The sequence below is a fragment of the Lepidochelys kempii genome, chromosome 4 (genome assembly GCF_965140285.1).
Source record: "Lepidochelys kempii isolate rLepKem1 chromosome 4, rLepKem1.hap1, whole genome shotgun sequence".
NCBI lineage: Eukaryota > Metazoa > Chordata > Testudines > Cheloniidae > Lepidochelys > Lepidochelys kempii.
Genome location: NC_136383.1, coordinates 46,995,339 through 47,139,517, shown reverse-complemented (window position 1 = coordinate 47,139,517; position 144,179 = coordinate 46,995,339).

Genomic DNA, 144,179 nt, shown 5'->3' with positions numbered 1-144,179 from the left:
TAGCTTATGTATTTATAATGCTATGAACATACAGTGTGTTAATTATTATTATTAATAATTATTAAAATATGATGAAGCATAGGAAGACAGCAGTCCCTGTGTATATTACCACAATGCTGCTTATATTTTTTCTTTGTTCTTCTTTGTTATTATTAATATCTATCTTTTATATAGTGCTTTTCATTCACAGAGTTCAAAGCACTTTGCAGGGTATTGTAGCATTATCCCTATTTTACATACAGAGAAACTGAGGAAAAGAGAGTTGACGTGACTTGCCAAAGGTCACACAGCCATACAACAGTACAGCCAGGAATAGAACCTAGTTCTCCTGAATCCCACTCTAGTGCTGGATCCATCATGTCACACAGACTCCCTACAGTGGTCAATATGGCATAAAGAACTGAAGTAAGTAATACCACTTAAATGAAGCCAAATCACTATCTACAGAGTCATCAGAAAAGAGGAAAGAAGCCAGTTGTCATAAAACTAAAGGGAAGGGTAAACACCTTTCAGTATACAGTGCTATAAAATCCCTCCTGACCAGAGGCAAAACCCTTTCACCTGTAAAGGGTAAAGAAGCTAAGATAACCTTGCTGGCACCTGACCAAAATGACCAATGAGGAGACAAGCTACTTTCAAAGCTGGGGCAGGGAGGGGGGAAACAAAGAATCTGTCTGTCTGTGTGATGCTTTTGCCGGGAACAGATCAAGAATGCAGACTCAGAACTTCTGAAAAATTAGTAAGTAAACTAGCTAGAAATGCATTAGATTTCCTTTTGTTTAATGGCTGGTAAAATACACTGTGCTGAATGGAATGTATATTCCTGTTTTTGCGTCTTTTTGTAACTTAAGGTTTTGCCTAGAGGGATTCTCTACGTTTTGAATCTGATTACCCTGTGAGATATTTACCATCCTGATTGTACAGAGGTGGTTCTTTTACCTTTTCTTTAATTAAAATTCTTCTTTTAAGAACCTGATTGATTTTTCATTGTTCTTAAGATCCAAGGGTTTGGGTCTCCGTTCACCTGTACAAATTGGTGAGGATTTTTATCAAGCCTTCTGCAGGAAAGGGGATGTAGGGCTTGGGGGGATATTTTGGGGGAAGACATCTCCAAGTGGGCTCTTTCTCTGTTCTCTGTTGAACACGCTTGGTGATGGCAGCATAGGGTTCAAGGACAAGGCAAAGTTTGTACCTTGGGGAAGTTTTAACTTAAGCTGGTAAGAATAATCTTAGGGGGTCTTTCATGAAGGTCCCCACATCTGTGCCCTAGAGTTCAGAGTGGGGGAGGAACCTTGATACCAGTAGTGACTAGGAGTCTGTGAATTAGGAAAGAAAGACTGGTAGCTTTGGTTCAAACTTTGAGCCAATTGTGTGCGTGTGATCCTTGTTCTTCAAGTCATGCAAATACAAAACCAAGCCTCATCATTGTCACATATACACAGCTTTATGCCATCTTTTAGGGCTGGGCAAACTATTTATAGCAAATAATTTATTTGAGGAGTATTTCAGGTATTTTTGTTTTCCTGTAAATATTATTTGGATGAAAACATCACTTGTATGAATGTGCACAGAAAACAAATAGGCTGGAAAATGCCATTAAAGGAAATTAATGATAGTTATTTGATTTTTCCCCCCAGTATAATTGTCCAAGCTTTACTATTCTTCTAACTTCTACAAATCCAGTAGCAGAATATTATCCTTATTTAGGGTGGGTAATAACAATCATGTTTTTTCTTTCTGGCCTTTTCTCTTCTCAGTTCAGTACAGTATTTATTGACTCTAATTAACTTTGCACTAGAATGGAAAATCTAATGATGATCTTGAATAACATTTAACAATACCAAACACAAAAAATATTCTTATTTGCCTGCTGGATGGTTTTTACTACATTCTCACAGCTCTGGGGCAGAGAAACAAATATATTGTTTCTACAATCTCTAGGTGTATGCAAGAGTGCTGTGGGTGAAAATTCCGCCTGAAAAATAAGAGGGAAGAAGGATATAGGGCTTGTTTATACTTAGAACACTTCAGCAGCGCAGCTGCAGTGCTTCAGTGAAGACACTAACTATGTGAACTGGTGGACTTCTCCCCCGACGTAGGTAATCCACCTCCCCAAGAGGTGGTAGCTAGGTTGATGGGGAAATTCTTCTGAAGACCTAGCTCTGTCTACACTGGAGGTTAGGTCAGTTTAGCTTCAACGTCAGGGGTGTGGATTTTTCACACCCATGACTGAACTAGTTAAACTGACTTAATTTCCTATGTGTCTTCTGAAAATAAAAATGTGACTTAAAAAAACCCCAAAACATTAGGTATCTCTTTAAAATTTGCACACACACACACATATGGGGAGTCTGAGAAATACAAAGGCTATTTTCTTTAAGCATATGAACATTATACAATTATTATGCTTATTTGATATCAAAATTGTATGGTCTCTCAAAGTTTATTGGATGAGCTGCTAGGTTACTTAGACATTATCGTTATATAACCATGATGGTTTATAAGATAGTTTTATATTCCTTTCTTCTTCTTCGTTAAATAATTAAAATTAAAAGACTCTTCTTGAAATTGCACTTGCAACTTTCCTATTTGTTTTATGAACAATCTAAAAACCTTACATTTATCTAAGAGGCATTATATATAGATATTGCATATGCTATGGATAAATAGCAGTAAATAGATATTGAAGTCAATGGGACTATGTAGTACTCACTAAGGTGTTTTTTTTTTTTTTTGTCTAGGGTTTATATTACTCTTTTAACCCTAGAGAAGGCACCTGCAGATTGGGGAGATGGGGGGAAATGAATTGGAGAAACATTGTGTAAGAATTGCTGTTCCCCTGTTTTGTACCTGTCTTGTAGATAAGAGGAATACTTCATTATTACCTAGGGTTGATTACCTGGTGACACTTTTAAAAAATATACAAGAATTGCATTCATATAAGAAAGATTTTAAAAGGTATGGGATTAGGAACAAACATTCCCTATGGGTAAGCTATTCTAGAGTAGTCCACTATATGGTTGCCTGTACCTATGCTAAGCATTTGATACTAGCCAGTGTCAGAAGTGGGCTATTGGTCTGATATAGGATGGCATGTTCCTATATAAAAATATCAGCAAGTAAACATAGCACCCTACTTCCACTCAAACAGGTTCCAATTCTGCCTGCTATTTTTGTGTATTATGAAAAAATAACATTTTAGAGCTTTATTTTGCTTTCTTAAGAATCAACCAAAGGTATGATTTAACTCTTGACCCACCTCTGAAACACCCCTTAATAGCAATTTGTAGTATGATGAGTGTTAAGGAGAAAGTTATAGTGGTTCCACTTTGCCATGGTTACGGTGATTAACATCAGATGAGATGTCACAGTGGAGCTGCAAGGTGTCTAACCATAATCAGGAAACACTTAGCAGGTCACTTAAATGTCAAAAAATCTTAATTCTGTCTATTTACAGAATTAGTTCTGAACAAAAAAAAATTGCAAGCATCTCCATATGGGGTTATGAGGAGTTTCTGATGGAGAAAAACGAAGTCATTATAACTTCTAACTGTAAAAAGATGAGAGGAGTAGGTGTTTTTCTCCTTCCTCATTTTGATAGATCTCAGTAGAATCACATCATTTATAGGCTAAAGTATACTTCCCATATGAACTGAAAGACCCAGCAACGTGGGGAGACCTAGACAGAATTAGACCAGAGAAGTCTGAGTTAAAATTACAGCAGCAGCTACAGCAGGAAGTGTTGGTAAATGTAAGTCCTGCTATCACTCTACTGCCCACATACCATTGCATCCACAAGCCACACTCCAAATTGTGATATAGTCAAGGCGAGCGGGGAGTGCTTCCACAGTGAGATAGAAAATTCCCCCAAAACACCCCTACCTGCAGTAGCAGAAGCCTTCAGACCCTCAGTCTCTGGACATCACAATCGACATTCACCCATACACTTATACTTCTTTGGACTATGCTCCCATCACATGCCCACCTTTCCACCCTTCTCCTTTCTATCAGTGCATGTAGAAATTTATAGCATTGGTTGGTTTGATGCTGCGATGGATTTGTCCAATTTATTTATTTTCAAGGGCTTCTTGAATTTTTGTATTCAAAAATTTTATTTGACCGAAAAATGTCCTTTTGTCACAAATGATCATTTCCATGACAATTTTCTATTTTTTCAAAATGTTCCAATTAAAAAAAATCCCAATATCCAAAAAAGATGTTAACTTCCCAGATATAGATGGGAGAAAAGTTACTACTAATGATAGTAGGGCCCAGTTATTCCTGGATATGATAGCCAACAGATTTGTTCACCAAATGGACACTGAATAAAAATGAGATGATGGTATTGTAGATGGGGGGAGGGATAGCTCACTGAGTTGAGCATTAGCCTGCTAAACCCAGGGTTTTGAGTTCAATCCTTGAGGGGGCCATTCTGTGTGACAGTTGTTTTGGGGTGAGGGATAGCTCAGTGGTTTGAGCATTGGCCTGCTAAACCCAGGGTTGTGAGTTCAATCCTTGAGGAGGCCATTTGGGATCTGGGGCAAAAATTGGGGATTGGTCCTGCTTTGAGCAAGGGGTTGGACTAGATGACCTCCTGAGGTCCCTTCCAACCCTGGTATTCTATGATTTGATCTTGGTAAGTGGTGAGTACAATACAGAAGTGCTAGTCATAGAAAACAAACTGGGATAGAATGATCATGAATTGATTCAGATTAATTAAAGGGAAAGATCATCAAAAACAGATAGGCAAACTAAGGTTTTAAATTTCAAAGGGGCAGATTTAATAAATTAAATGAGCTAGTTAGTAAAGTCAGCTGAAATGAAAATCTCTGGGACTTGAATGTGGAAGACATTTGGAATTTTTAAGTCAATGGTGGAAAAACTATCGGAATTTGCATCCCAAGGAAGGCAATTTTTTTTTTAATCTTAGGACTCCAGATAGGGAAAGGCTACAGACATAACTGGATGAATAATCACTTCAAAAGTGCTATTAGGAGTAATCAGAGATATTACAAGGAAGGAAAAAGGGATTGATCAGCAAAGAAATCTATGTCTTGAAGATCAGAAAGTGCAGGGATAAAGTTAAAATTGCCAAAAGTCAAGCTGTGTTAAATCTTACAAAGGAAATGAAAACAAATAGGACTCATCTAAATAAAAAGAGAAAAAGAAAAGAAGAAATGGTATTGATATATAGAAAGCATAGGGAACAAATTAAGATTAAACTAAGTTTGGTCCAAAATCTAAATGAATACTTTGCCTCAGTTCTCAATAAGATCAATAATGTAAAAGATGTGGGCAAAGGCAGGATGGCTAACAGGAATAAATGTATAGAAATGAAAATCACTTCATTCAAGGTGGAAGCTAAACTCTAAAAGCTTAAAGTGATCCAATAGGGGGCAAGGGAAGGGATAGACCAGATAATTTCCATCCCAGGATATTTAAGGAACTGGCACATAATATCGCAAGTCCATAAGCAAGGATTTTTAATAAATCTATCCATTTGTGGATAATACCATATGACTGGAGAATAGCAACAATTATACCCAGTTTTAAGAAAAGGGGAAAAAAGCGATACAGGAAACTAAAGACCCATTAGTGTGACCTCAATAATATGTAGGGCTTTAGAACAAATTTTGAGGGAAAGAATAATTAAAGACATGAAGGTAAACAGAGAATGGGATAAATTCAAGATGGATTTACCAAATATAGATCATGCCAGACTAAACTGATATCTTTCTTTGATAACATAACTAATTTTTTTGGACATGGGAAATGCTGTAGATGACAACAGGTTGTGCTGAAAGGACAATCATTGGGCTGGTGGAGTTAGTCAAGGATTTGTCTTGGGACTGATTTTATTAGTATTTTCATTAATGAACTTGGCACAAAAAGTAGAAATGTACTAATGAAATGATACAAAGTCGGGAGGCATCAGCAACACAGGGGAGGATCAGAATAGTATACAGGAAGAATCAGATGACCTTGAGAACTGGAGTAATACAAATGGAATGAAATGTAACAGTACAAGTGCAAAGTTATGATGTAGGGGCTAGTAACAACAATTCCTGCTATTAGCTGGGGGCTCATCTATCAGATATACCAGATGAGGAGAAAAACCTAGGTGTGTTAGCTGATCACAGGATAACTATGAACCACCAGTGTGATGTGGCCAGGCAAAAAAGAACAAGGCAAATGTGAACCAATGATGAAGTAAGGTATTTCCAGTAGGAAAAGAGAAGAATTAATGCCATTGTACAAGGCACTGGTAAAATCTATTCTGGAATACTGTGTACTGTTCTGGCCACCCATGTTCTAGAAACATGAATTCTTATTGGACCAGGGGCAGAAAAGGGTATAGCGATTTGGGAATCAGTCTGCACCAATCTGTGAATTCTGGTTGACGTGATGATATTATAAAGTTTTACTATGAAAACTCCCATCAAAATGGAATAGCTCTAAACAATAGACTGGGTTCCAACCAGGAGAACTAGTTTATCAGGGGAGAGGTCACCTCAGCAAAGAAACTTTCCTGGCAGAGGTTTTGGATCACTCATTGCAGCTGGCAAGGGGGTCACTTGACAAAGGAGGCTAAAAATTATAAAGGTGGAGGAGCTGATCTATCTGGGTTTTTGGCCATTTTCCTCCAGTTTAACAGGAGGAAAGGGCAAGCAAGGGAAGGAGACCCCATGAGGAAGAAGCCACTCATCATGCAACAGCCTGTGTGAGGCAAAGGAAACTGTCCCTGCCTGCTTTCCAGAGCGCAGTTGCCTTCCCCAAGGACACCCAAAGGAAAGGTGAGCTAGTAAGGGGCATTGTAGTTAAGACGTTTATTGTTTTCTAAATGATTGGCACTCTCTTGTGCATTATGTAATTAAGTAAAAGAACAATAATACGCAAAGTGTCTTGGTGTGTTACATGCTTCACAATGACCATGTGCCTCCTGAGAGAGTTAAATGGTAAAACAGATGGTTCACACCTGGGGTAGAGTTTTGGGAGATTTTATGTTTAAGCCACAGGAGAACCTGAAGAATCAGCACTGCACCCAGGAGCTATGAAGCTGGACAGTGGGCTTCAGCTCTGAGTGAGATTCTAGACAAAAGGTCCATGTCCAGCCCTCCTGAGTATGCCTAGGAACCCCAATACTAGGGCAGTGGTATCCGGAAGCTGGATCCCCTCACAGTACTCCAGTGGGTGGGCAGCCTGGGGCATTTGACTTGATCTGTGATAAAGGGCTTAGTAGGATGATTGAGGTAATGGAGAGCCTATTTTATGAAAGGAGACTAAGAGAGCTAAGTTTGTTTAGCATGGAAGCATGAAGACTGAGAGGAGATATGATTGGTCCCTATAAATATTTCAGAGGGTAAAGTCCAGGAAGGGAGAAGAGTGATTTAAGCTGAAGGAGTGTTTTGACACAAGAACAAACAGGCATAAAAGTGACCATGAGCAAATTTAGGCTGGAAATTTGAAAAAAAATAACCACCAGAAGTGGGAGGTTCTGGAACAGCCTTCTAATAGCAGTAGTGGAGGCAAACAACCTAACTAGTTTTAAGATGGAATGTAATAAGTTTATGAACAGAATTATTTGACAAGGTTGCCTGTGATAAAAAGTGACTGGACTCAATGACCCTGGAGGTCCCTTTTGTCCTATGCCCTATGTTCCTAAGAAAACATGGGTTTTTTACCTCTTTTTCTCCTTATTTCCTCCATCCTCGCAGTTTCTTCAGTGACAAATGGAAAAAAAAAAAAGAAGGGGAATAGAAATGGGTAAACAAGAACAATGGGGAGGGATGGAGGGAAAAAAGGCAAGAAAGGAGAAAATAACAACCCAAAACTGAAAACCAATTAAAAATGTGCTTTCAAACTTGATTTTTTTCCAGTTTTGTTTTTGTTAAAGGATCAGACACTTCTGATTTTTTTTTCATGACAAATGTCAAGAAACTGTAAATGTTCATAATTTTTGGAGACAGAAGCTACCCCCCCCTTTTTTTTACCAACTCTAGATTCACATTCTTCTTCTAGTGAAATCACTGATGTTGGCAATGTCTCCATTTGATTTGATTTGATTGCACTTTTCATTTCCTGATGCCAAGGATAAGGAATTGTATAAAGGTTAATCTGAGAGTGAAACAGCATCACCCTATAGGCACTGAGGCTATCACCAGCATTTTGAAAAAGTCATTCATATTTTAACAGTTTTCTCCTCTTTTTGTGGCGTTACTTTTCATTTGGTCACAGATTTCTTATAGCTTTTCCTACCTGCTTCTTGTCAGTCTTTTGGCTAAAATAAAGATGTAATTTAAATTCAATACCATGTATGCCTTCTCCCTAGGAACTATGTTTCTGATCCTGCTCCCATTGAACTCAATGGCAAAACTAGCACTGACGTGAGTGGTTCATGATTGAGCCCTCTGTTCCATATTGATATACAGAAGTATTGGAAGACATAATAGATCTTTTATCTCTGTCTCTACTTTGGCCCAGAAATCTAAATATTATGTCCAGCCATTTGTATCTATATTTAATTTCACTTTATAAATCAGATCTAATGCACATTTAGTCTGACATTTCTACTGATCAGCTGGCTTTAGGACCTTTAAGAGGTTTTTTACTAGTTGTACAGCCCCATGCCGCTGTGTTGTGATGTGAAAATGCATTATCTTAGCACAAAAATATGGTGCTTACAGGTATTCAAGTGTTGTATATAAGTCATGGGAGGTAATTGTTCCATCCTACTCAGCACTGGTGAGGCCTCAGCTGGAGTACCATATCCAATTCTGGGTGCCACTCTTTAGGAAAGATGTGGACAGATTGGAGAGAGTCCAGGGGAGAGTAACAAAAATAATGAAAGGTTTAGTCTTGTTTAGTCACATTTAATATTGAGAAAAGAAGACAGGTGTGACCTCAGTAGCATAGTTAAGGTGGGAATGGGGCAACAGCCGCTCTCCCACCGAGCAGAAGCGGAGCCTTTTAAATTTTTTTTGCACCTTTTTAATTTGTACTCACCCAGTGGCGGCGCTCCGCGTCTTCGGCGTCGGGTCAGGAGGTGCTCCGGGCCTTCAGCGGCACCCATTTGTACTCACCTGGAGGCGCTCTGGGTCTTCGGCATCAGGTCCTTTACTCGCTCCGGTCTTTGGCGGCATTTCAGCGGCGGGGGTCCTTCGGTGCCACCGAAGACTGGAGCGATTGAAAGACCTGATGCCGAAGTGCCGATGACGACCCAGAGCAAGTGAAGGACCCAATGCCAAAGACCTGGAGCACCGCCGGGTGAGTACAAGAGAGTGGCACCTTTTTTATCTCCGCTCCCCCTGTTTTCTCCACCTGGCTACGCCACTGTGTGACCTGATAATTGCCTCCAATATGTTATGGGCTGCTATAAAGAGGACTGTGATCAATTGTTCTCCATGTCCACTGAAGGTAGAACAAGAAATAATGTTAATCTGCAACAAGATTTAGGATATTAGGAAAAAGTTTGCTAACTATAAGGTTAGTTATGGTCTATAGTGGTATAGATTTACTTCGTCTAGGTTTATTTGGTTCTGGCTCAGTACAAGGGACAAAACTTGATGACTTCTCATGGTCCCTTCCAACCCTACACTTCTATGATTCTATATATAAAGGTAGAGTCCACTATACAGGTGCTAGAGGTAATCTTTTTTCTCATATTTGAAGCTTTGTGTTATATAGCATCAGATGATATAAGTATTTGTGGGACATTTTACAGTAGGTAGTATGCAGCCATTTTTGGATTTTTTACGACTGCTTTGTTTGCTCAATTAGATTAGAAATGTGTTAAACTACACAGAAAGAATTCAAATTGACAATAAAGTGTTTATTCTTACATTTGCAGATAATGTAACAGTATAACCTCCCTCAGGGGTTACTTTACAACCAGATTGCACTTCCTGAACTGTTAACTTATTATGAGGCTAGAGGAGCAAATTAACAAAGCTTATCACATGATTATCATTAAAGAGAAACTTGATGTCTCTTTTCTTGCTGATATCCACATTTGACACATTTTCTTCTCTTTGGGGGGTCTGTTTGCACAGTATCTGCATCTCCCATTAACACCAATGAGAGTTACATGCATGAACTGAGAGGAAAATAGTTTCCATTTGTCTTAATGCATTGCATCTTGATTTGGGAAAATAAAATACATTAAGAAAGAGTTAACTGGTTAGGAGCATATAAGAATCAACCAGACCCTTCACCTAAAATTCAGGGTCCTTGAACTGAATCTTCTGTGTAATTATTCTTCAGTGTTCCAAAGTTTCAATATTATATGAGTGGTCTATTTTCTATACCTTTATTGGCTTATGCCTTCTCCTAGTACTCAGAATGGTGGGTTTGGAGCCCATACCACATTATAGTAGCAACCATATGGGAAGCTTGGTCATCTCTTCTGAAAGTCCATGATAGTGAAATGCTATCCATATCCATAACATATACTAGAGAAATCTATTTTCATCAGCATAGCAGTCATGGATCATTTTCCTTGTGTAGATGGATACTGAACATGCATTTCTCCTATCACTTCAATAAAACAGGGGAGGTTTTGAAAAATGTTTAAAAAAATAGAAGTACTTCAATTGGTAAGTGTACTAAATAGTTTGAAATTTGTTACAGGCAGCTCCAATGTATCTGGCTCCACTCAACCATTATAAAGAACATGACTTAGATGGTGTCCTCACTCATGCAGTCTTGCATTTGCTTTTGAATGAGAAAAACTGAAAACCAAGTAAGTAGAACAGGGTCAGATATTTAATTCAATTTGTAAAGATCCTTTGTACTTGGAGGGGAAAAATCAAAACTTTAAGAACAGAGAGATTTTTACAGAATGTAAGATTCTAGTATTTACAAGTTTGTAGAAAACTGTTTGTTTTTAACAGAGATACCATATGGAGCAAACTTGTTTGTTCTTTATAAACACAGGATTAAAGGACATCAAAGCTAAACTGAGGAGTTAGGGGATGATGGTATATCCTATCAGGCACCCTGATGTGACATATACAACAAGTTTGTTTGTTTTAATTTTGTTTTATTTTTAACTGGCTTGTGCTTGAAGACTAGTACTGTAGTTGAAAACTTTTAGTGATTATTTTTTAAATGCACAATGTGGTGCTTGGAGGCTCAGGCAAATGTATAGGCCCTCATTTATCTTATCAGCTCTGGTGTAAAACACCACCAAATCACAATAGATTACTCCCACTTTGTTCAAGCATAAATTACTACGGTGAACAAGGCAACTGTGAACAGGGCTTGAAGTTTCTCAAGCTACAGAATGTAGTCATGTACCATATACAAACAAAGAAAAAACATTGGGAAAGTCTGGATCTTTTTTGTTGAGGATAACATGGATAGGAACTGATATTTCTGTGTGTTTTTATTTCTTTGAACTTTTCTTTATTTTTTTCTTGTAAAAGTTCTGGCAATTCTGATTTTCCTAGAACCTTTAAAATCTGTAATAGTTGCTGCTGCTGTTTATTTATTTTTTTCCCTAGCTGTACAATGTTAATGGCTTACAGGATAGGGATGGATGAAACATGAAAGATGTGGATGCTGGTTTCACAGGACTATCCAGAAGTTCACGTGCATGTTATCCAGATTTCCTTATGATTTACCATGGTATGGGAGTTCTGCTTAGGCATCACAGAACACTAAGTTATTTCTACTACTGGTCAGCACCATATGGAGCTTTTACAGATTTATCAACATCTTACTGTCAGATCCTTCTCCTGTTAAGTGTTCTATAGCAGAAGGAATTGGTTAAGAATATACTACCTCCCCAGGAAGAAGAAAAAAGGGAAAGACAAGAGAAAGCACACATTTTTTAGCATGAAACAGATTAAAGGGAGAGGCTGAGCTTTGGCCTTCCACCGTTGTTTCCCATGCTTTGAAAGGCTGCTGTAAAAGCATGAACATGTCTGGTGATCTGCCTCATCTCTCTAATAGAACTTGTAAACAGTTTTCCATGTTCATGGTTTTCCAAAACCATTTACTAAGTAATTAATTCAATGTGGCAATGGGTCTGATTCTGCTCGCAAGTCAATGGCAATCTTTCATTGATTTCAGTGGGAGTAGGACCAAACCCTGGATACGCAAACGGTAAGGTCAGTAATTGTTCAGCAACAGCTCACACAAATCTGAACTTTAACAAGTTTCATTGAAAAAAAAAGGATGTGTGGTTCTGTACCCTCTGGGACACATTTATTGTTAAAAAACTAGCAGATCACACAAGATCAGGGAATAGCATTGATTATACCATATGACCTTTGTTCCTGATGTCTGGGTGGGCAGGGTAGTAAAGATAATGCACAAAGTAACTAAGTATTAAAATTATTATTTTTATATATGTATAGGGTCCCAACCAAAATAAGGGACTCAGAATTTGGATCCAGCTGCATAAAAAATTCAAGAGATTTTCAGTAGGTGAGAAAGGAATACAGATGCTTACATCGTTCCATAAAGCTGTCAGCATTCCTCCAGTATGGCTCATTCAGCACACTAGTAATTTTTCATAAAGAGCCTGCATACCAATAACTAAACATTTGTTCTGTTAGGAAACAAATGTTCTTCATAATAAAGAGAATCTGTCTGGAGGCCATGGAGGAAGAAGGGGAGTAGGTTAATTCAGCCATCTTACTTTCAAATTGCCTGAAATATTTAAATTCCATACAATAGTTCTGCAATCACTTTAGTTACTGGAAGAATATAACGTAAAGTATATTGGAAATGTTAACTTCCTAATGCAAGGCTGACATGTAGGTAATAATTTAGGATTCTGACTGCAATTAATCTTTGTTCTCCAACCATGTTGTTTTTTGGATAATGCCAGAGGGAGAAGGGACTCATTCCCCCAGGATATGCATATAGCGGAGACCCCTCATATGCAGTTCTCCACTTTACAATGCAAAGAGCTTGAGTGTGCAATTTCAGGAGGGACATCATTTGCCTCTTGCACAATGCACTCACCCACCTTTCCTGGATCCTGCAGATCCTCACATGGAGTAAAAGAGAAGAGGGATCTTGGAACATGAACTGTGCCTCTTGACACTATACAGGGCATCTAAAAACATCTAATGAAGACTGAAGCTGCATTCTCCTTTGCTCTGCCGCACCCTCATAAAGGGTATAGAAGGGCTGTCCTGGAAAGCATTACTTAAGTGGTGCTGTGCTGCCTGGGTACTAAAGGGAAAACAGAGCTGGTATTGAGCTATAGGGTCTGTCTGTAGATGTCCCTAGGGGTTGCCCTTAGAACTGTGGGTTCCTCTTGCTCCCAACAAAATAATTGCCAGGAAAAATGTCTATGTTGCCCCTTCCCCTCCCCTTATGTTAGAGAATTTAATCATGTATACATCTTCCCTCCCCCACACACCTCACTTTGGAAAGCTATTTCAATTTTACAATGTCTTCTTTCCAGTTTTTCTTTTAAGGTAGGTCAGTTATTCATCAGAATTCCCCATCAGAAAATGTAGGGGGTTGTTCATTGTTGTTGTTGCTGTTTGTTTTTGTTTGTTTGTTTTTTCCTACCACAGGCAAACATTCAGTGAGAAAGAATAATGGGCTTCCATGACTCAACCTCACTTGATCACACTCCTCAATCTGCACGTACATTGTCTAGATGTAGCAGGCAGGCACCAACTGAGTTCCTCACAGGATTCCTTTGATAGCATCTGCAGCACGACATAAAGAATTCTGTCAAATTGGACAGGCTTAAATTGTTTAATATAACAGTAAAGGGCTTAAAATGGGATAAACATGGCACTGGGAAGCTGATCTATTCATAATTAACCATCACATAGACAATTACTTTTGAAGTATTATATAGCACATAGGAATAAAGTGTACTGGCCCATGCTTTGTTTTCTTAATGATTTTTCATAATTTGATTTATGGAATAGGCCTGTCAGAAGCAAAGCTGCCATCAAAATGTACTAGAACTTTAAATCCTTTAGTGCCTATGACAAGGACAATGTGTTTGACTTGATCCCATAGAATCAAACCTCTGCTATAAAATGTGTAGACGAGTCCTTGTGGCTCTAAAACAAAAATGTTCCAAATGCAAAATAAATTTAAACCCATGTATAATTGTCTACCTGAGTCTGCAAGCAATGAAATACACCAGATCTCTGGGTAAAGTGACTCCAAGGATTTAAATGATAGGTTTACTTTGAAATCTGATCTTGAAAAGCTCAATATAATTTTCAATTTTGTAATTCAGGAACAAGAGAGCTCTGGTGAGGGAATGTGCATCAGGGAGGCACAATCGTTTCCTCAGTGTGCATTTCTGGGCTGCTGCTGTAGGAGCGGAGTAAGTCAATTGTATCCCTATTACATGGAAAGAGTCACTGACTGTAATGGCTACTACTAAAGCAAGGATTTGGATTGTCTCTGGACACCTACTTTTGTTCTAACTAATCAATCCACACAGCACTCCTCCAAGGCAATTATGTAAGACTTATCCTCAAATTACAGAGATGGAAACTGAGGCAGAAAGCACCAGGTGTCAGTGATAGAACTAGGGCTAGAAATCAGAATCCCTGGAGTCCAGTTTTATGCTTAGTCTACTAGATCACACAGCTTTTTCAAATCCTCTGTACAGTCAACCTTCCTTCTCCCTTATGTGCAGTGAGAGGACACAAGATGAACTTATCTTTGAGCATGGTCTGGTCTTCCCATACTCTTTGGACCATTGTGTGCTCCCAAGGGTGAATAGAAGATGCAGTCCCTGAGTTGCCCCACGTTCAGGTACTGTAGTTGTTCTTGGTCATTCTGTGGAGTGCCCAACTGAAAGGAAGGCTGCTATTTAAATAATGGAGAATACCACAAAAATATCTTCTGATAATTTATTCCACAAATACTGGTGGTCTTGGTGAAAAAAATATTCTAACAACCATACATCTAACCAAATACCACAAAATATATATTCATTGAATAAAGTATTTAAGAAAAAATGACAATGTTCACCCAATAAATTGGCTAGGGGTGTTGTGAAATCTCCATCATTGGAGATTTTAGACAACACCTGGCAGGAATGGTCTAGATAATACTTAGTCCTGACATGAGTGCAGGGGACTGGACTAGATGACCTCTCGAGATCCCTTCGAGTCCTGTGATTCTACAATGAATGCGTATGTCAATATTGTTCAGCTGGCTTTATCCATCATTGTGGGATGTAGAGGGAAGTCTGAGTAAAGGAAACAATCCATTGTTTCCAAAGGTTCCTACAACAGGCATTTAGGAGCTTAAAATCTCTAAACTCAAGTCCCATCCAGCCTTGCCCACAAGATGAAGGTAAAGGGGAATATAGTTCTTTTCCACTGCCTAGAACCCCAACTGCCAAAAACCTAAATGCCCTCCTACGCTTCCCAAGTCTCCAAAAATATAAACCTTCTTAGATGCCAAAACCTCTAGGTTCTCTTGAGTCCTAACAACATCCTTATTGAACTCATGCTTTGCAAATACAAAAAAAACTTGTGTCAAACTGAAAATTTTGGCAGCATAAAATTAATAGTTTTTAAAGTAAAAATGAATAACCAAGATTATTGTATAGGTGGCATTAAACATTTTAATATTTAATGAAATAAAAAGTGTATTACAAATGAACTGATTTTCCTTCAGCATAGCCAAGATGGTATAGAATTCATACCAAAGTGACACTTAAAACACAAATCTTGCCACAGAACTTAGGTTCAGTTTGATCCAATGTGCCCAGGGCCTTGAGTGTGTTACTCAGCAGAGCAGCACATGTGTAATCTCATGAACAGAGGTTATATGGCCTCAGTTTCAAATATATAGCTGCATTACATAGTTGTGACCCCTTACTTATATACAAGATTTTCAAAGGATAGCATGCAATTTGAGAGTATGTAAAAAAGAAAAAAAAAAGAGTATTGCATATAATCTGCCAGAAAAAAAGTTAATGGGACCCCTGGTTAATGGCTATAAACTACATAGAAGGAATAGATTTGATCTCAGATGTGGGGAAGTAGCACAATACCTAAACAATTCCACAAAATGCAGTGGGATAATAATTCTGGGTGGAGACGATGCATACATTCCCTAAAAGAAAGAATGTTCCATTCCATGCAGGAATAAGAGAAAGAATGTAGTCTACTTGATTGAACGAGGGACTGGAATCTGGGAACATCTGAATTTTAACCCTAACTTTCTCTTTGCATCTGATATGTTAAATGGAGGTTCCAATGACACTTTGTCCATTTAACAGGCCAAAGCAAAATTCAAGGATGGCTTTCTAGTCCACAAAACCCATCACCCAAAGGACTATCTATGTTCAAGTCACTTCCCTTGAGTTCTCTGTTTCAAAAAGTTATAATGTTTGTTTCCCGGATTACTAACTAGCTAAAGACAATCTGTTTTTTGTTTGTTTGTCTGTTTTTGGTAGTAAATTAGCCACCACAGATAGGCAGAGTTAGGTCTGTAAGTATTACTTTCCTTATTTTACAAATAGGAAAACTGAGGAGTAAACATTAAGGCCCTGATCCTACAAAGTTTTACTTTAACTATGATTTTGGGTATGCAAAGAAAAACCCATAGCTAACTTGTGCCAGCTGACTCAGGCTTTCAGGTCTCAGACTGGGGGCTGTTTCACTGCGGTGTAGACTTCTGGGCTTGGGCTGCAGTCCAAGGTCTGGAACCCTCCTACCTCACAGGGTCCTATATACCAGGCTGCAGACTACACAGCAATGAAACAGCCCCACAGCCTGAACTTTGTGAGCCTGCGTCAGCTAGCACAGGCCAACCACAGGGTGTAGTTGCTGTGTAGACATACCATATGTGAATAGACCTATTACAATCAATGGGACTAATCATGTGTTTAAAGTTAAGCATGTGCATAAGCTTCTGCAGCCTCCAGTCTAATAGCTATAAAAGATTATGGCTCTAGCTGTTGAGTCTGCTGTTAAAAAGAAAATTGGCTTTGAAACCAAACAACAAGTTCCAGTAAAAAAAAATATTTTTATCTAGTTAATTTTCATTAGCAGGGGGAGAAGAGACTTGCCCTTTTACTATAGCAGATAGTATCCCACTGAGTACTTTTTTCATTTTTAATCTTAATTAAAATGCATCTATGCTTATTGAAAAACACTTTGAATGCCAGGAGACCTCCCTTCTTCACTATACACATTGGCTCTCTCAGCATGCTAACTGAAACCTGACAATCACTGATGGTTAACTTCAGATGAGGCAGCTGGCCAAGACTTTCTAAGAGAGAGTGTTTAGATACAATGATCATATTTGAAAGCAAAAGCCTAGACCAGTGGTTCCCAAACTTGTTCCACCGCTTGTGCAGGGAAAGCCCCTGGCGGGCCGGGCCGGTTTGTTTACATGCTATGTCCGCAGGTTCGGCCGATTGCGGCTCCCACTGGTTCACTGCTCCAGGCTAATGGGAGCTGCTGGAAGCGGTGGCCAGTACATCCCTTGGCCCGCACCGCTTCCAGCAGCTCCCATTGGCCTGGAGCAGCGAACCACGGCCAGTGGGAGCCGCGATCGGCCTAACCTGCAGACACAGCAGGTAAACAAACCGGCCCGGCCCGCCAGGCGCTTTCCCTGAACAAGCAGTGGAACAAGCCTGGCAACCACTGGCCTAGAGCATTGCTTTCACTGGGAGTGAAACTGTGGAAGTCTGTGAAGTTACTGCATCTAAGGAAACCTAATTTCTGGTGAATGAAGCCCCTAGTTACTGTACTTTTTCCTAATATTTCAAAACAGATCTTAAAAGTCCACTACCCCATTTTGCTCTGTAGAGAAGTCTAAGAGTTCATAAGGTTAGGAACACCTCTCACTGAGAATAGTATCAACTGTATTGTACTTGGAAATAAAGTTTAGTTAAAGTTAGTTAAACTGACATTTCTGAGTATAGTGGCTAGTATGACACAGTAAAAAGGGGCATCAGAAAAAAGAGTAGGAGACATGATAATTTCCTTTCTGTTTTACTACTGGACATCTAAGTTCTGAGTAAGCAATAACATATCATTCATATATCAAAGATTACAGGGTGACGGCTCAGAAGCATGTAGAGTGCAGGAAAGTTTTGAAAATATCTATTGGCTGAAAGTCCTTCTAAAGGATATGGGAAATATTTATACTCAGCAGCTTCCACGATTAGGCTCATAGTTTGGAATTTCATTTATGATTTCATTTAAAACACACTGTATTACATAAAAGGTTGTCAGGTAATGTAATTGTGCAGGCTCAGAGTTAGTTATAGACATTCCTACGACAAGCCCTAAACAAAGCACACTATATATATATCCTGAATATAATTTTATTGTAATTCTATACTTCATGCCTCTTTGTCAGATTAGGCATTTTAAAAATATTGCATTCTGTATATTTAATTTGAAGTCCTATTGTCAACTTAATTCTGATGGAGAATGGTGTGTCATTAGAAACTGATTAGCAATGTTCTCAAACATCACCTGGTTTCCTGACTAATTAAAAAAGCTTGGTTCTGACCTGCTTTTCAGTTGGTAAGAACAGCAGGGTGGCTTTAGAACAAAAAATAATGAACTTCAAACTATTGCATCTGATCAGTACAGGCTGCTAAAACCATGATTTTCAGAGTGAAATTAAACTAATACTATGCCTGTGTCTTTCTCATTAGAGAATATTTTCAACAATAAAGTAAACACTGGATTAAATCTGAATTTTTTTTTCTCCAGAATTTCCTTTGTCTATTTTTTCTTGTAGTTCTGCAATTGAGATGCCACTAATTTACAGAGAAGAGAAGGAAAATGAACATGCTTTAGTTTAAATGGGAAAAAAATGCACTTAAACAAAGGCTTCATTAACATTGTTTGGAGAGATTATCAGTTGACATATTATTTTCAAGTGTAGCCACACAGAATCATAGTGCCAAAATATTCTGGGGTCTCCCTCTCCTATCAAACCCTATTATAATTTCAGTGCATGACCCTATTAGATGTATAGGTTATGTTTTACTTTTCAGTTATGCCACGTAAATCAGGAGTGGCTTCACTTAAGTCAGTGGAGCTAAATCAGTGTCCAATTAGTGTGAGAAGTGAATCAGGTCCACAGTCTCTATTCTATTCATGTGAGATTCTATTCTGTATATTTTGTCCTTTGTTTAAGACCACAGAATTCATTCAGCCTGTGGTTTGTGAGTACATGCAATTCAGACTGATCAGTGAATCAGTACTGAGGGTATCACAGGTTAGAATGACTTGCTAGATTTCTAGTATATTTGCTTCCTTGGCTCCTGTTCATTTTTATCACTTAGGTGCACTGTTGGGACTTAGTGGAGGCACCGAATACAGCAGTGGCTCTCAAACCTCTGTACTGGTGACCCCTTTCACACAGCAAGCCTCTCAGTGTGACCCCCCCCCATAAATTAAACATACTTTTTTATATATTTAATACCATTATAAATGCTGGATGCAAAGCAGGATTCGGGGTGGAGGCTGACAGCTTGTGATCCCCCATGTAATAATCTTGCGACCCCCTGAGGGGTCCCAACCCCCAGTTTGAGAACCCCTGGAATACAGTTTTAATTAACGTTACTGAAGATTCCTTTATTCACATATGGAATTTCTTCTCCACTAAATGCTTTCTGACAGATATGGCAATTCCCTACAAAACCTGGACAAGCCTTATTTAATTAAGTTTAAATATTTTAGGAGTTCATTGTAATAAAATTCAAATGTTATACATTAATGTGAGATTGTATGTAACACCTCTAGGGTATTTGAAGGGGTGTCCACCCCATGCAAGGCCTGAAGAGGTTAAGGTGGCTAGGTGATCCAATTAATTGCCTAGGCTGCACCTGGAGGAGGAGCCAGGGAGTAATGAGGGTACATTAAGAGGAAGCTCAGCTGGACAGGAACAGGAGGGGCCTGTATAAAGCCCAGCAGCTGAGCACAGAAGGGGCCTGTAGAGATCAGAGAGGCTGTGGGGGATAAGAGAAAACAAGTTAGGAAGCAGCTCAGAGATATAGCAGTAAGGGACAGGACTGTGCAGACTTTGACTGATTGTTGCAGGGCCACTGGGCTGGAACCCAGTGCACTGGATAAGCATGAGTTTCCATACCAGCCACTGGTGATGTGGCACCATTAAGGGGCAGTGAAAGAGAAGGCTACCAGAGACAGTGGTCCTGAGAGATTTTGATGCATTTGATTTCCCCAGAAGGGGAAACCCATAGTGACCTGGCTGGAGGACCAAGCCATGAAGTGGAGCAGTTGAGTCTTGAGAATATCAGAGAGTGATAGAATGCAACTGCAAAATGGGGTGTCAGCCTAGCAGAGCTAATGCCCAACATTACCAGAAGGAAGTGCTCCAGGGATGGGTAGAGTGTCTTGTGACAGGGGAAGACATGGCTAATATGGGAAGTGTTCTGAGCTGTGTGTGTGTGTGTGTGTAACTGTAGAACAAAGCTAATACCTTGAGTCACATCTGACAGTGAACAGAAAACCAGAGGGACTGATGACAACACTATCTGGTATGCTAATACCACAAATCAGACAAAGCACCACAGACTTCAATGAGGCCTGGTCTACACTATGAGTTTATGTAGGATTTAGCAGCGTTAAATCCGAATTAACCCTGCCCCCGTCCACACAACAAAGCCATTTTTTCGACATAAAGGGCTCTTAAAACCGATTTCTGTACTCCTCCCCAATGAGGAGATTAGCGCTGAAATTTACATCACCGTTTCGAATTAGGGTTAGTGTGGACACAATTTGAAGGTACCGGCCTCCGGGAGCTATCCCACAGTGCACCATTGTGACCACTATGGACAGTACTCTGAACTCGAATGCACTGGCCAGGTGTAGAGGAAAAGCCCCTGGAACTTTTGAATCTGATTTCCTGTTTGGCCAGGTGAGCTCATCAGCACAGGTGACCATGCAGAGCTCATCTGTACAGGTGACCATGCACTCCCAGAATCTAAAAAGAGCTCCAGCATGGACCGAATGGGAGGTACTGGATCTGACCGCTGTATGGGGAGAGGAATCCGTGCTATCAGAACTACGTTCCAAAAGACAAAATGCCAAAACATTTCAAAAAATCTCAGATGCCATGAGGGATAGAGGCTACATCAGGGATGCAACACAGTGCCGCGTGAAACTTAAGGAGCTCAGACAAATGTACCAGAAAACCAAAGAATCAAACAGATGCTCCGGGACAGAGCCCCAGACATGCCGCTTCTACGCTGAGCTGCATGCAATTCTAGGGGGGGCGCCATCACTACCCCACCCCTGCCCGTGGACTCCGAGGATGGGATTCTCTCCGCCATGTCTGAGGATTTTTCAGATGGGGAAGATGAGGAGGAGGACGAGCTTGGGGATAGCACACAGCACACCGTTTTCCCCAACAGACAGGATCTTTTTATCACTCTGACTGAAATACCCTCCCAACCCAACGAAGCTGGAGAAGGGACCTCTGGAGAGTGTATCTTTTTAAATATAATACATGTTATAAAAGCAAGCATTTTTTAATGATTAAGTAGCCCTGAGGACTTGGGATGCATTTGTGGCCAGTACAGCTACTGGAAAAGTCTCTTAACGTGTTTGGGCGTGGAGCGGAAGTCTTCCAGGGACATCTCCATGAAGCTCTCCTGGAGGTACTCTAAAAGCCTTTGCAGAAGGTTTCTGGGGAGAGCAGCCTTATTCCGTCCTCCATGGTAGGACACTTTACCACGCCATGCTAGTAGCAAGTAATCGGGTATCATTGCATGACAAGCCTGGCAGCGTATGGTCCCGGTGTTTGCTGGCATTCAAGCAACATCCGTTCTTTATCTCTCTATGTTATCCTCAGGAGAGTGATATCGTTCATGGTAACCTGGTTGAAATAGGGGAATTTGATTACGGGGACATTCAGAGGTGGCCGTTCCGACTGGCCTGTTTGCCTGTGGCTGAAAAGAAATCCTCCCTGCAGTTAGCCACGTGGTGGGAGGGTGGGGGGCATTGGCGCTGAGCTGTTTGCGTTTGGCTAGCAGGGATCTTCCCTGATACCAGCTAGGCAGTGGGGGGATGGGAAAAGCGATCATCCCAGAGAACTGGATGGCGGGAGGGGGTTAGTTTGGTTTCTGCTGCTGCACGTTAACAGGAAAACTGCAGCAGTAAATGGCCAACTCAACGGGCTTTGCTTGGTGTGGGAAAGGAGGGGGCTGCTGTTATGAAGGTTGCAGAAGCCAAAAGACTATGGCTTTCCATGGCCACCTGCAAGCTGAATTCTGTTGCCTGGCCCTGCGTGTGTGATCTCTAACACCAAAGCCGCAGGCACTCAATATAAGATGCAAAATGTGACCTTGTACCAAAATCACTTGTGCTATGTAATGTGAATAGTGTTGTACACCGTGAAAGAGTATAGCCGTTGTTCTGTAAAATGTATCTTTTTAAATACTTCATTCCCTTTTTTTCTTCCAGCAGCTGCAAATGTTTCAAGCCTCCCTCCTCCATCCCAGAGGCTATCTCAGATAAGGTGGCAAAAAAACCACACGCGCGATGACATGTTCTCTGAGCTCATTTAGTCGTCCGGCACTGACAGAGCTGAGTGGAGGGACATAATAGCAGAGTACAGGACGGTGGCTGATGAACGTTATGAGAGGTGGCGGCAGAAAGATCAGAGGAGGCCTGAGGAAATGCTGGGGTTACTACGGGATCAAACGGACATGCTCCGGTGTCTGGTGGAGGTTCATGAATGGCAGCAGGATCACAGACTGCCGCTGCAGCCCCTGCTTAACCGCCCTCCCTCCTCCCCAAGTTCCATAGCCTCCTCACCCAGACGCCCAAGAACGCGAGGTGGGAGGCTACGGGCACCCAACCACTCCACCCCAGTGGACAGCCCAAGCAACAGAAGGCTGCCATTCAAGAAGTTTTGAAGTGACTTTTTCCTTTCCTCCTACTCTCCTCCCACACCCCACCCAGGCTACTTTGTGAGTTATCACCTTACTTTTATAATCAATTAATAAAGAATATGTGGTTTTTTTACATGATAGTGACTTTACTTCCTTTGCAAGCAAGCTGTGATCGAAGGGGGCAGGGTGGGTGGCTTACAGGGAATTAGAGTCAACCCAGGGGGCAGGTTTTCATCAAGGAGAAACAAACAGAAATGTCACACAGTACCCTGGCCAGTCATTAAACTGGTTTTCAAAGCTTCTCTGATGTGCACCGCTTGCTGCTGTGCTCTTCTAACCGCCCTGGTGTCTGGCTGCGCGTATTCAGCAGCTAGACAATTTGCATCAGCCTCCCCCCCCACCATAAACATCTCCCCCTTACTCGCACAGAGATTGTGGAGCACAAAACAAGCAGCAATAACAATGGGAATATTGGTTTCACTGAGGTCTGAGCGTGTCAGTAAACTGCACCAGTGACCCTTTAAATGTCCAAATGCACACTCTACCACGGTTCTGTACTTGCTCAGCCTATAGTTGAACAGCTCCTGGCTACTGTCCTGGGTGCCTGTGTACAGCTTCATGAGCCAGGGCATTAAGGGGTAGGCTGGGTCCCCAAGGATAACTATTGGCATTTCAACATCTCCAACAGTTATTTTCTGGTCTGGGAAGTAAATCCCTTCCTGCAGCCATTTAAACAGACCAGAGTTCCTGAAGATGTGAGCATCATGAACCTTTCCTGGCCATCCCACGTTGATCTTGGTGAAATGTCCCTTGTGATCCACCAGTGCTTGCAGCACCATTGAAAAGTACCCCTTGCGGTTTATGTACTGGCTGCCCTGGTGGTCCGGTCCCAAGATAGGGATATGCATTCCGTCTATGGCCCCACCACAGTTAGGGAATCCCATTGCAGCAAAGCCATCTAGTATGACCTGCACATTTCCCAGAGTCACTACCTTTGATAGCAGCAGCTCAGTGATTGCGTTGGCTACTTGCATCACAGCAACCCCCACAGTAGATTTGCCCACTCCAAATTGATTACCGACTGACTGGTAGCTGTCTGGCATTGGAAGCTTCCACAGATCTATTGCCACTCGCTTGTGAACTGTGAAGGCTGCTCTCATCTTGGTATTTTTGCACTTCAGGGCAGGGGAAAACAAGTCACAAAGTTCCATGAAAGTACCCTTACGCATGCAAAAGTTTCGGAGCCACTGGGAATCATCCCAGACCTGTAACACAATGCGGTCCCACCACTCTGTGCTTGTTTCCCGGGCCCAGATGAACCTGCCCCATTAACATCCATGATCTCCAAATTGCGGGGGAACGCTGTTTTAGAGAAAAGTATGTTCATGTCCTCATCACAGAGCTGCCGTTGCCTCCTTGCCTGGTTTTTCAGGTGGTGGCTCTTTATACACTGCACGATAATGTGTGAGGTGTTTACAATGGTCATAACTGCTGTGGTGAGCTGAATGGGCTCCATGCTTGCTGTGGTATGGTGTCTGCTCCTGCTTGGGCAATCCAGGGAAAAGGGTGTGAAACGATTGTTTGCCGTTGCTCTGGTGGAGGGAGGGGCGGCTGACAACATGGCTTACAAGGAATTAAAATCAACAAAGGGGATGGCTTTGCGAGAAACAGAATGGCCCCCTCAAGGATAGAACTCAAAACCTCAAGGTTAGAACTTAAAACTGGGTTTAGCAGGCCGTTGATTTCACGAAGGGAGGGAGGAGAAAATGAATACAAAACAAATCTGGTCTATTTCTTGTTTTGATCCACTTCATCTATCTTTATACATCTTGCTGGCAGGAGACTGTGCAGTACGACCGCTAGCCATCATCATCACCTGGGTGCTCGGCAGAAGACAGTGCAGTATGACTGCTGGCCATCGTCTTCTGCTGGCTGCAGATTAAAAGACAGTGAACTGCCAGTAGGACTGAATGGCCATAGACGAAACTTAAAAGGGAAATGACCTGGCTGAGTCACTCCCATGTTTTCCCAGGCACCCCTGAACTCATCGAGGTCGGTTAAAAGAGCACCCTGGATTACGTCGACGACAGCTACCAATCATACTGCACTGTCTGCTGCCAAAAGGCAATAAATTGTTCCTGTGTAGCGATGCAGACCGCATCTGCCAGCACCCAGGAGACATACGGTGACGGTTAGCTGAGCGGACGCCATGCTTGCCATAGTATGGCATCTGCACAGGTAACTCAAGAAAAAAGGCGCAAAACGATTGTCTGCCCTTGCTTTCATGGAGGCGGGGGCCTGATGATATGTACCCAGAACCACCCGCGACAATGTTTTAGCCCCCTCAGGCACTGAGATTTCTACCCAGAATTCAAATGGGTGGCAGAGACGGCGGGAATTGTGGGATAGCTATCCACAGTGCAACACTCCGGAAGTCGACAGTTGCCTCGGTACTGTGGACACACTCCATCGACTACATGCACTTAGAGCATTTGTGTGGGGAAACACACAATGAACTGTATAAAAATGCTTTCTACAAACCCGACTTCTATAAAGTCGACCTAATTTCGTAGTGTAGACAAGGCCTAAGAGGAGCTTTTGAGGGTTGTCCTGTGTAACCTCAAAGTACATTGCAGTATCCAATCTGAAAGTTGCAAAGGCATGAATAACTGTGGAAAGGTTCAGATGTTTTGGGAAGGGGAGTCAGGGGAACACACATGAGCACTTAAACAGATGCTAATGGAAGACTATATCTATATCCAAGTTACCTATTTTGGATGCTTTTTCCCTACATATAGTGTCAGTAAAATCAGTCTTGACTAGGTGTTTCAATATATGGCATACATCTAGACATCCAATATATTTAATGTGGCATAATTAGCTAGCTGTGAGATAACACAACTTATTCAGTCTTTTTACAAATTCTCACTTTAGAGTTATGACAAGTCAATAATGCTCATCTGTCATCAGGCATCTTTTCTGCTCTTTTTTTAATCTTGATGATACTTGACAATATCTGTCTTGCCTCATAAAAGTGAGTAAATGGCAAAGACACTTAAAGTGCATTACACTTAAAGTAATGGGAGACATGCATTTGACAGCTTGTGCCTGTGTGACCCTCTTCAGGGAAAATGTCTAGTCTTGCATAAATTACTTTTCGTAGAATTTGTTTTATTTGCTAGTACTTGGAAGTTCATATGTCAATATGAACAATGGCAAAACACGAAAAGTTGCTAGTATGATAAATGTGTCATATTAGTGATGTACCAAGCTACTTTAATCTGACATCATTAATCAGTGATGGACTCACCCCACCTATGACTGACTAGCTGTCTCCTCGCTAAGGCTGTAGCACCTGATGAAGTGCACCTTGCCCTTGTAAAGTCCAGCAAGAGCACAAATGAACTGGGGAGAGCTTAAAGGAGTAGTGAGATTCCTATAGCAGTTTCTGGGTTAGGGGAAACACTGAGCAGAGCCCAGGAAGGGCTGACTGTTTGAAGAGGAGATAGATCATCAGGAAGGAAGTCCAGATTGAGACTGGGGTAGAAACTCTGCTTGGATTTGTGTTACCTTGGACCTGGTGGCCTGGAAGGCATGGGCTTTTTCTCATGTGACTTAGCTGGAGGACCAAGTCACTTCTGCCACTAAGCAGTGTGGGAAGATTGGGTGACTCAACTTGTGTGAAGAGAAACTGAGGCACAAAGTGGTTAGCTTGTGGCCAGCCCAAGTAGACAGTACTGATACAATCACAAGCATACACTGTAAACTCTCAATGGCTGGATTAGTGGTTAATAAATATATTCATATTTTTCTAATCTGAAGGGGTCTCTAGGCCTCTCTCATATTAGATTCCCTCCCCCTCCCATCCCCTCTGATCTTTCACAATGGGACAGATTTTTCCAAGGATCTCAATATCCAACATATCTGGACTCTGCCTTTGCCTTCCATCTTCCTCTTCCCCCACCCCTCCCCATCCTCCACTTTTACCTCAGAGGATTATGTTATTGACCTGTTCCCTGGAAAGAAGTGTTGGCTAGCATTCCTTATCCAGCAGTCATTGGTATCATTTATACCACATCAATGCCCAGTGGCTCTGTCATAAATATAAAGAGAAGGCTAACCACCTTTAAATCCCTCCTGGCCAGAGGAAAAACCCTTTCACCTGTAAAAGGTTAAGAAGCTAAAGATAACCTCGCTGGCACCTGACCAAAATGACCAATGAGGAGACAAGATACTTTCAAAGCTGGAGGTGGGGGGAAACAAAGGGTTCTCTCTATCTGTGTGTTGCTTTTGCCGGGACCAGAGCAGGAATGCAGGTCAGAACTTCTGTAAAGAGTTAATAAGCAATCTAGTTAGATATGAGTTAGATTCTGTTTTGTTTAAATGACTGATAAAATAAGTTGTGCTGAATGGAATGTATATTCCTGTTTTTGTGTCTTTTTGTAACTTAAGGTTTTGCCTAGAGTGATTCTCTATGTTTTGAATCTGATTACCCTGTAAGGTATTTACCATCCTGATTGTACAGAGGTGATTCTTTTACTTTTTCTTTAATTAAAATTCTTCTTTTAAGAACCTGTTCTTTCATTGTTCTTAAGATCCAAGGGTTTGGGTCTCTGTTCACCTATGCAAATTCGTGAGGATTTTTATCAAGCCGTCCCCAGGAAAGGGGGTGTAGGCCTTGGGGGTATTTTGGGGGAAAAGATGTTTCCAAGTTGGCTCTTTCCCGGTTATATCAGTTAGATGCTTGGTAGTGGCAGCAATAAAGTCCAGGGACAAAAGGTAAAATAGTTTGTACCTTGGCGAAGTTTTAACCTAAACTGGTAAAAATAAGCTTAGGGGTTTTTTCGTGCTGGTCCCCACATCTGTACCCTAGAGTTCAGAGTGGGGAAGGAACCTTGACAGGCTCCCATCATTGCAGGCCTGTATTGTGCTATTCTCTGTACATAACCACACATACTATAGACACTGATCCTTACGCTGAAAACTAGGACCTGGTCTACACTATGGGGTGTGGTCGAATTTAGCCGTGTTAGGTCGATTTAAAAATGACTGCGTCCACACAACCAATCCCATTCCGTCGACCTAAAGATCTCTTAAAATCGACTTCTGTACTCCTCCCCGATGAGGGGAGTAGCGCTAAAATTAACCTTGCTGGGTTGAATTTGGGGTAGTGCAAACACAAATCGATGGTTTTGGCTTCCGAAAGCTATCCCAGAGTGCTCCATTGTGACCACTCTGGACAGCACTTTGAACTCTGATGCACTAGCCAGGTACACAGGAAAAACCCCAAGAACTTTTTAATTTCATTTCCTGTTTGGTCAGCATGGTGAACTCAGCAGCACCTGTGACCATGAAGTCCCAGAATTGCAAATGAGCTCCAGCATGGAGCAAACGGTAGACACTGGATCTGATTGCTGTATGGGGAGAAGCATCTGTGCAGGCCAAACTCCGATCAAAAAGAAGAAATGCTAACATACTTGCCAAAATCTCACAGGGCATGGTGGAGAGAGGCTACAACAGGGACACACAGCAGTGCTGCATGAAAGTTAAGGAGCTCAGGCAAGCCTACCAAAAGACAAAGGAGGCAAATGGTCACTCCGGGTCAGAGCCCCGTACATTTTGCTTCTATGATCAGCTGCATGGCATTCTAGGGGGGGACCCTACCACTATCCCACCACTGTCCGTGGACACCTGCAAGGGGGGAGTCTCGCGCAACAGGGAGGAGGATTTTGTTGATGAGGAAGAGGAGGAGGAGGAGAATACACAGCAGGCAAGCGGTGAATCCATTCTCCCCGGCAGCCAGGACCTTTTCATCACCCTGGAGCCAATATCCTCCCAAGGTGGGATCCCAGACCCTGAAGCTGGAGAAGGCACCTCTGGTGAGTGCACATGTGTAACTACAGTACAGGGTTTAAAAGCAATTGCGTTTAATGTTTGATTTGCCCTGAAGAATTGGGATGCATTCGCGGCCAGTACAGCTACTGGAAAAGTCTGTTCACATGTCTGGGGATGGAGCAGGAATCCTCTAGGGACATCTCCACGAAACTCTCCTGGAGGTATTCTGAAAGCCTTTGAAGAGGGTTTCTGGGGAGGGCAGCCTTTTTTCATCCTCCACAGTAGGACACTTTACCACACCAAGCCAGTAGCAAGTATTCTGGAATGATTGCAGCACAAAGCATGGCAACAAATGGTCCTGGGTTTTGGTCACATTCAAGCAACGTTTGGTCTATATCTTTCTGTGTTAGCCTCAGTAGAGTGATATTATTCATGGTCACCTGGTTGAAATAGGGGAATTTTTTAAGGGAACAGTAAAAGGACCCCATTCATGCTGGGCTGTTTGAGCTTGGCTAAAAGGGATTGTCATAAATATAAAGGGAAGGGTAAACCTCTTTAAAATCCCTCCTGGCCAGAGAAAAAAATCCTCTCACCTCTAAAGGGTTAAGAAGCTAAAGATAACCTCACTGGCACCTGACCAAAATGACCAATGAGGAGACAAGATACTTTCAAAAGCTGGGAGGAGGGAGAAAAACAAAGGGTCTGCGTCTGTCTATATGCTGTTTCTGCTGGGGATAGACCAGGAATGGAGTCTTAGAACTTGTAGTAAGTAATCTAGTTAGGTACGTGTTGGATTATGATTTCTTTAAATGGCTGAGAAAAGAATTGTTCTGAATAGAATAACTATTTCTGTCTGTGTATCTTTTTTGTAACTTAAGTTTTTGCCTAGAGGGATTCTCTATGTTTTGAATCTAATTACCCTGTAAGGTATCTACCATCCTGATTTTACAAAGGTGATTTCTTTACTTCTATTTACTTCTATTTCTATTAAAAGTCTTCTTGTAAGAAAACTGAATGCTTTTTCATTTTTCTCAGATCCAATGGTTTGGGTCTGTGGTCACCTATGCAAATTGGTGAGGCTTTTTATCCAACATTTCCCAGGAAAGGGCGGGGGGTGCAAGTGTTGGGAGGATTGTTCATTGTTCTTAAGATCCAAGGGTCTGGGTCTGTAGTCACCTAGGCAAATTGGTGAGGCTTTTTACCAAACCTTGTCCAGGAAGTGGGGTGCAAGGTTTTGGGAAGTATTTTGGGGGGAAAGACGTTCCAAACAGCTCTTCCCCAGTAACCAGTATTTGTTTGGTGGTGGTAGCGGCCAATCCAAGGAGAAAGGGTGGAATATTTTGTACCTTGGGGAAGTTTTGACCTAAGCTGGTAAAGATAAGCTTAGGAGGTTTTTCATGCAGGTCCCCACATCTGTACCCTAGCGTTCAGAGTGGGGAAGGAACCTTGACAGGGATCATCCCAGAGAATAGCCACCTGGCGGGAGGGAGGGGTGAAGGGATCATCCTGGAGAATAGCCACACGGAGGGGTGGGGAAGGTGTGTGCTTCACATCCACCCGAAAACCACAGCCCCTCCCTTTAAATGTGAAACCCAACCCATTGCTTGCTCTGGGAAAGGAGGGCGCTGAAGTTTGAAAACATTCCCACATGTTATGAAGGTGTACCCATGTACCAAAAGGCTTACCATGGCTGCCTGGAAACCAAATTCTGTTGCCCAGCCGTGTGTGTGTGATGTGTCACCATATGGGCAGATGCTCAATATAAAAGGCAAAATGTGACCTTGTACCTAAAGCACATGTGCTGTCTGCTGTGAATTGCTTCATTCACTGTGAAAGAGTCTCCCTTTTGTTTTCAGAAATATATGATCTTACATTTTACTCTCCCTTCCCCCCCCCCCATGCAAATGTTTCTATGCTCCCCCTAACATCTCTGTCCCTGAGGTTATCATAGATTAGAAGGTGAAAAAAAAGCACTCGCGATGACATGTTAGTCGAGCTCATGCAGTCCTCCCACACTGACAGGGCATAGCTTAATGCATGGAGGCATTCAGTGGCAGAGCCCAGGAAAGCATTAAGTGAGTGCGAAGAGCAGAGGCAGGACACGATGCTGACACTAATGGGGGAGCAAACGTTCATGATGAAGCGTCTGTTAGGGGAGCAAATGGACACGATGAAGTGACTGACGGAGCTTCAGGAAAGCCAGCAAGAGCACAGACCCCTGCTGCATCCACTGTATAACCACATTCCCTCCTCCCCAAGTTCCACATCCACCCAGACACCCAAGAACGCAGGGGCGGGGAGGCTCCGGGCACCTAGCCACTCCATTCCAGAGGATGGCAACAGAAGGCTGTCATTCAAACAGTTTGATCGTTAGTGTGACTACAATAAATAATGTGGCCTTGTCCTTCCCTCCTTCCCCACCCCACCCAGACTACCTTGTCTGTTATCTCTTTTTTAATTAGTAAAGAAAGAATGCATGGTTTCAAAACAATAGTTACTTTATTTTGAAGGGGGGAGAGTGGTTGGCTTACAGGAGATTAAAATCAACAAAGGGGGCGGGTTTGCATCAAGGAGAAACACACACACCACTGTCACACTGTAACCTGGCCAGTCATGAAATTGGTTTTCAAAGCCTCTCTGATACACAGCACACCTAGCTGTGCTCTTCTAATCGCCCTGGTGTCTGGCTGCTCAAAATTGGATGCCAGGCGATTTGCCTCCACTTCACACCCTGCCATAAATGTCTCCCCCTTACTCTCACAGAGATTGTGGAGCACACAGCAAGGAGCAATAACAATGGGAATGTTGGTTGTGCTGAGGTCTGACCTAGTCAGCAAAGCTTTTAAACGTCCAAAGGCACATTCTACCACCGTTCTGCACTTGCTCAGTTGAACTGCTCCTTATGACTGTCCAGGCTCCCTGTGTAAGGCTTCATGAGCCATGGGAGCAAGGGGTAGGCTGGGTCCCCAAGGATAACTATTGGCATTTCAACATCTCCAACAGTAATTTTCTGGTCTGGGAAGTAAGTCCCTTCTTGCAGCTGCTCGAACAGCCCAGAGGATCTAAAGATGCGAGCGTCATGCACCTTTCACAGCCATCCCATGTTGATGTTGGTGAAATATCCCTTGTGATCCACCAGTGCTTGCAGCACCATTGAGAAGTACCCCTTGCGGTTTATGTACTGGTTGGCAAGATGGGGATATGCATTCTGTCTATCGCCCCACCACAGTTAGAGACCCCCATTGCAGCAAAGCCATCCAGTATGACCTGCACATTTCCCAGGGTCACTACCCTTGATAAAAGAACATCAATGATTGCACTGGCTACTTGGATCACAGCAACCCCCACAGTAGACTTGCCCAGTCAGGCGTTGCAAGCTTCCACAGGGCTATCGCCACTCGCTTCTCAACTGTCTGTCCTTAAATCAACTGAAAGTGAACATGCTGACTTTGCAGTACTCCCAGAAATTACTGATCTGGGAGCAGAGGACCAGCCATGCTGGGCCATTGCCATCTAGTTTTTAAAAAATATATTTCACTTCATTGAAGTCATTTTCCTGCTTGTTTTTTGACTGTACAATTCTATAATCTTTACTGATTTGGAAAAACTTTCTTGGGGGTTTGTGTATCATGCTGACATATAAAACTGTTTTTTGGTGGTTAACCAAGTAATATAAGTGAAAATCCAGGTATATAGCTTTGCTATGCTAAGTGCCACAAACATTTGTGAAGCTATATAAATGACTGGTAAGTAATAGTAAGCCTTCTTCCTGGTATACATTTTTGTAGTAATTGCCAGAATATGGAAATAATGCTTTCCTTACTGCTGAGGAAGTAAAAAGGTGAAGTTATTGCAACAGTCTGGATTCTAAAATACAGAAATGACTTGCAATACAGAATAATTAAAATTGACATGACCTTTGTAATACTCGTATGATGGGTGCTTACTGATATTATCTTGCAGTGATCTCATGACAGATTAGGGGAAATCCACAGTTAGAAGTCTTAGCCAATCGTAAGAAGAAAAGATTAAAAACAAATCCTCTAGACACATTCACATAGAACAGTACCTATGGGGAACTTTTTTCAAAAATGCTCAGCATTGACCAAACTCTTCCTTCCCTTCTCCCCATCACATGTAGTCACATAAATGCCGTCCCAGTTTAGTTCAAAACTTGCATCTTCAGTATTGAATAACAATCCCCTATAAAAAAGAAGCTTGCTAAAGAAAACCCAAGTTCTTTTTTCCCTTTCATATCTAGCCCAATACAAGCACTTGCTATATGGGATGTCCTGTAAAATCAGTTCAATCCTGGCTCCAGACTTCAGACGGTCACATGGCATATGTAAAATGAATTAATTGATTCTAGTACAGTTCTTGGAGTCTATCAGACTACCCTCTTAAGTGTCCCAGTGCACACACACCAAGGAACTGATGAATGTTGAAACTACAGCACATAAGGGGACGGTTGAGGAATTTTAGTAAGGCAATGTGGAGGAACTTTTGCGGTGCAGCGTTTCTTAAGTTGTATGACTGCTCTTAGAGTGGAGGAATTCCTCTAATACTGTTACCTAGAAGCATTACAGTGCAGAAGAGGGGAAAGCATTACACACAGGTGTGGGCTCATGGCTACAGTGTAAACAGATTTGGTAGAGTTCTGATGGAGCAAGAATTAGCCATCAAGCTGAAGTCATTAAATATCTACATGAAAATCAAACAGATTATTTTGGGCCTTTTTCATGGAACTTTAATAAATGTCCTTTAATAATTTTAAAAAATTGGGAACTTATTATTTTGTTCTCCTTTCACTAGATGTCTTTCAACATTTCTCCCACAGTGACAGGTAAACTTTGCTGCTGTCTGAAGTTAGGGATTAGAGAACCAGTTTCTGAAGCTTTAAAAGCTACTTTACTAGTTCAAGGCCAGTTCAGACAAAAACTCGGAACTACTGAATCTAGCATGGTGCAGAAACAACATACTAATGTACTAGTAGCCCTAACATTACGGGTTTACAATATAAACACAAGCTTTTCCCTACTTGTCACCTTTCTGGCATTTATTTTTACTGAGACTGAGCTTATTTAACTTTTAAAAAATTCATTATTAGATTTTAACACACCTCCAGAAAACTCACTCATCGTAACACTTTATAGCACACATACACCACTGTTATATAGTGTAGAGAAGAGCCCCAATATATTAGCACTTTCTAGCTCCCTAAATTTATTATATGAAGGTTATTTTTGCTACGTTAGGTGTGAAAGCACTGCATCCATAAACAATTTCCAGCTAATTTGAATGAAGGGGGCATAATCTTATTTAATACTTTGTAAAATTGATTCAAAAATAAAAACCCACTTTGAAACAGCAAGAAAAGATAAATAAAGTGCAGAGACTTTCTGTATGTTAGTGTCCCCAAATCCCAACACTCTTGCAACAATACTGAGTTGCAGAAAAATGATAAAAGGTTAGAAGAAAGCTTAAAAATTTATATATTCAGAAATGAAACAGATGGATCATATTTTATTTCAGTGAGATATCTTTGTTACCTTCCAATTTTCAACTGAAATTGGCCCTCGGATTTGTAGAAGCAAATAACTCAAGATATCTGATAGAATTTATATTTTATATAAAACTTTTCAACCAAATACTGAACTGATTTTCAAAGTTTACTGATTGGTATATTGCAAAAAAGAACACTTTGGAAAAAAGTCCAGACATACCTACAGTACATAAAATAAATGTACAAATGTTTAGGGCAAGTGAATTCCTTGTCCAATGGAGAACGCAGGAAAAATTTAGCAAGGACAAATATAATTACTAAAGTAGAAATTTAGCCAGAACCCCAAGTTTAACAACTGTACTCTTAGAACAAATGATGTGAGATCTTTAATGATAAATGTTCAGTTTTATCTGGTCTCTGAAAGATGGATAGTGACCAGCTTCAAACCAGAGGGTATAGTCTTTTATTTGAATTGTGGGAGCTCTATTGGAAGAATGGAAATGTTTGGGAGGGGGTATGGAAAAAAACAGAGCTAAGGTTCAGGGATATATAACAATCAGAGTAAAGGTGTCAGTCACTGGGCCTGATCCTGCTTTTACTGATATTACTGACTCCCATTGAGTTACTTCTGATTTTATACCAGCCTAAGTAAGAACAGATTCAGACTAAAATAATCTGCATGATCCGCTTCACCTTGAATGGTCCCTTGAAATATGTTAACTACTTATGTTAAACTTCCACCTTTACTAAGTGTCACAGCTAAATACATTTCCCAGACCTGAAGAACCATGTGTAAGCTCGAAAGCTTGTCTCACCAACAGAAATTGGTCTAATAAAAGATACTACCTCATCCAGTTTGTCTCTTTATCTGCAGAGTTGGCTTCCCTAATCCTAGCAGATCATGAGAATTAAACATTCACTTCCTCTATTGTCTGTCTAAAAACCTGTTTTCTTCCTCTTAAATACTTAACTTGGTAAACATGAATTATTTTATGTTAATATTCCTAAAAGACTCAGTAAGAACTGTCCTAGAAAATGAGGCTTTCCCAGGAATTTCCCTGTGTTGGTACAGCTCATGAGCCATTCCTTTGCATAGAGGTTATTAAGCCTCTTGAGTTTACATGCTCAGATACTGAAGGATGCTGAGTGTAAATGCTTCAGAATGATCGCCTAATTGAGACAATGGAAGTCTCCTATAATTTCATATATTTGAAGGCCAGAAGGGACTACTGTGACCATCTAGTTGATCACCTGTTTAATATAGGCCATAGAAGTTTGCTTGATTAATTTCTGTTTAACCTACAGTACAGCTTTAGGAAAACTTGATTGGGTGATTGTCAATGATTGAGAATCCACCACAACCTTTGTTCCAGTGATTAACTTCTTTCTCTAAAAAATTGTGCCTTTTTTTATTTCTAGTCTGAAATGTACCTACCTGGCACTTCCAGCCATTGGCTCATGTTATACCTTTATCTGCTAGACTGAAAAGCAAACTATCAAATTTCCATTCCTCATGTACGCACTTGATGAAGTAGCCACCCAACACCCTTCCAATTCTTAAGGCAAATAGATTCAGTTTCCTGAGCTTTGCACTGTAAGGGAATGGCTTCTGAACCTTTAATCAAATTTGTGGCCCTTCTTTGAACCCTCTCTAACTTTTAAAAACAAGGAATAACAACTCTAATAGTTGAAAGGATGCTGCAGTGTGTGCAAGTGCTTTCCTGAATAGTGAAAGAAAGCTTGTGATTAAGGGATCTGCTGAATCAGAGCCTACAGAAAGATATTTTACTGCCTTTGTTTTCTCTGGAGAGATAGTCCAAATGACTGAAACATCTTTTGTTAGATGAACTTTAAGGACCATCTTTTATGGTGCAGTATATCCACATCTCTACTTCTTGTGGTTTCTCTATGGATTACTACAAAAAGAGAATTGTTATGCACTTTGTTATATTGGGGAAATCTGTTAAGTCATCTTGGCTTCTGTTGAATTATTAAAAAAATAAAGGGAGGGGAGACCAACTTGTGTTATCTCTTACTTTCATCTTTGTTTAGGAATGTTTGTACCAAAGGACTCAGTTCCATATTCTTGCTCATAGTATGGAGTAACTGTTGCCCAGAGCTCCACCAATACAATGCAGTTTTCCTGGTACTGACAGATGGTGCACCCTGAAGAAAGGGGGCATTGCCAGCATGCCACTGCACACAGATGCTCTCTGGCTGTTGGAATTGCCCCATTGGACCACTGATATGCTGAATGTCAATCTTGTGCAGGGACTGGGATAATAACAGAATGAGGGAGCTAAGAAGAGGGCTTAATGATGCCATTTCCCCCTCTAACTCAGTCCAGCTTGCTCTCAATTGGGTATTCACATGTGTAAAAAAGTATCCACTTTCCTCTTAGTCCTTATTGCTGTGTTGTCTGTGCAGGGCTAACAGGACTAAAAAGCAGTTAATCATATTTTTTGTCATTAAGCAAGTAGTTATGCCAAGGTACAGGGTCAGCTTTGAGTAAGGATGTGTCATTGTTTACAGTCACTTTATAGAACAGAACCACTCTTTAACTTTGTACCTGCTTCATGACAGACCATTTAAACTCAACATGAACTGTAAATTAAAATTAGCCAATCTGATAGGAATTATGCTGTTTGTCCCTTTTGGGCTATGTTGAGTCGATGTTAATCTCCATGAGTGCCTGTCTCAAAATGTGTGGGCTTCAAAGGCTCAGCTCCTACAAATTCTGATCTTAATTTATGTAGTGCAGTGGATGTTAGATCTTGTCTGTTAAATGAAGTCTAGTGTTTTTTTGTGATTTAAGGAGCAAATTATGCATGTTGTATTATCTGTGACATCATTTAGTCCCCCATTATGATCTCTTTGTGAATGCTTTTCCTGGAAGATCATTGTTAATAATCTGAGGCTAATGCCAGTAATAGTGTCTACAGAATAAGACCCTGAGATTTCCCACATCAATTAGTTCTTTGACACCATAGTATATAAGACCTCTCAGATACCTGGCAAAGTAGAGCTGAAAGTACACTATTAGAATAGGTATTTGCAGGACATTTTTTTTTCTTTTAGAAACACATCTTTCATATTGGCTTTTTCACAGGAATAAATGATATTTAAGACTGGAGTAATGTGTTCAAGTAAAATTTCATACCCATTCTGTTTTGAGTCACGCTTTACCAACTCAGAGAAAATTCTCATTTGATGCCAAGGCTTTGATAAAAAGCTGGCAACATCAGTATCCCAAAGTGACTAAGATGTCCTAGGGCAATCAAAACTTACTCTAACATGTTTAAATGAGGCCTGATTCTTTTGCCATTGATGTCAATAGCAGTTTGCTAATGAAGTTGATGGTAATAGGACTGGGTTCAAACTGAGGATGTAGAATATTAGATTGTATTATTGGACTGCAAGAAAAAAGTAAAATAATGAAGCTAGAAATCATAATGGAAACCTTGGCTCACAAAAGTCAAAGGCTAATGGTAGCCAATTTGTTGGTTTCTTGAAGACTTGAACAGCAGTGTTACCTTCATTGGCTTGTTGACCCCAACGACAAGAATTCTCAGCTTTACCCTTGATTCTTGTGTCTGCTCACTCCACTTTGCAGCACTTCCCCCAAAGGTCTTCAGACAAATCTGGTGTTTGGCTACATTAGAGCCATACAGCTTGGTCTGATCAACTCTGAGTTAGGTCACTCCTAACTTGAACTACTTTTCCAAAAGCTACATTTAAAATAGAACCTTTTAGATAATACTCTGCAGTACACAAACCACCAAATAAATTTGGCCCCTAAAAATATCAAAGCTGAATACATGACACCACTTTTGAGGAAGATGGGATGGTCATATCTGGGTGAAAAGATTTTGATTCCATAGTCTTTCTGGATTATGGAAAGTGTGACATAAACATATCTGATTGCTAGGGGCTGTCTTTCCGTTAAGTCACTCAATGTTTGTCCGTCAGCAAAAATAAGTTCCAATTTAGGACCAATGTTGCCATTCTTGTCACAAATGTGACTCCTTTCATTGACCTTCTCTTTTGGAACTGGGCTGTAAGACAAATGTCTTATTTTCTAAATCTTCATTCTTGATGCTTTTAAAATAGCCTGTCATAAATATAAAGGGAAGGCTAACCACCTTTAAATCCCTCCTGGCCAGAGGAAAAAACCCTTTCACCTGTAAAGCATTAAGAAGCTAAAGATAACCTCGCTGGCACCTGACCAAAATGACCAATGAGGAGACAAGATACTTTCAAAGCTGGAGGTGGGGGGAAACAAAGGGTTCTCTCTGTCTGTGTGTTGCCTTTGCCGGGACCAAAGGAGGAATGCAGGTCAGAACTCCTGAAAAGGGTTAATAAGCAATCTAGTTAGATATGCATTAGATTCTGTTTTGTTTAAATGGCTGATAAAATAAGTTGTGCTGAATGGAATGTATATTCCTGTTTTTGTGTCTTTTTGTAACTTAAGGTTTTGCCTAGAGTGATTCTCTATGTTTTGAATCTGATTACCCTGCAAGGTATTCACCATCCTGATTTTACAGAGGTGATTCTTTTACTTTTTCTTCAATTAAAATTCTTCTTTTAAAATCCTGATTGCTTTTTTCATTGTTCTTAAGATCCAAGGGTTTGGGTCTGTGTTCACCTATGCAAATTGGTGAGGATTTTTATCAAGCCGTCCCCAGGAAAGGGGGTGTACGGTTTGGGGAGGATTTTGGGGGAAAAGACATTTCCAGGCGGGCTCTTTCCTTGTTATATTTGTTAGATGCTTGGTGGCGGCAGCAATAAAGTCCAGGGACAAAAGATAAAATAGTTTGTACCTTGGGGAAGTTTTAACTTAAGCTGGTAAAAATAAGCTTAGGGGTTTTTTCGTGCTGGTCCCCTCATCTGTACCCTAGAGTTCAGAGTGGGGAAGGAACCTTCACATAGCCTATAAAGGTTAAACTAATTTAAGAAATATTCTTATAAAAAGTATATATGCTTCATGTCTTAATTGCCTTCTGGGGTCTATTTACACAGCATTTTGAAATTGACCACTTTACTTTAGAAGTTTGCATGATTTAAAATATTACTTTTCAAGAAGTCAGAACTGCTTAAGGTTCTCCAGCACTAACAAGAAAAAAAATAATTTAAAAATAAGTGAACACATCAAAATCAAAACAAAAAATTTGAAGAAAGAAAGATGGAATTATAAATCAGAAACATAAGAGGAAGAAAACTATTTACATAGCAATAGAAATAAGGGGGAGGGAATAATATAAAATATACAGTAAAATCAGCATAAAAGAAACCTCCTGATATTAACACCATATTGTTTTTTTTAGTTTTCTTCTTAGTTTTACTATGTATCTGAGTACTATAGTACTCAACCTTAAAACTAGATTCCTGTTTCGTACATTTGTTGTGCATATGTATGTTAGTATTTTGGAAAATCCTATCAGCACACTCTTTTCTTTCCACTATGATTAGCTTGATGTTTTAACTAAAACATTACATACTTACAATCCTGCTCACTACAAATTATATCTTCTAATGCCTATGTATTGTCTTCCGTATTTCAAACCATAGATTGTTTCTATTAAAATTTAAAACCTCTTGAGAAAATGTTCGTGCAGGATACTGACCTAGCTATCAGCATTTGTGTATATACTAAATTGGTTCCTGACATTCTTGTTAACAGGACATAAATGCCAGAACTAGATTAAAAAAAAATGTTTTAAAACTTAATGTCTAGGACATTCTAAAGGCCAGATTGTAGGTTATAGCTGAAGAGTGCTTAGGAGGGAGGTGCAATGTTAGCCTTCAGCCTCCTTTATGCTGCCTGACTCGGGGTCATTCAGATTCTGGCTCAGTCCTCAGGGTAAATTAGTGTAGCCACAGGGATGTTACAACACCTGAGCATGAGTGAGCCCTGGCCAAGGCCTCTTATACTGACAGCCACGTGGTGGGGGGTGGGTGGGCAGGGAAAGGTTACAGCATAAGAATCATTATGGTGGTGCTATGCCATATGAAAGTTTCCTTAGATAAGTGATTCTATAGTGGCCAGCTATACTAGCACACCCAGAAAAATGGGCTCTAAATTGGAAATAACAAACCTCACTGGCCATCTGTGGGGGCCGGGGGGCAAATGCTATTTTATAGATATTAATGCATCAACAACACAGGGTTGCTTCACTAGAATATTACCTAAGTAGTCCTAACAAAAGGACTGAACTAAAGAAATGAACTTTTGTTACCTCTATGATGGCTGGCAAGGCCTCTAATATAATCACATCACATACAAACTGAGCTCTTCTTGCTGTTTGCAGTGTAGACTTTTTCTTTAAGTACAAGGCAAAGATGCTGCCAAAAAAGACAGGTGTTCAATATGTAAAAAAGAACTGACCAAATGTTTAGACTGTAAAATGTAGTAGACATTTTTCAGCTAAATATTTTTAAAAACGATCTTCTATCTAGATTTCAAGATTTGAATTTAGAGTAAGATAGCTATTCTTTTCAACAACTGAGTCTTAAAATTAAATCTAAAAAATCTGAAAAAATACGTATTGGAGAGCAACTGTTGAGTGCCAACATCTGCAATGTCCTAGACCAGATGCCCAAGAAAGGTACGTACATCAGCCAGTCTGATTTAATATTTGACCTTTTTATGATATGAAAAGTATAGTAAGTCTTATGCAGCTGTAATTCACTTGAACCTGTTTTTATCTAGAGTTTTTGTGACAAGATGAAAGTGGACCACAAACTGCTATGTATTTATAGGCTAAGTTGGTGTTGGCATACCACCGGTATTTTATGAGGAACAAGGCTGAAATTTTATTATTTTCTTATTGGGAGTAAGTTCAGAACAGGTAACAGTGATCTCATCCAAGTGACAAGTGCATGTAGCCAGCAGAACTGCACTCTTTAGAAGTATGATATATATTAACTACTAAACTGAGTGAATTCAATATTTGAAAAATATCTTAGAATTCTGTATCATAATCAACCTACTTCATTCTATAAGACTTCTAAAGCATGCAAGTGCTCTGGGAGAAGTGGCACTTCCAGCTCTGTACTCTTGAAATTATTTTTTTTAAAGTAGTTTCTTTGCTTGCTGCTGCTTTTGCTACCATGGAAACAGTTATTAAATTACTGAAAATGGAGCAAGTATTTTTTAAAACAACCAATGTTATAAAAATAGGGAAAATATTTATCAAATATTTTTCATATCTGTATTGCCTTGAGTCACACTGGGTAAAAAGACTAGGCCCATACTGTTAACTAAGAACTGGACATCATTGGAAACTCTACCGGTAAATCTGTTTCATCTAACTTCTTTTCCTAATGCCAGCTTTGTTACTGGGACTGATTTGTATAATGAACATTACTTCCCTAGCTTCCTGCCGTTCTGTAGCATCATTCCACAGTACTGCAATGATTGAAGCATACACAGGTTGAGTTTTTAAATGGGGCACACTATATGTAGACTTAATTTCTTTATGTGCATGTAAGCATGGTCTGAATGAGCTCATTTGACATCTAGTGATGAGCTGGGGATGGCGGGAGACACCTGCAGGACCCGACCATATTTGCATAAACACACCTACTCTGCCTAAGGTACTTAGTAGATGGCATTTCATTGCCAAAGAGTGATCAATTTTGTCTGCTGTTGGGTTAAAAATAACTTTAGTATCCAGTGCAGGGGTAATGAAATGTCATGCTTATTGTATGAGTAAAGGACAGCAGAACTGGGCTTAGTATGCCATGTTTGAGGGGGGTCCCGTTCATCTGAACTGCGCTTACTACACAAGGGGTAAGAATGCCAAATTCCAGTGAAGAGGAGGTGGGGACAGGGGCTCCTACCATGTATCAGTTCTGCTTAAGAGTCCTAGATATAATTTGTTCCTTCTTCTCCCTCCACTGTTCCAAGTCAGAGCTGATTCCTCTCAATTGAGAGTCCTTATTTTAAGTGATCACTAGAGCTGAAATCACTGACTAGCTGCAGAGCCTTAGACCTGGTGTGGAACAGAGTTGCAAGGAAAGACTGCCCAGTCTGCATTGGCAGTGAGGTTCTCCACTGAGAGCTGGGTTAAATGGTGGAATGTCGGAATGTGGCATGGCAGTGCCAGAGTGAATGGCGGCAGCAGCTAGCAGCAGCATAGTGAGTAATGGCTTAGCCATTGCTCAATGCTCCCCTACGGGGGTGGGATGTGAATCCCTATGAACACACCTCAGAACTCTGGGTCTTTGCTGACCAAGGACAGCCAATTGTGAGTGGGGTGCAGTGGAGGGAGCAGGGAGTGATCTGCTAAAGGGATACTTTTTCATCACTTTCCCACTGCCAGCTGGGAAACTGAGGCAAAGGGCACTGCCCAACATACTGGGGTTGGGTTGGATATGATTGCATGTTTTTCAATGTGGTTGTGGTGTTTTCCCAGATGAACACTTGGTTCCCTTTCCCCTTATATTTATTACTCCCTCTGATCTTAGGGAAACTGAGGTATAGAAAAATAACTTTCCCCAATCTATGAAATCATTACTGAAGTTGCAAGTATTGTATTATGCCAGTCCATGCATATCAGTAATCCAAAGCTGATTGTTTCAAGAGGAAACAATATCTAGTGGCTACACACTTTAAGGAGATTTCATATCAGTTGTGATACTGAAGTTGATGAATAAATATTTTATCTAAAGTGACCTTTGTTTCAACTGGTGTCAGAGCACCAGAACTGGAAGTACCATAGTTTTAGATCCAGCTAAACATGCCTGTTGTGGGGCAGATGTCCCCACAGGGAGGAAGGGTTAAAGCAGGCCAGAGGGATCCTGCACAGAACCCTCCAATTAGAGGAGGGTTGATGAAGCAAGCCAATTGGAAGGTGGCTTGTAGCAGTGGCCAATCAGGGCTAGAAGGGGCCATATATAAAAGGCTGCTCAATAGAGAAGTGGGAGGGTCCCTTCTGGGCTTACTAGGGAGAAGGCCTAGGAGCACTATGAGCTTCCGGCTGCTACCACCAGACTGAAGTCCTGGAAGAAGGGCAGATAAGGTGCTTGGGCTGCCCTCACTTGTCCTGAGGGAGGTGGCCAACACAGACTGCAGTTTGGCCCTGGAGCAGGGGACTAGACTGGTGACTGCAGCAGGCCACTGAGGTGAGTGGCTGGACTATAGACTGCTGGTTCCCCCAAAAGTGGGGATATAGTGAATGATGCAGTCAGGGGAATGACCTGGGTCCCAGAGTGGTAGACACCAAAGTGGGAGTAAGGGTGAGTGTGGTGGGGCAGCTGCCCCACCCCTATGAGAGATAGGGCTAGAGTAGGCCAGAGTGGCTGTGCAGAAGGGCAGCCAATCAGGAAAAGGCCTACTGGGAACCAATCAGGGCCAGAATTACAGCCAGTCAATCAGGATGAGGCTAGGCCCTATATAAAAGTGGCCCAGGAAGGAAGCAGGCAGCCTGTCCCAGACCTTCATGGGGGGGAAGGTCTGTCTACTGAGCAGGAGACAGGCACCTCAGACAGAGCAGTGCTCGGCAGGCTTGGGGTAGCATAGAAGGGCTCTGGCCCAATACCTGCCAGACTGTGGGCCCTGATAGAAAGGGCCTAGAGGGTGTGAAAGGCCAGAGGGGAAGTGGCCCAGGGACAGTTAGACAAGGGGAGAGAAGGAGGGCAGGGAGGCTGCCACTAGATGGTCCCTGGGTCGGGACCCAGAGTAGTAGGCAGGCCTGGATCCCCCCTTCCTCCTTGTACAGCACCTGGCTGTGGAAGGGTGGCCATGACAGACTGCAACCAGCCCTTGAACAGAGAGGCTAGACTTGAGGGGTTGTGGTTGGCCACTGTGGCAGAAGCCAACTGGAAAGACTGCTGGTACCCCCCGCCCCGCCCCGGAACAGGGCAAGTGTGGACTTGGGGGCATTGCTGGAGGGGAGTGTCCTGCAGAGCATGCTGGGAGCAACATGGGTTGAGATGCCAACTGAGGGTGAGAGATGGACAGAGCACCACCAGCAGAGGGTGCTCTGCATGAACTGAGCTAATTCCTGGACCGAACAGCAGGAGGTGCTGGGTGGTGAGTCTCAACCCTGTCACAGTGAGAGAGACACTACTGGAGGAGGGTCCCCTCTGGAAGGACTTGACCTAATTCCTGAATGGCCAGTAGGAGGCACCACAGTGATGAGTCTTGCTCTGCCACAGGTGGTGGAGAATGCGATCATGCAGTCACCCCTGATACAAGGGGAAGGGGTTGACTGTAGACCTATTACCTGCATCAGAGACTAACAGTGGTGACCATGGGGATGGACTATTATTGGGGGGCCTGTGTAGCCTGGCTTGCCAAGCATTAGTGGGGGTTGTTCCAGCTGCTGTTTGAGGGGGGCCCATGGCACTTATTGGAGGCCAGGCACCAGGGCTGGAGGCTGGTGTCTGGGCCAAGAAACTGTTTCACCTGTGGACAAATGGGACACTTCAGCAGGGATTGCCTGTACTGGGACAGGGAGCAGAAGACCCATCCAGAGACAAAGGAGGAGAAGCCCGATAAAGCCCACTCTGTGAAGCAAATGGGGGCAACAGGCATGTTGAGCCTGTAAGAAGCTGGGGTACTTGAGGAGGGAATACTCATATGGACTTGCAGGGCCCAGGTTAGGCCTGAGGGAGGGGCTATGCCAGAGATAGGCATTGGAAAGGCCGTGGCCAAGGGAAAGTATGAGGCATGTTTCCAATGCCCCTAGGAAGGCCATATATGGTATGTTTACAGAAATGTCATGTGGTGGTAATATAAGAATTAAATTTAATCTTTTAAGACCAGAGACTGATTAACTTTGCCTGAGTGGCTTCTGGCCAATAGAAGCTAAATAGGCCTCATGAGTGAGACTGCAATTTTTCAAAGGAAAACTTTTTGTAGCTCTGGAACACCTAACTGGGACAGATACTGTGTTCCTGCAAGCAAAGTGGTTGCAATCTGGTTCTTGAGAATTGGTCAGGGACCTCCACTCATCTATGGCATCCTAGCATGGATCAGTCTTTTCCAGCTGACTTGCATTCACCCAGCTAAAGAAGTTTATTTAAAGGAGCTGTGCAACAAGTGTTAGAGCAATTAGGAAATTAGCAGATGGTCTCAAGTGTATGTGGCTCTTTTTAAGCTGATTGGATGGAGTGGGGGCATCTTGACACAATTTTGGGTAACCTCTGCAAGAAATAACCATTCAACAGTAAGATGAGACTTTAGCCTACATCCCCATTCACCAAAGTCTATAAAGAAATATTATTCATTGACTTTAGGGTCAGAAGGGACTATTGTGATCATCTAGTCTGATCTCCTGCATTTTGCAGGCCACAACCTCACCCACCCACTCCTGACATAGATTCCTAACCTATGGCCGAGTTACTGAAGTCCTCAAATTATGGTTTCATGACTTCAAGTTTAAGAGAATTCACCATTTACACTTTAAACCTGCAAGAAATATTATTCAACTAAGTCGCTGCTGTGCAGCCAAAAGTATGAGCGTCAGAAGATCTACAGCAGCTTGACCTTTCTGCTCAATGGCTCTTGATTCACTTGGCCTCTCAGTATTTATCTAGATCTTGCCAAGTAGTAGGAAAAAATATCCACAAACCTGTTTGTGAGATCTTAATATTTGTTTACTTCCCTGTTATCCTTTTCTGACCATTCTTTGTTCACCCAAATGTTTGGGGAGCAACTTGTCTGCAAATATACATCCACATGCACTAACACTTATGTGTAAATAAGCATAATCCCATTCAAATACCCCATTTATACCAGAAGCAGTTACATGGCCTCACTATGTAGTACAATAGATACAAACTAGGGCTTCAGAAGAAAGGAAACTGAAAATGTAGTCTAGTGTAATACATGTATAGGGCTTGATTCTCAGGTCTTTGTTGCAATGGGAGCCTGAATGGAAGGCAATGTGGCTTTGTACTCTGTATGCTGGGGCAGTGCAGGAGTCCAAATGGCCCTCCTATCAAGTTGCTTTAACTGGCCCCCTATGACTCTGAGAAGCAGGGAATAGCCATAGTGCAGTGCACCCATGCTCTGATCTTCTGACACCAGATCCTGGAAGTATGACTGATCTCAAGCCTTTGGATCAATTCAGCATTGGTTAGCAAGGCATTCTGGGTAGAGTGTAACCTGAGGGGGCTGTTTGCTCCTCCTTTAAAGACCATCTGTCACAGTACATGAGACTCAGGATCACAGTACTTAACATTTGGGAGACAAGAATCAGGATGTGCACACAAGCATAGGTTGCTCTTCATCCACTAACACTATGAGCATGTCTAATTATTATTTTGTTATCCTCTTTAAACTACAAAAGACAAGCTGTTTCTGGGGAGTTATATATAGCTTAAACAGACATGCTCTACATGTCTCAAGGCTGACTTCAGAATGAGACTGGCCGTGGGCACTGAGGTGCTTTTTGGTCAAAGGGTTGACTGTCATGTAACAGCAAGTCCTATCAGTCCTGAAACTCTCTACATCTAACGTTGTTCATGGCATTTATCTATAAAGAATGTTAGGTATCAAATGAACTTGTATTGTACTGGTTGTCATAATCATCGCATGATGTATGTATGGGTAACATTTTTAGTGCAACTTTTTAATTTATGCTCAGACTGCAAAATCAGGCAGGGTGGGTAACAATTTTATTTCCTTGTCTGCCTGTGTATTAGATATAAATGGCTCAGCTGTGACGCTAGCAGACCAGGTGCTAACTTTTGCCAAGGATTTAGGCCTCATCTGAGTACTGACTACTTCATTGCTAGGAACCTGTCTGTTTCACCTATGTATTTAGTATGGTTAATATGGCTATTGTAACAATGTTTGGTGTTCAGGCTGTATGATATGCTTGTAAATTGCTGCATACATTAATTCTATCACATGGTAGAAGGTAATGTTAAAGTTTTTGCTTTGACTGTAAAAATGTTTGCTCTGAAACTATGAACCAGTCATAGAATATCAGCATTGGAAGGGACCTCAGAAGGTCATCTAGTCTAACCCCCCTACTCAAAGCAGGACCAATCTCCAATTTTTGCCCCAGATCCCTAAATGGTCCCCTCAGGGATTGCATTTACAACCCTAGGTTTAGCAGGCCAATGCTCAAACTACTGAGCTATCACTCCCCAAGCAGGCTCATCTCCTGACCATCTCCTGGCTATCAAAACTAAGTGGACCATTGTTGGAACATCACCATACAGACTTTCATTGCTCCCTTACATCATGAAGATGTTACATGCAAAAGGACTCTCCCATCAACTTGAATACTGGAAAGAAGGAAACAGCTGACAAACTTTTTCATCTTTTTGTTTGTAGCTCTGGCCCTGTGAATCCAAGACTAAAGCTGAGAACTCCAGGGTTAGCCCTAAAAGCCCTTCAGTACTGACAGTTTGCTACAACTGACACCTTTTTAAAACTATAGACTGTAACTTATTTGTATGTTTGCTTACTTATTTTAGTTTGCTATGGGCTTGGCTACAAGTGTTTGTCTCTGATGTGAGATCTGAGGTAAAAATTGTCCTGGGGTAAGTGGCTGGTCTCTTAAGATTGAGAGCAACCTGAATCTTTTGTGTATAATCAGTTGTCACTAACTCCAGCTTGCTTCAGTTGCAAGACACTCTACAATGTCCAAAGGAATTGTCTTACTCCATGGCAAGACTGCTTTAGGAGTTCACATTTGTTGTTGGGTTGGTGAAATATAATCATAGAACACACAACCACTTTGGGGTGTCAGCTCTGAGCTTGGCACTCATGGTCATGAGTCTCACCAGACAGTATGACAACAGGGTAGGCTAAAGACAATGAGAATTGCATTCTGTGTCTGAAGTCAACAGGAAAAGCAAATTAACAAAAGATGAGAAAAGGTGACATGGTCCCAATACTACAGGGAACAAACAGCAAGAATAAGGCTTAGTAGACTTTAAGAAAAGGGCGGGGGGGATTGTGGCTTTCTGTCACAAAAAAGGCACTCACCACTGTTTCTTCAGTATCTATAAATGGTGGATTCCCAGCCATGTGGGTTGGTAATGCTGGGTCGTTTTCAGTCAGAAAAATGCCTTGGACAAGGATTCCAGCCTATTACTTTTTAGTAATTAGAACGTGTTACACTTGTTTTCTTTGTAGCAATTGTCTGTTCTGTTTGAACTTCTTCTTGATTTTAGTATATTAAAGAACAGATTTAAATTCAATATATTAAAGTGTGAATCCTCAGCTGCTCTTACAGGCTGGTGTGTATGCTGTGTCTTTGGAGACTGCATACTTGGTAAACATCCAGTGACGGGCTGGTACTGTTGGGGAACACCTTCGAAGAAGGTATAGGGATGGCAGTGCACTTGAGGTTAACCTGCAAGGCAAAGTAAAGGTGGGGAAAGCTTTTGCAGAGATTGTTGAGGGGGGTAACAGACTGGAGAGTGAGGAGCTACCACAGGTCCCTGTCACTAAGGCAGAGGGGGAACAAGGTGATTCACTCCTGATCTTCTCAAGAAAGCATTGCACTGTCTGAGTTCCTGTTAGTAGACAGAAAATGTGATATTTTTTTCTCTAAATATAAACACACACATCATCCCTACAACCAGCTGTAGCAATCAGAGGGGACTGTAAGCATAGCATGTGCTGAAAGCCACCTAAGAGGCTGCCAGGTATGATAGACTACATTGAACAATATTAACCAACCTTCACTGCCTTCAGTCATTCCAAGCCATAAAACTAGCAGTCTAAAGTTACCTCTGAACTTAGGAGCTCATTGCTGGACTCCTAGCCAGTTCACCTGCTCCCTACAAATCACATTGAGAGAAAATCTTTCTATTTCCACATTATATGAAAATATGGAGAAGCAGATTTGTAATTTTGTATATTGCTAGATCTACTAAGTATTTTTTTTAATTCTCAGAATGAAAAACAACTAACTGTCCATTGTCTGATAAATGATTTATTTAATGGACACTGAGTGACTTGGAAGGAAGAGGTATTTTTGAACTTTGTTTCATGGAAAGTGCTCAGATACAATAACAATAGACAACCCTCTCACCTACTTAAAAACAAGCTATTCTTAAATCATATTAACTTTGATTCATAGTAAGATCCCAAAAACCCTTTACAACCATTGTATATACAAGACTGGCTTTATCAGCCACCTCTGATGTGAGCTATGGCTGTTGGTAAACAACACACAACAGTTGAGTGAAGAAGAATAACATATCTAGTTGAAAAGATAGGGGAAACTCAGTTCAGTAAAACCATTGTGCCAGAGCTATCAGCAGTGATAAATGTAATAGTCTTCAGGTGTGACTTAATTTTGTGGGGGTTTAGGTTTTTCTACAATTACTTTTTTCCCCTATAGTAATTCAAACACAAGACTGCTGAAACCTGTTAACAAGTGGACACAAGAGACACTGAGCATATATCTTAATCACTTTACAGCAGTGGTTTTAAAAAAAAAAAAAAAAAAAGAAAAACTAATTCAGACTAGAAGCACGTCAATAACCTTGACACTGACTTGGACAACAACAAAATGTATCCTTTGAAGAGCTAAACCAGGTGTGATGTGTTATGACTAAAACATGACCAGGTAGATCATTGTTGCTACCACTGTTATATAATTGCAACAAATCTTATACAAGGTGTGTCAAGAAAGATGTCTATGGAAAAGTTATGATTATGATTATGCTAATTGTGTGCAAGTATCATTTTTGTATTTGAAGTTATGAATATTAACTATGTACCTGTATTTCAAATGTTTACCACTGTGGCAACACCAAGGTATTTAGCCAACACATTGTGAAGGAACTATTCAAGTTGAATGGCCCATCAAAGAACCCTTAACTCACAATGGACCATGGAAGATGCCTATCTACACCTAATGGACTTTCCTATGGACATTCTAGCTAGAGTATGGGTGATGGCTCCTGCTGTGACTCACAGAGCATGCAAAGGCATGTGACTAAACCATGTGACTCAAACTCCATCTTACCACCTGTATTTTTCCACAAACTGAACTGAGGGCTTTGTTTGAAACAATGGGTTTCCCTCCAAATTGCAGAAGTTACAAAAGGCCCTGGAAACATCTCCATTTTGCCTCTTTCCTGCTCTGATCTCTGGGCTATGGATTTGTACTAATGGAAGCCTTCTAACCAAGGGACTGAGGACCTTCCAATTCATTGGGGAGCAACCAGAGACTTCACAAGCCAGCAGTTTATTCCATCACTGCTACAAGTCTGATCCAAGAATTTTGCAATTACTGTATGTATTTGATTCCTTTAACCAGTTTTAACTCTCAGCAGGGTGGTCTGTGGGGGGGGAGGGAAGAGCTGGCCCCAGGCCTCCATGTGGGAGGCTAGCTTGGGGGGCAGAGGGGAACTACCCCCCAGCACTCACTGGTGGCATGGCTGAGGCTGGGTTGCTGCACTCCCGCTGCCGGTGAGTGCAGGTCCAGTCCAACTGCTGAGCTCAGGGGAGTGGGGGCAGGGCTGGGGTGGAGGCAGGGAAGGGCTTGGGGCCTGGGGAAGAGACGGAGCAGGGGCTGGAGCAGCACAAAGCTGCACAAGGCACCAGGAAATTTGGTGCCCCAAATTTCCTGGTGCCCTACGCAGCTGCATGCTTTGCACATGGGTAAGGACAGCCCTGACTCTCGCCTTTCTTTCCTTTTCTAAATAAACCTTTAGATATTAGATACTAAAGGATTGGCAACAGCATGATTATTGGGCAAGATCTGAGTTATATGTTGACCTGGGTATGTGGCTGGTCCTTTGGGATCAGAAGAACCCTTTGGTTGATGAAATGGGTTTTAAATAACCACTAATCATTAAATCTAGTGTCTTTGGTGATAAAAGGACTGGAATACCTAAGGAGGCTGCTTCTCTGACTTCTTGTTGGCCAGTGTGGTGAAACACAAGTTTACTTTTGTTGCTGGTTTGGTATATCTTATGGGAGAATAACCACCAGTTTTGGAGTGTCTGCCCTAATTCTCAGCAGTTTGTCCTGAATTTGGTGTTCTCAGTTGTGACCTACTATGACACCAGGTGATTAGCAGGAGAACAGCATCCCACTGTGCTCTGCCCCTAACCTCAAGTGCCAGAAGACCAAACTTTGTGCAAGCAAGGATCTTGTATGGGGAAGGTGTCTCGGCACTGAAATTTGCTGTGTGGATGCTCTCGGCTTGCATCTGGAAGACCCTGCCATCAGCATATCTCAAAATATCTATGTTTAGAAAGTAGGAGCCACTGCCACTTCCAGCAGACAAGGGATCAAACCTTGCTATCGTCCCCCACAAAATAATACCGTTAGAGGCAATTGCAAGAAGACACTGATTATATTTTAGGGCCCATATGTGGGTCTTTGTAAGTTAATATGTGGGAGAGTGGGAAAATGTTTCTCTGCCAGCTTGTGTACCCTCTCCTACGGGAAGTGTTTCAAACATTAATTCTGTCTGCTCTCAGCAAGTGACTTGTGTATGTGTGTTTTTTGTTTTCATGTTTGCTTGTTTTGTTTTGTCTTCCTCACCAGTGAACTACTCTCAATAGCTTTCACATTGATCCATAAAAAGTCTGACCTTACTTGACAAAGATATTATATCTAAGTTTGATGCAGTGAAGACTTAATTAAGAGGGCACTTAGGGTCAACAGCTGTATGGAAAGACCGTAAGATCATGCTAGCCTGGGTCTGTCTCTTAAAAAACTGAATCAAACATTTGGTTATTTTTACAGGTTTATGTATATTATAAAAACTGGACAATTCTATAAGCTGTCTGTGTGGGACTCTTTTCTTCATCTCTTTGCAAGCCAAGAAATAATATATTTAGTTAGAGAACATGGAGCATCAGTGATCAGTAGGCTGATTGTAGACGTTAATGACCAAACATTCAAATATATTTAAGCAGTGCTCACAAAATATGCACATGCAAATGTTATGCCTACATCTCAATTTGCATGAACAAATAGGCATTTATGTACATTGTGTGTGATTCTCTCACTTTGAAATGGAAATGCTGCCTTGTATATTCAGGTTCTGTGGATGCAATTGGTATTCAGGCACATACGAGCACCTTAAAGCCACGTATTTGGAAACTTGTCCTGGATTGTCCAACTGAATTGGTGGTTTGGGCCTTTATTCTGCAGTACTAATAATTTTAAATTCTTTTGATGTGAGGCATCAGGTGAAAAATCAACTACATTAATAAGAGATGGATACTGTTTGGTTTAGGGAATACCCCTGACAACATAATTTTTGTAATTCCTCTCAAGTTAGCATCATTTGCACACTTGTTAACAGTCTATTAATCCCTTCTTTCAGATCATTGATGAAGCTATTAAATAAAACTGGATCTAAGATGTATCCTTACTGTCCAGACTCTAGTTTACAGTGACATGTAAATGAGGAATAGTGGGGATAGGGTGAAGGTAGGAAGCTTTGTTCTAATTTTAAAGATATTGATCAAGTACATAGTACTGGTTTAAAGAACAGACACTGTAGACTGTTTATCTCCCCCCCCCCATCCCTCTTCCATCTTTCTGCATACTGCAATCAGACTTAAATTAACAGACTGCTCAGCCCCTTTCAAGCTAGTTTTCTTTTAAAGAAGCTACGTATTTGTAAATACATGTCACTTGCACAAGCAAACTCTATAAAACACCAGTTTAATACTCCAACTTGGACTATTAAAATTGAAACTAAAATCTAAAGCCAATGCAGCCACTTCTGGCCATCAGCACGGTGACTGGGTACAAGGACTTCAGAGGAACAAGCACACATTTTGAATTGCTGTTTGCTTGCCTTGTTGTAACTGGGAACAAGGACCACTTTCATCTCCTCTTTTCTCTGATAAGAGACAATAAATCAGGACTATTAAACACTGTGGTTCCCAATTTCTACTATCTAATACAAAATAAAAGATGAGAGCAGCAGGGGTGTCCCTGAAAAGCAGCTGGATCCAGTTAAGTTAGAAGAAGCAATGAAGAGCGCACCAGTCCATAGGGTGCTGTATACAGAACAGATCATGCACAACTGATGGTGGGTGGGGCACAATTTAAAGATTCTGGTGGTATGCAGCAGGGTTCAGGGCAGGGCCTATTAAACCCTGGTAGAAATAGCAGGGAAGGGCATATAACCTCACATGCCCCCCACACACATCGCCTCTGATAATTTTCTTCTGTAAGTGAACACATGAGTCTGGAGCCTTAGCTGGTAAAGTGTCATAGTGTCATTGAATGCAGTTGAGCTGTGATGAACAGCAAAGGAGGATGTGAACCACAAATATTATCAAATTAAATATAAAAGGCCCTTCTTTTAAATGTCTTTACCCCATTCTGCTAATTATTCCTTCATAAAAGAATAAAAATATATTTTAAAACACTTATACTATGCTCCTTCAATTTAGTGCATGTTTTACAAGGCAATTAAAATATGAAGGTATGTCGCAGTACCTGATGAATGTATTCATAAACGTAGCCTGCCCCCCCCCCCACTCCTGTGCACACACCCAAATCATTCCTGGCTTTTGGAAGAAAGGCCAAAAACACTAATCACTAGATAAGTTCATGCAGTGTTCAATTTTAATCCTTATAAACATACACAGTGGCAATTTTGATAGGTGAGAAATGAATAGGGAAGTGGCAAAAACTTCCTACACTCTAGTCAGTGTTTGGGGGTCTTCTGTGCTAAGTTTATTTTTTCAGGTAAAAGGCAAAGCTCTGCAAATATTTCATGAAACTCACTTCTAAAAGAATACATCCTTGTTTACGCTAGTTGAAGAATCTCTCTCTCACACACACACACACAACCCCCCCTTCCTCTCTTTCTCTCTCTCTCCCACCCCCTCCAAATACTGACTGACTTTGAGGAACAATACTTTTTTTTTTTTTTCCCATTTGCCTTAAAAGTTCTTGGCACTGTCATATGCTACATAAAAGAGAACTTTTTACCAGAATATGTTTCTCTCTAATTGCCTTTGAAGTAATGTGGTGTATTTTATTAATATCACTAATCTTATACCCCTGTCTTATCTGTTGGGAGTTTTTCTTTATGGCACTCACTTCCTTTGTTGGTGGGAAGAAGGTCCAAATGTCCAGGGCCCTCCTCCCACCACCAACATTCTGGGTAGCTTTTCAGGGAGAGGGGAAGATGTGTGTCTGCATCCCATCTGAAACACATCCCTGGGAGGATGTCACATGCCCACAGCCAAAAAGAAATTCTGGGTGAAGGCCTGCCTGTTCTCCAGCCAAAGAGCTGTGAAGGGACAGATGCATGACGCCCTACTTCCACCACACTTTTATCCCATGCTTCATCTAGTCAGCAGAGCCTGCTCTACCTTTCTTGCTGCCCCAAGTGGCAAAGGAAAATGCCGCTGAAGAGGGAGCAGGAGGAGGAGCTGCCGCAGGCATGCCACCAAAGAGGGAGCCGGAGGAGGAGCCGAAAGCCACTGCAGTGCCACCCTTTGCCATTTGCCACCCCAGGCACCTGCTTGCTAGGCTGGTGCCTAGAGCTGGCCCTGCTAGTCAGTCATTGGAGAAGGTAGAGGTAGAATATTAAAGTTGCTCTAGAGATTAGTGCTGGAGACTTTACTGCACCAGAATCCCCATGCTGGTGCTGACCTCCTGATAAGTGAGTTTCTGGTGTGGGATCCTGGAGTCCTAAAAATAAACGCTGTTCAAATATTCCCTATGATGCCATTCTGGTATCTCCAATCTACTGTTACAGCTGTTTCTTGGCTGCTATTCAGAGCAGATTCCCAGGTGGTAGATTTTGCCTACTTGTCTGGACCAGATGTAGGTGTGTGGGACAGAGACAGATGCAAAAGCTCACACATGCTTTTTCTATTTTATCTAATCTAGCCACCTATAGCTAAGCAGACAGACTGATATGTTTTGTACTCGATGGAATTCTTTCAGGATGTGTGGCTTCATTCTAGGTACAATGACTTGAACTATTGAAAGTGTGGATCACCCCAGTCATATCTGATGACCAAGGTCTGACAGCATGATGTGTAATTATCTCTCTAACTACAGACAAAAGTGAATGGTGTTTGCTGACATGACTGTTTTTGCTGTTTGGGCATCCAGTGGTAATGAGGAGTCCAAAAGAACAGGCTGTGGTTTGATTTAACAGTCCTGAGGCAGAGAAGCTCCATTTGGAGGACATACTAGGAAGGAGTATCTGAACTTCTTTCCTCTCCCAGAATCACAGCGTTCTTACCAGGGTTCAGTTCCTCTCAGTTTCTGTTCACTTAGGTATTGATTTTTGGCTAGGCACAGACAGCTGTGATATGGTTGCTATAAAAGATAAGACATGTCTCCACACTGCTGCCATGGCATCATGTATTGTCTCACTCACTCTCTTAATGGCTTCCTATAGATGTTAAATGATATCTGCAAATTGGAGAATGGTTGTCTATAACTATAATTGGGTTCAGCCTGGGCTGGGAGCCATGTCAGGGCATTGTGTTTCTGGGTCTGGTGAGGTAGGTAGGTTGAGAAGACTGTAAGTTTCTCCACCCAGATGCTAGCTGCTTTGAGTAATGCTATGCCTTGTCAAGCTAAATTATGTTCCCCAGAGCTACTTCTGCACAAAATATCTCAATATTCCTCCTGATAATGATGGTAGTAAATGCACAGCAGGCAGCCCTTACTCGTATAACTACTATGGAGTTGAAGTAGAAAGAGAAGAGGATGTAAAAGATTCACAAACATTGGGAAATCAGCATGCTCTCAGCCAGCTGGTGTTGCATTACAGTAACTCATTATTAGTTTTGTTCTAAACAATTCACCTCACTTTGACCATTATCTCTTGTTTTCAAGCAATACACCACTTTTAATGGAGGAATTCTGTGTGTGCATTTTTATTTGTCCATAAGAATGAATATTGCCTTTGAGGCCACAGTAGCTTGGGAAGCCTCTCAAACATACAATGGGGAAAATGATATGCAGTTCTACCAAGATAAGTGATGGGTGTTCTCTATTATTATGATGAGGGTGGGAGTAGGAGAGACTGAGGTGAAGAGAGAGACCAAGACCACCAACCAATAACACTTACCAGTGAACACACGAGAAATAACTGTCAAGCATAGCAGTGGCTGGGGAATTCACACTAATAGCAAGCTATCAAGCTAAGGAACCTGTTAGCATGTGTTGCACATAAGCAAATACGCAAAAGAAACCAGAGAGGCAGCACTGGCATGCTGAAGGTTGGAAGGTGAGCTGGAAATGCTGAAACTTTCTGTTACCAGGGCTAGAAAGTCATGAAAGTGACTGTCTAAACTTTAAGGGCATGGACTGTGAAAAGTGCCCACATGTCTGTTTATAACTCTAAAGAGCAGCAGTTCAAGACTGACATGCTCTATGTGCCTCAGATGATTTCCACTCTTGAAGCTCATTGTAGAAGCAGGGCCTGTTATGGATTAAACAAATCCATGGCCTCATCTTAGGGGGGTATGTAGTATGCACACAAGTTTCCTTTGGTATTTTTTTGTGAAATGTGTCACATGATATTTATATATTAAGACTGATAACTTATTCACAGAAAACCATTCAGTTGAGTCTATTAATCTGACTTTATACAAAGAAATACCAAAAAACACTCTCAGAGCTTTGCTGCTAGTGGTTAAAAGCCTTTCGTGTATTCAAAGACATCCTAAAACTTATGAAGCATACACAACTTATGTTTCAGGTTTTCCCCTCTATTCCCTTCAATTACATCTAATTGTGCTCATTAAAGTAATCTAGAAATCATTTTACTTGTCTACCTAAAGACCAAGGGGCATAATTATAAAAGCAACTTTCACTTCATTTCCATTAGAAAAGATTTTCTTAAACCAGTTGAGGTAGACATATTTTTCAAGTAAAAAGTAATAAGAAAAATAAAGGAACAAGAAATTTAATGAATATACAAAATGTGGTAAGTACCTAGGATTATAAGAATGAGAGTCAACTAAAGTAAAGAAGAGGTGTGTTACTTAACCAGTAAGGTGTCAAACTGTAAAAAGTAAAGAATGAATATGTAGTAGGTGTGACCATAAGAGAATCCCATGACCAGAAGGTGACAGGCTCACTGGTATCAGGTAATGAGCTTCAGCTGGCCTGACCAATTCACTCTCCCCCTCTCCCTGCCCCTTGTGCAGCATGCAAAGTAAATGACTCACATAAGGGTCTGAAGCACATCTGGGAATTAAAAACAGATGTCCTAGACACAGTCCAGTCTCTCAATCATGATGCCATCCTTCCTCTACCACTACTTTTCCCCTACCAAAGGTTTCACTGTACCAATAATAATGATTTAGTCCGAATAACTACCTCTGTTTCTGCTGCTGCACACCTATGAAGAAAGCCTTTTCCTACTGTCATAGGGTTTGGCGTGCAATTTTGACAAGTGAGAGGTTATCACCTCTTTGTCCAGCAATCCTGGGTCCATCACATACCTTTGTTGCTGTAGCTCCTAAATGAGGATGCTCACAATTGGCCTACAAGCATGAAGGTCACACTGAGTATCTGTGAACTAGACAGACCTTGTTCAGCAGCTCTGACCCCAGCAGCCTATCTACAGCCTTGCTTACTACTAGCTGGGTGACCCCAACACCCTTGCAGTACAGATTTTTTCCCAAACCATGTCTGTAATATCCATCCCTCTTCTGGACAGTTCAGAGAAATAATAGTTTGTTTGTTCCTCTAAAGAGATAAAAGCACAGCTTATTAACCTAGCTGGGGTAAATACATACTTTCCTTCAAACACAGCATTGAGTTGGTTTATACTAAAATAAAATAAATTTATTAACAATAGAACATAAGTTAAGTTATGCAAGTAAAAGGAATACAGTTGGAAAGGGTTACAAGCACATAAAAGTGAGAACACACATCTACAAGTCAAAACTGAATCTACCAAGATACAGGCTCTGATGAAAGAAATGCTATTGAACTTCCCAGCCATGGCTGATTCCCCTCAGTTGGAACCTTCCGGAGAAGTACAAGATGCTGGCTTCCCTTATTATCTTAGGTGAAAGATTTTTGCCTAAGCAGGTTTCTCACCTCCATTCAGTTCCCAGAGAATTCAACCTCCAGCTGGTTGAAAGACCCATCTCTCTCAGCCCTGGTCTACACTAGGACTTTAGGTCGAATTTAGCAGCATTAAATCGATGTAAACCTGCACCCATCCACACGATGAAGCCCTTTATTTTGACTTAAAGGGCTCTTAAAATCGATTTCCTTACTCCACCCCTGACAAGTGGATTAGCGCTTAAATCGGCCTTGCCGGCTCGAATTTGGGGTACTGTGGACACAATTCGACGGTATTGGCCTCCGGGAGCTATCCCAGAGTGCTCCATTCTGACCGCTCTGGACAGCACTCTCAACTCAGATGCACTGGCCAGATAGACAGAAAAGAACCGCAAACTTTTGAATCTCATTTCCTGTTTGGCCAGCGTGGCAAGCTGCAGGTGACCATGTAGAGCTCATCAGCAGAGGTGACCATGATGGAGTCCCAGAATCGCAAAAGAGCTCCAGCATGGATGGAACGGGAGGTACGGGATCTGATCGCTGTTTGGGGAGAGGAATCCGTGCTATCACAACTCCGTTCCAGTTTTTGAAATGCCAAAACCTTTGTCAAAATCTCCCACGACATGAAGGACAGAGGCCATAACAGGGACCTGAAGCAGTGCCACGTGAAACTGAAGGAGCTGAGGCAAGCCTACCAGAAAACCAGAGAGGCGAACGGCCGCTCCGGGTCAGAGCCCCAAACATGCCGCTTCTATGATGAGCTGCATGCCATTTTAGGGGGTTCAGCCACCACTACTCCAGCCGTGTTGTTTGACTCCTTCAATGGAGATGGAGGCAATACGGAAGCAGGTTTTGGGGACGAAGAAGATGAGGAGGAGGAGGAGGAGGTTGTAGATAGCTCACAGCAAGCAAGCAGAGAAACCGGTTTTCCCGACAGCCAGGAACTGTTTCTCACCCTGGACCTGGAGCCAGTACCCCCCAAACCCACCCAAGGCTGCCTCCTGGACCCAGCAGGTGGAGAAGGGACCTCTGGTGGGTGTACCTTTTAAAATACTATACATGGTTTAAAAAGCAAGCATGTGAAAGGATGACTTTGCCCTGGCATTCACGCTTCTTCTGGATGTACTCCCAAAGCCTTTGCAAAAGGTTTCTGGGGAGGGCAGCCTTACTGCATCCTTCATGGTAGGACACTTTACCACTCCAGGCCAGTAATACGTACTCAGGAATCATTGTACAACAAAGCATTGCAGTGTATGTTTGCTGGCACTCAGACAACATCCATTCTTTATCTCTCGGTGTTATCCTCAGGAGAGTGAGATATAATCCATGGTCACCTGGTTGAAATAGAGTGCTTTTCTTCAGGGGACACTCAGAAGAGCCCATTCCTGCTGGGCTGTTTGCCTGTGGCTAAACAGAAATGTTCCCCGCTGTTAGCCACAGGGAGGGGGGAAGGTTGAAGGGGTAGCCACGCGGTGGGGTGAGGCAAAATGCGACCTTGTAATGAAAGCACATGTGCTATGTATGTAATGTTAACAGCAAGGTTTACCCTGAAAGAGTGTAGCCACTGTTTTATAAAATGTGTCTTTTTAAATACCGCTGTCCCTTTTTTTTCTCCACCAGCTGCATGTGTTTCAATGATCACAGGATCTTCTCCTTCCCAGAGGCTAGTGAAGCTTAGAAAGAAAAAAAAAACGCACTCACGATGAAATGTTCTCCGAGCTCATGCTGTCCTCCCACACTGACAGAGCACAGATGAATGTGTGAAGGCAAATAATGTCAGAGTGCAGGAAAGCACAAAATGACCTGGAGGAGAGGTGGTGGGCTGAAGAGAGTAAGTGGCGGGCTGAAGACAGGGCTGAAGCTCAAATGTGGTGGCAGCGTGATGAGAGGAGGCAGGATTCAATGCTGAGGCTGCTGGAGGACCAAACCGGTATGCTCCAGTGTATGGTTGAGCTGCAGCAAAGGCAGCTGGAGCACAGACTGCCACTACAGCCCCTGTGTAACCAACCGTCCTCCTCCCCAAGTTCCAAAGCATCCACACCCAGACGCCCAAGAATGTGGTGGGGGGCCTCCAGCCAACCAGCCACTCCACCACAGAGGATTGCCCCCAAAAAAGAAGGCTGTTATTCAATAAATTTTAAAGTTGTAAACTTTTAAAGTGCTGTGTGGCATTTTCCTTCCCTCCTCCACCACCCCTCCTGGGCTACCTTGCTAGTCATCCCCCTATTTGTGTGATGAATGAATAAAGAATGCATGAATGTGAAGCAACAATGACTTTATTGCCTCTGCAAGCGGTGATTGAAGGGAGGAGGGGAGGGTGGTTAGCTTACAGGGAAGTAGAGTGAACCAAGGGGCGGGGGGTTTCATAAAGGAGAAACAAACAGAACTTTCACACCGTAGCCTGGCCAGTCATGAAACTGGTTTTCAAAGCTTCTCTGATGCGTACCGTGCCCTCCTGTGCTCTTCTAACCGCCCTGGTGTCTGGCTGCACGTAACCAGCAGCCAGGCGATTTGCCTCAACCTCCCACCCCGCCATAAACGTCTCCCCCTTACTCTCACAGATATTGTGGAGCACACAGCAAGCAGTAATAACAGTGGGAATATTGGTTTCGCTGAGGTCTAAGCGAGTCAGTAAACTGCACCAGCGCGCCTTTAAACGTCCAAATGCACATTCTACCACCATTCTGCACTTGCTCAACCTGAAGTTGAACAGCTCCTGACTACTGTCCAGGCTGCCTGTGTACGGCTTCATGAGCCATGGCATTAAGGGGTAGGCTGGGTCCCCAAGGATACATATAGGCATTTCAACATCCCCGACAGTTATTTTCTGGTCTGGGAATAAAGTCCCTTCCTGCAGCTTTTGAAACAGACCAGAGTTCCTGAAGATGCGAGTGTCATGTACCTTTCCCGGCCATCCCACGTTGATGTTGGTGAAACGTCCCTTGTGATCCACCAGAGCTTGCAGCAGTATTGAAAAGTACCCCTTGCGGTTTATGTACTCGGCGGCTTGGTGCTCCGGTGCCAAAATAGGGATATGGGTTCTGTCTATGGCCCCACCACAGTTAGAGAATCCCATTGCAGGAAAGCCATCCACTATGACCTGCACATTTCCCAGGGTCACTACCCTTGATATCAGCAGATCTTTGATTGCGTGGGCTACTTGCATCACAGCAGCCCCAACAGTAGTTTTGCCCAATCCAAATTGATTCCCAACTGACCGGTAGCTGTCTGGCGTTGCAAGCTTCCACAGGGCTATTGCCACTCGCTTCTCAACTGTGAGGGCTGCTCTCATCTTGGTATTCATGCGCCTCAGGGCAGGGAAAAGCAAGTCACAAAGTTCCATGAAAGTGCCCTTACGCATGCGAAAGTTTCGCAGCAACTGGGAATCATCCCAGACCTGCAACACTATGCGGTCCCACCAGTCTGTGCTTGTTTCCCGAGCCCAGAATCGGCGTTCCACAGCATGAACCTGCCCCATTAGCACCATGATGCATGCATTGGCAGGGCCCATGCATTCAGAGAAATCTGTGTCCATGTCCTGATCACTCACGTGACCGCGCTGACGTCACCTCCTCACCCGGTATCGCTTTGCCAGGTTCTGGTGCTGCATATACTGCTGGATAATGTGTGTGATGTTTAATGTGCTCCTAATTGCCAAAGTGAGCTGAGCGGCCCCCATGCTTGCCTTGGTATGGCATCCGCACAGAAAAAAGGAGTGGAATGATTGTCTGCCGTTGCTCTGACGGAGGGAGGGGCGACTGATGACACGGCTTACAGGGTTGGCTTCAGGGAGCTAAAATCAACAAAAGGGGTTTCTTTACATCAAGGAGTATTTCAGGCAGGACTTCACGGAGGGTTCCAATAAGAAATGGTGCACCTAAGTTATTGTTCTTATTGGAACAAGGAGGTTAGCCTGGCCTCTGATTGATACATGGCTAGATTTACCTCGCTGCACCTTCTCTGTGAGTGACTGCAGTGTGACCTAGAGGAATGAGTCCCCTAGACGGGGGAGAGGGGGAAGCAAATGAATACAAAACAAATCTGGTCTATTTCTTGTTTTGATCCACTCCATCTATCTTTTACATCTTTGGCTGGCAGCAGACGGTGCAGAAGGACTGCATGCCATCCACATCTCATGGCTGCTCGGCAGAAGATGGTACAGTATGACTGCTAGCCATCCTCATCTCTTGCCTGCCCGGCAGAAGATGGTATAGTACGACTGCTAGCAATCCGTATTGCCTGCCTGCTCACCATAAGACGGTTCAATAGGACTGACTGCAGGACTAAAGAGAATGACCTGGTCAAATCACTCCAAATTTAGTCCCTGCGCCCATGTCTGCCCAGGCGCTCCCAGCCGACGTGGCCAGGAGCACCTCGGACATGACGATGACGGCTACCAGTCGTACTGTACCGTCTGCTGCCACAAGGCAAGTGGTTGCTGCTACTGTGTAGCAATGCCGTACTGCGTCTGCCAGCACCCAGGAGACATAGGGTGACGGTTACCTGAGCGGGCTCCATGCTTGCCGTGGTATGGTGTCTGCACAGGTAACTCAGGAAAAAAGGCGCAAAACGATTGTCTGCCCTTGCTTTCACGGAGGGAGGGAGGAAAGGGGGGCCTGACGATATGTACCCAGAACCACCCGCGACAATGTTTTAGCTCCATCAGGCATTGGGATCTCAATCCAGAATTCCAATGGGCAGCGGAGACTGCGGGAACTGTGGGATAGCTATCCACAGTGCAATGCTCTGGAAGTCGACTCTAGCCTCGGTACTGTGGAAGCACTCCGCCGAGTTAATGCACTTAATGCACTTAGAGTATTTTCTGTGGGGACACACACACACTCGAATATATAAAACTGATTTCTAAAAAAATGACTTCTATAAATTTGACCTAATTCCGTAGTGTAGACATACCCTCAGTGTGCTAGAGCTGTGTTCCCTTGTGTCTTTCTAGCAATGGATGCCCAAAATGGCTTCTTGCTTGTATCTTTCAAATTTCAACGAATGTTTCAAGAGGCAGAATGTCCTCATGCTGTTCTTCCCTTACTGTGGGCTTCCCATCACACTGAATGTAAATAGACCCTCTATTGTTTTGATTCAACTATGCTTAATTTACACAGGAAACAGGTAAATAGCTGCCTTCTCACCTGTTTGGAATGGAATCTCTTTGCCTGTTTGAGCATAGCCTTCAAAGCATAATATCATTAAGTATCCATATTTCCTCATACAGTGTTAATACATACATTTCACGATGATATTAAGAACCAGGGTCTGAGCATGTGATTCCATTTCTCTTGTCTTAGCACAATGGAGAAATTAAAATTGTGTCCATTTTATAAGGCTTTTATAGTGTTCTATCATACTAGCGAGTTTCAAGAGCATTTTAAAAAATCACTTTGAAATAAAAGTTGTGTTTGTATTTTTATAGTTTATAAAATGTATAATTGTGCTAACATATCTTATTATTGGCCTATTCCTTTGGCAAGCTAAATCAAGAGAAGGTGCCAAACAGCAGGGACTATAAAATTCAGAGTGGAAAAACTGTTGAGATTTGATGGTGTTTTGGGTCCCATAGAAACCTGTTCTCCTATGAACATATATAATATCCATATGTGTGGGTATTTAGGACATCAGGATAAATTAATAAATATATTTTGTTGCCTATTAATCTTTTGGAGTTATTTGGGAAAAATTGTGAGGAAAAAAATAGATCAGTTCTACAATGTAGCCTGGTACTCATCCAGATTTAGGGAACAGTGAGTTGAAAATGTTGATGGAGAACCTGAGTTACACATGTCTTAAATCCTCATTTACTGCCATTTTAGGAAATATACACTGCATATGTGCTAGATTATTTCATTGTTCAGAGAGGGTGGTGCAAAGTGTGAACTCTGACTGACCTTGTCATTTGGGACTTGCTGGAAATGCGGTACTGTTGTTATGACTTCAAAGCAGTCATTTTTTTTTAACTGGAGAAAATAAGCTGATAGATCACAGGATGTTGTATTCTGTCTAATTCCTCTAAAAGTGTGTGTTCTTGAAATGAGCTTTAGAGTGGCAAAATCCAAGTGCAATTTATAACTTGCAGATATAACCTGCCACATCTGCAGAACTATAAAATCAATCAGTCTCTAGGTTCAGCCTTCAGCCACGCAGTTTCTCTAAAAGATTCAGCCCCACTGCTACAAGGGGCTGTTCTGTACAAAGGGGGAATAATCAGTGCTTTCCCAGAAGATCTCGGTGCCAGGCCAGGTTCTCAGCCTGAATTTTTCAATCCCACTGACCTATGCTTTACAGATCCTTTTGGTTGGTTAGTTGGATAGAGAGGAATGACCACCTAGATTCTCTTAATTCACCTCTCTTCCAGCAGCTACCACCAACCTGTCCCCCATCTTCACAACTAATTTAAACTTATACTGCAGCATTAATGGGTATGAATAGGGGGAGTATATCAGGGTGGGACTACAGGATTTATTCAGAGAATGCAGCACATGGCAGAAGGACTGGGTCCAGAGGTACAGGTAGGGTCATGCTGTGGGGAACAGTGAGTCCAGAGAGCAAACACCACTAGGTGACAGATGGCTCTCAGGATTAGGAGTTCACAAAGGCATCTTTAACACCCTCCCTAACATCAAACTTTTCTGATCCTGCACCAAGTATATCTTAGTCAGACTAATGACCTCCATCAGTTTCAGTATTTCTTTATATGTGAAGTATCATTTGATTTTAAAATGTCAGTTTAACTGATTTCCAAGGGATGAAATGTTAAATTTAGGAACTGTGTACTTAGAATCTAGTATGTGTATGCTATAGGCCTGTACAAGATTTATCCTTCTGCAGGAAATCTACACCTCCTCCCTCTTTACTGTGTTCTATGTCCTCCTGTATATTCAAAGGTGAAAAAGGATAATTGTGATCAATCTAGTTTGACTTCCTGTATAACACAGGCCATAGAACATCCCCCCAAATAATTCCTAGAGTGTATCTTTTAGAAGAACATCCAATCTTGATTTAAAAATTGTCAGTGATGGAAAATCCACCATGACCCTTGGTAAATTGTTCCAATGGTTAATTAACCTCACAGTTAAAATCATACCTTATTTCCAGACTTAATTTGTCTAGCTTCAAGTTCCAGCATTTGGATTGTGTTATATGTGTTTTGCTAGATTGAAGAACCCATTATAAAATATTTGTTCCACGTACCCATGTGGATATTTATATAGGCTAATCAAGACACCCCTTAACCTGCTTATTGTTCAGTTAAATAGATTGAGCTCCTTCAGTCTGTCACTAATGCATGTTTTCTAATCATTTTAATCATTCTTATGGCTTGTCTTTGTACCTTCTTCCATTTATCAACGTCCTTCTTGAATTGTGGACACTAGAACAGGTCACAGTGTTCCAGCAGCAGTCACACCATTGTCAAATACAGAGATAAAAAACCTCCCTACACCTTCTTGAGATTGCCCCGTTAATGTATCCAAGGACAGCATTAGCCCTTATGGTCAGTATCACACTGAGAGTTCAAGTTCAACTGATTATCCATTGCCCCCAACTTTTTTTCGGAGTCACAGCTTCCTAGAATAGAGTCACACGTTATGTAATTATGGCCTACGTTATTTGTTGCTAGATGTAAACATTTAGATTTAGCCATATTAAAATGCATACTGCATGCTTGCACCATTCTTACCAAGCAGTCAATATCATTCTGTATAAGTGACCTGTCCTCTTAATTATTTACCCCCTGTCAATTTTTGTCATCTATAAACTTTCAGTGATTTTTTAAAAAGTTTTCTTCCAGTTCATTGTTAAAAACGTTACATAGAAAAGGCGAAGAACCAATCCTTTTGGGACCTCACTAGAAATACACCCATTTGATATTTCCCCATTTACAATTACATTTAAGACCTATCAGACAGTTTTTACTTCATTTAATACATTACACTTAATATTTTTAATCAATGCTATATGGTACCAATTTGTTGTAGCAGTTTTAGTCCCATGATATTAAAGAGGTAAGGTGAATGAAATATTTTTTTTATAGGACCAACTTTTGACCTAAACAAGGGCTCTCTATAGCTTAAAAGCTTGTCTCCTTCTCCAACAGAAGATATTACCTCACTCAACTTGTCTCGCTGTACAGTACCAAATCAGACATTTTACAGAAGCATAAGTATATGACATCCATAATATTACCTTTATCAACCAAATGTGTAATCTCATCAAAAAAGATGTCTAGTTAATTTAACAAGATCTAGTTTTCATAAACCTGCGTTATTTGGAATTAATATCACATTCTTTAATAATCTAGTACCATATCAGCTGCCCCATTGTCTTTCCTGGGATCAATGTCAGACTGACAGGTCTATAATTATCCATGCCATCCTATTTTCTCTTAAAAAAATACTACCACAATGTTAGCCTTTTTCCAGACTTCTGTAACTTCCCTCGTGTTCCAAGACTTATTGAAAATCAATACTAATGGTTCAGAGAGCTCCTCAGTCAGCTCTCTTAAACTCTTGGATGCAAGCTATCTGGAACTGCTAATGTACAAATGTCCAATTTTAGTAGTTGCTCTTTAGCATCCTCCTGAGATACTAGTAGAATGGAAAATGTTTTCATTAGCGTGTTATATGACTACATATTTTTTCCCAAATATTGCAAAAGTATTTACTGGACATTTCTGCCTTTTCTGCATTATTATTGGTGATATAACTTAGTGAGTAGTAAGAAATATACATATAGGTTTCATGTCTTTGCCTCATTGCTTCAGTAATTGTTCTTTTTTTTTGAGATACAGTTCCTTTACAATTTCACAAATTTGTATTTGCATTTTGATGGAATTCTGCTTAGAGATTTTCAAAACATATAAGCAAATACCAACAAACCTTAGTTCTACTCAAAAGTACAATTCTGCCCAGCTAATGTAGATATGTGCTGCTGATGGCTAACTTAGTGCACATTTAACAAAATCAAAAGGATATGATTTATTAATACGCATGAGAACATGTTAATCTTGAGATTAACATTTTCATGTTTTTGGTTGTTTAGGTTTTGTATATACATTTTAAAGCATTTAAAACACAAGAGTGTCTCAGGATTTATTCATTTTAACCACATAGATTTTCTAAGTTATAACCATTTTTTTCTAACATGCATCAGCTTCATAAAGAAATAGGCAATAAACTTAATTAACTTCTAGTTCTGAGCTCTAGTGTCGATCATGTTTTAAAATAGAGCAAATTATATAGTTGTTGACTGTCTTCACACGTGTGAAGTTTTCTACATAGTGTCTATTCAGTCTAGGATGTGCTATTTTCAAATACAGAGTACACTGTTATGTATAAATTGCCTTAGTTGAATATAACATGTTGGGAAGACAGAAGGTGGGTGAGGTAAAATCTTTTATTAAACCAACTTCCGTTGGTGAAAGAAGCTTTTGAGATACAGAGCTCTTCTTCAGGTCTGGAAAAGGTTCTTATTGTCACAGCCAAACACAAGATGGAACAGGTAGTTTAGCATAAATTAACATACTGTAAAGGACAAGGTGAGGTGGCCAGTTAACACTTCTGCGGTCATAGAACAAAAAAGGAGGGCTAGTGGGTTACAGATTATTGTACTAAGCCATAAATTCAGTCTTGATTAAGACCGTAACTTCTAGTGTCTAGCAAAGTTATGAATTTATGCTCTGAGGCTTGTCTTTTGGGGGTGTTTTGCAGGTTTCCTTTGAGAACAATGACTGAGAGGTCCTATTATAGAGTAATTAGGCATAGCACACACTCCTCTTGTCAGCATCTCTGTAGTGGGGTGGTCACCCCACTCTGGCCATGAAGGGGGTTAAAATAGCCCTAGGAGAGGGCTGCCCCAGGGAGTCAATAGTAAAGCCAGCCCTTGGAGAGGGCCGGGGCTGAGGGAAAAGGCTAGGTTGATTGGGGAAGCAGCCACAGCTGGGGCCATGCCTCAATCAGGCCATAGCTGGCCCTATAAAAGGGCTGTAAGCCAGGACCTTAGAGAGTCTCATTCTAGGCCTGGAGTGGGAAGGTCTAGTTGCCTGGGAGTAAGCAGGGCATGGGCATGGGCATGGGCACGGGCACGGGGAGCTCCAGCCTGGTGAACTTACAGGCTGCAGACCTTGTTAAAGGCCCCGAAAGGTACAGGGGCTGCAGAGGGGCAGCCTGAGGATAGGCAAAGGCAGCAGGTCCTAACCTCCTTGCCAATGATGAGTGGCCTTTACAGACTGCAGTCTGCCCCAGTGAGCAGGGGCCAGATGATGACTGGCAGTAGCCACTGAGGCAAGGTGAGTTTAGAGGCTTGGGGGTTCCCCTGGGAGGGGAGACCCAGAGTGTGGGGGCAATGCCAGGGGGCAGGACCCCAAAGTAAAGGGGCACCGGGGTCTGGGAGGGACACAGGGGCGAGTGGCAGGTGAGTTGCTGGCCTGCAGAGGGTGCTCTGGGCTGGAAGTGCTAATTCCCAAGATGACCAGCAGGAGGTGCCATGCTGGTGAGTCATCACATTGCTACAATTCCTATTGGCTAGTTCAGGTGGGGTCTTTTTCTGGATTGGATTCTTAAGCACCTATTTTTCCCAATTCATTATATAGGAGGCCTAGGTATCTAACTCAACATTACCAGTTACACTGGTATTCCTGTGACTTTTTTTCTAGGTGCTGCAGTAAGTTTCAGTGGTGCAATACTTAAGTCCCTTCATAAATCCCGCCCTAAAAACCCACCTTTCCCTGCTGCTGGAGACTGAGAAGACCGAGAAACCATATCTTTTCTTTCACTCTGTCTTGAGTGCTTGATCTCTGAGCCTTAATGTTTTAATGTTCATGTTTGCATTTACCAACTAATTCTTCTTTCAGTTTCCTGGGAGCAAAGCTACAGTGTTCCACTTATAGGCAAACCTGTTGCTCATTAAAGCCAGAGTTGTTTACAATTTTGAGTTTCTTCTGTGTTGCAGGTGACTTTGCTGTTGCTGAAATATCTCCTCTCATGTTGACTTTTATTGTTTAATACTTTTTTTAAAGAAAATATTCTTTGACGATTGTCTGTCTTACTCTAACATTCTCTTTCATCAGTAAGCTGAAAGCCATAGGTAGTTAGAAAAATGAAAGCAATTTGGGATGTTTCTAGCAGTTCTTGCACTAGCTGTGGGGTAATAAAATCATGCAATTTTGCTGCTGTTGGCTTACATATATAATAGTGAAAGCTAGGTTTCTTAGATCTTACAACAATCTGTCACTTTCTATACGAAGCCAGTTCTTTTGTTAAGTTAAGAGTGCACTGGGGCTCTATAACTGAAGCCTTAAAGTGAAGCCTTCCCTCTCCCCCGCACTTGGTGTTCATAGTTATCCTTCATTACCTGTCTGGCAGTTCATCTTTCAGTACCATACAATGCAGAAGCATCTACAGAACCTACACTGAAGAGGGATAGATCTTAAATTAATCTGCCCTGAGTTAATGTTTCAAAACTCCTACTATTAATTCAACTGCTGAGAACTTCTAAATCCACAAATTTTTAGATACTAAGATCAGGATTAAAATGTTAAAAGTTCTATAGCCCTTAGCTGAGGTGCTTAGTGCCCTCAACTCCTACTGGAATTAATGGGGTTTGAAGATGCTCAGCACATTACAGAATCAGGCCTTAAACTTGCATTAAAATTGACTGAGCAAGATGAATGTCAGTTACATTTTATACTAGTGTCTTAACACTCCCGCTCATCTCTTATGGTGTTACTATTAATTTTCAGTACATCTGAAAATTTGTAGTTCTACTCTGTTTAATTTAAAACTCTTGGAATATTCACTTAATGAAAATGGACTTTTTTTAATATTAGCTGCTCTCAAAAACACTGCATTTCAAATGTCTTCCATTACCAAATGCAATGCACAGTAAACATGGATTGATCTCACTGAAATAAAATCAGCTTGAACTAAAATGTTGGTGGAAAAACTACCAGTAGAAACCAAATTTCTGTATTAAAAATATCCACAGGAAGGTATAGAACCATGAGATACATTAACAAAGAAATCAATTGCCAATCAAATAATATAGAATTTAGAGACTCAAGAAATTGACAATTTTCTAATTCTGGCAGTCATCCCTTTATATCCTATAGCATATGTCAAGGTTCCTTCCCCACTCTGAACTCTAGGGTACAGATGTGGGGACCTGCATGAAAACCCCCCTAAGCTTATTTTTACCAGCTTAGGTTAAAACTTCCCCAAGGTACAAACTATTTTACCTTTTGTCCCTGGACCTTTTTTGTTGCTGCCACCACCAAGCACCTAAAAAATATAACCGGGAAAGAGCCCACTTGGAAACGTCTTTCCCCCCAAGCCCTACACCGCCTTTCCTGGGGAAGGCTTGATAAAAATCTTCACCAATTTGAATAGGTGAACACAGACCCAAACCCTTGGATCTTTAAGAACAATGAAAAAGCAATCAGGTTCTTAGAAGAAGAATTTTAATTAAAGAAAGTAAAAGAATCACCTCTGTAAAATCAGGATGGTAAATACCTTACAGGGTAATCAGATTCAAATCATAGAGAATCCCTCTAGGCAAAACCTTAAGTTACAAAAAGACACAAAAACAGGAATATACATTCCATTCAGCACAACCTATTTTATCAGCCAATTAAACAAAACGGAATCTAACGCATATCTAACTAGATTGCTTACTGACTTTTTACAGGAGTTCTGACCTGCATTCCTGCTCTGGTCCCGGCAAAACAACACACAGAGACAGAGAGAACCCTTTGGTCGTCCCCCCCTCCCCCGCTTTGAAAGTATCTTGTCTCCCCGTTAGTCATTTTGGTCAGGTGCCAGCAAGGTTGTCTTAGCTTCTTAACCCTTTACAGGTGAAAGGTTCTTTCCTGTGGCCAGGAGGGATTTAAAGTTGTTTACCCTTCCCTTTATATTTATGGCAGCATATAACACACAACTATTTTCTTGAAAAGATAGACCTTATCTTTTAAGGTATGTGCCAAGTGAGACTGGGTCATCCCAGGAGTTGCATCCATAACTTGGGCACAAGACTACGTCGTGAAACTACTGCCCTATATATGTTTCCTCCCCTTTGTCTGTGAAGGAGATGAGTTACTCCTTAAACCTAGCTCTCAATTTGCTAGGCAGAATCTTTGTGGCTTGCTTGACAGGACAGAACATAACACTAAACCTAGATCCAAATTTTGCATTAGGTCACTGTCTTTAAATTGTGCCCTATCAAATCCTGGTAGCTGAACATATCAACAAAATTCAGATGTAGGATTCAGATTTTTGTCTTAAACCCATCTACCATAATTAAAACTATATACACAAACAAAATAAAATCACTTGGATAATTTTTATTTTTTTAAAATGGTCACACTCAGCATATTTCATCAAACCATGAACTAAGCAGGTGCTCTCTCAGATTCTTGCAACAAGTCTTTGAGGTGACTCTTAGTCACTTGTCTGTTAGGGTAGGGTATATGTTAAAGATTATCTTCTGCAAGTTAATAGGACAAATAAACTCAATTGATTTGCACAACTTATAAAGTTCATATACCTATGCCTAGCTAACTGGAGATCTAGCAATACACAGCTGAGCAGTAGTACAATAAAATACACAAGGTGACATCCTGGCCCCACTGACGTCAATGAGAGTTTTGCCATTGACTTCAGTGGAACCAGAATTTCATCCAAGGAGAGGTGAAGCAAAGTAAAGAGGTTTTATTTAATTTAACACCCCCCCCCAAGCTTTTAAGCTGATATTTTTTTTTTAAAAAAAAGCAATTGAGTATTCAGTTTGTTTCAGTTTGAATTGTAGACTAGAGAAAGAAACAATAATTGGGAGGTTAGGCCAAGTATAATTTGAGCATGAGGCCAGTTAATTAGCCCTCATTATCTGAGGCATTGTGTCTTGGTTTGATATCACTGATGGGATTTAATATTTTTTTTTGACCATGAAATGTATGTTTTCTCTCACATTGAGAGTGACTTAAAATATTGCAGTGAAAATATTCTTGCCACACTTTTCTCTAGTAGGTCAAGGGGAGTAGAGAGACAGACTGTAATTTAATAATATGCTGTAAATCAGACATTGTTTCCATCCATTTTATATCCTAGTATGTGCTGTCCTCTAAAAACAGCCAGATGATTGTGAAGAACTTTATAAACTGGTCTGTCTGTTATACTTCAACCTTAAAAGGGAATTTGTAAATTAAATATAAAGTATTCAATAAAATTTGCATTCTTTACTTTCTGGCAGCACATAAATCCTACTTCAGTTTTTTTAAGTTTTGAACACTATGTAGAGGTAGAACGATTAGTAACCCTACCCTGCCCTGTAAGGGGCTGAGGCCTGCCATCCCTGTTCACTAAGGCTGCGAGTCTGTCACAGATTCCGTGACTTTCCAAGATCTCTAGGATTTCTGCAGTGGCTGGTGCAGCTGGCTCCAGGACTGCCTGAACAGCTCAGGCAGCCCTTGGTGGCTATAGCTGGGGCTAGGGTGACCAGATGTCCCAATATTTGGGGCTTTTTTTATATGGGCTCCTATTACCCCTCCACACATCACACACACCCCATCCCGATTTTTCACACTTGCTATCTGGTCACCCTAGCTGGGGCAGTCTCAGGTTGCCATCTGACCCTCCTTTCTCAGCACCCAAGATTTAGTCAGGTATATAGTAAGTCATGGACAGGTCAATCTTTTGTTGACTGCCAGTGACCTGTCCATGACTTTTTACTAAAAATACCTGTGACTAAAACATAGCTTTACTATTTACTAATTGGATGAAAGGGAACAGGGGCCTGAGGTTATTAGCTCCACCTGCAAAAAATTAAACAGATTTGATGAGGGGGGCAGGGGAATAACTGGAGCCTCTAAACCCACTCAGGGAGAACTGTTAAAGCCAGGAAGACTGTCATGGGTGGTGGTCTCTGTCTCACTCAAGAATGTGATCCACAAAGGTACTTAAGCATATGTATCATTTTTTAAGCACCACTTGCAATCCTAAAAACTCCTGCTCAGTTGGTACCTAAACTCCTTGTCTCAATTTTTGTCTGTGGGCATGCCCATTGCAGTCAGACTCTAAGCATTTGGATGCCTATCTCCTGCCTAAGCCCCAGAGCAAGTCACAAACGGAAAATCCGCCATCTCTGTCATATGCGGGGTGGGGGTGGGAGGGGCCCAATCTGGTAGGTGTGATCAGAGGATGCCAATTAGGTTGAGCCCCTCAGGTGAGTCCACAAACAGCTGTGAGAGGAAGACCTCCCTTTAACCTTTAGTCGAATAGCTAGGGTACTCCCCAGTGTGAGAGGTACCCTAGCTGTGTGGTACCCTATGATGTGGGAGGTATCCCATAGGTACCCTATGATGTGGGAGGTTCCCAGTTCAAGTCCACCTTCTTCCTGAGGGGCAGAAAGAATTTAAACTGGTTTCTGATGCCTCTCGGGTGAGTGGCCTAAACGCTAGGTTATAGAATATTCTGATGTGGGTATCCCTTAATCTTTCCTTGATGATCTCATTCAATCAAATAATTGAATAATTAAATTGGGTCAGTGAAAGAATTAGAATGACTCCATAGTCTGGTGGTTGGAGCACTCACCTGAGGTGAGGAGGACTTGAACTGGGAATCTCTCACATCCTGGGTGAGTTCTCTACACATGTCAAGGTATCACTGTAACAAACCCTTTAAGTGGTCATCTCCCCCTCCCGCCCCCCCCCCCCCAAAAAAAAGTTCCAGTTCACAAGTTTGGTTTGGTTTTAGGTGAAAATAAAGATTGGGTCACCTACCTTTTGGGGACAAATTATTGCCCTCAGTCTCTCTCAAATATTGGAGCGAGGATAGCACGTTCCAGCAGTGTCTGAAAGAAAGATCATGATACTGGCAGTGGTCTGAGCAGCGTGACAGAGAACATTTCCACTTTTTTTTAAAGTGGTCCATCACTTCCATGCTGGTGCTGTGGTTAAATAAGGTGTTTGAGGTCATTGCCACTGACCAGTTCTACCCAGCCATGCCAGTAAATGCTACTGGGAGCAAAGGAGGGAGGGGAGAGAAGAGTTCCCAAATGTTGCACTCAATAGTGCATCCAGGAACATCATGACTGCTTCCAATGCAGATGTGACAGGGAAGAGCCTCTTGCTCTCTCCTCCCTAGCAGACCCTTGTAGCTCTCACCCTCGTTGCAGAAGGCACAATTTTTGCCTGCAGATGATAAATCTCTAAATGTCTTTTACTACTTCTGGACATACACCTTGACAGTGCTGGTGAATAATTTCTGTCATACTCCGACTCTTATTTTTATGTATTTTGAGCCAAGTAGCTCAAAGGTGGCAAGAACAGAAGAAACAGTCCAGTGACTTCTATCATCTAAATGGAAATTTAGCATGGATAAATTTTGAGTTGTGAACTGGCACAGTACATGCTTAGATAGGCACCCTTCTTATTCTGCTATCCTTTCTCTGTTTTCAGCTGCAGTTAATTACATGTAATCAAATCCATTTTTATTTTCAACCCAATGAAAGGTAATTGTCCATAAAGCAAAATGCATGTTCCACAAACAATTTTCTGCTGCTTTTCTGTAGCTCTCCCTAAAGCAGTATGGCCACAGTTCTTTACAATTAGAATACTGTATTGCTTTTACCCTTCCCAAAGGCAAGAACACCAGCTTGAGTATTTGCATGGAATGTAGCTCACAGAAATGTTTTACAGGAGCCTGCCAGTCTCGGGTTGCTGCCCCCAGCAGGGCATCCTGGGATGGACAAGAGGAATTACTGCTGTGGGAGCCATCCCACTAATCTACTTTGCAATGAATAAAGGACCCCTTTTTAATAAAAATGATTTAATGAAGTTAATTGCCCTTTACTGAGGAGTAGACAAACTAGATTATGGCTTTTAACAGTGTTGCTTATTTCAGATTTGAAATTTAAAAGACCAAAAGTTCCTTCCGCAGATGGAATCTACATTGTCTTGGAAATATATATATATATATTTTTGCTTGAAAACAAATAGTGCAATGGATGCCTTCCTTATATTGGATTTGGCTCTCTTGAATATGCATCACAAAAAGCCTATGTCTGCACTCCAGACATTTTCCATGATACATTAAAGCCTCTCTGATCTGATTTACTAAGCCTGTGTTTTAGGAGTAACTCATAAAAATGTGAAAATGGCTTCTTGTCATTTGCCCTTATACAAAAGATACCCTTCATATTTTCATTCTCTTCAGAATGGTACTGATTTGTTGAGACAACCACCAAAAGATAAACAAGGAGTACTAAAATTCTCCTATATAGCAGCCTTTTAAAATAAACTTCAAGAGCAATACAAATATGCAGGGTGCTTCAGTATAGAATACAAACACATTTTTGTGTGTGTGGAATATTCTACTTTTTAAAAGGAATATCTTCTAATTACGGCTGTAAAGTGATTACAAAATTAATTGTGATTGCACAATTAATTGCACTGGTAAACAATAGAATACCATTTACTTAAATATTTTTGGATGTTTTCTACATTTTCAAATATATTGATTTCAATTACCCCATAGAACAAAGTGTACAGTGTTCATTTTATATGTTTTTGATTACAAGTATTTGCACTGTAAAAAAATAGTATTTTTCAATTCACCTAATACAAGTACTATAGTGCAATCTCTTTATCATGAAATTTCTACTTACAAAAGTAGAATTATGTACCAAAAAACCCTACATTAAAAAACAAAACAATGTAAAATTTTAGCCCACAAGTCCACTCAGTCCTATTTCTTGTACAGCCAATTGCTCCTACAAAGGTTGCAGGAGATAATGCTACCTGCTTCTTGTTTACAACATCACCTGAAAGTGAAAACAGGCTTTCTCGTGGCACTGTTGTAGCTGGTGCAGCAAGATATTTACGTGCCAGATGCACTAAAGATCCATATGTTCCTTCATGCTTCAACCACCATTCCAGAGACATGCATTCATGCTGATGATGGGTTCTGCTCAATAATAATCCAAAGCAGTACGGACTGATGCATGTCCACTTTCCTTATCAGAGTCAGATGTTGCCAGCAGATTGTTGATTTTTCTTTTTTGGTGGTTCGGGTTCTGTAGTTTCTGCATTGGAGTGTTGCTTTTTAAAGACTCCTGAAAGCATGCTGCATGCCTCATCACTCTCAGATTTTGGAAGGCACTTCAGATTCTTAAACCTTGGGTTGAGTGCTGTAGCTATCTTTAGAAATTTCACGTTGGTACAGTGATGGTGGCCCTCCGGGTCGAGTTGGGGTGCCCCTGTTGACTCAGACAGGATTGGTACACCCCGTCACACAGTCATTGGGATTCCTTGCTAAGCGAGTGATTCCAGTCAAGTGAGTCCCCACCCCCTGATATGAGATCCCTTAAAGAAATAGTCTGGGGGTCCCTGGGAGGGCAAAACAACCAAGCAGTCTGGAATCCTGCAGCCTTCTGGCTGGGGCAAGAAGTAGTACTTGGGGTATTAGCCACATGGGCCAGAGCAAAGCAGCAAGCTGGCTGCAGCTACTGGGCAGGGCAAAGGAAGCAAACAGTCTAGAGCCCAGCAGTCTCTGGGCTGGGGCAAGCAATAGGACTTGAGGAATTAGCCCCCTGGGCATAGCAAAACCTCAATCAGTCTATGGCCCCGGGGTGGGGCAAAACCAACAGTCTGAAGGCCTTACTTCCCTAGAAGGACATAGCATGGGCAGCAGCCACCTCAGCAGCTTGGCTTCTTGGGCAGTCTCCGTTGTTTGTGAGTCACCTGGAGTGTAGTCTGGGTCTTTGGGCTCCACCAGGAGCATCACAGGCTCCAGCAGCATACAGCCTTCCTCCTCTAGTGCCTCCTTTTATCTGGTGTCACCACCTGATGCATACACAGCAGGGGAAAGGGAAAGTGGCTACCTGTGCCCACAATGATTAGTCTGCCGCCAGCGGCCCAGTGCAGGGTTGGTACACCCAGTCACAGGTACCTTCTTTGTGTTTGGTCAGATCTGCAGTGAAGTTTTCTTAAAATGAACAACATGCAGGGTCATCATCTGAGACTGCTATAACATGAAATATATGGCAGAATGCAGATAAAACAGATCCAGGGATATACAACTGTCCCCCAAGGAATTCAGTCACAAATTTAATTAACGCATTATTTTTTTAATGAACGTCATCAGCATGGAAGCATGTCCTCTGGAATGCTTCCAGAGGTCCAATGCTTCCAGAGTCTGGAATGGTGGCCAAAGCATGAAATACTAAACATTTGGGTGCCCCATCTGCCACGTAAATACCTTGCAATGCCAGCTATAAAAGTGCCATGCAAATGCCTGGTCTCTCTTTCTGGTGATATTATAAATAAGAAACAGGCAGCAGTATCTCCTGTAAACGTAAACAAACTTGTTTGTCTTAGCCATTGGCTGAACAAGAAGTAGGACTGAGAGGACTTGTAGGCTCTGAAGTTTTACATTGTTTTGTTTTTGAGTGCAGTTATGTAACACACAAATCTACATTTGTAAGTTGCACTTTCACAACAAGCGATTGCACTACAGTAGTTGTATGAGGTGAATTGAAAAATACTATTTCTTTTAACATTTTTACAGTGCAAATATTTGTAATAGAAATATACATTCTGATTTGAATTACAGCACAAAATACAACATAGATGAAAAACATCCAAAATATTTAATACATTTCAATTGGCATTCTATTTAACAGTGCGATTAAAATTGCAATTAATTGTGATTCTTTTTTTTTAGTTAATAGCATTAACTGCAATTAATCAACAGTCCTACTTCCAATTAATTTCCTTCACAGAAAATTGAGTTTATCATAGTGTTTTCCTTTACAGTACCTCTTTTTCATATTATCCTATCTTTCTGGAAGTTTAATTAAAAAAAAATAGTACAATACACACTATATGCTTACCAGAGAAGAATAGATCCAGGAAAATTTAAGTCCTGTGTGACATGTCTGATTCTCTGGAGCAAATCCTAAATATAACATCAAACCTGCAGACATTGTGTGATTTAAAAAAAAAGAATAATAATCTCTCTGTCTTAATGAATGTATTAACCCAAAAAGCTGATTTGGAATCAATACATGCCTCTTTAGGGGCATCTGTCAGACTAGGGTATGGGCACTATAGAAGAAGGTACACAGCCATGGAGACCTAATAAGAGAAGGGAGACTAGGCTTCTATATTATTCTGCACAAGCTATCCACATTGCAAGTCACAACAAGAATGAATTTACTCTCCCTTTCTTTTAGATGGGCGGGCAAGGGCAGAGAATGGACAGAGCTTTAGCACCACCCTCTTCCTGCCCATACCCCTCTGCCCCCACATCTCCCCCCACACATACTAACTTAGTGCTGCTGGACTGGCAGAGTAGCATGTAACTTGAAGCAAGGACAGAAGCAGGGAATGAATTGTGACTGGATCTCAGTTTATCCCCCTCATTTTTTCTTGGGGCAGCGTAGCTAAGTGCTGTCCTTTAACTCAGGTAGATTATAAAGTTACAATCCAGTACATAATATTTGTTAGCATTTATATTAGAGATATTTACATATTATGTAAGTGGATTTAAAATCTTAGTTGCAGATTTGGGTTTTCAATGGATTGAACAATCAGACCTTTACAAATCACATGCAAATCCATATATTGCACTGTCATACAGGCACAATTTATCCAGACTACTTCTTCATGAACTATGGATTGGTACTGCTAAGCCCCTGAGCCAAAGTTATTGTTTATGGAACTTGCTGAAATAGTCATTTTTCCTTCCCCCCGGGGGTGGGAAGACGAGGGGGAGTCCTATCTGGTTCTGATTTCTCAAGTAGCCCCCGGAAGCAACATATGTAAACTGCCATTGCCTGGAGAATCTCAGCAGTCTAGTCTGGTTGGAAGGTTTGGGTTTAGTAAAAAGTATAATGAATCAAATACAGTTGAGAACCATCTAAAACACACTTGAATATGCTTCTCCGATTAGCTGAGACCAAGACCATGTTACAGTTTGATTAGCTGAATGCAAAGGAAAAGGAATAGTGTTAGTTCCACATGAAATAACCCCATTTGGAAAAGTAGCATAAAATAACCATACTACTTTACATTACCTCATGTTGTGTAAGGTGCCTAGTTGTTACAGTGATTGGAAATTAGATAAGCTCATGTAAAATTAGAGAAGGAATTTTGTTGAGCTCTTTTTATTCCCCCAAATGCAGGTTTTTGAAAAATACAAGGTGAATGATAAGCCAGAATTTAATTTCAGTGATGTGGGGGAAAACCAAAACTTATGTAGTCAATAGACAATAGTACATGGAAAGAGAAATGAGTGAAGAACAGAGCAAAAGAGAAAATTCTGTAAAGAACCTCATCTTATTCTGAAGTCATTTTTTTAAAGATGCTAGTAATGTTACATCCAAGCAATGAAGAGCATTCATTATAGATTTTAGCCTTAATTTTATATTAACTTCTTCACAAACCATGTTTGTTCCATTGATTATTTTAAATATTTATCAAGTAACTTTGATTAATTTTCAATTTATTGTTTGGGCATAAGTTGTCTACTTGGAATATACATTATTTCAAATGATTGATCCTGTAAGTCACATGGTATTGTTTCTGTTCTCTGAGTAACAAACAATAGTTTGTTCTAAAATTGATGGTATTTGCATTACCTGTGTACCATCCTCATGGATACAGGCACCTAAATATTAAAGAACAACATATAATATGACCCCAGGAATCAGTCATAGCAAAAAAACCTCCAGTGTTCTTAGTTGTGAAAATATTTAAAAATCAGTTTGCTTTCTCCTCACTCCCCATACAACCAATTTTAGTTTTGATAGGTTTCAGAGTAGCAGCCGTGTTAGTCTGTATTCGCAAAGAGAAAAGGAGTACTTGTGGCACCTTAGAGACTAACCAATTTATTTGAGCATAAGCTTTCGTGAGCTGCAGCTCACTTTATCAGATGCATTCAGTGGAAAATACAGTGAGGAGATTTATATACACACAGAACATGAAAAAATGGGTGTTATCATACACACTGTAAGGAGAGTGATCACTGAAGCTATTACCAGCAGGAGAGCGGGAGGGGGGGAAGAAAACCTTTTGTAGTGATAATCAAGGTGAGCCATTTCCAGCAGTTAACAAGAACGTCTGAGGAACAGTGGGGGGTTGGGGGGGGAAATAAACATGGGAAAATAGTTTTACTTTGTGTAATGACCCATCCACTCCCAGTCTCTATTCAAGCCTAAGTTAATTGTATCCAATTTGCAAATTAATTCCAATTCAGCGGTCTCTCGTTGGAGTCTGTTTTTGAAGTCTTTTTGTTGTAATATTGCAACTTTTAGGTCTGTAATCAAGTGACCAGAGAGACTGAAGTGTTCTCCGATTGGTTTATGAATGTTATAAATCTTGACATCTGATTTGTGTCCATTTATTCTTTTACGTAGAGACTGTTCAGTTTGGGGCAGTTAGTGTGGCTGATGTGATTAGGCTCTATGATGGTGTCCCCTGAATAGATATGTGGACACAGTTGGCAATGGGCTTTGTTGCAAGAATAGGTTCCTGGGTTGGTGGTTTTGTTGTGTGGTGTGTGGTTGCTGGTGAGTATTTGCTTCAGGTTTGGGGGGCTGTCTGTAAGCAAGGACTGGCCTGTCTCCCAAGATCTGTGAGAGTGATGGGGGTCGTCCTTCAGGATAGGTTGTAGATCCTTGATGATGCATTGGAGAGGTTTTAGTTGGGGGCTGAAGGTGATGGCTAGTGGCGTTCTGTTATTTTCTTTGTTAGGCCTGTCCTGTAGTAGGTGACTTCTGGGTACTCTCCTGGCTCTGTCAATTTGTTTCTTCACTTCAGCAGGTGGGTATTGTAGTTGTAAGAATGCTTGATAGAGCTCTTGTAGGTGTTTGTCTCTGTCTGAGGGGTTGGAGCAAATGCGGTTGTATTGTAGCACTTGGCTGTAGACAATGGATCTTGTGGTGTGGTCTGGGTGAAAGCTGGAGGCATGTAGGTAGGAATAGTGGTCAGTAGGTTTCCGGTTTAGGGTGGTGTTTATGTGACCATCGCTTATTAGCACAGTAGTGTCCGTTGCCAACTGTGTCCACATATCTATTCAGGGGACACCATCATAGGGCCTAATCACATCAGCCACACTATCAGAGGCTCGTTCACCTGCACATCTACCAATGTGATATGTGCCAGCAATGCCCCTCTGTCATGTACATTGGTCAAACTGAACAGTCTCTACGTAAAAGAATAAATGGACACAAATCAGATATCAAGAATTATAACATTCAAAAACCAATCGGAGAACACTTCAGTCTCTGGTCACTCGATTACAGACCTAAAAGTCGCAATATTACCACAAACAGACTTCAAAAACAGACTCCAATGAGAGACTGCTGAATTGGAATTAATTTGCAAACTGGATACAATTAACTTAGGCTTGAATAGAGACTGGGAGTGGATGGGTCATTACACAAAGTAAAACTATTTCCCCATGTTTATTTTCGCCACCCCCCACTGTTCCTCAGACGTTCTTGTAAAGTGCTGGAAATGGCCCACCTAGATTATCACTATAAAAGGTTTTCTTCCCCTCTCTCCGTCCCCTCCCCCCCCGCTCTCCTGCTGGTAATAGCTCATCTTAAGTGATCACTCTCTTTACAGTGTGCATGATAACACCCATTTTTTCATATTCTGTGTGTATAATCTCCCCACTGTGTTTTCCACTGAATGCATCCGATGAAGTGAGCTGTAGCTCACGAAATCTTATGCTCAAATAAATTGTTTAGTCTCTAAGGTGCCACAAGTCCTCCTTTTCTTTAATTTTGATGATTCACAGTAACAACTGGCAACACATGCAAATGCTACGAGGTGGGGAGGGAACTAAGTTACAGTGCAATGGATTTGTCTGGCAAATTGCAGTGAACATTTAATTTCAAATAATTGTAGGGAATGTTGAAAGTGAGAAAGTTCTGGGAGGATTTCTGCTTGTGAGAAGTCCTGATCTGATTACATCATAGGACCACTTAGACTGAACAAAGATCCCAGATGGCAGCAGCCAGTTCTCTAAACAAAGTATCACTGAGGAAGAAAATTATTAATTCATTGTGTAAATGGAAGGTTAGCTCTTCAGTATGTGTAAATTGATGTAGTTCCAACTTCAATGGAGCTGCACCAGCTTTCATAAGCTCAGGGTCTGGCCTGGAACTACTATATACACATTAATCTTCCACTGGACGTGTGTGCTGCCACTGAGTTACTTTGACCTGCGGAAACTAGAAACACCCACATTTTCTTTATTGTAAGACACAGTGAACATATGTTTATAGATATAAGATACATTACTATGAATGGAAGGTAGATAGCAATGCTTGATATGTAACATTTTCAGGTAGCTCCTCTGTATCCTCCCATTAATAAAAATAAACTTTTGTTACCCAGGAAACACTTGTGGTTATCTTTCCTCTCCTGGATGCCTAATCAAGAAGATAGACAAACCTATGCACACAGGTTAAGTATATTATGAGTCAGGCTTTTGCTTTATATTCTTTGCAACTGTCAAACCTTACTAATATCCCTATAGCTCATGCTTCCAACTGTTTAAAAAGAACATATAGGGCCAGATTGTTAAAAGGAGAACATGAGATTCTTGTGCATCCCTGCCTGCAGGTTTGCATACCTACTTTTATGTGTGCACTTTTATGTGCCCATGAACTATATTTGTGTATGCAGATAATTGGTTTGCACATACAATAGCAGTAATTGCTTGCACACAAAAAATCTGCACAAATGCACACCTTAAATCATGCATTGAACTTTTTTTTTTTTTTTGCTTCCCTTTATAAAGCTCAGGATCACAAGGACCTGCTTTCAAGAGTGACTGGAGAGGATAACAAATTGTTGTTGCCTTCCTTCCATTGATTCTTACTGGAAATTCAGGAGACCATCACGCAGAAACAGCTCATCAGCTTTCATTGCCTTGTCCTTTCCACTTTACTGGGCTATTAACTGTAGTTGAACAATGCCTGAAAGTCAAATCTGTCCCCCTGCCCCCAGCTGTGGCAAAAGGGACAGTCAGCAGGAAGCTGACTTAATAGGTGTTGTTAGCTCTCACCAGTATATTGTGGGCAGAAGTAACCTGATAGGTATGCAGAAGTTAAAGAGTGAAAAGAGATGAAGGTAACAGCATGGACAACAATATGGGGAAGAAGGTGCAAAGGTGAAAGATGATACCTTAGTGGGTGATTGTATACCAGAGGTGGGGGTGTTCAAGGGACAGAATCAAGTGGTCGGGTCTCAGGGTAAAAGAAGTGAAGGGATTTTGGAAGATGGATAATGGAATTGAGGGTATGACGGGACACATGGTAATAAGGTTGTTTGGGTGGGATTTTCAGGATGATTATAAAGTGGTAAGAGGTGGGGGGGAAGAGTGAAAAGAGTGGGGCTTTTTTGTTAAGAGATGGGTCAGTTGTCCGGGATTTGGGGAAATGTGAGAGAGCTGTTAAAACTTCTGGAATAGACAGAGTTGGGATTTTGCAAGAAAACTGTAGATTACTTTCTTACTGTTTCTAAAATAAATAACAGAAATTAAATCTCAAATGCAGTTAAGATAAATCCAAGGTAGAAAAAATATTTTTGTCTATATAAAATTCTGGGTTAGTTTAGTTAGTTCAATGATCCCTTTAATGTGTTTAGGGATACACTGACAGAGGGGATTTACACACTGCGTTGCACCCTAGGCATACTGCTACTCAGCGGCATTCCCAGCCCTGAGTTAGCCATCCAGGCTCTTCATACATTGTATAGGGAGTTAGGTGCCTAAGAAAGGAATTCTCAGAAGCCAGCAACCTGAGTGGGAAGCCGGCTTAGCCAGCCAGGAGCAAAATGCAGAGGAAAAGGGTGGTCCTTAGGGCCCAGGTACACAAAGGTGCTTCTCCACCAAACTCCCTTTGCTGCGGGCATTAGGTCCCTCAAAGACACCCCACTCTGGTCAATCTCAGTTGAGGATTCTCAGTCATGAACCTTCTGCTAGAAGTTAAGCTGACCTGGCACAGGCACCTTCTGTAGGAGAGACCCATCCCATTATAGCCAATACCCCAAAGGTCAAGACATTCACCTGGGCTATGAAAGACCCAGGTTTGAATCTCTAATCTGCCTGATGGAGCAGAGACTTGTCTCCCACCTCCCAAGTGAGTTCAATAACAGTCAGGCTTTTGGCTATTGAGGAGTGGGTCTCTCTCCTGTTGGAGCTGTTCCACTGTGTCTAAATTAAATATTCCTTGGAGCAGGGACTTGAACCTAAGTTTCCACCATTGGGCATGTACAAGGCCACATAAGTCCCTCTGCCTCTAGTCCTTACAGCTAATGTATCATTTTCCCTTTGTCCTTCCTTATTCCAAATTCAATCTTCCATGTGTAAGTTTATGAACAAATCACTTATGAGTACCTTATTTAATATGATCATTTGAACAGCAGCTGTAACTAGCCTGTCCCAAAGATGGCTATTTCAGTAGATAACCTGTTTAAATGTCTGTACTTCATTTCTAAATTGGTGTGTGGGGATACAGGATTTCTTTTTGTTTTAATATTTATCAGCAAATTTAATCACAAAAGACAAGTGAAATCATAATTCCCACTCCCAAAAAACCTTCCCCTCAGATAGATTCCCACCAATGCCTTCCATTAAGATGAAAAACATTAATCAAATCTATTTTAGAAATGTAGGGACCTCTACATTGTGGAAAACCAGGACCACTGCAACAATCAACACCTCTACCCCCACTGTATGGCACAATTATTCAACCTTTTCCTTGCTAATATAAACACATAGAATTTATTAAGGAAACAACTCACATCATTACTCGCATAACTTTTCCCTTGGTAAGGAAGAATAAACACATGTGACTAAAATTTGTCACATCACTTAATCATAGAAGTGTAGCGCTGGAAGGAACCTCAAGTGGCCATCTGGTCCATCCTTCTGTTATGGGTGCTGGATCACCTTGTATAGTGGAGGTGCTGAGAGCCATTGAACCAAACTGTAAACCCTGCATATGATGAAAACCAAATTCAATCCAGGGGTGCAGTAGAACCCCTAGTTCCGGCAGAACTCCTATTTCTCCTGTGCTGAAGCAGAATTAATGCATGAGTGAAAAGATACAACAGTGGTGATATAAGAATCTAAAGAGAGTTCCGATTAGATTATTTTTTTGAATCTAATTTGTCATAAAAAACTTCTCATTAGAATTAATTCAAATACGGGATTTCACATTGATGTTTTTAAGGACCTTAAATTGATATGACCCTTTAATATCAGCCAGGCATCCATTATAAAACTGGCCTTGTAACAGAGCTGTATGTTTTTTCCTCAACTAAATAGAAAGACACATACCCCGCAACACAAACCTTAAAACAGTGAACTAAAACACTTTTTTTAATCATGCATATTTAGTGTTACACGCTGATTGTGTCTTTCTGAACCTGACAGTACAATTGAGTCCAACATAAAAATTTCCTTTATGATTTGATGTCTACTGAGATTACTACGTAACTAGGAAAGTCTGCATTTTCACTCATTTGTAAACAAATAGTACTTGTTGAATCACTAAAATATTGAGTCTCAGATACACATATTTGATGCATTTACAGTTTAAGTGGGAATTTGTTCAAGGTGACTTTAACATTTGCAGAAAGTCCAGCACATTTTAAATTAATATTTTTCTTTTTCCCTAGTTTACAATGCCTTCAAAGTGCTGATATGGTTCAAAGTTACTCGTACAATGCAATAGAAACAGGTTGAGCATTAAGTTAACCTCAGCATCTCGCATGTGGGGGAAAAAACAAAAAAAACAATTCCCCTCCCCCCCTCACTTTCTGCTTCCAGCACCCATGAACCAAGATGAAAGGCTAGGTTTAAATTAGAATTGCAGAATGAAAAAGCCCCCAGTGCATCAAGAAAAGTGTCTGACTCTGACCCATTTCTTTGCCCTTTAGGCTCAAGTGCCCATTCATGTTCATGATGCATCCGATGAAGTGAGCTGTAGCTCACGAAAGCTTACACTCAAATAAATTGGTTAGTCTCTAAGGTGCCACAAGTACTCCTTTTCTTTTTGCGAATACAGACTAACACGGCTGCTACTCTGAAACCTGTTCATGTTATGTTTTCTCATTAAGTTTATCTTGCTGCTTGATTTGAATGTGAGGAGATTGACTGCTGCAGAATGGCAGCAGAGAGAAGTCCGTATTAATGTCATCACCAAAGTGGGTACACAGAAGCTGCAGTTTGTTTACAAGCAGCACAGGGAAAGATTGGACTTCAGGGCACCTGTATACATAGGACAGTGTAGGCAATTACAGTTTCTAACAATGCATAAAACAGAAATCAGGTATGAGACATATTAATAGGAAGGCCACTGAAATCAGTGGGAGCCTTTCCAATTACTTCACTGGGCTTTGTTTGGATCAGCCTCACAATTATGTTTTGTGCAAAATAAGGGCAATAAAGTGTGTGTGTGTGTGAGAGAGAGAGAGAGAGATGAAATCTCAAGATTTTGGGCAGAATTCTAAGTTATGTGTGGCATAGCTGAGCAGGAGGCATAGCACAGCCTTAAAGCTTCTGTAAGTTGTTCTGGCTATTAGTACTACCAGAGGGGACACTCGGCCAGCCAGGTAGGGCTAGAACAGAGCAACACTCTCTCAATGCACCCCTGCACACCACAGTGTAAAATCCCAACTGGTTGCTTTAAACAGCTTTCTGACAGCTTTGCAATGCTCTAAGAAGTGCAGTGTGGGTGGACTGTGATGGATGGTGGGTTAAAATATGGCTGTGACAGGTTGTATCCTCCTTCCAGGTTGCCACCTGCTGTGCTGGGGTCCCACTGAGTCTGCCCGTTCCAACAGCCTGGACTCCCTCACTCTGTCCTGCTACGCAGACACAACCGGATAGGGACACACCTAGCGGTAGAATCATACACTCTGCAATCAGCTCTTGTGGGAAGACAGCTCAGGGAATTTCCCAGCACTTGGGCGCAAACACCCTCTGGAGTGTAAACCCAAAATTATATTGTCTTGTGCTGTATAGAGATCTATATAGCGTAAGCTCATGAAATTTGCCCCCTCCCTCAATGTGGACAAAGATATGCACAGTTTTTTGCCCCTCTCCCCCCAGTCATGAATTGCATAAACTGAGTTTTGGAATAAACAAAAACCAAGTTTATTAACTACAAATGGGGAATGTTAAGGATTATAAGGGATAGCAAACAGATCAAAGCAAATTACTGAGCAAATAAAACAAAGCACCCAAACTAAGCTTATTACTCTAAGGAATACTGGCTACAAATAATAATTTCTTACCCTAAATGTTGTTTCAGGCAGGTTGCAGAGTTTCCTGAAATTTGACTGCACTGCTTGCAGCTTAAATCGCTAGGGATTCCTTTTACAGGTTGACCTTTTCCCCCTGGGTTCAGCCCCTGCCTCCCCCAGTTTAGTTCCTTTGTTTCTTCAGGTGTTTTCAGCAGTCTTCCTTCTTGGGCAAGGAGGTAGTGGAGAAGATCCTAGATTAGCTCACTCCCCAGCCTTAAACAGGATTTGCATATGATGGGAATCCTTTGTTTCCCATCCCATGGAAAAGTACCAGCATTTTAAGATGGTATCCTATACCAGGTGACATGATCACATGACCCTGCAGTGTCAAACCAGCATCCCGGGAAACTTCTCAGGAAGGAGGGAGATTATCTTAGTATCTTCAAAGTCCTATTGTCCTTCCTAATGGCCCATCCAGGCTGTTTGCATACTGTCAGGTGGGTGTTCCCCAGGTGAAAACCCAATTGTAATTATTACATAGTCAAGATTTCTAACTTCAGATACAGAAATGATTCATGCATACAAATTGGATAATCACATGCAGTAAATCATAACCTTTCCAATGGTACCTCACATGATTCATCTTGCATAAACCATATCTTAGTTGTGCCATATTCATATTATAACAATAATTTTATGAAGAATATGGGGCATAATGTCACCATAGCCCCCTGAATTTTGTTCTGAAATCACAAAAAGTTGACTCTTTCACTCAAAGCAGGCCTCCTTAAAATCTTTTAAAAAAAATTAAAAACACTTATAAAAACTGTTATTCAGCAAAAATGACTTGACTTGAGTCTTTATGGTTTTTACAGAGTTGTTTTGGGGCCAAATGCACCATTTTGCAAAATAATAATGAAAAGCAAAATTTCTAGTGAAAGGGAGGGAATCTAAAATCTAAATTAAATGGTACATTTTTTTCCCTAATAGAACCCGGTGAACAAATGTCAGCAATCACATCCATTGCTAGTATAGCTAAGTTTATAAGGCAAGATTTTATTGTTGCTATCAGGAATAAGAGTTATTCAGCAGTTTATAGTATGACTTACCAGTACTCTGGTGGCAATTTCATAAGTTTCCACAGAATTTAATTTGATTTTTTTTAAATTCCTATTGTAGTTCTTAAGATAACCTTCTGAATGTGAAAGAAAGCAATGTTTTTAAGTCTGCAGACAAACATACAGGCTAAAATAAGTGAGCAATTTGGAGGGGCGAGACCTATCAATAGATGTTATAATTATCTCAGTTGTTTTTGTACTCATCTACTAATCAATAGCAAAAGAGGGCACAGTGCAAACCACTAAAAGAAACCAATATTTTTCAGCCATTACAGCACAGTTACCAGAGATACCTCTTATAAGAAAAAACAGTGTTAACCTCATGAACTACAGTGTAGTAACTGTAGGTAGATGCTGAGTCCAGTTTTTCCATTCTGCTGTGGCTCTTTTTGCAATGGCACAAAGGTCTGAAACTTCAGCTAATAGGGCTACCTGGGAATTCCCAAAGCATGCAAGATTCTGGGTGATGTATAGACAAATAAGCACTTCTATACCATTCCTCTTCTTATGAGGAAAGGTCTGGAGGAAACTCGGCTGGAAAAACAGCCTTGTTAAGTCATTGGCTACTTACACAAGTCTGAGCGGGCTGGAGCCTCCTCTGTCTTATGTTGGAAGGGGAGGGGAATGGTTTAGCTTCTTTAAGTTCTACTCTGAGTATCGTCCAGCCAGATCAAAGAATCAGGTTTGCAGTTTGCTTACTGACGACAGTTTGACAAGTCATGATTCGCTTACTGTCCTTTTTCCTTTGAATCATAGAATCATAGAATATCAGGGTTGGAAGGGACCTCAGGAGGTCATCTAGTCCAACCCCCTGCTCAAAGCCGGACCAATCCCCAATTAAATCATCCCAGCCAGGGCTTTGTCAAGCCTGACCTTAAAAACTTCTAAGGAAGGAGATTCTACCACCTCCCTAGGTAACGCATTCCAGTGTTTCACCACCCTCCTAGTGAAAACGTTTTTCCTAATATCCAACCTAAATCTCCCCCACTGCAACTTGAGACCATTACTCCTTGTCCTGTCCTCTTCTACCACTGAGAATAGTCTAGAACCATCCTCTCTGGAACCACCTCTCAGGTAGTTGAAAGCAGCTATCAAATCCCCCCTCATTCTTCTCTTCTGCAGACTAAACAATCCCAGTTCCCTCAGCCTCTCCTCATAAGTCATGTGTTCCAGACCCCTAATCATTTTTGTTGCCCTTTGCTGGACTCTCTCCAATTTATCCACATCCTTCTTGTAGTGTGGGGCCCAAAACTGGACACAGTACTCCAGATGAGGCCTCACCAATGTTGAATAGAGGGGAACGATCACGTCCCTTGATCTGCTCGCTATGCCCCTACTTATACATCCCAAAATGCCATTGGCCTTCTTGGCAACAAGGGCACACTGCTGTCTCATATCCAGCTTCTCATCCACTGTCACCCTAGGTCCTTTTCCGCAGAACTGCTGCCTAGCCATTCGGTCCCTAGTCCGTAGCTGTGCATTGGGTTCTTCCATCCTAAGTGCAGGACCCTGCACTTATCCTTATTGAACCTCATCAGATTTCTTTTAGCCCAATCCTCCAATTTGTCTAGGTACCTCTGTATCCTATCCCGGCCCTCCAGCGTATCTACCACTCCTCCCAGTTTAGTATCATCCGCAAATTTGCTGAGAGTGCAATCCACACCATCCTCCAGATCATTTATGAAGATATTGAACAAAACCGGCCCCAGGACCGACCCCTGGGGCACTCCACTTGACACCGGCTGCCAACTAGACATGGAGCCATTGATCACTACCTGTTGAGCCCGACAATCTAGCCAACTTTCTACCCACCTTATAGTGCATTCATCCAGCCCATACTTCTTTAACTTGCTGACAAGAATACTGTGGGAGACCGTGTCAAAAGCTTTGCTAAAGTCAAGAAACAATACATCCACTGCTTTCCCTTCATCCACAGAACCAGTAATCTCATCATAGAAGGCAATTAGATTAGTCAGGCATGACTTGCCCTTGGTGAATCCATGCTGACTGTTCCTGATCACTTTCCTCTCATGGAAGTGCTTCAGGATTGATTCTTTGAGGACCTGCTCCATGATTTTTCTGGGGACTGAGGTGAGGCTGACTGGCCTGTAGTTCCCAGGATCCTCCTTCTTCCCTTTTTTAAAGATTGGCACTACATTAGCCTTTTTCCAGTCATCTGGGACTTTCCCCGTTCGCCACGAGTTTTCAAAGATAATGGCCAATGGCTCTGCAATCACAGCCGCCAATTCCTTTAGCACTCTCGGATGCAACTTGTCCGGCCCCATGCACGTCCAGGTTTTCTAAATAGTCCCTAACCACCTCTTTCTCCACAGAGGGCTGGCCATCTACTCCCCATGTTGTGATGTCCAGCGCAGCAGTCTGGGAACTGTCCTTGTTAGTGAAGACAGAGGCAAAAAAAGCATTGAGTACATTAGCTTTTTCCACATCCTCTGTCACTAGGTTGCCTCCCTCATTCAGTAAGGGGCCGAACTTTGCACTTGAACTATGTGGTAAGACTATATTTATCAGAACATGAAGAAGATGTTATGTTCTTATATTGTGACAACTCTCCCCACATCCAAATCTGAATTCTTAACACACATTGTTCTACAGTATTTTGAAAAATAAAAACAATTTCTAGGGATAACTGAATATTGGCATTCTGTAAATTTTGATTTGTGCTACTACCTACTATCTACATTCTCTGAACCAGATTTCTATAAATACAGATATTAAGTAATTACTATTAGAAGTTCTAGTTAAAATTCAAAGACTGATAAAATTCCGAATAGGGGAAAATATACCATTTATTCATTCACTAAACAAAGAAAAAAAGTGAATATTTGTTAATTGCCTTAAAATGTTTACTGACACTCCATATAATGCGTCAAATTCTGCATTGGGTTGGATGTACATAGCTCCCATTAAAGTCAACAATTACTGTATGAGTGACTACAGATACCACGGTGATAGAAGTTTTAGAAATGGGGAGATGAAACAAGAATCTTTGATTTAAAAGCCTATTTTTCTAAGGTGCTGACCACCTCATCTGGAGACCAAAGTGCTCAGCAATTCTGAAAATCAGACCCTAAGTACAGGAAAAGCACTTCAAAGTGTAAGAAGGGTAGAGCTGCACAAACGCTGCAAGTTTCATTTTGTGCAAGACTAGCAAACTGAATTAGGAGGTCAAACTGAATGTCATAAGGATTCCAAAAGCATGGTGGAATAGCAGTGACTGGAATGGTGGAATGCGTGACTGGAATATAGGCATCAAAGGGCATGTGCTGTTTGAGAGAGAGAAGTAAAGCTGATGGTGTGGTTGTGCACATAAATGATGCCTTAAACTGTAAAGAAATAATGATGGAATGGATGAACCAGAATCTGTTTTGGTCAAAATCACTTTGAGGAAGAATTTTAACCTGTTTCATTGGGATAGTGTTAAAGATCTGCTATAGACCCTCAGGTTCAGACTTGGAGATGGATAGGTCTTGCTAATGTTAGATCATTAGATATTATGTTAATATTATTAGACATAAAATAATTACTGGGAATTGTGTAATAATGGGAGACTTTATCCTCCCAGATATAGATTGGAGAATAAATGTTATTAATACTGGTAGGGCCCAATTAGTCTTTGACATGACAGACAACAGTATCAAATAATCACTGAACTAGTAAGAAATGAAGCAATTTTAGACTTGTTTTTGGTAAATACTGAGGATATCTGAAAAGAACAAGTTTTATTTCATTCATTCATGTTCCTATTATGCCTGGTGTTTAGGGCAGTGACGAAGCTCCTTTACTCTGTCTGTTTCTGCCAAGTCTTTCAATGGTTCCCCAGCTGTGCTCCAGGTTTTTCAGCTCGGCTTCCATAGCTCTTCACCATGTTGTTTTTAGGAGGCCTTGTTTTCATTTGTCTTCAGGTGTCCATCTGATTGTTACTCTGCTGATGGAATCAGTTTCCATCTGAAGCACCTTACCGATCCATCTCCTATGCCTCCTGGCAATGATGGCGCTCAGATCCTCTTGGCTGCACTGTGTCAATAGATCTTGGTTTGAGATTGTTCTGGGCCAAAAGATACAGAGGATTTTTCTGAGGCAGGTTGTATGGAATGAAAACAGTTTGGACATGTCGTACTTTCTCATTCCCCAGCATTCTGCACTATGAACTGGTGTTGAAAGTACACAGCTCTGATAAAGCTTGAGTTTGGTTTTGGTGTTGTATTTTGATTATTTCCAGACTGTATTTAAGCTCCTGAAGATGTTCCTGGCATTATTGATTTTGTTCCGGATGTCCTGGCTTGCTCCACCATCCTGGCTGATGGTGCTGCCCAAGTATGTGAATGTTTTTACATTGATGAGAACATAATCCTCTCTCTGTACTGGTGATAGTGAGGCAATATTAAAGGTCATGATATCTGACTTATTGTGGTATGCGATAGGAGAGTGACATCTGTGAAGTCCAGGTCTTCAAGGGATGAGAAGAGGATCCATTTAATGCCTCTTGGCATGCCTTCTGTTGTATGCCGCATTACCCAGTTGATGGCAAGGTTGAAGAGGATTGCAGACGTGACACAGCCATGACATACGCCTGTTTTGACTTCAAAAGTGAGTTCACTGTGATCAACACTGCATGTAAAATTGAAATAGGGGCCTTGATGATGTTGATTATATGGAAAGGAATTCCATTTGCCTGCAGAATATGCCATAGGTGGTCCTGTGAACACTATCAAAAGCCTTCTCAAAGTCTGTTTTCTGAACGGGATGATGGACAACACCATGAGGGTGTTGCCATCTTTTTGAAGAAGGGAGTGGAAAGAGCAGGTAGTAGGAACTAAATTTGAGTTATCATGAGTCAATTAGCTTAAAAGGAAGGATAATCAAAAATGTATCATCAGCTGTGGTGGTTTTTTTTGTTGTTGTTGTTTGGTTTTTTTTTTGTTTTGTTTTTTTATTTCAAAAGGATAGACTTTCGTTAATAGTATGTAGGAAAAGGCTCCAGACCCAACTGGATGAATAACCCCCTCAAAAAGGGAATAAGTAGACAGCTTATAGGGAATGGGAAAACAATCTAGGCCCTGTAGTCCGGACTCTGAACCTGAAGGGAACTCTCATCAAAACTTCTAAAAATGCCCTTTTCCTGGTACCTATTCATCCAAGAATACTATTATGCCAAAGAAATATAGTTGTTGGGACCAAGCCCCAACTTCTGTACTCATAGCTGTCCAGTTCTGCCACTAACCTACCAGCCACACCATCATGTAATGCCACCTAGCTGTTTGTCTTACAATATAATCCATGACAGCTAAAATAGCCAAAATGAGTGCAACAAACCATAATGACACTTTGAGAAAACCGTTCTCTGTGCCCTGTGGAGGCCCTACATTCATTCTTCCCCTTTCTTTCTTCATATTCCTCACCTTCCTTCTTCACCACCACTGGAATGAAATTGGTAGTAGCAGGACTACAGCAGTAAGTGGTTTGGAAGTTTATTATAGGTAGGAGGTCCGGCTTTTATTGCTGCCTCATCTGGAAAAGAGGTTTTGGCACTGGGCTTCAGAGATGAGCAACCATGCTGTTCTCACTATCCTAGAAGGAATAGCTTTCATTACCATCCCCTTGTTACAATAGAGTGGGCAACAGGGGGGGGACTGGGCTGATTTCACTATCTGAGGTGTACTTGCATTTTTTTGGTTCCCTCTTCTGGAGTGGAGTAGGCCACAATGGTGAGATGCTGTAACACCTCACCGTCCTAGTTTTATTATTTCCACCTCTTCTGAGATGAAGCGGTTCAAAGCCATGGTAGGCCCTCTTGAACCATTATAGACTGCTCTATCTTTGCCATAGTCATCTGCCAACACCATGTCATGTAATAATGGAAACTAGGCTAAATTCTGATCTCCTTCACTGATGTATGTAGGGTAACTGCAGTGAAGTCACTAGAGTTACTTTGGATTTAAACTGGTGCAACTGAATAAGAATTTAGTCCTCTATCCTCAACTAGTCTACTTAATTAGCACAATATAGAATTCAATTTGGTAGCTACATTTTGAATAAACATATGTTTGGGCATATTATACTCTTTTTTAAAAGGTTTCAGATGTACAATTATATTTTACAGATCTGTGAAGCAGGAACAGATATGCCTTTCCTTTGAAATGATATTATGCAAAACCTCTCTTCTCTAGGTTATCACAAACAAGATTAAAAGCATTTGCAAAGCTAGGAATGTTTACACAGCTGTCATTTTTATAGCAGGTACTGCGTTAACCCCATTGTCAATGTAGTAATTATGCCCATTTTCAAGTTTTTGACATGAATCCACTTACTTGGAATAAAAATTAAGGTATAAACAATATTAGAGCAGCTTTATACCATGGCATATAATAGAACTTGTCCTCAAGTGGCTCTATGGCTATATTATTGGTGCTGTTTTTTCTGTTTGTAGGAGAAAACAGGATGGCTACTGATTCAGTACATGCACTAATACAGTACCAGCTGAAATGTCAGCAATAGAGTGGACTATTTCCCTTCTACCCTATAAATGTGATTCAGTTTTTGTGTCTGTGCTTTCCAAATCCTAAGAAGAGAGATTCATCTGAAACTTTTTTTTTTAAAAGGCAGGATATGATATTTGGTATAAATATCTCTTCTCTTCCCCCAACAGCTCAAACTACCAAAACACTTATTGCTAAAACCCCTACTTCCAGAGGGCTAGGTGGCAGGTACCAAATAAAATCCTTAGAGGATCAAAATCTCCACAGGGTAGGAATTACTGTATAAAAAGTGCTAAACTATAGATCAGAACATTTCAAATTCCTCCACATGTTCCTTTATTAGTGTTAAAACTTCAGTTTTGGTGATCACAGTAGCATGTTCTCCATGACTCCTAATACGGACTCCAGCTCCAGGCCAATGTTTCCTGATACTGAGTACAGCCAGGAACTGTTTCTCCCTAGAATTTTATTTATTTATTTATTTATTTATTTTTTTGGTTGGGGAAGGCCGGGGGCAGATAATGCATATTGCTAGGGAGAAAACAACCCATTGCTACTGTCGATGTTCTACTACAAATCTAACTTAAAGGCTCTGCTGACATTCCATTGACTTCAAGTTAACTTTAAGTGTATGCTATACTTCTATTTACTTAACGTAATAACACAGCCCATGCTGAAGTGTTATTGAATAGGAATGGACATAAGCAAGTGCTTAAAGTTAAGCATGTATTTAAGTGCTTTGCTGAAGTAGGGCATTGTAAGATGAATGGGTGTTTTGGCTTTAAAAATGCTTTATCTGTTTTATTTTTATTTGAAAGTTTTTTTGTTTGTTTTTCTGTAAAGATGGTATCTAGAGTAAAATCTAAACAAGCAAATAATGAACTTTAATGGTGGAATCCTAGTCCCACTGAAGTTGATGATAAAACTCTCACTGACTTCAATAAAACCAGGATTTCACCATATGTTTTCATCCCACTGTTTTGAATATAACCCAGTTATTTCACTACTTCATTCCCCCCCTCCCCCCTTTGGTCTCTAACCTTAAATGATCTGATTCCCCAACATTTTCTTGTTCTAGGGAAAGTGTTTCTGAAATGTTGAAGTGGATCATTAAATTACTCTTTGTAAAATGCCCTTTTCATCTGCTTCTAATTCCTTTGACATTCACAAGCAGCCCATAAATGCATTTCATTATCGATTACACAGTAGTGCAATACTACTGAGATGATCCTCTTGTTAAAATGTCCTGGGATTAAATCAAAATAAACCAGACAATTTTTGCTCAGAGAAATCTGGCTTTGCAGTTCTTCTGTTGGTGAAGCAAATGTAATTGTAGGATTAGTAGGGGAGCACTTTGGTCTCACCTCTCTTTCATATATAATTGACAGTGGTAATCTGGACTCTGAGATGACACAAAAGAAGCTGAGGAATTCTTTGAGATGTCCATGTGGAGAGAAGCAACAGATGTTCAGAAGAATGAGCAGAACTTCATTGAGGATACCTGGAATAACAGTTATATAGGAAACAGCGATGGCTTGGACTGGAGGGCAAGCCACAAATTCTTTCTTCATCTTTAGCCTGCCTCAGTGTGTAGACCAAGTTAAGGTTACAGCAGTGGGAAAAAATATTCAGGTACAGGGGAAGTGCTGATTGTTTCTTATGTATGAGTAAGAGGATCCAATAAAAAAAAGCCCACAACAAAGTTATGCAAAGGAAAGAGCCGAGAAAAGGACTGTACTGGGTAATAGCAATTTCTTTTTATAAATCAGATTTTGATTCAGCAGACCCAAATTTTGTGATTCAGGGCATTTTGCCAAAACACAATTCAGCTCCGGTTCATTCTTAGTCATGTTGTTACTAGTAGTGACAGGACAGGTAGCCTGTCAGAAGAGAAAATAGGGTTGGAATGTAAGGCTCCTACGGGACTGTCAGAGCTGGAGACAGTGATTTGAGAAGGAAAATATCTTTTTCTTGTGGTCTGGCTCTTTTCTAACCCAGTCTTGCAAAATGTCTGATGGGCAGCATAGCTGCCCCACACTCTTTTCAGCTTTTGAACTGAGGGAAGACGCTGTAGTGACACTGAGTGCAAAAGGGAAACCTTAAGTTACAGCTGAAAACAAGCTTTATTTTATTTATTTATCCTTGGCAAAAGGTTGATGGTAATGGTTTCCATGATTTGTGGGATGTTTTGTTACTGCTATCTTATCTTTGATAGTTCTTTGCAGCTTTGATAAAGGGGTTAAGGTTCTTGCTAGCCTTACTTATGCAAGTAGACCTATTGAAATCAGTGGAACTAGTTTGATACATGACAGTTGAAAGATCAGGCCCTTAATAAGGCCTCAAATATTGCTCATTTATACTAAGGTGCCTTTACGCTAATCTGGCAATACATAAATGGCCCTTAAAGTGGGTGCAAATATAATTTATGCTCACTTTAGATCCCCTTCAGCCCTAAAGTGGCCATAGCGTAAAGAAGTGAGCTGTAGCTCATGAAAATTTATGCTCAAATAAATTTGTTAGTCTCTAAGGTGCCACAAGTACTCCTTTTTATTTTGTGGATATAGACTAACACGGCTGCTACTCTGAAACCTGTCAGTGTAAATGTGAACCATGCCCTTGTACTTTACTACGTGGCTGCATCTAATATGCCTGCTGCTTTAAAATGCCGCTTTTTTTTCATATACAGTTTTGTCTCTCAGTGCAACATCTTTAATCCAAAAGTTAATCCTGGTCTGACTAACTCCTATTATGATCCCATGCAGCTGTGATGAGCTCCATGAAAATACCTAAGATACATGAAATAAATATTACCATTGTTCTTTTACTGGTGTGCTATATGTTCCCAAATAGACGCACAAGTAAGGAGTTTTGCAGATGAATATAAAACACGTGTGTTATAAAGGAGTGCATAGGTTTAAAAAAATCAACTTCTTATGTATTAGTGGAAGGGAGTAGACAGTGACCATTGTGCTAATAATAAGTTTAAAATGACATTTTCGTTGAATGATGTTTTTATGTTGGCTGTGGTGAATGTCTAATATACTTGTGACATCACTTTAGGCAATATTTTATGAAATGCTGTAAATGACATAGCAGCTTCCTGTAGCTCTGCATACTGCAGGAAAGGCAGGTGTCAAGACTATCCATGGCTGTGAGATTATTCTAATTCCAAGCCCTCTTTAAGTGCCTGCAAATCTATAACCTGGGTGTCTACACAGCACTAATGAAGCACCAACAATTGAATAAATGGATAAAATGGATAAAGAAAACTAAAACGTACATACTGATCAATATGACAAGGTGTGTACCCCACACAGGTGAGGAAAGGTTTAATGTGGGCATGAGAGGCCAATTATGCTACCTGTCTGCACCTGAAGGATGAGCCAGGCTTAATTAAAGATGAAGCCCAGCTAGGGAAGAAGCTGGATGGTGACTATAAAGAAGCAAAATACTGATTAGAAGGGGGCCACTGCAGGGAAGAACTCTGCAGTCACTTTCTAGAGCTAGAGTGGAGCGATCAGGAGGGTCAAGGTGAAAGCTGAGGGGGAGAGTTCACCCTGGGATCCTCCCCTAAGTAGAGAACTCTGGCAAGAGGCCAGGAGAAACAGGGAACAGACAGTGGGTGTGAAGCAGGCCTCAGTGGTGAGCTTTAATAGTAGGGCAGGATCTGAACTTCTGGGGGGAGACCCCTGGGAGCTGTTTAGTGAAGGAACAAAGAGAGGGACTTCAGAGGCATGCAAGGTTAAGCTTGAAGTGGGCAAAAGTCGGTTTAAGTTTATACTTTTGTTTTATGATTTACAGGGTGATTCCAGGGGAGAGCCTGCAAGTCCCAGCCCTAAAAGAAGGGAGAACGTAGAAGCTGTGGGAAAGGCCTAACAATCTTGATAGGAACAAGTGCGGGAAGGTGGCAGCAAGGAGTCTGGAGGAGTGGCTCTTGACTGCCTGTCCTAGGGTCACTGGACTGGAACCCAGTGTAGCGGGCAGGACTGCATTCTTCTGCTAGCCACTAGGAAGGCAGTGTGAATCCCCAGAGAGTGGGATAAGATGATTGAGAACCACAAGGCTCAAAGTTTGACTCAAAGACCTTTTGTAAGGACATTGGACTTGCTGTTATCCAGAAAGGGGTGGGAGTGACAATGACCTGGCCAGAGAGCCAAGTCTGGAGAAGAAGGCCACCATAGGAACAGAGCAATCATCAGCAGAGGGTACTATACAGGAAAGTTCTATTATACCACACGTAATCATAAGAAGGTGCCCTGTTGGGGAGTCCACACATCCACAATCAACAAGAGTGCTTCCCTCTCTTAACCTGAGAGATATGGTCAGGAAGGGAATCTTCTCACATGCGTAAGCAAGTACACACAGCTGAGTTAATTTCCCGGCTCTGCCACTTTCTGACCATGTGACTCTGACCAAGTCACTTCACCTCCCTGTGCCTCAGTTTTCCTTCCCACTCTTTCTTTTGTCATGTCTACTTAAACTGTAAATTCTTTAGAACAGGACTTTCTGTCTCGGTGGTTGCTATATAAAGAAGTTGGCTGAAAAATTTCCAGTACTATTTTTGATGAAAAAATTGGCTTTTGGCTAAATTAATATTTTGGTAAAAAAATTACTGTTTCCTGAAAACCAAAATATTATTGTTTGTGGCCAAAATCTGTCTGTATTCAAATTTCTGCCAAAAATAAATTTTCTGGAGGGTAACCCTTTTTCAACCCGCTCTACTCTACCGTAGTTAGCACAATGAGGCTATGATCTAGATTGGGTCTTTTGAGGCACTAGTGTGATACCATAGTAGATAGTAATGACACATTACCTTGCCCTCCACAATATCAGTTTTCGTATACGTGTGCAGTATTTTTATAGAATTATTTACATGGAAGTGCTGAGTTCTAGCAAAAGCCATATACTGTATGGAGGCAGTGTGGCCTACTTGATAGGAAACTGGACTGGGACTCAAGAGGCCAAGGCTCTATACCTGGCTCTGCAACTGCTTTGCTGGGCAACCTTGGGGAAACTGAGACACAGAGAGGGAAGTGACTTGCCCATCTGTAAAATGGGGAATAGAGACAGTGACCTCCTTTCTAAAGAGCTTTGAAATCTATGGATGAAAGGTTTTGTAAGAGATTGTTGCTGTAATAAAAGGAAACTGACTTTATGGGTGTGGTACACCCATCAGGTCCTAATAAATGAATTCTGATCAATAGTTCAAGAAGAAAAGTCCCAAGATCCTTGCCAATATATTGAGGAGGAAATTTTCTTTTTGACCCTACCTTTGATGAGGTCAAACACAACTACGTCATTTTTCTCCCCAGAGTCCCAGAAAACCTGGATTTCCCCTCCCCCCAACCCCACTCCTAAAAGTAGTGAATGGAACTTGAAACACTGTTAAAAGGAACATTTTTTTAAATAGAATTAATTTTAGTGAGAACTCTTGGTATGTTGCTACAACTGTAATAGTTTGTTTTGTTTTTATCCTCAGTCTCCTCTGTCTTTCATGCAGACTAAAGGGTGGGGAGTAGGGGAAGCAATCAGTTTCCCTTAGTCCTTCTTCTTAGGCAATAAAAGCTACGTGTTTAAAAGCAACTGATTTTCCTCCCCAAACAGACAGCACTTGGATACCCAGCACTTTTGATTGTCATAGTTTCTCTCCAGGTGATACATGTTTCTGCCTATGGCAGTGCATAAAATACATGGTCCTGATTCAGAGTCTGGGTAGACTGATGATACTATAACTGCCCCTTCCAAGTTCTCAGTTTGTAGATAAGGACTATCTGTAACTTCAGTCTGGTAAACTGGTCTACGATATAATGCCCAGCACCCACATTACCAATGAGGACATTCAACTGCAATGCACTCTCTCACCCATCCTGTACACTGTGACAGTCTTTCCCACACACCTCTGGGTTAAGGTATTTTGTTTTGTTCTAAGATTTATTATTATTTTACACTATATATGATCACTGGGAGACTTTATTTTCAGAATATTTGTAGTGTTATCATTTAAAAAAAAACTTTTAAGGCTGAGATTTTATTCTTTGCCAAAAAGTCTTAAAAATGCCTTTGTTAAATTGATTCTCATCTCACCTCTGGCCATTTCAGTATAGTAATACAATGCAAGAGACTTCAAGAATGCAACATTAAACAGCTCGCTTGTGCATACTGTGATATTTTGTATTTCTTTAAATGTCATTATGCATTTCCTTTAATGCCAAATATGTAATGTTGGTTCAGCATGGTTGCTGTGGGAACCAACGATACTGAATTTCTAAACTGCTGTGGGTGAAAATTCCACTTCATAACATAGGCATATCCAAACTAGCTTTGAGATAGCTAGGTCAGGTACCAATAGTAGTGAAGCCACAGCAACACGGATTTCAGCGTGAGCTGTACAAGCTCTCCCAGAACCCTGAAGATGTATTCCAGGGACTACGCTGTGTTGGAGCCCAGGGTGCTGTGGTTTTGTTGCTTTTGAAGTTCACTGCTGTGGGTAGCTAGATTGCAGCACATATACCCATACACAAACTCGCTTTAATCACCCTGGAAGTGTATACATCCTGGGTCTGAGGAGGAGGGAATAATTTACTGCACAAAAGGGGGCGATATATCTCACTGCCCCCTCTTCTGGGCCTCACCAGAGAAGGGATGGAATTAAGACACTTCTCATTTCCAACCCCTCTGCCCATTTCCCTACAGCCAGAGTCACAATTTGAACAGCCTTCACTGAGGAAGGGGAACAGTGGGTGGTGAGCAGTCTATTAATCCCCTCTGTGGTGTAGAAAGAACTATATTATGTTAATCCGCTGGGAACTGGGGGGGGGGGGAGAACATAGATTAAAAAAAAGACTTATGGAACCTTGATTTCTTTCATTATAAGTCAATGGCATCTGAAAAAGGGCAGGTAACAGTGGACTGCTTGCAGCAGCAAATAAAGGTTATACTGGGTCCAACACACTGCTTATGCTGTGTACCCTGTATAGAGCCTCCACTGGGGTCCACCTTACTTTCTGGTAAAAATGAGGATAATTGTCTTATTGTATCCCAGAGTCTTTTGCCCATCCCTATTGGATTTACACAGAGATTCGGGTGAAGGAAGTCTCTAAAGAAACAAATAGGGCACTACTGAATTGAGATAAGTGGTGGACAGATACCCAATGTTGTTGACAGAAATAGGAACGATAGGACGCTGACTCTCAGAGCAATAAAGAATGTTGGTCATAAGCATTCAGGACTTCCTGAAATGTATAAAATATGCAGACACTTAAAAACCATAATTTAAAAATTCTGCATTCAAAAAGTGTGTGTGTATGGGGGTGGGTAGAAATGTTGAGGATAGCTGAGGTGTTCTTATACTCAGTTGATAATACTGAGAGACATGTAATCGTAATGATCATCAGTGGATTGTTTAATTCTAATCTCTCTGACAATCCTCAAAATATTATATTCTGAGCAAAATAGAAAATATCTCCAGGTATGACTAATACCATTCATTTATACTAGTGCCTGGTATATAAATGTTGCTACAGCATCCCATTGCTCAATTTTCCCTTTAATGTCCCAGACATCCCAGAAATACTTTCCTACCCTGTGAAAACACCTTAGAGCAGAGACAGACAGAAAAGTGAAAACATTTAAAATCAATTAATTTGGAAACATCAAAGCCATCTGATGTTTGCTGGTCAGTGAATTGCTCAATGATTGGCTTGATGTAATTTGTTTTAAAAGTGCCAAAATTTGGAGTCCATATGCATTAAACCACAACTACTGAATTTACGTTTATGAATTAGGGAAAAGTGGTAAAAGCGTAAGGTATAAAGAAACATGATTTCTGTGTACAGTCGAGAATGCCATTCAAATGGTAGTGTGCAAAAAGAAATGAAAAAGTAAAATAGGAAAAAGAGAAATTCAAAAATTTTGTTTCATAAAGAGAGGGGGGTTACTTTTCATTGTAATAATTTCAGATTCTGTTTCATGTGTGTGAAAATAGATGAGGCAGTTATATTATTCATCAAAAGTGAAAGGAATAACATTAAAATTAATAAGCTGTAATGCTCCTGATTGGCTTCAGAAGTTTAACACAATAGCAAATGGGTTTCTGTATAAATGAAGGCAGAGAGTTATTATGGAAAACTGTTCCAGGAATAATGTTAAGGCTGAGTTCTATGCATTTTATTGTGTAGAACTTAAGATGCCATTTTAATAGTAATTTCTTGTAGAATGATATCTTGCTTCCATCATCTGAAATTCAAATCACTAATGTGTACAAAAATCAGTATAGTTCCTGATATGAAAAATAGTTGATTCCATTTGCGTACACTTTTATACTTCTCCAGCTTTTCATAGCTACAGGACATAGTTATTATTCCCTTTGACCTTGCAGCTTAAGCAGTACTGGGGCAGGTCTGAACTTGGAGAAGAGACTTCCGAGTTGCACCTAAGTGCTGTTGGATTTGGTCTTGGTAATTCAGTAGTAAGTGTTCTTTTTCCTTCTCAGTCAATAGTGAATCAATGCCCAAGCAAAGTGTTGGGAGCACTGTATTGCCGGACATACCAACTCTTGGATGAGATGTAAACTAAAGCTGTGACCAGTTGTGTTCATTCAATATAATGGCACAAATTCAAAAACAAATTTAGTATATGAACTTCAATGTCTTGAATGAAGAGTGTGATAAACCAACAGTCCTTTGTTTAGAGGAGAATAATCTTTATTTCCTGGCTCTGGTCAGATGACAAGTGTAGCCACATGCAACTTTGACACCCAAGTCACATAATGGGTTAGTAGTATACATTGACTCCAGTGACTACTGTTTAATCATCCCTTTTAAATTCCTGCCAATAACTTCCTACCTGCCCAAATATAATAAAAACCTAATTTAAATTGGAAATTTTTTTTACATAACTTCCTGTTCTGCGGTGCTGCTATGGCCTGATAAACATCGGAATCTTGTCCCAAATACAACTGCATTTCAGTGGTTTGGTGTAATAATCCTTACATATTTTTTTTTACACAAAATTTACAAAGTGATAGTTTGAGATGAAATATGCATCTTATACAGGGGAGGAGAAGCATAGTCTTATGCTTAAAGCACACAACTCCTAGAGTTGAGGCATATGTTTCAAGCCCATTTATGTGACACCTTTGCTCTGTGGGTTATAGCCAAACTGAATGACCCTTGTTTCTCCATCTGTAAAATTAAGATTACTACAGGGCAGCATGATGTTGTGAAGTCTTTATTAGGTGAAACTAGAACACATTGTGAAATTGTTACCTGATCTTCCATTCTCTCTACATCTTGCCCCACATATAGACCTTATTTTTTGTACCCACTCCTTTGAGGTGTGGCTCAAACCTCTCTGGAAAACCTTATTGAATGGGTTGTGTTTAGTAATAAGTACTAAACATTAACAATTCAGCAAATTTCCAACACTCACAATTTTTCAAAACACCCAGTTCCTTCCTTGACACCACTTCAGGCAGATGGTGCACTGAGCGTGAATCCAGAGTTGAGTGCTGCAGCACCGTGAATGTTAGCCACCTTAAACAACAAGCCCTTACTGTTTCTTCACCCCCTGGATGGGGCAGAGTCCTCTCCTGACTCACTAGTCTGGAGTCCAATGCAGGTCTTGGCTGGATCTTGGTAGCTGCTGTGGGCAGGGGGTCAGATTTCTTCCACTCTGGACATTTATCTCTATAGGGATGGAACTCCCTGATCCAAAGCAGGTCAGGCTCCCTTTTGTGAGGGACTAGGAATTAATCAGAGACTCCCTGAGCTGTTCTGCTTCACTCTCAGTGCCCAAACTCAATGCTCAATACTGAAACTTAACCTAGTCTTTGTCTCTGTCAGGCTGTCCCTGCCACTGAAAGGCTGAGCAGCCCTTTATCAGGGGGTAGCCGTGTTATTCTGTATCCACAAAAACAAAAAGGAGTCCAGTGGCACCTTAAAGACTAACAGATTTAGCTGAGCATAAGCTTTCATGGGTAAAAACCCCACTTCGTCAGATGCATGGAGTGAAAATTACAGCAGCCCTTGCTCATCATTGGCCCATCAAACGGCTTGACCATATGACTTTATCCAGAAGCCTCCCAATTGGCCACAAAAAGTTTCTAGTCCATTCTGTCCACATTCCTGACTCCAAGCATGCAGGGAAATGGTGTCGGAGGGATGTTGTAGTCATTGTAGCCCATAGGGTAGGTTGCCCTAGAAGCACAGTTGGGCGTTCCAGAAACTGATGCCTTCCAAATGAGCACAGACAGGAATCTTATACTCTAGTTACTGTCTTGCTGTTGCCATAACAGTCACTTGCTAATTAAGATATGTTTTAGAAAGTGATTGAGCTATAAACTGCCTTTTCACATGTTAAATGGACATTCTTACACTAATCACCTGCAATTAAGTCAATCAATCAGGAAGGAGGTATTTTTGGAGGCTTCTCTGGTATCATAGATGCAATCTATTTAATCACTCACTTTCAGTGAGGAGGTATGGTAATTGCACATTCACAGCTGAACAGGAACAATACTGCAGTGGAACAATGTGCTTCTAAAATCTTTAACTCAGAAATAGCCAACATGGCCGTTCATTTCACTGTTTCTCAAACTGTGTATGCGTAGCTCTTTCCCCGTAAACCAGGGATTGTCAATTATTTTTTCTCAATGTCCAAATTTTTGGTTCAAGGTATACTCAAGGTTCAGACTTCAGAGAAAATAATTTTTAAAAATGACAAGCAAATTAAAAAAAATCAGGATCCATTCAAAAGTGTGTGCTCGTCCAGATTTGGCCTGTGATCTGCCTGTTGACTACCCCACCATAATCTATACAATAAAAGGTGTTGAGAATTAAGCCACTGGGGACTGGATTTTTGGGAGGGAATATCCTCAATAAGATCAACCTCAGGCATAGCTGTCTGCTGAACAGGGGAGCAGGAGAAATGGTTTCATTCTGGCAGCAAAAGAAGCAGGCAAATTACATTATGAAAGGGGAATAAGTCTCACCTAGACCTTTGTATAACTTCTATGTTTCTCTTTGCAATTCCCGCCCCCCCAGAAATATAGTGTATATTATTAGCCCCCCCACACACACACACAGAGTGAAATATCAATTACATTTTACAGAACATTCTAATAGGTAGCAAAATATTAAAATCTACTGGCTTCATTTTATGTTAACTTGACAATATCGCTAAGCTTTTATGTTATGTTTTTAGAAAACGCACAGGATACATCGTTTTGCTGTAAAGAATGTAAAACAGGCACTTAAACTGAATTTTGCTGTCTATAGCAGGAGATTTGTGTGGTAGGACCATAATTTATGCCAGAAAGGGGAGTGAAGACTAAAATAGCATTAATGCTGGTATAAGCAGTTGGTTATGGTTTCCTGAGTTTAGAAAAATAGGCAACCTTCATGTATGTCAGCAATATCCATCATGTGGGCTAAAGGTAACTAGCCCGAGCTGCCTGATCTGGAAACTCTCTGATTAATATGCACTTTCTATGAAATTACTTATTAATAACCAGCTATATACTTGAAGACACAACTGTATAGTGTATTTTAAAGCCTAAACATTTTTTTATTCTCTCCTGGCTAGGAACTTTATATGCTTTTATCATCAATGCAATAGTTAGCAATTCCAAAGATTTAAATTATAGTTAGGCTTCATAATCAACATGAAGTTGAGATGAGCAGCTCTCATTCTCAACTCTCTCACTTGAAGCAACTGTTTCAGGCGCCTTACCGACTCAGGCAGACATCAGTTTACATATGATTCATATTTTGATGGATTTATTTGCAACCTTAAGAGCTGAACCACTGAGAATGTTTCTTTTGCAAAATTTCTCAATCATAAAAAGCCTTAAAAGTCTCATTGCCCTCTTACTTACATGACTAGGTATCAGGCAGAACTTCACTGAAGTCAATGGAATTGTCACTGCTCTAAAATCAGTGTAAATAAGAGGAGAATTGGCTCAGAAGTGCGGAAAGGGGCTTTATTGTAATCCAGAATGCAGAGTCACTTCATGTTAGTACAACTGAGAAATCATATAGGAGAAAGTCACTGGAGGGAAATAGAAAGAAACATGAAATTTTGCTGCGGGGTGGGGGGATGTGAGGGGGAATCTCTTCAGTTCTCCAATTAGAAATAAATATAACAGGAATACAGACTATGTAAATAAATCAGACACATTAACAAATAAAATTTCTAAACTGATTTCTTTATCCACTTTCCCTGATGATAGGTATTCTATGGATTAACATGAATACCCAATAGTCATTGGAACTGGGCCATGCACCTTGGTGATCAGAGACCCAGGATCATGTCCTAGCCCCCAGGCTATAGAGTCATTCTCTTGCTCTGTCTTTCTGGCCCAATGAGTACTGAAGTATGTTATGCAAAATGGAAAAACTTCAATAGAAGAAATTGATAGAGACATGACCTAGCATGCCACATGTCCAGTGGCTGGGACACTCTTCTGTAATGTGAGAGAGACATGTTTAAATCCCTTCTCCACATCAGGCAGAAGGGAATTGAAGCTGCGTCTCACACATCCCAGGTGAGTGCCTTAGCCAGTGGTCAGAAGGTTATTAGGTAGGTGCTGCTACCACTTCTGGCAATTTTGTGAATAACGCTTAAGTCTGGGGGAAGGCAAAAATTGGCCATAAGTATTTGGCAAATTTCTGGCAGACTTACAAATAGTTTCAGAAAACTGCATTTTCTGTGGAATAAACTATTCATTTGAAAAACCTCACCTGTTAATAATGAGGCACTGCTAGTTAAAGTACAGGGAGGACTGCCTGCACAGAGCTACACCAGGCTTAGGGTAGTGCAAAGGAGAGTTTTAACACTCTTTAGCACACTAACTCCTGACTTGCGTGCTGTGCATTTAGGCCATATCTAAGGATCTGGTCCTTTATTTGCACATTTGGAATACTGAAGCAAAGTGGATAGTGGATATTTGCACTTTTTTTTTTTTAACAGAGGTTGACAGAGGGGATTTGAATTTTGAATGCATGCTAGGAAGCAGGTTGCAAAGTTTGGATTTGGACTCATCTGAACATTTCAAAAAGATCCGTTTGGCTCTGGTGTTTTGTTTCCAGCTTATGTCTAGCTAACATTTATTTTATACTCAAATTATGAGTATATATTAGGAATTTAGAGTGTTTAGAACATGGGAAAGGCACTAAGCCTTGGAAAATATCTCAGCCTGAGTACTGTAGCAAGAGTCAGTAGAAATCTCCATCAAAGACTTTTCACTATCTGCACAAAGAAGAAGCAGCAGGGGACTGGAAGGCGGTTAGATTAGAAAGTATTTAAGGGAGACCCAAGAGGCTAAAGCCCTATAAGCCTAATTTTACAAACAAGCAACTGGAAACATTAAAAGGTTATACAGCATTAGGAAAGAAGTAGATAAGTTAGTAGCTATAGGCATCATTCACCTCTAGGACCTGAATTTGATTCCGTCCTACCTAGGATATCTGCTGAATATGAAATGAGTTTTGAGAGTAGTTAGTCTCACCCTATCCTCTAAAATAGGTAGAATAAAATTTTCATCCCATCTTCTTTACACAAAACTAAGGGGTGGGTGTATGTGGGGGGGATTAGATAACAAAGCATAGAAATGTGTGTGGTATGCTAGCTCCAAATGAAAGTAAGGTCCCATGTGATTGCATAATCATTGGATATGGAATTACGAAAGTTTATTGCAATTATAGGCTATAAGTTGCTTCATTGGTACAATTATATTAATTCAGAACATGCAATTTGGTAAAATATATGTATATAGATTTTAAAAAGCATTACTTCTGCATTTTTTTAAGACATACAAAGTTAGTAAACCCAGTATAGAGGTTTCAGAGTAACAGCCGTGTTAGTCTGTATTCGCAAAAAGAAAAGGAGTACTTGTGGCACCTTAGAGACTAACCAATTTATTTGAGCATAAGCGTTTGTGAGCTACAGCTCACTTCATCGGATGCATACTGTGGACAATACAGAAGTTGTTTTTATACACACAAATCATGAAAAAATGAGTGTTAATCACAACAAAAGGTTTTCTCACTACAAAAGGGGGGAGAAAAAACCTTTTGTAGTGATTAACACCCATTTTTTCATGATTTGTGTGTATAAAAACAACTTCTGTATTGTCCACAGTATGCATCCGATGAAGTGAGCTGTAGCTCACAAACGCTTATGCTCAAATAAATTGGTTAGTCTCTAAGGTGCCACAAGTACTCCTTTTTCCAGTATAGAGGGAGTGTTATTGAAATGAATTATATATTCTCCTAGGAATAGAAAGAAAACAGAATTTCAGTTCATCATAGCAGTTCAGGGTCAGTATTATATTCACTTTTCTTTCTTTTATATAAATGAAGTGAATGAAGGAATAAAAATAGGTGCATTATTTGCTCATGACACAGAAGCTGAGCAGCAGATCTGATGGAAGAAAGAAAATAACAATGAAATTATTTGATTAGGTTAGGCTTTTGAATGGGCAAATATCTATTTCAGCCTAGCAAATTATAAGGACAGGTAGTCCCTATGATAACATTTTATGCTCACAGTGTAATTCTGTACAGAATTCAGAGTAACAGCCATGTTAGTCTGTATTCGCAAAAAGAAAAGGAGTACTTGTGGCACCTTAGAGACTAACCAATTTATTTGAGCATAAGCTTTCGTGAGCTACAGCTCACTTCATCGGATGCATACTGTGGAAAGTTTAGAAGATCTTATTATATACACACAAAGCATGAAAAAATATCTCCTCCCACCCCACTCTCCTGCTGGTAATAGCTTATCTAAAGTGATCACTCTCCTTACAATGTGTATGATAATCAAATTTGGCCATTTCCAGCACAATTCAGGAGAGTGGGGTGGGAGGAAGTATTTTTTTCATGCTTTATGTGTATATAATAAGATCTTCTAAACTTTCCACAGTATGCATCAGATGAAGTGAGCTGTAGCTCACAAAAGCTTATGCTCAAATAAATTGGTTAGTCTCTAAGGTACCACAAGTACTCCTTTTCTCTGTACAAAATATATACCTTTACAAAGAGACAAAAAAAATATGGGGTTGAACCTCCCTATCCAATCCAGTGATAGGGAGAAACTATAAATAAGTACTGCAAAAAGCACTAGGTTGGTTCACATTTACAGTACTAGTTATAATTTTATTCATTATAGCCTATATATCCTTATTATTCTAAAGATTTGCAAAGTACAAAAGTGTAAAGCCCCCTTGGCTGCATTTTTATGACATAGGTAATGCAGTATAATGGGATTTAAGGTAATTTTTAAGCCACAGCATAGCCACTTTATATCAGCAAGAGTATTAAAAAAAGGTTTGAACAAAGTTTTATATATAATTTTCTATTTTTATTGTGCTATTCAAAGTGTTCCTGTGAAGCTGTTTTAGATAAACACTCAAGGGCATGCCTATAATATCTTTTTCATATTTTCAGTGCATGAGTATAAGCATAAGAAAATCACCTAAAATGTGAATGTTACGTTACTGCATCTTGCAGACACCCCTACTGTACATAGGAGAATTGCGTGTTGCAAGTGATTCCCTTACCGCCAGATTATATGCTAACATACTACAAATAAATAAGAATAATACACCTACCAGCAGTTAGGGACAGAGACACAAAACCATGAAGATGTATAGTTTCATCTGATAAGATCACTTAAATTTAGAAGCTAAACGTAGAATATGTTATTCTGAATAATAAGTGCTGCAGAGAAACTTACCTATATGAATACTTAATCATTGAATATTTGGCCTGTTATTGAAGATCGAATCGAGAGAACCTGACCTGGTGATGGTTATTCATAATAATAAAGTTAAGGATAAATTTAGTGTGATGTCTTGCTATGGTGTTTACACAGTAAAAGAGTGGAATTATATATGTAGACATTTGCTGAGAAATAATTTGATTGCTTTGTACTCTGGTTTCAACTGCTGTATGGTTATTAAAATTACTGTGTGCTTATTAGGGTTATGTCATAAAATATGTGTTTTTGTTACTATGAAAAGAAACAAATGATATTTTTAACATCAAGATATGCAAACAAAGTAGAGCATAGAGATCTTAAAACAAGCGCATTGCATATCATTTTTATTCTGTTTTTCCTGTTCACTAAGTTTTAAAGAATACTATCTACATTCAGAAAAAATAGAAACCGTTTTGCTTTAATGTTTTGAATGTACCTCTTGCCTAGTGATTTTTTTTTAAATATGCCAGTTCCTATTTCCAACCCACTTTCAACTGAGATCTGTACATGTTGCTCACAACTGAAGGAACCAGTTTGGCAGTTCTGGAAGGTTTACATTTCAGAATTTCTCGACAAGTGTAGTATTGTGGTATTTGTGGAAGAAAGATTATGTAGACTCTTTTGAGAATCTATGTTTTGAACAGATTATCTGTAGGGACATTTATAGACTGGGGGCTGTTACATTTGTTTTCTTAGGCAGTTGGGGTTTAATTCATTTTCTGATGTTGGCCATTAATGTTAGAGATGGGTAGGAGCTGAAATACTTCTTAACATGATCTACCCCCTCAACAAATGTGTGGGTCAGGCTTTTTCTTCCTGAACTAACTAGTTAATGACTTCCAGTGGTTGGAAGGCTAAAGGCTAATGTTTCATCATCTTCAGAAACATTGCCATGTCATTCAGAGACATATGTCAGCATTGTGAAAAAGAGTTGTAAACTGGAAAAAATAATTGTGGTGTGTTGTGGATTTTCTGGAGGTGATACTGATTTTGCTTACTCCCCAGTCTGGCAGAGCACTTAAATTTGTGCTTAACTCTAAGCAATGAGTAATCCCACTAAAGTCAATGGCACTACTTATGTGTTTAAAGTTATTCATGTGCTTAAGTGAGTTGTTGGATCAGAGCTTTATGTAGGTTTTATATCAGTATGTTAGACCAATAAAATAAAAACCAGCAGGATCTTATTAAAGGGGAAAAGGCAAAATACCACATTTATTGTGAATACAGAAAGAATCATAGTAAGCAGTTAGTTATAGCTATAACATTCCATTCAATCTCATATTTAATCCTACATTCATTCATACAGACACACACACAGGTTCTGCAAGGTTGTTGTCATAGTCATCAGCCTTAGAGTTGCTCATGCCAAGCCACTGGCCAGGTGGCCTGGACAGGAGGAGGGAGCAGGGCCTCATCAGATGCACATCTGATGCTCCTGGAAGTTGGTTTGCAGAATCACACCCCAACGTTCTCACTTTCTAGAGTTCATTTTTATAGGAATTGCTTCATCATGCTGTTGCTGAATCAATCAGCAGATGTCACATTCCTGAGGTCTGCGTGCTGCCAGATGTTATCTTGTTCTTTGGTTCTCCCATTCTTGAGGTTGTTGGGTGGATTCCAGTCTGCCCTCCGGGGGTCCTCTGGTTATTTCCACTTGATGCCTTTTTCAGCCGATGGACACTGGATTCTTAGGCTGACACCTCCCTGATCATTCAGTTATTATCCACACCAAGCATCTATCCACATACATCCTCTATCTCTATTTTAATCACAGTTCTTAACAAAGCGAGATGAATACAACGAAAAGGCAGGGAGTCTCTGGGTGCTGTTTCTGTTGTTACAGAGTATTGCTTTGAGTCTCTCTCTGTGTGAGTAGTTGTTGTTACAAAGAATTGCTTTGAGAACAGACTCTGTCTTAGAATGTACTAACACAATTAGCAGCTTGCAAGTTTCACATATAGAGGGAGAGAAACAGTACCAAAACCCAAGAGACCTCTTAATTAGTAATACCCTGCAATTTAAACTATGGGGAATCAAACTCATTTGTGATTTTAATACAGAACTTCTTTAATATGATCCAACAAGTGTAATGCCAGTGACTATTGATTCTCATTTGTGTACATGAGACCAGAATCATGGTCTCTCTTTCTAGTGGATCCCCTTCTCAATATACAGGTGAGTTTCATCATACACATATTTAACTTACGTGAATTCAACTATATGCGCTCGGCAAAAAAAAAAAAAAGAAAAAGAATAAGATACCTGTAAATAGTGTGGGTGATTCCACTCACCATTCCTCTTAATGAGAGTATGCCCAAGAGTGAGCGCGAGATGGGAGACGTGAATCTGCTTTTCCCTCAGTCGGTCTCAGTTCCCGCGTGCCTCTCATAGTGTGAGCATCTCGCCGCGCTGAGTGTGATTCTTGTATTTAAAGATACTGTACGTATTTTTCCTACAACATGGCCCCTAAACACAAGACAACTACTTCAACTGGTGCTCAACTGAAGAAACAGTAATCTGTTCCAATGCTGGAGGAAAAACTGGCTGTGTTGGACTTATTGAGAGACGGTATGTCTGTCTCCTACGCGGTGCATAAATATCGCTGCAACAAATCTAGCATCCGTGCCATCAAGATTTGAGAGAGAGAAATTCATCAAGCCATGGCATCAAGTGCTCCAATAACTGCCAAGGTGATGAGCCAGATGCTTGATAAGACTTTAGTGAAGACTGAAAAGGTATTAAATTTGTGGCTGGAAGACATGAACTGTAAACGTGTGCCTATCAATGGCAACATGTTGCGAGAAAAGGCACTTTTTTGAACAGTGCCTCTACGCACTGTTCAAACCTCCCACTGAAGAGGGACAGCCTTCTGATGAGAAGGAATTCAAAGCCAGCCAAGGTTGGCTTAACAGTTTTAGGAACCGCTTCAACCTCAAAAACGTGCAGACTACTGGTTAAGCTGCATCTGCCACTGAAGAGACAGCAAAAGCCTACCTCAAACAATTAAAGAAAATCATAGTAAAAAAGGACTATCTTCCAGAACAAGTTTTTAATGCTGACGAGACTGGGCTTTTCTGAAAAAAAATTCCCAACCACACTTACACTTCGAAATCAGAGAGACAAGCCCCTGGCTTCAAAGCAGCTAAAGACCATGTGACTGTTGTTTTGTGGAAATGTGGCTGGGCATTTAATAAAGCCTGGCTTGCTCTACAGAGCTGCAAATCCCCATGCCCTAAAAGGCAAGAACAAAAATCTCCTGCCTGTGTTTTGGCAATCAAATAAAAAGGCTTGGTGACAGCAGCATTATTTCTGGATTGGTTCCACATTCCGGAGGTCAAGCGGTACCTTGAAGAGAAAGGACTTGACTTTAAAGTGTTGCTGATCATAGACAATGCTCCTGGCAACCCTGCAGCACTTCGGTTTGCGCATAACAATGCTGAAGTCGTCTTTCTCCCCCCCCCCAATACCACTTCCATCCTCCAACCTCTTGACCAAGCTGTGATTCGCTGTTTCAAGGCCACATACACCAGGCTTACGTTCTCACGGATACATAGCACTATGGATGCTGATCCCAATCTTAATGTGGTGGAGTGTATACTGTACTTTTATGGGCAATTTAGGGATTTTCAAAGGTAAATTTGACTATACGCGATTTTCGCCTTACATGCTGACTTTAGACAGCGTAAAATGCGACTCCACTGTAGTGTAAATCTACTGACTGGCACAATATTTAAAAACACATTGTGCATATTCCATAATACATCAGCAGTGACACAAGTACTACATCTCTGGCATAAATTAATCCATATATATTTGCTAGTGAGCTTGTGCTGTTGTCCTCTCCCACAAAGAATAAAAAATTCAGATAGTCGTGATCTATACAAGTTGACATTACAATTCTAGAATACAGTTTTGGATGGAATGCACCTCTATTTTATGTAGATATCTTTGGATTTTGTCAGTGTCATTTCATGTGGTACTCTGCAGCCAGGAGAATCGGTGAGTGCCATGAGAGGTTTCCTAACGCCAGGGATGCAAAGTGATACCTAAGCGATTTTTCATTTCACTACCATCTCTCAAGACAGACATTTAAAAACAAGTCTTTGTTGGGAGAAATATTTCATTTTGTTTTGGTTTATAATAAGTTGTTTCATAAATTAGGCACAGAAAGTAGCTAGCAGCTTTCTCTGGATCTGTCCTAAATTCAACAACTGGCCCATCTGGTACAGCAGACCTACATGGCTTGTATTGTTTAATTATTTTTGAATATGTTGGTATTTGCATTTTATTACACACCTTACAAGTTGAACTGACTGCATGACAATGTGTTTATGACATAAAGAAAAGAGAACAATTGTTCTGAAATTCCAGCTAAATCGATGACACTAAAACTTCTACATAAGCAACAAGCTACAACTCTTAATTTTTTTTTTAATTTCCTTTTTTTCGCTAAGGGTGTCACATAGTTCAGATCCACAGCCAAACCTCCCACACCCAGGTAGTGTTGAAAACTTCTTCTTTGTGTCCCTATTTGTTTAATCTACATTTTTATACTTTTGTGAAAGCCTGTCTTCTAAGCAGCTTTTTGCTACCGTACAATAACTTTTTTACCATACAGTGCAGTAACTCTCAAAGTGCACTTGAATAAGGAAGACTGCTTTGAGAATGAATTTCTAATGTGGCTATTATCACAGTATTTAGGCACCATACACAAGGCTTATTAGAGGAACTATTGTAGCTGTATTAGTCTGTATTCTCTGGCCCTGCCTATGATGGGAGAAATCCTAAACCTTGCTCTGGTCTCCTTGTGTATGTCTACACTGCAATTAGACACCTGCATCTTGCCTGTGTCCATTGACTCAGGTTTGCTGGGCTCCAGCTAAGGGGATGTTTAATTGTGGTGTAGACATTTGGGCTTGGGTGAAGCCTGGGTTCTAGGACTCTGGGAGGTGAGAGGATCCCAGAGCTTGGGTTGCAGCCTGAGCCTGAATGGCTGCACTGCAATTAAACAGCCTCTTAGCCCAAGCCCTGTAAGCCTGAGTCAGCTGGCACAGGCCACCCATAGGTGTCTAATTGCAGCATAGATATACCCTTTATGTCAGGTAAAAGGGCAGGAGCACTGTAATGGGGTCCTTAAACCCCTGTTTTTTTGTCTTGGGGACAAATTCCTCCAGAGAGGACACTGCAGAATAAGCCTGCTTCTCAAGGACTTCCTCACAAACTCTTGCATAAGAGTTGTCCTAGGGTGGGGCTGGGGCTGGAGCAGCATAGTTGGGGGTTGGGCTGCACCACTGCAGAGATTCTACATAATGTTGCCTAAAATAGAATTCATAGAATCATAGAATATCAGGGTTGGAAGGGACCTCAGGAGGTCATCTAGTCCAACCCCCTGCTCAAAAGCAGGGCCCATCCCCAATTAAATCATCCCAGCCAGGGCTTTGTCAAGCCTGACCTTAAAAACTTCTAAGGAAGGAGATTCCACCACCTCCCTAGGCAACACATTCCAGTGTTTCACCACCCTCCTAGTGAAGAAGTTTTTCCTAATATCCAACCTAAATCTCCCCCACTGCAACTTGAGACCATTACTCCTTGTCCTGTCCTCTTCTACCACTGAGAATAGTCTAGAACCATCCTCTCTGGAACCACCTCTCAGGTAGTTGAAAGCAGCTATCAAATCCCCCCCTCATTCTTCTCTTCCGCAGACTAAACAATCCCAGTTCCCTCAGCCTCTCCTCATAACTCATGTGTTCCAGACTCCTAATCATTTTTGTTGCCCTTCGCTGGACTCTTTCCAATTTATCCACATCCTTCTTGTAGTGTGGGGCCCAAAACTGGACACAGTACTCCAGATGAGGAGATTCAATGTCCCCTTCCCAAGTCTTCACTCCATGGGCTTCTCATCCAAGTCTCCTTGCTCAGTAAGTCCTAGTCTCCCACTCAGGACTCTCTACCCTTGTCCCAGTTCTTCCCCCATACTACCCTGGTTCCTCATTGAACTTTCTTCCTTACCCAAGCTTCTAGTGCTTTCCCTGCATGTTCCCCGTCAGTACTCACTTCCAGTTCCAATCTTCCTCTCTGGGCTCTTTGCCCATTCTCAGGGTCTCCAGGTTCCTCCTTGGGCTCTTTACCCAGTATCTTGCACAGCAGTGCTAATTTGGCAACTCCAGTCCTTCCCAGCGCTCACTGGTTCCTAGTCCCAGTCTCCCCCACACCCCAGTTCCAGTTTCCCTCTCCCCTCCTGCTCCTTGTCCCCCTCTACTTCACTACCATGCCCCACCCCTGTATGTCTGGCTCATGACCCCTCATGCGTTCCTCCTCTGTGCTTCCTGGGCTCCATGGGGTGGGGTGGGGTGCGGTGTGGTATCATTGAGAGCACAATATAGATGGTCTCCATGCTCTCCATTCAGGTGCCCAGAACCAGATATGGCACCACCTGCAGCAGCTGCGGCTCTAAGTGTCCTGCACAGTGCTGGACTGGAATATACTCAGTGCAGTTTGAACCTTTGGGGAATTTAGCTGATAAAATCTACTGAACATACTTGATCTACAATTTTTCAAAAGCTTATAAATTAGTCAATTTTTAAAGTATAGTAAAAGGCAAACTACTGATACAAAGGTTCATCCCTTGCCAAATTTCAATTTCCTGCTTCAAAGCATGGGAGGAGCTAGAGATTTTCAAAGAGGTCACCAGAATTTTTTTACATGAACAAAACCATGTATTTTTTCCTAGTCTGTCTTGGAAACAACTGGACAGTTCTGGCTGAATCAGACAGCTGGCAAGGAGCGGGATTAGAGGTGATATACTCTATGTACCCCTGATGGATTTAGCTCAGCCTCAGCCTCACCCTCCTACCCTACTCACAGAGCTCTCTGGGGGAAGGGGAGAATCTGCTTCAGAATTGATTAAATGTGCTTTCTGCAGAGGGAGATCCATACACCAAGAGTAACTTCTTCATGCAGATGTGAAAGGCTTCTCTGAGCCCACATTTTTAATGGCTCAGACAAATGGAACATTAGTGAAACATGGTGCAACCCAAACAGATTTTCAGTAGATTATTTATTTTTAAATCATCCTCCCAAGAAAGAAATACATTCATTTGCTGTATCATTTCTGGAGCCCAACTATTTCATCTGCAGCACTGGCTCCCTTGATGAGGAATGTTTAGATGGTCATTATGCCAACCATTATGCTAAAGATCTCTGGAATAAACAATTTGTAGAAGCTGACTTGTTCAGACTAGTGTAAGTGAACTGAAAAACTTACATATGAAAATGTAGCATGCTTTATGTATTGCATCTATTACACGAGAAGGATTAATTTAGGTGATTTAAGAGCTCAAATGTAAATCATTTTTCAAGCTTAACATTGTAATAAAATAATTAATTAAACGTGCTTGATAATGATATGGATTTTTCATTTTCAAATGGTAATATCAAGGCATTAGGAGAGAAGAATAAAATATAACAAATATTCTTCATTGGAAAGCTTATTTTCTACTGTTGCTGTCAGTTCAGGCTAGAATTAAACTACCCACTTGAGCACAATTTCTCTCTCTCAAAAAAACACCCCCTTCTGTATTCTGAATAAACTCTCATGACCTGAATATGATGTAGCTCCTAGAAGGCAGTAAGTGCTAAAAGGCATTGGAATGGAATAACTGAAGGAGCTAGCAGAAAACCGTTAGACTTGTCTCAAATGTCATGCAAGATATTTTCTCATTTATAACATGTAAAGCATGTAGGAAACATCTTTTAACTAAGAACGGGGGGGGGGGGGAATTGAAAACTAGTGTTATGTCCATTTATATTCATGATAGAACCCCTGGGAGTAGCTTTGGAAACTTTGAAAAACTTTTGACTGAGGTTTTTTTCCTCCTGTTTTGAAATTCAGAACTTTTACCACTCTCATCTAAAAGGCTATGATAAAGATAAAATTTAAACTCTTTCTTACTTTTCATGATTAGGGGGCCAGTTTTATGCAGGAAGGAGGATGGTTTCTTTAAGGTAAAATTTTAAGGAACAATATGTACGTCTACATTATAAGTTAGTTATTTTACCATTTCCACTGGTGCAATTAGTTTCTCTCTCTCTCTTTTAGTAATCACTATTTTTGAAGACAAATCCTCCTTCAGAGTGCTTTACTGCTGAAACAGGCCACCTAAAATGAGATGAAATACAAGCATAAACACTGCCAAATTAAATGTAAAAATGTAATAAGACAATTCAAAAAGGAGTTTGAAGAACAGCTAGCCAAAAACTCAAAAAGTAATAACAAAATGTTTAAGTACATCAGAAGCAGGAAGCCTGCTAAACAACCAGTGGGGCCCCTGGACAATCGAAATACAAAAGGAGCACTTAAAGACAATAAAGTCACTGCAGAGAAATTAAACAAATTCTTTGCTTTAGTCTTCATGGCTGAGGATGTTAGGGAGATTCCCAAATCTGAGCCGTCTTTTGTAAGTGACAAATCTGAGGAATTGTCACAGACTGAAGTATCACTAGAGGAGGTTTTGGAATTAATTGAGAAACTTAACAATAACAAGTCACCGGGACCAGATGGTATTCACCCAAGAGTTCTGAAAGAACTCAAATGTGAAATTGTGGAACTTTTAACTATGGTTGTAACCTGTCCTTTAAATCAGCTACTGTACCCAATGACTGGAAGATAAATATTAGCATTACATTAGCTAAGAAGAGCTCTGGAGGTGATCCTGGCAATTACAGACCAATAAGTCTAACATCAGTACCAGGCAAATTAGTTGAAACAATAGTAAAGAATAAAATTGTCTGACACATAGAAGAACATAAATTATTGTGCAAAATTCAACATGGTTTCTGTAAAGGGAGATCATATCTTACTAATATATTAGAGTTCTTTGAGGGGTCAACAAACATGTGAACAAGGGGGATCCAGTGAACATAGTGTACTTAGATTTCCAGAAAGCCTTTGACAAGGTCCCTCACCAAAGGCTCTTACGTAAATTAAGTTGTCATGGGATAAAAGGGAAGATCCTTTTATGGATTGAGAACTGGTTAAAAGACAGGGAACAAAGGGTAGGAATAGTAAATTTTCAGAATGGAGAGGGGTAACTAGTGGTGTTCCCCAAGGGTCAGTTCTAAGAGCAATCCTATTCAACTTATTCATAAATGATCTGGAGGAAGGGGTAAACAGTGAGGTGGCAAAGTTTGCAGACGATACTACACTGCTCAAGATAGTTACGACCAAAGCAGACTGTGAAGAACTTCAAAAAGATCTCTCAAAACTAAGTGATTGGGCAACAAAATTGCAAATGAAATTTAATGTGGATAAATGTCAAGTAATGCACATTGGAAAAAATAATGCCAACTATACATACAATATGATGGGGGCTAATTTAGCTACAACTAATCAGGAGAAAGATCTTGGAGTCATCGTGGATAGTTCTCTGAAGACATCCACGCAGTGTGCAGCGACAGTCAAAAAAGCAAACGGGATTTTAGGGATCATTAAAAAAGGGATAGAGAAGAAGATGGAGAATATCTTATTGCTATTATATAAATCCATGGTACACCTACATCTTGAATACTGTGTATAGATGTGGTCCCCTCAAAAAAGATATACTGGCATTAGAAAAGGTTCAGAAAAGGGCAACGAAAATGATTAGGGGTTTGGAATGGGTCCTAAATGAGGAGAGATTAAAGAGGCTAGGACTTTTCAGCTTGGAAAAGAGGAGACTGGGGGGATATGATAGAGATATATAAATTCATGAGTGGTGTGGAGAAAGTGAATAAGGAAAAGTTATTTACTTTTTCCCATATTATAAGAACTCGGGGACAACGAATGAAATTAATGGGTAGCAGGTTTAAAACAAATAAAAGGAAGTTCTTCACTCAGCGCACAGTCAACATGTGGAACTCCTTGCCTGAGGAGGTTGTGAAGGCTAGGACTAAAACAGGGTTTAAAAGAGAACTAGACAAATTCTTGGAGGTTAAGTCCATTAATGCCTATTAGCCAGGATGGGTAAGGAATAGTGTCCCTAGCCTCTGTTTGTCAGAGGGTGGAGATGGATGGCAGGAAAGAGATCACTAGATCATTACCTGTTAAGTTCACTCCCTCTGGGGTACCTGGCATTGGCCACTGTCAGTAGACAGGATACTGGGCTGGATGGACCTTTGGTCTGACCCAGTATGGCCATTCTTATGTTCTTATGTTTTAGGGGGAAAATGTTAATCTTTTCAAAGCTACTGTTTTTTTCCAAAATGTATATATGAATATGAGATGTCTTTGACATAAGACAATGCCTTTCAACCATAAATCCTTAGTCCTTAACTTTGCCCACAGAAAATATCTGAAATCCTACTTAAGTATTTAGGAATTATGAACTACTGATTACAGATGGCATTGAAACACATTTGGCAATAGCTATGCAGTATAGAAGCGCAAGCATCATAAGCTTAAAAGATTGCAAAAAAACTCATTGCCCTTCTTTCACAACAAGCAGCTCAGAGGTATCATACAGCTGTGTAAATCTTAAGGTCAGGTATATGGGATTTATTAATATTGGAATAAATCTGCTGGTTTGTTGCTTTGTTAACCCCCAGTTTGTTACTGGCTCAATATTAATCTTCATGGAACATAGTGAGAGAAGTACAGTTTGCAGGAGGCAAAAGTTTGTAGGAGGCACAAGGGAAGACAGTCTGTTTGCATATGGCTTGATTGCAATCTGCAGTTGCATCATATCTGTAAATGGCTCTCTGAAAGAGCCAGTTTGTTTTTAGAAACATGGAGTCCTTTCATGTTTAACTTCTTACCCAGCATGCAGTTCATGAAACAATAGAGGGCCCCATAATTTCCAAAGGGAAGAAAGGGCAAGCAATATTATGAGGTCATGGAGGACTGGGGTTTGGAAGGAGCATGGGAGTGGGAGTGACCTGGGAGTTGACTGTGGAGAGAAAGCCAAGATCTTGGGAGTAGAGACTAAAAAGTTGATAGCTGGGCAGGAAACCAGCCTGTTGTTGGCAGGGGGCTAGTAGCTGTGACAGGTGGATACTCAGAAACATCCTGGGAGAAAAAAGGGGAAGAGGGGGACAAGTACTATAGACAAAAGAACTAAAGTCTGGCTGGGGGATTTGCAGACCATTGTATGATTGCCTTCTGGATGCCAGGAGTGTGTATTTCTAGCCCTAGGGGTGTTTTAATGTGATTATTAAACCACATTAAAATCAGGCTCTATGCAATTTAACAAAACTTTATAGCCATATCAGAATAAGGAAAAGTTAAAATGCCCGGAGAAGGGGAGAAAACGACCCAATTTTTTGGTTTGAAATATGGTAATTAGTTTGGAGCCTCTGCGTGCACAACACTGAGATGTTGATGGGAGTTAAAGTATTTGTCATTTGTCAAGTTAATCAATGAACAGCGCAATTCACAAAGTCAGCACCAAAGGCTGGCATCCCAGGTGGTGGAATGGAGTGCTGGTATGCAAATTCTCTGCTCTTACTCAGTTGTAGTTTATGGAAGGTGACTAAGAAAATCTCTGTTCAGCAAGTATTTACTTGCTTAATTTAACAATGGGGCAAGTACCCAGAGATACTACTTACATAAGTAGAATGGGCTGGGGGTGGTATTTTCTGATGTCTAACAGATTATGGCTAATTGAGACTAGGGGTGGATGTAAAACTCTTCTTGGTGGGAAGGGTGAGTTGAGAGAGGAAAGGAGATGAGAGAAGGAGAGATAAGAGAAAGCTCTACTAAAAACAGATTTTTTTTTGTAAAAGGCTTGTAGTGCCATTTCTTTTCACATAGTTCTAGATACAAATACTGGTCATAAAGAAAAATATCTGATTTATACCTGCATATATCACAGCAAGATTGTGTGCCATAGTTACACGTGTTTTTGCTTCTGTTACAAAACACCCTATTTGAGAAATGGGGCCACACTTTCTCAGGCCAGTAATTAATTGACTTTTTCTACTATTTATGTTCTGTGAACAAACACACTTTTTGTCAATGCAAAGAAATCTCCATTTAGTCCTAGGGTGATCAGATGTCCTGATATTACTGGGATCATCCCGATATTAGGGGCTTTGCCTTACATAGGCAACTATGCCTTCCCCACCGTCACCCTGAAAATAAGTGTTCCAATTTTTTCACACTTGCTGTCTGGTCACATGACTTGGTCTCCATGTGAGTTTCAATTTCCCTTAATTACTTTGTTCCCCAGGCACTGATGGAATGTAGGGTATTATTCCAGGCCTATAGCTTTTTTTTTGACCAAATCCTCTTCAAGGCTCCCATGCCCTGGAGAAACGGCCAGTAAACATTTAGTGACCTTCTGTACCAGCAGATCCATCTTGGGGAGTGAAATTATTGTTTGTCTTCCCGGCAAGTGAGATTCTATGTAGTTCATCACTGTTGAAGAGGCACCAGAAGCAAGCAGATAAAAGTTTTGTAAATGGAATCAGCATCAGTAGCAAGCTTTCTCAAAACATCTCACCATACAGAAACATACAGCCATTTATTGTCCATGATCTTAATGCTGGGATATCTCAATGGAGCTCCATGTGTGTATCTCTTGAAGTGTGAGATACTGAGTTGAGCTCCTTACCACCTAACTGATTAGAGATCACTGATTCAGCACACATGCCTCATGACCTCTAGGTGAATTCCATATGGAGATCTCAGGGAACTAACCCTGCAAACAATTATGCATGCATAAACCTCAGAGTTAAGTTTTTGGGAGGATGGAATATTCTGCTCCCTCTATAGGGGAAAAGCCAGCTTTCACCAGTCTCATTTACATTTATTATAACACCTATAGTTCCACATTCTTGGTTTTATTGCTTTAGTTGGAATTTGTCTATGTTCTGATGTATAAATCACAATAAATTGTTACTGTGATTATACTCATGAAAGGGCATTGTGCAAGATATGCCTGTGGTTATATGTTGATAGATGTTTGTCTCTGTGTGTGTATAGTTTTCTAGTGTGCTGTCCCAGCTGGCGTGACAGACCTTGAGTGAACCGCCATATGACCACAAGATCCATTAAGGGACGAAGGTACACAGCCAGGTTTATTGTCAATGAACCACGATACTAGTATCCCACGCACTTTACCGGACCACTCATACATGTAAGCCCGTAGCAGACTTTCCATTCCCCTCCCTACGCCAGACAAATATACTTTCTTTGAGATACATATTTATATCCTGATACAAACAAGTTAGTACCGACCTTCTCACACAATTACTGCCCCCTGACATGGCTAGTTATTACTTATTACCTTGTACATGTTGGTTTAATTAAAACATTTTTATTACATATTGTTATTTTGACCTTATTTTTTAGGAGGGGTTAGTGTGTTTTTGTTATTTTTGGGGAATGTTTTTGTATCATTTGTGATATCGGGATGTTTTGGTACCACTTGATATTGGGATGTGTTTGCATGAGTACTTTGACTAGCACCTCTTAAGAATGGGTATTTTTTGTATTATTAGCCCTGTTCTTGCCAAATTCTGTGAGCAGGTTCTGCTTCATACCTTGTCTTTAATACAAGGGCTTATACCTTAGGCTCTCTTCCTACTATATTCCCCTGTTTTTTGTGTTTTTAAGAGGAGGATGTTTATCCATTGTTTCAGAAAAGCATAATGCATGGACTGAAGATGACGCAGCAGGCTAAGTAGTAGTATTTGGCTATTTCATTTACCTGGAGTAGATGGGGGACACTGGCTTGGTAATAGAATTTAAATTCAAGCAAAGAGTAGAGAGCTGTGCCTTAGATACCACAAGCTGTATATCAGGAATCACAGACTATGTCCCAGAGTTCTGTTTTGCTTTAGGTTCCTCCCTGGAGATTCCGAGCCCTGGGTGGATACTGAAAGACTGGACCAGGTTGGGCAGATGGTGGCATTGTTGTCAGTGCACAGCTGACTTCACAAAGGGGCCCAGCCAGAGCAGCAGCTTGCAGAGCTGATGTCACAGAAGTGAGCCAGGTGGCTGCATATCAGAGAGGGACTTAGTGGTATGGATTTCTGTGGACTGCAGAAGACAGAGAAGAGTCATCCCCTGAGGCCCCTGAGTGCCAATAAGTCTAACTGGACCCATGAGTGAATTTTGGCCAGGTGGGGGCTTATTGTGAGACTGTGGGATTGTATACACACATACTTAGTTCACAATAAATCAGAGCATGAATCTACCTCATACCAGCCCACTGTGCACTTAGGTGGCACTGTGTAAAATACCTTATTTAAATGAATCTCAGCCATAGCTGGCAGAGATTCATTTAAATAAGGTATTTTACACAGTGCCACCTAAGTGCACAAAGGATCTTATGATGAAAACAGCTCGTCTATATAAGCAAGCTCTGTGGCCAGTTCATATCTCATACAGAAGACCATGACATGTTGGGTAGATTCACACTATGGCTTATGAACTGTTTGTTTAGATAAGTCCTAAGAGTTCTGGACCTGAGCAAGTTTAAAAAAAAATACTTGGGACAGTGATGATGGCTATACTTCTGATACACTGCCTCTGTCTGTCTAATTTTGTTGTGTATATACTGGATTATCATGTGTCATTTGCCCATTCACCTCCTCCCTTTTCCCTCAGACATAAAACAATACTCCATATTGCCAAGGACTCCCGAATGCCTGAGAGTGGGGAAGAACCACCTAAAAAGGTGGTCAAGGAGGTTATATTTTAATTTCCCAGAGAGCAGTTCTGGATCAGTTTTCGAGTCTAAAACAAATGAAACTTTGAAAGGTCCCCTAGACACCCTGAACCTGGCCCATATTGCTGTCAGTGGCAGGGGTTGTAACAGAAGTGATCAGCCACCCTGTTGCAGTGGTATTCTGGCACATTTTATTGTGGTTAGATGAACCTTTGGTCTGACCGAGTATGGCCGTTTTTATGGTTCCTAGCTGCAACCAAAACATGCAAAACCAGAAATGCAAAAGTGGGAAGTATTAGTAACTAAATAAGTGACCATACTTTTTTTAACCTCTGTTTTGTCTCAAAATTTGTGAGCAGGGCCTTTCACAGTGATAATTGAATAATCTCTTGGTAACTGGACCTACATAAATGTAGGGATAGATTCTTACATGCTTGCTTACACTGAAGAGTACTTTACCAGTAGCAAGGATCCACTAGTAAGTACTATTAAACCAGAGTAAAAATATTTGAATCTGACCCTTAAACTTCGGAGAATTCAAAGAATAGGAAAATTGCCATTTTCCTGAGGATTTTATTTTCTCTTTTTTGCAGTAAGGGGGTGACTTTTCATGGGACCTGAATGTTCCATTTTAGAACACAGTTGTTTTCCTATTTCACAAATAGAATACACTTTTTTTCTTTTTTTCTTTGATTTCATTGGTGATGGTGAATATTTGCCACTTTTTTCAGAATCAGACATGATCTCTAACTTGATCCCAGGAAAGAAAGATTTCTAAAAGGGAAAACTCAGTTGCTTTTCACAATCTGACATTCAGTTCTAATTTTTAAATCCCAGACCTTAATGAGTAATAATGAGCACTGGAGGAGGCACAAGGAGAATCCTTGATGAAAGATCGGACGTGTCCCTGAAAATCAAGGATACAAAGTCAGAATTTACCTAATAATTTAGAAATGAGCTGTATTTTTTTGTGTTTTGGACTATCTTATATTTTGTTTTACTTTGGACTTTCATGATAATTAAAATAAAGTTTATCTTTAGCCTAGAAACATTTAAAATAAAATTGTTTTTGAAAACCTTGTGTGCATTTTTATGCACACCAGTATAAAGAATGAAAAATCAGATCCTCAGCTGGTGGAAATTGATGTTGCCTCTTTGTAGTCAGTCGGGCTACACCAATTTACATCAAGTAAGGATCTGTAATGCCCAAAATTACTCTTCCCTATTGCATTTATTAAAACTTTTAAATATATTATTTAGAATTTGTTTTACTGTAAACTAAATGTCATGTTTATGTAGTGGATAGCCACATACACTGAACAAGTAAGAAGAAAGTCAGCAAATCACACTAGCTGGTGTCAAAATGTGAAAACAGAGTCCAGTGTTTTTAATTTAGGAAACTCTCCAAAGGTGGTTGCTGTGTTTCCCATTCACAATTAAAAAAAAAAAAAAAGTTCTTCATTTAAGTTTCTGGAGAGCATTGAACAAAGTCATAGCTGGAATCTAGTCATTCTGTGCACCTTGCAGAAGTGAAGTCTGAAAGCTTGAAAGAGTATGGAAGCAGATTAAAGTGCCATGGATATGTAGACACAGTTCACCTTTTAGAAAAATGTTCTATGATTAGTAGAATTACTGTATAAACTGAAGAGCCTCAGTAGACAGGCTGTGCTTTGTTTGATTCAGTGATTTGATTTAACACCTGCTGTGTTAAGCTGAAGGACAAAATTGCTGAAAGATTTGCTGAAGGGCTTGATACACAGTAATACAACACTATATATGTGTGCTGGAGTCATAAGAAATTACTGAACCTGAAAGAATCTTGGTTGAAATTAAATGTAAACAGTGGCTATTGTATCCCCACTTGCACAATCAATAACCAAACACTGAAGATGTATTTTTCACTGAATAGTGTCCCTATGGGTGCTCCACTTGAGGTGGTCCACATGTGCCCCAAGTGCCTTGACTAGAGGCAGTGCGCCCTAGCTATGTTTTGAAGCAGTGCGCCCTAGCAGTGTTTTTGACCCATACCAAAGGTATATAGAAATAAAATGCACAAACTGCCCTCAGTTCCTTCTCTACCACCCTGCCAGATAGGACACGTTTGCTAGCACTTGCTTGCGCAGGTACCTCTTAGCTATTGTTTATAGTTTATTTATATTTACAATAGTTTTATTCTTTTACTTAGTATTTATTTTGGTTGAGTTTTTACCCCCTGCCACCCAAGGTTTTGACCCCCCGCTACCAACCCTTACCCCGTACAGAAGGTCCTTTTTCAACAAAGCCTGTTTTGTTTTGGGGCATGCCTAATTCCCCAGGCTTCAAACATTGCCTCACTTGCTAGGAGTCCTCTTCAGTTAGAAACAGTCACCTGCATTGTATCCCCTGCCTTGGGAATACATGTTTGCATCATTGTACAAGCGGGGATACAATAGCCAGTGTTTACATTTCATTTGAACCAAGATTCTTGCAGGTTCAGTAATTTCTTATGACTCCAGCACACACACATTATATAGAGATGACAGGGAGATTAAATTTTTCCTCCTTGTGATGGAGTGCTCCCTCCATCCACCATTGGATCTCGGCTCGAGACACCCCCATCTTCCTGTACGGTAGCCTCCAAGTAACTCCACTAGACATGCAAGTGATGTAGGAAAGACTTTTACTAAAATGAGTGCTAAATCTCCTCAGAAAGAACATAAATCAAAGATCTTCCATATCTGAGACACTGTTCCTCTCAAAGACTTCTGTGGAGGCTTCAAGCAATGAAGAGAGCTCTAAAATAAAATCACATGGCACCCACTGATTGGTACCAAACCTTTTGGTACTCTTGAAGCATGACCAAGGTTCTAGAGACTTTAGGGGCTCCTCACTGAAGAAGACTGTATCAACCGCAATATCTACTGCTTCTTCAGTACTTCAGCTGCCAGTCCTGCAGATGTGGGTACATCCTGTTCCTGCACAACTTCTCCTAGTACGATAAGAGTTCAGGGATTTATTAATTTCCATTGAACCATCTGAGTCTCCTTTACTAAGTTCAGTTAGACTTCCAGTGCTGCAAGTTCCACTATTTTCCTGTACCTTGCCTATCACTGGTATAGACTGATTCCCCAGTAACTATATATATGGAGAGATAAAAAAAATCACCCCTTCTTCATCTGCCCCTCCACTAGACTATGCATATGAGAGCTCTTTAGACTTTCAAATTTCTGTTCAGGGTTTTATGACTACCTGCCTAGACTAGAATCTCTTCAGCTTGCTCTACTGAGGGATGATTCAAGGCTTGTATGACATTGACCACCTCAGTACCCTCCATGGTATGACCAGTCCTGGATTCCTCCCTCATTGACTATATTGGGACCCTTGGACTGTATACCACCAACATTTTTGCAAGATATGAAGAGAAAAGCAGAGACAGTACTCCCCAATCCTCTGTTTCCTTCACAGCAATCCGCATTGCAGGAGAAGACATCTGAGGAGCAAGAAAAGAGAGCTGGTGAGAAAGCTACTCCTCAGACTAATATTTCATCATCCTCGCCATATGAAGCTGTTACACCTCCTCCATCTACTGTTTACAACTTCAGGAGTTGGTGAAGATGGTGGCAGACAGTCTTCAAATACTATTAGATGAAGTACAAGAGACTCAACACAACTGCTGGACATTATTTATGCACTATCTTCAGCATGGGTGGCCCTTCCTATAAACTAGGTGTGATTAGAACATACCTATAAAATCTGAAAGGCTCCTGCCATTACCCCCACCAACAGCTAAGAAGACAGACAAGAAGTACTACATTTGGCTAAAGGTTCAGAATTTTTTTATTTTCCCATCCTACCCCCTAACTCTTTCATCATGGATGCGGTAAACAAACACAACAGACACCATTCAAAGGCTACCATACATGATAAAGACCAAAAAATGCTTAAATCTCTTTAGTCTAAAAAGAGACTTGTCTGTCACCCTGCTGTTTAGAATTGCCAACTGCCCTCTGATTCTTGCAAAATATAACCACATTAACTATAAAAAAATTAACTCCTTTTTTGAACATCTCACAAAAGCATAGATAGCAATTTCAGGCCTTTATCACAGAGGAATAGCTTCTGGCAAGGACAACTTTGCAAGCTTCTCTTGATGCAGCAACCTGATCCATTTCCATAGCTGTAGTCATGTACCAAGCCTCATGGCTGCAGTCTTAAGGATTTCCTTGTGAAGTCCAAAAAACTGCAGAGGACCTTTTCTTTGATGGACTTTAAAATATTCAATGAATTTGTTCATTCTCTAAAGGACTCTAGGGCAACCCTTCATTCACTGAGCTTATCTATGCCTGCAAACAAAACGATGTTTAGTCTGTGTCAGACACCTCAGAGACCCTGGCCCAGCTCAGTTCTCAACCTACCACAGGTCTTTGGAGCCACCTAAAAAGAATCCCAGAGTGCCAAGGGGAAGTTCTTTACTGCATCTGGATTGATGCAGCAGCCATTTACAAAATATATATTTTGTCAGCTTGAATGAGGACCAGAATCACCTCTGTGACCTTGATCTGATGTTGCACCATCCTTCCCATTCCATTCTCTCATCTTTCTGGGGAATAGTCTCTTCCACAACACATGGGAGCAGATTACCCCTGTCAGAGGAGTCTTGACAGTTATAAAATTGCGCTAACCCATGCATTTTGATTTTATATCCTCCTCCGTCCTTCCCTGTCACTTTTCAGGGACCCATCTCATAAAACTCTGAGACAAGAGATTTTCTCCCTCCTCTGCATAGTAGCTATGGAACCTGTCCCCACTAAATATAGAGGAAGGGGATTTTACTTCAAGTACTTTCTGGTTCCCCAAAAGAAGGGTGGTTGGAGGCCAATTCTAGATCTTATGATGCTGAATATCTTATCAAAGTACTGTGACAGGGTCAGGCCAAATGGCTACAGGACAGTGATTTTTTGAAGCAGATATATTAGCCCCAAGTTAAGACAGTCCTTTTTCCCTGGGTAATGTAACAGGGAAGGTTTTTTTTTAAAAAAAAAAACCACAGAAAAGAATTTTATTGTGTAACTCTTGCAAAGAGTTACCAAAGAAAACAAAACAAACTATGCAACAAAAAAACGCAAACAGAAGGTATAACACAGCAGCTTTCAGGAGGGATAAGTGTTCACGCTATCTTGGGCCCCGGGGGGGGGGAGGGGGCTTGCACTATAAAAGAGCCTCTGCAGGGCCTGGAGGAAGAAAACATAGACCTGAGTGTACAGACACTTCAGGCCCTGCCCTCCTTCCTTCAGGAGTAATGAAGAACTCCAACAGGGGCCCAGTGCATTCCTGACCAGAAGAACTTATACTTGTATAAGTAGGGGCATAGCGAGCAGATCGAGGGACGTGATCGTTCCCCTCTATTCGACATTGGTGAGGCCTCATCTGGAGTACTGTGTCCAGTTTTGGGCCCCACACTTCAAGAAGGATGTGGATAAATTGGAGAGAGTCCAGCGAAGGGCAACAAAAATGATTAGGGGACTGGAACACATGAGTTATGAGGAGAGGCTGAGGGAGCTGGGATTGTTTAGCCTGCAGAAGAGAAGAATGAGGGGGGATTTGATAGCTGCTTTCAACTACCTGAAAGGGGGTTCCAAAGAGGATGGCTCTAGACTGTTCTCAATGGTAGCAGATGACAGAACGAGGAGTAATGGTCTCAAGTTGCAGTGGGGGAGGTTTAGATTGGATATTAGGAAAAACTTTTTCACTAAGAGGGTGGTGAAACACTGGAATGCGTTACCTAGGGAGGTGGTAGAATCTCCTTCCTTAGAGGTTTTTAAGGTCAGGCTTGACAAAGCCCTGGCTGGGATGATTTAACTGGGAATTGGTCCTGCTTTGAGCAGGGGGTTGGACTAGATGACCTTCTGGGGTCCCTTCCAACCCTGATATTCTATGATTCTATGATTCTATGAACTCTAGAATCCTCCACTCGCGCCAAGTCGGCCGGGTCCTGGACCACGAGGAGTATGTCATCGGCCGTCATCGTCATCCTGTCACCGCCGACAGGACCAGCCGCAGCTCCAGCTCCTGCAGCACCAACCCTGTCATCCTCCTGTGGAGGAGACAGAGGAAAGGCTCGATCGCCAGAGCATACAACTGGCCCGATAGGGGAAACCCCTGCCACACTCCTCGCCCGAAGCTGACCGGTTCAGTCAGGGTCCAGTTGAGCCTAACCAAACACTCCGCGGAGGCATACAGCACCCGGAGAAAACTCACAAACTGAGGTCCAAATCCAAACGCCTGCAGAGTGCTCAGGAGGTACCCATGGTCTACTCTATCGAACGCCTTCTCCTGATCAAGAGACAGGAGGGCGAACGACAGACCATCTCTCCGCCCGAGTTCCAAAAGGTCTCGGACTAGAAATAGGTTGTCAAAAATGCTGCGACCCGGGACAGTATAGGTCTGGTCTGGGTGGATCGACAGGGAAAGTTTTTTTTTTGAAACAGAAAGAAAGTTTATTGGTAACGCTTACAGAATTACCAAAGGAAACAAAAAAAACTATGCAACAAAACAACGCAAACAGAAGGTATAACACAGCAGCTTTCAGGAGGGAGAAGTGTTCAGGCTAGCCCGGGCCCAGAGCAGGGGATGGGGCTTTCTCGACACTCATGGTCTTGCACCCTCCTGAGTTACCTGGTGGCCTAGAGCGGGGGGGCTTCCTCAACACTCGTGGTCTTCCACCCCCTCGAGTTACCTAGTGCCGCGCCCAGTGTCACCGATCCTCCCTCTCCTGAGAGTGCCCGGTAAGATGGGCATGGCTGCGGGGTGGGCAGTTTAGGGAGGGGGGGGGGTAGACACCCATGTATTATAGGACCCCTCCTAGATGACAGGAATGATGGTATCCACAGCGGCAATGGCTGGGGCTGGCGTCTCTCACTCTTCCCCTCAATCAAAGGGTCAGACGGAGGGAACCGGATGGGGTCACCGAGCAGAGAACCCCAGACAGCGCCCACTGCTCCTCGAAAGCATCAAGGGAGTTGGTGGACGCCGCCCAGAGGAACTCCGCCCGGATACGTGAATGTACTGAGGATCGGAAAACGGCCCCACAATCGCAGGACGTTTCATGGGCCAACCTCCTCTCTCTGGTTTTATAAATGGCTGTTTTAGCCAAGGCTAGGAGGAGGTTGACCAGAAGATCCCGCGACTCTGTGGGGCCACGGATGGGAAGTGTATAGATAAAAAGGTGAGGGGAGAAATGAAGCCAGAAGCGTAATAAAATATTTGTGAGGAGCCAAAAAAGGGGCTGCAATCTGGCACACTCTAAATACACGTGCGCCAGGGTTTCCCTCACATTACAGAAAGGACAAGTGTCCGGGATGGGGGTAAACCGTGTCAAAAACACGCCCGTGCTCACAGCTCCGTGAAGGAGCCGCCAACTGATGTCCCCAACGGGCCTTGGGACCAAGGTGGAATACAGGCTGGCCCACCGAGGTTGCTCACCCTCCAAAGATGGCAGGAGATCCCGCCACTTTGTATCGGGGCGGGACACCAGGCTGTGGGCGTGAAGGGTGTGAAGCGTAAGTGTATATAAGTATTTCCGTGGTGCAATTTGAAAGCTAAACGGCTGCAGTTTGTGCAGCCGGCTTGCAGTGAAAGGGTGAGGGGTTTGTTGGAATCTACGGGGTGGGGGCCCGATGGAAAGGTCCGGCGGGCCTGGGGTAAAGGATGGGCGGGGTGCGCCCTCGCACAAGGCTCGGCTAACATAAGCCCGAGCAGCGGGGGTCAAGGCGGCCTTCACCTCCTGAAGCACGCGCCGGGGGGTACGGAGGCTAGAGAGCCCCATGCGCCGAGCGAGCATCAGGGGATCCAGCCAGTCTCTCCGGTCGTAGTCCAGGAGGTCTCCGACCCTCGTAACTTCCGCCAGGACCAACCTCTGGCGCACCGAGCGGGACTCCGCCACCTGTACACAGAGCTGGGGGTTGTGTAGCAGGGGCTCCGTGAGGAGATCTGCCCCCACGGTGGCCGCCACAGACCTGGTTGTTAGAAATAATTTCCAGGTCCGGAGGAGGTCCTGGTAGAAGACCGGCAGCCCGGAGAGGTCTCGCGGAAAACCCCTCGGAGAAAGATAAAAGAGCTGCCGGTCATATCGGAGCCCTTGGAAATGGCGCAGGAAGGCGTGCGCCAGTATGCTCCACACCGAACTACGTGCACTATAAAAGAGCCTCTGCAAGGCCTGGAGGCGGAAAACGCGGACCTGAGTGTACAGACACTTCAGGCCCTGCCCTCCTTCCTTCAGGGGTAGATGAAGAACTCCAACAGGGGCCCAGTGCATTCCTGACCAGAAGAACTCGAGAATCAATCTCCGGAGGTGGGTCAGGAAACCCGGGGCCGGGGCCAGGGTGTTGAGCCGGTACCAGAGCGTGGACAGGACTAGTTGGTTAAGCACCAGTGCTCTCCCTCATAGGGAGAGACATCGGAGTAGCCTCGTCCATCTCCGGATCCGCTCTATCACCCCGCCCTCTAAATTTTGCCAGTTCTCTGGCGGGGAAGGATGCGTGGCGGAAAGGCAAACGCCGAGATAGAGCAATGGACCCACACTCCACCGGATGGTCTGAAGTGCGGATGGGAGGGAGCTTACCTGCCGCCAGTCCCCCACCGCCAAGCCAGAGCTCTTGACCCAGTTGACTCGGGCGGAGGAGGCTGCCGAATAGATGGCCTGGCATGCCTCCACTCGCGCCAAGTCAGCCGGGTCCTGGACCACGAGGAGTACGTCATCGGCGTACGCCGACAGGACCAGCCGCAGCTCCGGCTCCCGCAGCACCAACCCTGTCATCCTCCTGCAGAGGAGACAGAGGAAAGGCTCGATCACCAGAGCGTACAACTGGCCCGAGAGGGGGCTCCCCTGCCGCACTCCTCGCCCGAAGCTGACCGGTTCAGTCAGGGTCCAGTTGAGCCTAACCAAACACTCCACGGAGGCATACAGCACCCGGAGAAAACTCACAAACTGAGGTCCGAATCCAAACGCCTGCAGAGTGCTCAGGAGGTACCCATGGTCTACTCTATCAAACGCCTTCTCCTGATCAAGAGACAGGAGGGCGAACGACAGACCATCTCTCCGCCCGAGTTCCAAAAGGTCTCGGACTAGAAATAGGTTGTCAAAAATGCTGCGACCTGGGACAGTATAGGTCTGGTCTGGGTGGATCGACAGGGAAGGTTTTTTTTTTTTGAAACAAAAAGAAAATTTATTGGTAACGCTTACAAAATTACCAAAAGAAACAAAACAACTATGCAACAAAACAACGCAATCAGAAGGTATAACACAGCAGCTTTCAGGAGGGAGAAGTGTTCAGGCTAGCCTGGGCCCAGAGCCGGGGGGCTTCCTCGACACTCGTGGTCTTCCACCCTCCTGAGTTACCTGGTGGCCTAGAGCGGGGGGGCTTCCTCGACACTCATGGTCTTCCACCCCCTCGAGTTACCCAGTGCCGCGCCCAGTGTCACCGATCCTCCCTCTCCTGAGAGTGCCCGGTAAGATGGGCACGGCTGCGGGGTGGGCGGTTTAGGGGGGGGGGTAGACACCCATGTATTATAGGACCCCTCCTAGATGACAGGAATGATGGTATCCACAGCGGCAATGGCTGGGGCTGGCGTCTCTTGCTCTTCCCCTCAATCAAAGGGTCAGACGGAGGGAACCGGATGGGGTCACCGAGCAGAGAACCCCAGACAGCACCCACTGCTCCTCGAAGGCTTCAAGGGAGTCGGTGGACGCCGCCCAGAGGAACTCAGCTCGGATACGTGAGTGTACTGAGGATCGGAAAACGGCCCCACAATCGCAGGACGTTTCATGGGCCAACCTCCTCTCTCTGGTTTTATAAATGGCTGTTTTAGCCAAAGCTAGGAGGAGGTTGACCAGAAGATCCCGCGACTTTGTGGGGCCATGGATGGGAAGTGTATAGATAAAGAGGTGGGGGGAAAAATGAAGCCAGAAGCGTTATAAAATATTTGTGAGGAGCCGGAAAAGGGGCTGCAATCTGGCACACTCTAAATACACGTGCGCCAGGGTTTCCCTCACATTACAGAAAGGACAAGTGTCCGGAATGGGGGTAAACCGTGTCAAAAACATGCCCGTGCTCACAGCTCCGTGAAGGAGCCGCCAACTGATGTCCCCGACGGGCCTTGGGACCAGGGTGGAATACAGGCTGGCCCACCGAGGTTGCTCACCCTCCAAAGGTGGCAGGAGACCCCGCCACTTTGTATCGGGGCGGGACACCAGGGTGTGGGCGTGAAGGGTGTGAAGCGTAAGTGTATATAAATATTTCCGTGGAGCAATTTTAAAGCTAACCGGCTGCAATTCGTGCAGCCGGCTTGCAGTGAAAGGGTGAGGGGTTTGTTGGGATCTACGGGGTGGGGGCCCGATGGAAAGGTCCGGCGGGCCTGGGGTAAGAGATGGGCGGGGTGCGCCCTCGCACAAGGCTCGGCTAACATAAGCCCGAGCAGCGGGGGTCAAGGCGGCCTTCACCTCCTGAAGCACGCGCCGGGGGGTACGGAGGCTAGAGAGCCCCATGCGCCGAGCGAGCATCAGGGGATCCAGCCAGTCTCTCCGGTCGTAGTCCAGGAGGTCTCCGACCCTCGTAACTTCCGCCAGGACCAACCTCTGGCGCACCGAGCGGGACTCCGCCACCTGTACACAGAGCTGGGGGTTGTGTAGCAGGGGCTCCGTGAGGAGATCTGCCCCCACGGTGGCCGCCACGGACCTGGTTGTTAGAAACAATTTCCAGGTCCGGAGGAGGTCCTGGTAGAAGACCGGCAGCCCGGAGAGGTCTCGCGGAAAACCCCTCGGAGAAAGATAAAAGAGCTGCCGGTCATATCGGAGCCCTTGGAAATGGCGCAGGAAGGCGTGCGCCAGTATGCTCCACGCCGAACTACGTGCACTACAAAAGAGCCTCTGCAAGGCCTGGAGGCAGAAAACGCGGACCTGAGTGTACAGACACTTCAGGCCCTGCCCTCCTTCCTTCAGGGGTAGATGAAGAACTCCAACAGGGGCCCAGTGCATTCCTGACCAGAAGAACTCGAGAATCAATCTCCGGAGGTGGGTCAGGAAACCCGGGGCCGGGGCCAGGGTGTTGAGCCGGTACCAGAGCGTGGACAGGACTAGTTGGTTAAGCACCAGTGCTCTCCCTCATAGGGAGAGACATCGGAGTAGCCTCGTCCATCTCCGGATCCGCTCTATCACCCCGCCCTCTAAATTTTGCCAGTTCTCCGGCGGGGAAGGATGCGTGGCGGAAAGGTAAACGCCGAGATAGAGCAGTGGACCCGCACTCCACTGGATGGTCTGAAGTGCGGGTGGGAGGGAGCTCACCTGCCGCCAGTCCCCCACCGCCAAGCCAGAGCTCTTGACCCAGTTGACTCGGGCGGAGGAGGCTGCCGAATAGATGGCCTGGCATGCCTCCACTCGCGCCAAGTCAGCCGGGTCCTGGACCACGAGGAGTACGTCATCGGCGTACGCCGACAGGACCAGCCGCAGCTCCGGCTCCCGCAGCACCAACCCTGTCATCCTCCTGCGGAGGAGACAGAGGAAAGGCTCGATCGCCAGAGCATACAACTGGCCCGAGAGGGGGCTCCCCTGCCGCACTCCTCGCCCGAAGCTGACCGGTTCAGTCAGGGTCCAGTTGAGCCTAACCAAACACTCCACGGAGGCATACAGCACCCGGAGAAAACTCACAAAATGAGGTCCGAATCCAAACGCCTGCAGAGTGCTCAGGAGGTACCCATGGTCTACTCTATCAAACGCCTTCTCCTGATCAAGAGACAGGAGGGCGAACGACAGACCATCTCTCCGCCCGAGTTCCAAAAGGTCTCGGACTAGAAATAGGTTGTCAAAAATGCTGCGACCCGGGACAGTATAGGTCTGGTCTGGGTGGATCGACAGGGAAGGTTTTTTTTTGTTTTTTTTTTTGAAACAGAAAGAAAATTTATTGGTAACGCTTACAAAATTACCAAAAGAAACAAAACAACTATGCTACAAAACAACGCAATCAGAAGGTATAACACAGCAGCTTTCAGGAGGGAGAAGTGTTCAGGCTAGCCTGGGCCCAGAGCGGGGGGGCTTCCTCGACACTCGTGGTCTTCCACCCCCTCGAGTTACCCAGTGCCGCGCCCAGTGTCACCGATCCTCCCTCTCCTGAGAGTGCCCGGTAAGATGGGCACGGCTGCGGGGTGGGCAATTTAGGGAGGGGGGGGGTGGTCACCCATGTATTATAGGACCCCTCCTAGATGACAGGAATGATGGTATCCACAGCGGCAACAGCTGGGGCTGGCGTCTCTCGCTCTTCCCCTCAATCAAAGGGTCAGACGGAGGGAACCGGACGGGGTCACCGAGCAGAGAACCCCAGACAGCGCCCACCGCTCCTCGAAGGCTTCAAGGGAGTCGGTGGACGCCGCCCAGAGGAACTCCGCCCGGATACGTGAGTGTACTGAGGATCGGAAAACGGCCCCACAATCGCAGGACGTTTCATGGGCCAACCTCCTCTCTCTGGTTTTATAAATGGCTGTTTTAGCCAAAGCTAGGAGGAGGTTGACCAGAAGATCCCGCGACTTTGTGGGGCCATGGATGGGAAGTGTATAGATAACGAGGTGGGGGGAAAAATGAAGCCAGAAGCGTTATAAAATATTTGTGAGGAACCGGAAAAGGGGCTGCAATCTGGCACACTCTAAATACACGTGCGCCAGGGTTTCCCTCACATTACAGAAAGGACAAGTGTCCGGAATGGGGTAAACCGTGTCAAAAACACGCCCGTGCTCACAGCTCCGTGAAGGAGCCGCCAACTGATGTCCCCAACGGGCCTTGGGACCAGGGTGGAATACAGGCTGGCCCACCGAGGTTGCTCACCCTCCAAAGATGGCAGGAGATCCCGCCACTTTGTATCGGGGCGGGACACCAGGCTGTGGGCGTGAAGGGTGTGAAGCGTGAGTGTATATAAATATTGCCGTGATGCAACTTGAAAACCGACCGGTTGCAGTTCATGCAGCCGGCTTGCAGTGAAAGGATGAGGGGTGTGTTGGGATCGGCAGGGTAGGGGCCCGATGGAAAGGTCCGGCGGGCCTGGGGTAAGGGATGGGCGGGGCGCGCCCTCGCACAAGGCTCGGCTAACATAAGCCCGAGCGGCGGGGGTCAGAGCGGCCTCCACCTCCTGAAGCACGCGCCGGGGGGTGCGAAGGCTGGAGAGCCCCATGCGTCGAGCGAGCGTCAGGGGATCCAGCCAGTCCCCCCGGTCGTAGTCCAGGAGGTCCCCGACCCTCGTAACTCCCGCCAGGACCAACCTCTGGCGCACCGTGCGGGACTCCGCCGCCTGCACACAAAGTTGGGGGTTGTGTAGCAGGGGCTCCGTGAGGAGATCTGCCCCCACGATGGCCGCCACGGACCTGGTCGTTGAAAACAGTTTCCAGGCCCGGAGGAGGTCCTGGTAGAAATCCGGCAGCCCGGAGAGGTCTCGCGGAAAACCTCTCGGACAAAGATAAAAGAGCTGTCGGTCATATCGGAGCCCATGGAAGCGGCGTAAAAAGGCATGCGCCAATATGCTCCACGTCGAACTACCTGCACTATAAAGGAGCCTCTGCAGGGCCTGGAGGCGGAAAACGCGGACCTGAGTGTACAGACACTTCAGGCCCTGCCCTCCTTCCTTCAGGGGCAAGTGGAGAACTCCAACAGGGGCCCAGTGCAATCCTGACCAAAAGAACTCCAGAATCAATCTCCGGAGGTGGGACAGGAAACCCGGGGCCGGGGCTAGGGTGTTGAGCCGGTACCAGAGTGTGGACAGGACTAGTTGGTTAAGCACCAGTGCTCTCCCCCGAAGGGAGAGACATCGGAGTAGCCTCGTCCATTTCCTGATCCGCTCAATCACGCCGCCTTCCAAATTTTGCCAGTTCTCCGGCGGAGAAGGGTGCGTGGCAGAAAGGTAAACGCCGAGATAGAGCAGAGGGCCGGCACTCCACCGGATGGTCTGAAGCGCGGGTGGGAGGGAGCTTACCTGCCGCCAGCCCCCCACCGCCAAGCCAGAGCTCTTGACCCAGTTGACTCGGGCGGAGGAGGCTGCCGAATAGATGGCTTGGCATGCCTCCACTCGCACCAAGTCGCCCGGGTCCTGGACCACGAGGAGTACGTCATCGGCGTACGCCGACAGGACCAGCCGCAGCTCCGGCTCCTGCAGCACCAACCCTGTCATCCTCCTGCGGAGGAGACAGAGGAAAGGCTCGATCGCCAGAGCATACAACTGGCCCGAGAGGGGGCACCCTTGCCGCACTCTTCGCCCGAAGCTGACCGGTTCAGTCAGGGTCCAGTTGAGCCTAACCAAACACTCCGTGGAGGCATACAGCACCCGGAGAAAACTCACAAACTGAGGTCCAAATCCAAACGCCTGCAGAGTGCTCAGGAGGTACCCATGGTCTACTCTATCGAACGCCTTCTCCTGATCAAGAGACAGGAGGGCGAACGACAGACCATCTCTCCGCCCGAGTTCCAAAAGGTCTCGGACTAGAAATAGGTTGTCAAAAATGCTGCGACCCGGGACAGTATAGGTCTGGTCTGGGTGGATCGACAGGGAAGGTTCCAGAATAACCAGGAACTTTCTGGAAACAATAAGGCAGACAGGCTGATTGGAACACCTGCAGCCAATCAAGAAGCTGCTAGAATCAATTAAGACAGGCAGGCTAATCAGGGCACCTGGGTTTAAAAAGGAGCTCACTTCAGTTTGTGGTGTGTGTGTGAGGAGCTGGGACCAAGAGGCACAAGAAGCTGAGAGTGAGAAGGCGTACTACTGGAAGACTGAGAGGTACAAGCATTTTCAGACATCAGGAGGAAGGTCCTGTGGTGAGAATAAAGAAGGTGTTGGGAGGAGGCCATGGGGAAGTAGCCCAGGGAGTGTAGCTGTCACGCAGCTGTTACAGAAGCCACTGTAGACATCTGCAATTTACAGGGCCCTGGAATGGAACCCAGACTAGAGGGCAGGCCTGGGTTCCCCCCATCCCTCTATCGCCCCAAATCCCTACTTGATATCGGAGGTGTTGACCTGGACTGTGGATTCCACCAGAGGGGAAGGTCTCTGGTCTGTTCAGAGACTGCGGGGATTGTTCTTCCTTTTCCCCATGCTGGGCTGTGATGAGGCTAACTGAGTGAATGGCAGATTTGAGCCACAAAAGTGGCCAAACTGAGAGCTTCTGTGAACCTCTGAGGCAAGCAAATCCGCCAATAAGAGCAGGACCCACTAAGGCAGAGGAGGAACTTTGTCACAGTACATAAATGCAAGATATTAACACTTGTAGCTATCATTCTATTCCTGGATCCAGTGGACTACTTCATGACTTACCTTCAAGACATGTACTTTCATGTGCTGATACACTCCTCAAGAGAGATTTCTACTCTTTGTTGTAGGTCAGGACCATGATCCAGTCAATTATTTGACTCTCTACTGCTCCCAGAATGTTTACAAAAGTTATGGAGGTAGCTGACAGGCAGCTTCACCAGTGGGGAGTCTTCCCTTCTGTCAATTATTGTTTTTTCAAGGGGCATTCCTACATCAAAGTTCAAACTGCTACACCTATCTTCCACACACTTAATCTTCAGCTCGACATGGCAAAGTCCTCCTCCTTAACTCTACAGAAGCTAGAGCTCATAGAGGCTACTCTGAATGCCATGACATCTAGAGCCTACCTACCAGAAAACAGATTTTTCACTCTGCATCAATTAATTACATGAGGGCAAATGGCCCACAGGTCACTGCCAGATCCTGCCTGCAGCTTCTTGGGAACATAGTGTGCCTTTGTAGTGCTATATGCTCACTTAAACGTGTGCTGTTTCCAAGGGTGACTTTAGGACAGTTTATGTCCCCAACAGAGACCGTCAGAACAGAATGCTCTCTAGCTGTAGGTATGTGTAGTGTACCTCGACTGGTGCAAGAGTCCAGACAAAGTGTGCTTAGCAGTTCCCTTTTACCATCCCACTATCACAATAGTTTTGGATGCATCCCTCCCAGGATGGTGAGCCCATCTACAGGACCATACTATGCAGGACAGATAGTCTGCTGAGGAATCTATCCTCCATATAACTTTCTGGAGTTCAGAGACATAAGATACACTTCTAACCACTTCCTCCCAATGATAAGTCAGTCCACCCATACAGAAAACAGACAGACATGCATAATGAGAGATAACAGGGCTAGTATGTACTACATAAATTAAAAAGGGGGAGTGAAATCCCCTCCACTCCGCTCAGAGGCAATCTGGTTATCGAACTGGTTTCTCTCCAGCACTGCTAAGCCTCAAGGTTCTAAACAAAATCAGATGGGGCAAAGCCACGATAACCTTGATTATGAGACAAGTACAGTTTTCTTATATGCTTCATCTCTCCTCCTGGCCAGCCATCAACCTCTCACTGATGCCCACTCTTCTAACTCAAGGACTTGGGGAATATTTGTCATCCCAACCTAAACTCCGTCCATCTCAAGGCTTGATACTTAAATGGCTCTTTGCTCTAGAGAAGTTCAAGAAGTCCTATTGAACAGCAGAAAGGAATCTAGTAGGAAAACTTATCTCCAGAAATGGAAAAGTTTTCACCACTGTTGCACTTACCATCACTCTTTATCTCTCACCTACTCTCCCATCTTTTAGGTTCTAGAATACCTTTTCACGTTAAAGAAAGGAGATCTCTTTTTGAGCTCCAGTAAAGTCTACCGCGAGGCCATCAGTGGAAAGTTTCATGGTATTTGCTCATCCTACAGCTTCAAAATTCATCAAAGGATTATTGAACCTCTTCCAATATGTGAGAGCCCTCTCCCATGTGGGATTTGAACTTAGTTCTTAAGTCTCTGATGAAACCTTCTTTGAGCCACTAGCTACTTGTTCATTTATAAACCTTTACAATAAAATTACCTTTCTTGTGGCAATTACCTCTGCTTGAAGAGTTGGTGAATTAGGGGTTTTGATGGCTGATGCTACTCTCTTCAAACATAAGGTATCCCTCCAATCATATCTGATTCCTATTTCCTACACAAAATCATCTCCAACTTCCATGTCAGACAATTCATCTGCCGGTTTTCAACACTAAACCTCATCCAAACAGGAGAGTGCTGTCCTTCACAGCCCTGAATGTTAGGAGAGTGCTTTCATGTTTGGATGAGACTCCATCTTTTAGAGATTCTCTCATGCTATTTGCAAAAAAAAAAAGGAGTACTTGTGGCACCTTAGAGACCAACAAATTTATTTGAGCATAAGCTTTCGTGAGCTACAGCCCACTTCATCGGATGCATTCAGTGGAAAATACAGTGGGGAGATTTATATACACAGAGAACATGAAACAATGGGTGTTACCAAACAGACTGTAACAAGAGTGATCAGGTAAGGTGAACTATTACCAGCAGGAGAGCGGGGAGGGGGAAACTTTTGTAGTGATGATCAAGGTGGGCCATTTCCAACAGTTGACAAGAACATCTGAGGAACAGTAGGGGGGAGGGGGAGAAATAAACATGGGGAAATAGTTTTCCTTTGTGCAATGACCCATCCACTCCCAGTCTTTATTCAAGCCTAAGTTAACAGTATTCAGTTTACAAATTAATTCCAATTCAGCAGTTTCTCATTGGAATCTGTTTTTGAAGGGTTTTTTGTGTTGAAGAATTGCCACTTTTAGGTCTGTAATCGAGTGACCAAAGAGATTGAAGTGTTCTACAACTGCTTTTTGAATGTTATAATTCTTGACGTCTGATTTGTGTCCATTTATTCTTTTACGTAGAGACTGTCCAGTTTGGCCAATGTACATGGCAGAGGGGCATTGCTGGCACATGATGGCATATATTACATTGATAGATGTGCAGGTGAACGAGCCTCTGATAGTGTGGCTGATGTGATTAGGCCCTATGATGGTGTCCCCTGAATAGATATGTGGACACAGTTGGCAATGGGCTTTGTTGCAAGGCTAGGTTCCTGGGTTAGTGTTTTTGTTGTGTGGTGTGTAGTTGCTGGTGAGTATTTGCTTCAGGTTGGGGGGCTGTCTGTAAGCAAGGACTGGCCTGTCTCCCAAGATCTGTGAGAGTGATGGGTCATCCTTCAGGATACAGAGTAACAGCCGTGTTAGTCTGTCTTTGCAAAAAGAAAAGGAGTACTTGTGGCACCTTAGAGACTAACCAATTTATTTGAGCATGAGCTTTCGTGAGCTACAGCTCACTTCATCGGATGCATACCGTGGAAACTGCAGTAGACATTATATACACACAGAGACCATGAAACAATACCCCCTCCCACCCCACTGTCCTGCTGGTAATAGTTTATCTAAAGTGATCATCAAGTTGGGCCATTTCCAGCACAAATCCAGGTTTCACCCTCCGCCCCCCCCCAACACAAACTCTCCTGCTGGTAATAGCCCATCCAAAGTGACCACTCTCAAGAGTGAGTTTATGTGTGTGTGTGTGTGTGTGTGTGTGTGTGTGTGTGTGTTCCCCGGCGGGGGGGGAGTGAGAAAGCCTGGATCTGTGCTGGAATGGACTGTAGTTTTCTCAGGAAGTCAGTGGTGTCTTGAAGACAGCTGGGAGTGCTGGTAGCATCGGGCCTGAGGAGGGAGTCTACATAGCCAGACATTCCTGCTGTCAGGGTGCCAATGCCTGAGATGATGGGGCGTCCAGGATTTCCAGGTTTATGGATCTTGGGTAGACAGTCTCCACATAAAAGAATAAATGGACACAAATCATGGCAATTCTTCAACAAAAAAAACTTCAAAAACAGACTCCAACGAGAGACTGCTGAATTGGAATTAATTTGCAAACTG